This window comes from Callorhinus ursinus, unplaced genomic scaffold (assembly GCF_003265705.2).
Source record: "Callorhinus ursinus isolate GAN/ISIS: 27379988/994484 unplaced genomic scaffold, GSC_fseal_2.0 scaffold21, whole genome shotgun sequence".
Taxonomy (NCBI): Eukaryota; Metazoa; Chordata; class Mammalia; order Carnivora; family Otariidae; genus Callorhinus; species Callorhinus ursinus.
Genome location: NW_027397083.1, coordinates 3,838,192 through 3,982,003, shown reverse-complemented (window position 1 = coordinate 3,982,003; position 143,812 = coordinate 3,838,192). Strand labels below are relative to the sequence as shown.

General features: G+C 41.5%; 3 protein-coding genes and 2 non-coding genes across 13 annotated transcripts; 1 reads left to right on the top strand and 4 right to left on the bottom strand.

The window, feature by feature from the left end:
- The first annotated feature begins 2,208 nt into the window (after positions 1-2,208).
- Positions 2,209-2,313, top strand: LOC112829849 (U6 spliceosomal RNA). The gene has a single exon (XR_003209765.2). It is a non-coding gene; the product is annotated as a U6 spliceosomal RNA (small nuclear RNA).
- Positions 2,314-3,004: 691 nt separating this feature from the next.
- Positions 3,005-42,244, bottom strand: AGBL2 (AGBL carboxypeptidase 2). Of its 6 annotated transcripts, none has more exons than XM_025879311.2 (18): positions 41,720-42,243; positions 41,471-41,603; positions 41,140-41,203; positions 39,965-40,099; positions 36,144-36,245; positions 35,078-35,263; positions 29,645-29,752; positions 25,063-25,216; positions 22,592-23,374; positions 20,740-20,896; positions 16,286-16,412; positions 15,592-15,692; positions 14,423-14,553; positions 10,657-10,723; positions 8,463-8,588; positions 7,885-7,992; positions 5,445-5,528; positions 3,005-3,724 (listed from the first exon to the last, which is right to left on the bottom strand). In XM_025879311.2, exons 2-18 carry the CDS (start codon positions 41,504-41,506, stop codon positions 3,551-3,553), a joined length of 2,643 nt encoding a protein of 880 aa, XP_025735096.2. In that variant the 5' UTR covers positions 41,507-41,603; positions 41,720-42,243; the 3' UTR covers positions 3,005-3,550. The 6 variants fall into 6 exon arrangements, with proteins under 6 accessions (XP_025735096.2, XP_073760699.1, XP_025735097.2 ...); XM_073904598.1 differs by having other exon boundaries at positions 41,984-42,243; XM_025879312.2 differs by having other exon boundaries at positions 36,192-36,245; positions 41,720-42,242.
- A 1,482-nt stretch (positions 42,245-43,726) lies between these two features.
- Positions 43,727-84,807, bottom strand: FNBP4 (formin binding protein 4). Of its 4 annotated transcripts, none has more exons than XM_025878372.2 (17): positions 84,491-84,798; positions 83,435-83,524; positions 78,034-78,170; positions 77,309-77,495; positions 75,323-75,470; positions 75,059-75,179; positions 72,942-73,283; positions 71,793-72,003; positions 67,369-67,490; positions 66,420-66,524; positions 64,669-64,802; positions 63,499-63,686; positions 57,987-58,297; positions 57,714-57,858; positions 55,705-56,048; positions 48,657-48,814; positions 43,727-44,775 (listed from the first exon to the last, which is right to left on the bottom strand). In XM_025878372.2, the coding sequence occupies exons 1-17, from the start codon at positions 84,717-84,719 to the stop codon at positions 44,685-44,687; spliced, it is 3,063 nt and encodes a 1,020-aa protein (XP_025734157.1). In that variant the 5' UTR covers positions 84,720-84,798; the 3' UTR covers positions 43,727-44,684. The 4 variants fall into 4 exon arrangements, 3 of the variants coding, with proteins under 3 accessions (XP_025734157.1, XP_025734159.1, XP_025734158.1); XM_025878374.2 differs by having other exon boundaries at positions 84,497-84,796; XR_012381806.1 differs by lacking the exon at positions 43,727-44,775 and adding an exon at positions 53,952-54,082 and having other exon boundaries at positions 48,676-48,814; positions 84,491-84,807.
- An 8,931-nt stretch (positions 84,808-93,738) lies between these two features.
- LOC112829842 (U6 spliceosomal RNA) lies at positions 93,739-93,845 on the bottom strand. Its single transcript, XR_003209760.1, has one exon. It is a non-coding gene; the product is annotated as a U6 spliceosomal RNA (small nuclear RNA).
- Positions 93,846-94,656: 811 nt separating this feature from the next.
- Positions 94,657-140,104, bottom strand: NUP160 (nucleoporin 160). Its single transcript, XM_073904597.1, has 36 exons — positions 139,963-140,104; positions 139,581-139,692; positions 134,135-134,345; positions 133,174-133,396; positions 131,791-131,869; positions 130,979-131,093; positions 130,185-130,343; positions 125,113-125,190; positions 124,752-124,849; positions 123,456-123,540; positions 121,971-122,039; positions 119,933-120,016; positions 119,476-119,646; positions 118,603-118,702; positions 118,160-118,325; positions 117,571-117,698; positions 117,318-117,478; positions 114,664-114,797; positions 113,894-113,964; positions 113,009-113,168; positions 111,910-111,979; positions 111,288-111,386; positions 110,509-110,628; positions 106,845-106,940; positions 106,651-106,745; positions 106,458-106,554; positions 106,259-106,364; positions 103,062-103,222; positions 101,374-101,434; positions 100,545-100,655; positions 100,228-100,351; positions 99,549-99,650; positions 98,777-98,918; positions 97,248-97,373; positions 96,234-96,338; positions 94,657-95,628 (listed from the first exon to the last, which is right to left on the bottom strand). The coding sequence occupies exons 1-36, from the start codon at positions 140,060-140,062 to the stop codon at positions 95,539-95,541; spliced, it is 4,209 nt and encodes a 1,402-aa protein (XP_073760698.1). The 5' UTR covers positions 140,063-140,104; the 3' UTR covers positions 94,657-95,538.
- Positions 140,105-143,812: the final 3,708 nt, after the last annotated feature.

Below are 143,812 nucleotides of genomic sequence, written 5' to 3'. Positions count from 1 at the left end.
GAGCGTCTGCCTTCGGCTCGGGTCATGATCCCGGGGTCCTGGGATCGAGCCCCGCATCGGGCTCCCTGCTCGGCGGGAAGCCTGCTTCTCCCTCTCACGCTCGCCCTGCTTGTGTTCCCTCTCTCGCTGTGTCTCTCTCTGTCAAATAAATAAAATCTTAAAAAAAAAATTCATTATTTTTCCCTTTTCCCTTTAAAAATATGTATACATTTTAAGTAATCTCTATGCCCAATGTGGGGCTCAAACTCAGGACCCTGAGGTCAAGAGTCGCATGGTCTACCGACTGAGCCAGCCAGGCACTGCCCCCGACCCTAACCTTTGTCGACAACTGTTGAATGTCAAGTTGATCTTGGCCTCTGACCTGACTAAAATGCTTTTTTCCCCTTTTCCCTGATTCCATTCTCACGATTCACTCTTAGTGATCAAGATGCTTTGGGTTGTTTGTCCTGCAGCAGGAGATTTGTTATGTCTACACAGAATCAATTATCTTAGTTTGTCATTTTAAAAAAAAATTTTTAAACTATTTTTTTAAAGATTTTATTTATTTATTTGAGAGAGAGAAAGCACATAAGGGGAGGGAGGGTCAAAGGGAGAAGCAGACTCCGGGCTGAGCGGGGAGCCCGATGCGGGCCTCGATCCCGGGACTCCAGGATCATGACCTGAGCCGAAGGCAGTCGCTTAACCGACTGAGCCACCCAGGCGCCCTTAGTTTGTCATTTTAAAGTTTCCAGCTAGAGGCACCCCTCTCAGCCTCCTACCAATAGCACAATGAGGGGCACCTTAGTGGCTCAGTCGGTTAAGCATCTGCTTTCAGGTCCTGGGATCGAGCCCCGCATCAGGCTCTCTGCTCCACAGGGAGCCTGTTTCTCTCTCTCTCTCTCTCTCTCTCTCTCTCTCTCTCTCTCTCTCTCTCCCCCTCTGCCTGCCACTCCCCCTGCTTGTGCTCTCTGTCAAACAAATAAATAAAATATTTTTAAAAAAAAAGCACAATGAGAAATGACAGGCACTCTGACTGCTAGACGCTGTAGCATGTAAATGCGGGGTGGGGCACTTCTCCCTAATCCCCGGAGCAGGAAAGCTTGCCTCTCTTCTAAGGAAAACATACAGCTGCTCCTTTGCAGGTCTGTGAGCTGAGCAGGGCTCAACTTGAGCCACACCACGTTTGGGCGACTACCAGATGTGGAGGCTGTGCCTGGACTGCGTGGATTCTCTCCCTTTTGCCCCTTCAATATCTGAGCATCCAAACTACATCTCAGGAAGCTTCCCCCCTGCCCCCATCTCAGGAAGTTTTTTACTTTCAAAAAGTACTTAAAGGGGCACCTGGGTGACAGTGAGTTAAGCGTCTGACTCTTGATTTCAGCTCAGGTCATGATCTCAGGGTCCTGAGATCAAGTCCCGTGTTGGGCTCTGTGCTGAGCGTGGAGTCTGCTTGAGATTCTCTCCCTCCCCCTCTGCCCATGATCATAACCCCACAGATCTTGATTGCTTAAGCAGGCAAAATTTTATCAATCCATCACTCCAAATAGTTTAATGGGTGAAGTACAATAACTATTTTATGATTCTTTTCTATACATTGTCGCCAACTCTTACCAATCATCTCAGACCATAAATCCTCAGTGTTGAATATAAAAGGGCATGTTTTATGAAAAATCTCGTAAATTTGGGGGAAGAATCTGATCACATATTGATTTTTTTAAAGATTAACTTATTTATGTTTTAAGATTTAATTTTTAAATTTTAGAGATAGAGAGTGCACGTGAGATGGGGGGAGAAGCAGAGGGAGAGGGACACGCAGACTCCGAGCTGAGCGCAGAACCCGAAACAGGGCTCAATCCCACGACCCTGAGATCACGACTTGAGCTGAAATCAAGAGTTGGAGGCTTAACTGACTGAGCCACCCAGGTGCCCCTGCATATTCTGATTTTTTATTCCAAAAATATCATCATACTGGGGTACTTTTTATAAACTTTATCCAAAATTATTTGAAGCAAAAACAAGTATTTCCGAACAACTTTCAAAGGTTTGCCCTCAGCGGTAAACCTTTGAAACAGTAACTGTTTAGGGATTTGTCTTTGAAAGATATCCTCTTTGGGACAAAAAGTGGGGTTTTGGCTGTGTGCTTTCTAGATACTTAAAATGCTGAGTTTTCTGGTGTGAGTTTAGGTTTTAGGGTGTGAGTAAGGTATGGAATAGGAGAAGGGCAGAGGCTCGCTTTGGCAGCACATACACTAAAGTAGTTACAGATACTGAGAAGATTTAGCATGGCCCCTGCAGAAGGAAGACACGGAAGTTCATGAAGTATTCCCTATTAGAAACCAAACCAAACAAACAAAAAAGAGCTCCGGCAGGTATCATCACCTTTAAAAAGACTCATGCAGTGTGTGAGGCAGGATGTGGGGTGGGCAGTATTTGGGAATTCTCTGTACTGTGTCCTCAATTTCTCTATAAATCTGAAACTGTTCTCAAAATAAAGTCTATTAAAAAAAAAAAAGGGACACCTGGGTGGCTCAGCTGGTTAAGTGTCTGCCTTCTGCTCAGGTCATGATCCCAGGGTACTGGGATCAAGCCCTGCATCAGGCTCCCTGCTCGGCCAGGAGCCTGCTTCTCCCTCTCCCTCTGCCCTTCCCCCTCACCCCCGCTTGTGATCTCTCTCTCTGTGTCAAATAAATAAATAAAATATTAAAAAAAAAAGCACAGACGCTGGACTTGTACTAAAATTTGTGTTGCCATGTGGTTCTAATCATTAGTCATCCAGGTCATGGTGGTAGCTGACGGAGTTTACAAGTGATAGTGAAAAATACACCGGGAAACTTTCAATTCGATGTGATAGGAAGAGGGGAAAGTGAAAACAGGAGGCCTGGCATGCACTCAAGTGACCCTTCTTCAACATGACCCCAGCATGTGGACATGGCAGGCTGCAGTTGCTGCTCGAGAGAAAGCTAAAAATATAAAACACCTGTTCACGTAAGGTGATGCAGTTAACCGATCAAAGGAAACAACTGGCTAGAGAGAAAGAATTTTAATCAGTGGGTTAAAAAATGTACGTAACCGTGTTGAACATAATATATGTCATACTAAACTCCGGCTAATACATGAATTGTTTTCTCTATGTGGTAACACCTTAGCATGAGCAAACCTGAGAAATCATTGACCATTCATTGCTAGAAAGCTTTGACAGAAGACTTTTTTTGAACAAAGCACACTCCCAGAATATGTTTAAAATAGAATTTGAACTCTTAAAATTGATTTGCACATAATTTTAGAGAGAATGTCTACTGGTTAAAATGTATATCTGGGCTCTAGGTTCAGGAGCACACACTTCAATTTCTGACAAAGGAAGCTTTTCTATACATCATAATAAAATTTTACTTTGTGAAAAAAAGTAATCTAATTCATGAGGTATGTATCGTGAGGGCTTGCATGCAATGTGAGCACACAGTGTAAGGTCAGTGCATGATGAACACACAACACAGTACACCGCAAGTGAACGTAGCTCCCAATCATACAACTCCCCTCATTACAGAATGTGTCTGACCCAAAACACGGCAGCCTACGGGTATGTGTATATGTGCAAGGATGGGTACACCGTCATGGTGGCGCGGCCTCTCCTTGTGGCAGGATATCTGTTCCTGGACCAGTTTGGCTTCATATCTGGAACCGGCTCTTGGCTGGGATTTGTGCTTCTCTTTGGAGAGCATGACACTATGAATCCTGGCTTCTCTGTCTGTGCAAACAAGATATAAAAGTTGAATCATTTTAGGTTGCAATTTCTAAAGTTATAGTTAGGGTTGGGGTTGGTTTTACAAGGAGTTAGAAGTATTTGCATTTCCCCCCAAATACCAAAGTACAAAGTAGTTGATGTGGTTCCAGGGCAGAGGTGAATCAAGCATTTGCCCTAGGCCTTCAGAGAGCTGAAGAAAGGTCCTTAATGGCCCTGAGTTCAACCACTGCATTTCATAAACTCTCTAGAGACCTTACACAAAGAGAACTTAATCTACAAGATTGGAGACTGCCCCACTGTTTGTGACTCTGCTTATCCATGCCTGTGAGTTAAATGCCTATGTCTCTGCTAGAGAAATGTTCCGCCCGAAAATGGAGGTGGGGGTGCCTGGGTAGCTCAGTTGGTTAAGCGTCTGCCTTCGTCTGCCTTCAGCTCAGGTCATGGTTCCGGGATCCTGGGATCGAGCCCCATGTCAGGTTCCCTGCTCAGCGAGAGTCTGCTTCTCTCTCTGACCCTCCCCCTGCTCATGCTCTCTCTCTCTTAAACAAATAAATAAAATATTAAAAAAAAAAAAGAAGAAGAAGAAGAAGAGGAAGAAAATGGAGGCAAAGGTAAAAGCCTGGATGGCATTCACCTGCTACATTGGGTTTAACTGAATCCCTGGTTACATGTTGCAGCCTAAGAGGTTCCAACTGTGGCATGTGGCTTGAGCAAACTGGGGATGTCCTGCAGTGAATACCTCCGAGGAGAGGGGGCACCTCGTGGCTCACCTGCCTGTCAGGACAGAAATCCTCTTTGATTTGAATTTACCTACACCTGTCTTCCCACTGCTCTCCAAGCTCTGCAGTGTCATGGTGAGTGTATCTTGCCACCCCTCCTAGAGGACTGCTGCTTAAGGGAGGGGTCATGTCTTACAGTCCTCAAGGGGCCCCGCATCTTGTAGGGTCTCCCTAAGACACGGATGGGTAAATGGGAGCACCGATCTGAGAAGTCCCGAACAACAGCCTTGGGAGAACAGCAGGGACCTCCCCTTGGGAGAACCACCCATTCTCTCTAGTATACCCATGTTAGTCCGGTGGTTCTTAATCTTTGTTCGCCCTAGGCGCAGGTGAGCAGCACCCTTCCATAGACTCCCCAGGGCTGACACGACAGCTGACTAGCTGTTTCTCCACCTCTTTTTCCTCCTTCTCAGGAAAGAAAATGCAAATGCAAATGAGCAAGAGAGATGTTATTAGAGGGATAAATACTAACTCATTCTAACTTACTCCTTTAAAAAAGCAAACCATTCACAACATTCACAAACCTTGGTATTGAACAGTCTCTGGGACCTCTGGACGTGAGGTACCTCACGACTGATGGCGGCACCCCGGTTTGTTGTTAACATCTCCGAGGGCTGAGAACCGCTGCATTATTCACTATCACTGTTACCTCAGCTGCTGCCACAGACTTACAAAATAACAGCTGCCTAACAAATGCCTGCTAAAATGAAACTAAATTCTCCAGGGTAAGCTTTTAGCTCAAGGTGGGATTCCTCCCATCCTGCGGCACCTTGTGGGGCTGTGTCCCTTGGTAGTCAGGTGGCTTAGACATGCTCCTGAGCGGAGCAAATCCTAGAAGGTGAAACTGTGGACTGTGGATCACTACCCCTCCAGATCACGTCATACCCTTGAAAGCCAAATCAAATTAGTTGCTGGCATACATGTATACATCGTAGGTGAAATACCTGCATTCTCTCTTTATTCTTCGTCAGGATCAAGGAGGCCATTTTTGATGGGTCCAGGGAGGTGCCCTTGTCTCTCCCACGTAGCTGTGACGGAGATAAACGAACACATTCTCACTAAAGTTCCCACTTGCACAAGTGTGATTACACAGAATAGACGCTGAGGGTTTTTTATTCCTGCATGTTAAGTCATTACGGTACTGTAACACGGAAAGAGACAAGCCACAAATAAATAATAACTTGAAGAAAAGACGGAAACTAATATTCATGGAGTGCCTACCATATGCCAGGCACTTTACACAGTTTCACACCTAATTTTCTCAACAATGTTTATGACGCATGTATTATTACCCAGAAACTAAGTCCCAGAGTGGTTAAGTAACTCATGAAAAATGATAGTGAGGCTGGAATTTGAACTCAAGACGGACTTGAAAGCGGTGCTCTTGCAGTCATCACACTAGACCCCACATGACGCTCACTGTGGGCCGTGCTCTGTGGGGGTTCTTCAGTGTAACACAGTGGTACCGCCTTATATCACTGCTAACCACAGGGTAGCATTCTGCATGAGAAGGGCCTATTACGCACCCTATCCACTAAGAGTTATCTTATATTTGATATTTATTTTTAAGATACTTATTTTTAAGATACAAAACTTATTTTTAAATTTTTTTTAACTTTATTTTTATTTTTAGTAATCTCTACACCCAATGTGGGGCTTGAACTCATGACCCCAAGATCAAGAGTGGCATGCTCTTCTGACTGAGCCAGCCAGGTGCCCCACCAAAACTTATTTTTATACATAAAAAAACCAAAGGGGCACCTGGGTGGCTCAGTCGATTGAGCGTCCAACTCTTGATTTCAGCTCAGGTCACGACCTCAGGGTTGTGAGATCAAGCCCCACATCAAGCTCTGCGCTCAGCAGGGAGTTTGTTTGAGATTCTCTCTCTCCCTCTCCTTCTGTACCTCCCCTTGCCTCTCTCTCTCTCTCTCTTAATCTAAAATAAATAAATCTTAAAAAACCCAACCAAACAAAGATTTTATAGCCACACAATTCCAAAGTACTAAAAAATGACTGGGCACATTTCCTCTGTGTTCCTACTTCATCCTACTCTGTGATGTAATTTCCTGCTTCCTTGTTAAAATCCCCAGTAGACTCTAAGGTCCCTAAGGCAGAGATAGTGTTTTGTTCAATGTTGCATTCCCAGCACGCAGTAGAGGGTGTAGCCTGTAGTGGTTGCATAGTTCAATTTGTTGAATGGAGGGATGGACAGATGATGCAGCACCCTGTTCTCATGTTCTAGGTGTAAAATCACAAATCAATGGTTGTCAGACTTCAGTAGTGTCTAATCCAAAATAGTGTCAATGTCCCCAGTAATTTTAAGGTTCCCCTGCTCCTGGTGGCACCAAGAGGAGGGTGACACAGATAGAGGCCTATTGTATTCTTCAGCCTATGGAAGAGACATATTATTTGGAAAAATCAGAGAATCTGCAACAAAGAGTCAAAGATGGAACAGGATAGAGAGCTCAGAAATAAACTCATGCATATATGATCCATTAATTTTTTATAAAAGAGTCAACATATACAATGGGGAAAAGATCGTCTCTTCAATAAATGGTATTAGAAAAACTAGATATCCACATGCAAAGGAATGAAACCATACCCCATCTTGTACCACACACTAAAGTCAACTCAAAATGGATTAACAACTTAAACTTAAGACCTGAAACCATAAAACTCTGAAAATAAAACATAGGGGATAAGCTCCTTGACATTGGTCTTGGCAATGATTTTTTGGATTTGACACCAAAAGCAAAAATAAATAAGTGGGACTAGATCAAACTAAAAAGCTTCTGCACGGCAAAGGAAATCATTAACAAAGTCAGAAGGCAGGGGTACCTGGCTGGCTCAGTTGGTAGAGCATATGACTCTGTGAGCTCAAGCCCCATGGTGGGGGTAGAGATTACTTAAAAAAAATCAGAAGAAAACCTATGGAATGAGAGAAAATATCTGCAAATAATGTTATTCAGTCTTAAAAAAGAAGGAAATCTTGCCATTTGTGACAACATGGATGAACCCGGAGGGCATCATGTTGAGTGAAAGGAGGCAGAGAGAGAAAGACAAATACTGCATGGTATCACTTAAATGTGGAACCTAAAATAAAAGATCAAATTCGTAGATACAGAGAGCAGAATGGTGGTTGCTGGGGAGTGGGGAAATAAGGAGAAGATGGCAAAAGGGTATAAACTTTCAGTTATTAAAGAAAAAAAAGTAACCACCTGAGGTGGTAAATGTGTTAATTAACTCAGTGCTGGGAACCCTCTCACTGTGTGTAAATATATCAAATACCACGTTGTACACTTTAAATATATTACCCAAAAAAAGTTCTGATAAATTTTCTATGAATGAGTTAAAAAAAAAAAAAAAGGCAAGCAAAACTACTACCTCATTCAACCTTGGTTTGTCATTTCGCATCGTGGAAGAACTGGCATTCTCTGAATTTCTGAAAAAGGTAGGCTGTTTTCGCAGAGTAGAAGCAAACCCTGCCCTTTCCTGGAAGGATTGAGTGCAAAGAGAATATTTTTCAATTGATCCATTGCAATTACTCTACTCATAATTGACCCAATTCGCTCAACAGTAAAATCTCTACGTCTGAAAGCATTTTCGTCATTAGGAAGCAGGGGGCATGGAGTGGGGATGGCAGCTGGGAGGAGACTGGGAAGGAGCCCAGCACCCCCATACTGGACAAGGCCGGACACCTGGGCTACCCAGCAAACCTGGACTGGCTCCAGCCACCACTTCTCCAGTAACCGCCATGATCAAAACCCAGGCCAGAGTGTAGAATAGAATTGGTGGGCCAAGGCTGAGATCTGCTCAGAGATGTCCAGAGGACTCATGGAAGAGCTAAGAACTCAAAATAGCTTCCTTCTACCCCATTCCCCATTCCCTTTCTGGTTTAGAGTAAACTTTATCCCCTTGTCCTGCTCCGTCCATGGAATGCTCTTTGACCAGAGCCTTCTTACCGGGACATCTTCCGTTAACTTTAACTCCCTCATCAAATTATTTTTCTGATACTGTTCATTTCGCTGTTTCCTCGTCTGAAGTGGCTTCTTTTTTTTCTTCTTACACATCTTCTTCTTTTGATTCACCTATTCCAGAAAGCACAGAGAAAGGCATCATTGGGGATTCCAGAGGTACACCCACCCACATGGAGCCCTTTTCCATAGGACACTCAAGCCACAATGGCTAACCCAGTACATGGGCCCCATGGTGCTGACCTCCTGCTGGTTTGGGGAATAAACAGTTCAGGTACCTCCATAGCAGAATCTACTCCCCATTTAACATCCCCAAATCCCACTACTATAGGTATACTGCCAAAGGGGCAACTACACCAATAACCAAGTATCTGTGTTTCAAAATATAAAACCAGGTAAGTCGTGGCAATAATGTCAGGTACAGATAATACTGATCATCAGGTGTGTGGTTAAAAGATGCAGTTTGGCTGGGGCACCCACGCGGTTCAGTCAGTTAAGCGTCTGACTCCTTTGGCTCTAGTCATGATCTCAGGGTTGTGGGACTGAGCCCCTCATTAGGCTCTGTGCTGTGGTGTGGAGGAGCCTGCTTAAGATTCTCTCTCTCCCGCTCCCTCTGGCACTCCCCTAACCCCTGCAACCTGCTCACCCTCTCTCTTTCTAAAAAAAAAAAAAGACAATTTTTAAAAAAATTTAGAAGATTCAGTTTGGCTATTACCACAAGGTGGCTTTAATAATTAAGCAAATGAGGGCGCCTGGGTGGCTCAGTTGGTTGGGCAACTGCCTTCGGCTCAGGTCATGATCCTGGAGTCCCTGGATCGAGTCCCGCATCGGGCTCCCTGCTTGGCAGGGAGTCTACTTCTCCCTCTGACCCGCCCCCCTCTCATGTGCTCTCTCTCTCTCTCATTCTCTCTGTCTCAAATAAATAAATAAGATCTTTAAAAAAAATAATTAAGCAAATGAAGTTCAGGACTAATTATCCAGGGACCTATGGTGTGGTGAAGCTTATACCAATGTAAATCCAGCTGAAAAACTTATATGGTCCAATCTCATTTGGCTGGCTCCACCTGGCACAGCCTTAAGCTCAACTTATGATGGAGATATTTCTTAATGCAACTAGGAAATCATGTGCATAATGAATTATAACAAATATTTTGTTGTTCCTAAAGCTTTTATATTATCTACATATGAAAAAGTCTGTGAACAAGATGAGGCAAAAAAACACTTAATATATGGAAATACAAAAAACTATGACTACATGAATAAAGAAACACTTTTTAAAAACATATGGGTCAGGGTGCCTGGATGGCTCAGTCGGTGGAGCATGCAATTCTTTTTTTTTTTTAAAGATTTTATTTATTTATTTGAGAGAGAGAGAGAATGAGAGACAGAGAGCACGAGAGGGAAGAGGGTCAGAGGGAGAAGCAGACCCCCCGCTGAGCAGGGAGCCCGATGTGGGACTCGATCCCGGGACTCCAGGATCATGACCTGAGCCGCAGGCAGTCGCTTAACCAATTGAGCCACCCAGGCGCCCTGGAGCATGCAATTCTTGATCTTGGGGTCGTGATTTCGAGCCCCATGTTGGGTGTAGAGACATAAGTATAAAAATAAAGTCTTAAATAAATAAATAAGTATGGGTCATTTTTAACAACCTCTATCTCTTAAGATGGTTTTCACTTTTTTTTAAAGATTGTATTTATTGGGGCACCTGGGTGGCTCAGAGGTTAAGCGTCTGCCTTCAGCTCAGGTCACGATCCCAGGGTCCTGGGATCGAGCTCCGCGTCGGGCTCCCTGCTGAGGGGAGTCTGCTTCTCCCTCTCTCTCTCTCTGCCCCTCTCCCCTCTCATGCTTGCTCTCTCTCAAATAAATAAAATCTTTAAAAAAGTAAAAAAAATAAAGATTGTATTTATTCATTTGACAGAGAGAGAGAGAGAGCACAAGCAGGGGGAGTGGCAGACAGAGACAGAGGGAGAAGCAGGCTTCTCACTGAGCAGGGAGCCTGATGCGGGGCTCCATCCAGGACCCCAGGATCATGACCTGAGCCGAAGGCAGATGCTTAAACGACTGAGCCACCCAGGCGCCCCTTTTCTACAGATTTTAGCTGGAACATTCCACCAAATTATCCAGGAGGGTCATACTTTCCTTAAGGCTGCTACTTCCTGGGGGTGAGGCTATCCCATCTTACCTCATGTGCTATGTTCAGTAGGTGAAGAGGGAGACCGTCTGAGAGGGAACTGTCAGAACCACTGGTGCTGTTTCCAGAAGGAAAGAGGAAAGGGAAACAGCTGTTATTAATGTCTAGGAAGGGGAACATTTACCAGACCAGCAGCATGGGATTAGGATATTCAGGCTGCTACTTGCCCCCAATGCCTGCATTTCAATGACCAAGAATTCTTTTTTTTTTTAAGATTTTATTTATTTACTTATTTGAGAGAGAGAGCACGCATGAGAGAGGGGAGGGTCAGAGGGAGAAGCAGACTCCCTGCTGAGCAGGGAGCCCGATGTGGGACTCGATCCCAGGACTCCAGGATCATGACCTGAGCCGAAGGCAGTAGCTTAACCAACTGAGCCACCCAGGTGCCCCAATGACTAAGAATTCTTGACAAGCACATTCATTCATTCATCCTGAACATGTACTGCACGCTAGGCAGTGCATCAAGCGCAGAGATGAATGTGGCAGAGCCCCTGACCCCACGGAGTTTGCAATCCATGTGGCAAAATAAATACTGGCCAGGTGGGCCAAGCTGCCCTCGGCAGCGACCGTGACAGGCTGGAAGATTCTTAGTGTGCAGCCCTGGACAAGACCAGGGGACTGTGATTTGTTTGAAAGCAGGGTTTGTTTCATTCATTCCTGTCTGGCCAGTACCAGTTCAGACAGCAAGGATCCTACCAGGTACTCTTTAAAACTGCGTTGAATATACACATAAACATATTTGATAACAAGTATTCTGTAGGTCGGAGACCAGGAATACTACTTTCATTATCCCAATTCCTGCTTCAAAAGTTGTGGATGCGTGCCCAGACTGATCTAAAGTCTTCCCCCACAAACGGGCAGCCCTCCTGCAAGGGCTAGGATGAACTAGGGCTGAACAAGGGCTCAGATAATCCACCCTTGCTGCTTCCATCACATCCATGGTTCAAGTGTTACATTGTATTTTCCCCTTTCCTGGAGTGTGGGGGCTAGAACTGGGAGCTGTGCTCCACCACATGGCCACATGGCCTCCATATATAAACAAATGTCTCAGGCACAAAACTCAGATCTCCTGGGAAAAGATGGCATTTCAAACCATTCTTTTGCTTACGCCTTTCATCCTGTTCACACTCCACCTCCCTTCCTTTGGCGCACAATGAGGAACCCCACAGTAAGACAGCAGGAAGAAAGCCCTCTCTTCTCTGATCTAATTCCCAATTCCCTGTTCTCAAAAGGCTTTTCTAGTCTGAAGGGTAGCTTTTGAGGCCATTGGATAAGAGTCTCTGAAGTCCCTTTTGGAGATAACGGAAGACTTTAATAAACAGGATAAAAGCATTAGATGCAGTATGCCCCAGAAAATGTTGAAGACCATGTAGGTGCACACACAGGGCACACTCAAACTCAGCTTGGACACTCACAGTCTGCTTTTCTGCGTCACGGTAGGAGTGGACAGGTGGAGCCCCATGGAGGCTTGTGACAGCTGGCTTCCTAATGCAGATGCTGGCAAGCTGGTTTCGGTAATTCTTACCTCACGGTGTCAGGGTACCCCTAGATACTAGAATTCAGTCTCCCTGTTTCTGAGGTGACTTCCCCTGGGCGCTATCCTAATGGGTTGACATTCAGGGGCATTTTGTTGTTGAGGCTGAAAGTGAAGCATGGTTCGTGCAGTGGTCCTGGAGAGCTAGGCAGAGAATTCTGGGAGAGTGGAGGAGGCAAAATGGTGAATGGGCACACTGCCTGGCCTGATGCTCTGATTTAAGGTTCTTAAGGAGACATTTGGGAGACTCAGAACTGCAGAACGGCTTCAGGGCGCAGATAGCGATGTGCCGCTTAGGGTAGGAGGGAGACCAGCCCCTTCGCCCTGTCCACCGCGGTCTACAGCGCCACCTCTGGCCGAGGACTGCCATGTCCAGCCCAGAAACCTGACTGAGGGCGGCTGGGGCAGGCTTGAGGCACCTTGGCCAGTAAGCTGGAGTAGAAGGTGTTCTCGCACACCTGTAGAGACACCCACCCACCTGCGGGCTTCCTAAAATACTTGTGGAGATTACGAGTGTGGGGCTGAGATCCTACCCACTAAGTTAATTCAACAAATATGTACTGAGCTCTCCCTATAGGCTGGGAACTGTTCTAGGTGCATGAGATACAGAGGTGAACAAAATAAAGATCCCTGACCTTGTGGAACCCACATCTTTGTAGGGGGAAACAGACAATAGATAATAAACACAATAAAGATGTAAATGACATAGAAGGACAGAGGTGATGAAATGCTTTGGGAAAAAGGAGAGCACCTCAGAGGGACAGGGACTGAATGGCAGGGAGGCCAAGGCTGGGGAACAAATGGTAGTAGTAGAGTAACAAGGGTAGGCCATACTGAAAACGTTGACATTTAAACAAAGACTTGAAGGAGATGAGGGATGAGCCATGTAGATATCTAGGGGAAGAGCATTCTCGGCAGCTGGGACTGTTAGTGCAAAGGCCCTGAGGTAGAAGAGGGCCTGGCAAATCTGAAGAAGAGGAGACCAGTGTAGCCATAGCGGTGTGTGAGAGGGTGAGGGTGGAGGTTATAAGGTTATCAGATGGCTAGATCCTATAGCCTGAACTTTTTACCTCATTTCCTGGCTCCTCCTTACCTCTGTGCCTCTTAGAGCTGTGGTACCCAGCTTAGACTTGGACCTTCTCTTTACTCTAGCTGCACTTGCTCCCTTGGGATCTCATCTAGTCTTAAGGTTTATTTATCTTTTTATTTATTTTTTTAAAAGATTTTATTTATTTATTTGAGAGAGAGAGTGCATGCATGTGAGTGGAGAAAGGGGCAGAGGGAGAGGGAGAGAATCTCAAGCCAACTCCATGCTGAGCATGGAGCCCAATGTGGGGCTTGATCTCACAACCCTGAGATCATGACCTGAGCCAAAACCAAGAGTCAGATGCTTAAATGACTGAGACACCCAGGTATCCCTAGTCTCTAGGTTTAAACATCATCTATCCAATGATGACCCTATTTGACCTCTCCACTGAACTCCAGACTCATATATTCAACTGCCCATCCAATATCTCCATTTAGATGTCTAATAGACATCTCAGAATGAATGTGCCTAACACTAGCCTCTGGATCTTCATCATTCCCCTAACCTTCTCCATCCACTTGATCTTCCCCATCTCAGTAAAAGCCAACTCCATTCAACCAATTATGGACTCATTCTCTTTCTCTCATGCTCCATATCCAATCCACAAGAAAGTCCTAATGTTTGAGACTTCAGAATATATCTAGAATCCAACCAATTCATACACTCCCAACCACTACAACTACTCAGGTCTAGACCACCGTCTGTATTTACCTGTATTATTGCAAGAGCCTCCTAATGAATGTTCCTGTTTACACACCTTCCCTCTCTACAATCTATTTTCCACATAGCAGCCAGGCTATTCCTACTGAAACTAAAACCCAAGTCAGAACATGACACTTCTCTCCTTAAAACCTTCCAAAGGCTTTCCACCTCCCTTGGAGTAAAAGACAAAGGCTTTACAATTGCCTAAAGGCCCTACACATACTGCCTGCCCAACTCCCTAACTTAGAGATGAGGCTGTCAAAGAACAGGCACTCAATACATAGTTGTTGAAGAAATGAAATATATTTAAGTGTGCCATGATTTATTCAATATTTTGCACCTGAGGTTCAAAACCAATGAAACAACAAGAGCAAAAAAAATAATAATAATAAAATAGAACTTCTCTGGTTTTTCTTTGAAATGAAGTTTGTTACCTGGATTCAATGTCAGACAAAGAGATGTCACTCCAACTTCCTTCTAAATCCATATCTTGTCCAAGTTCATTGAATTTCTTATGGATCTCCTGTTGTAAGAGCTCTTTAAGCTCTGCTAAACACTGCATGAACTATGGAAGTGAAAAAAAAAGAACATTTTTTATTATTTATTTATTTATTTATTTATTCATTTATTTATTTATTTATCAAATATTTACTAAGTATATACCGAAAGGCAATTTATTTATTGCTGGGGACATAAAGATGAGTGGGCTGTCACCTCTGCTAGTAAGGACGTATGAACATATAAATTACATGAGCTGTAGTAAGAGTCTGTAGGGCAGAATATCACTGAACACTGCTTTAGGCACTTTTCTCTGGCTAAAGGCAATAATAAACTTCTTAAATAATGCAAAGGTCTGATTTATTTTATTTTTTTGAATAGCAAGGAAGGAAATGTTAGAATGGGGTTGTTCAGATTTTGGCCCACGGCAGATGTGATTTAACAGGCCACGTTGTGGTCGCATTCCCCTTTAAATATGTTTTGTTAAGCAGGTGCATCCAGAGCAGTGTGCATCAGTATCCCCAGGGCCATCTGAGAGGGGGCATGAGAGAGGAGTTAGACTGAGCCCATGAGCACAGACTCCCTTTTGAGAAGCTAAGCGATGAAGGGAAATAGAACCATCCTCCTGACTCTGCTGAAGAAACAAGGCCGAAGGAGACCCGTGTACGAGTCAGGACGGGGGCAGCTAAGGGCACGTGCAGTTGAGGAGAAGTAAGAGGACGGAAAAACTGAGGACACAGAAAAGGAGGAGGGAATGAATGAGGCCAGACCCTAGCGAGGCCATGGAGCGGGGGGCTGGCAGGTGCGCAAAGGGGTTCGTTCTGGAAAAGAGAGAGGACTCCTGCTTTTCTGAAAAGCAAAGTGAGGGAGAAGTGTGCTGACAGAGAGTCGGCATGAAGGCTTCTACCTTCTTGGCAAGTTATGAGGTCTTGCCATTTGCGGAGAGCGTGCAGCCTGGGGGCTTTCTTACTTTATTGATAATAAAAACTTCTGAACAATATTAAGAGGAAAATAAAGACCACCTATAATCTCATTGGGCTGACCCTGACCCCATGTGAAACTGACCCCAGTAGCATCACCACTGTTCTTGAAAGCCCATTCTTACCTTGGTTCGGTCAGGATCACAGAAATCCAGAAGGGTGTCGCAAACATGGTAACCTAGAGACTTTAGATCCTCAGTGGTAAAGTGAGTATCTCTTTTATGGCCTGGAAAACAAATCCATAAACATTTATTATTAAATCCTAATGAGCAAATGCAATCTAATTTATGAATAATTCCTTACCACCACCACCTCTGATTCTACAATATTGTGCTTCTGGACAGGGTCTTTCTCCCTCTAGTTCTTTAGAAGAATCTTTGACAATGAATAAGTCTGCAGTCATATGGCTATAGTTACTGAAGTTTTACTCTATGGTAGGTGCTATGCCAAGGGCTTTATGTGCATTATCTCATTAGGTGGGACCTACAAGGCGGGTACTACTGTTATTGCCGGTTTAAAAAAAAAATGAGGTTCGCAGAGTTAAGTAACTTAGCCAGGATCACACCACTTGGAAATGGAGCTGAAAGTCAAACCCAGATCAGCCTGATTCCAGGTCTTGAGCAACAGCCATGCTATACTGCCCTGTAAAGTATAACATTTCACCCTGAAATTGAGGTTGGTCAAATTCAGCAGAAGGCACAGTTAGGAATATCCTCTAGGTCAATCATCTCTCCAGCCTTCAAAGGGATTTCATGTCCTCCGTGCTTTGCTTGGCCTCCCCTTGCCATGCTGACCTATGATACACAAACAAGAGCTTACCCAGGGTGGACCCCCCAAAGGTAGACTCCATGGTGTAGCTGTTGAGGATCCCCATGCGCCACATCACAACTCGGCCCGTTCCTTCCTTGCACTTTTGCACCTTAAAGTTACAGCTATGAAAAGAGAACTAAAGAGAAACCCAAATCCTCTGTTAAACATAAACTGGCAAACATTAAGATGCCTAAGATTCATTACTACAATACAAGAATGGTTTGCTGGGGGGTCTATATATTATTTCCCAACATATGTTCCATAAAATAGTAATTTTACAGGATGTTAACAGGTATTACAGAGGAGAAAATGAGTTCTGTGGTCATGTTGGTCAGAAGAAGGAAGGACTAATAAAATTACACAGACTTCCTATGCAGGATCTCTCAGAGCATTTATGTTACTGTCGACTGTGAGTCTCCAAAGGGGAGAGAGTAGATTCTGTTTCTTACTGCCCGTGACCTTTTCTTCCCTTTCCCACCCTTCCTGGGGACATTTTGCAGGACGAGGGTGCCTTGAACTCCTGGTTGTGAATGCTGGCTTACTTTGCATTTAAGACACTTTTCTAAGGTTTATTTCTACCCCTCCCCAACTTGAGCCCTTGGATCCAGTTGGGTTTATCCTCTATCTGTGATTCAGGTATGCCTCACCCCTGTAATCTCTGCCTGGAATTCTCACTCCCTCTTACTTAATGTTCTTGGCTTGGAGCTCAATATCCTCCATTGTCTTTCATGACCACCCCAACCCTCTTTCCTTACTTGGGGTTTGTAACATACACTTGGCACCCATCCCAACCTACCATATCCTGCTGAAAATGCATTACAGTTGGAAGGTATCTCACCACTTAGCAGTTTTTAAGTTGTGCACCCTGGAATCCAGGGGTTCTATTGAGGAGCCTCAGGCATTCCTGCCACAAGGACTGAAGGAGGCAGAATGGGCAAGGTTCCAAGCCCAAGCCCTCTATCTGTCTTCAATTAGTGTAGCTCTGCTTTTAACTGTTTTAGATACTGAGTTCTGCATATCATTTTTTTTAAGATTTTTTATTTATTTATTTGACAGAGAGAGATACAGCGAGAGAGGGCACAAAAGCAGGGGGAGTGGGAGAGGGAGAAGCAGGCTTCCCGCCGAGCCGGGAGCCCAATGTGGGGCTCGATCCCAGGACCCTGGGATCATGACCTGAGCTGAAGGCAGACGCTTAACGACTGAGCCACTCAGGTGACCCTGGATATCATTTTTTTAAAAGATTTTATTTATAGGGCACCTGGGTGGCTGAGTCGTTAAGTGTCTGCCTTTGGCTCAGGTCATGATCCCAGGGTCCTGGGTTCAAGCCCCACATTGGGCTCCCTGCTCAGTAGGAAGCCTGCTTCTCCCTCTCCCACTCCCCTGCTTGTGTTCCCTCTCTCACTGTGTCTCTCTCTGTCAAATAAATAAATAAAATCTTAAAAAAAAAAGATTTTATTTATTTATTTATTTACTTATTTATTTATTTAAGAGGGAGAGAGAAAGAGAGAGAGAGAACACAAGCTGGGGGAGGGGCAGAGGGAGATGGAGAAGTAGACTCCCCGCTGAGCAGAGAGCCCAACTCAGGGCTTGATCTTGAGACTCCAGAACCATGACCTGAGCTGAAGGCAGGTGCTCAACTGACTGAGCCATCCAAGAACCCCCGGATGTCATTTAAAAATGTTTTTAGGGGCGCCTGGGTGGCTCAGTTGGTTAAGCGGCTGCCTCTGGCTCAGGACATGATCCTGGAGTCCCGGGATCGAGTCCCACATCGGGCTCCCTACTCAGCGGGGAGTCTGCTTCTCCCTCTGACCCTCTTCCCTCTCATGCTCTCTATCTCTCATTCTCGCTCTCAAATAAATAAATAAATAAATAAATCTTAAAAAAAAAAAAGATTATCTACTAAGAGTTTGAACCTGTGCCCAAGCAAAGCAGCCAGGCAATTTTTAAAAATCATCTTTATTGAAGGGCACCTGGGTGGCTCAGTCGGTTGAGCACCTGACTCTTGATTTCGGCTCAGGTCATGATCTCAGAGTCATGAGATCTAGCCCGTGATGGGCTCCACGCTGGGAATGGAGCCTGCTTAAGATTCTCTCTCTCCCTCTGCCCAGCCCCCTCTAAAAAAATCATCTTTATTGAGATATAATTCACATATCATAAAACTCATTTATTTAAAGTACACAATTCAATGATTTCAGTATATTTACAGAGTTGAGCAGCCATCACCATAATCTAAGTTTCGAACATTTTCATTACCTCCAAAAAGAAACCCAGCACCTAAAAGCAGTCATGCCACCCTCCTCCTCCCTGCCCCAGGCAATCACTAAACAACGTTCTGTCTCTACAGATTTGCCTCTCCTGAAGATTTCATAAAATGGAATCATATAGGGGCACCTGGGTGGCTCAGTAGGTTAAACGTCTGACTTTGCCTCAGGTCATGATCCCAGGGTCCTGGATTGAGCCCCACATTGGGCGCCCCGCTCAGCAGGGAGTCTGCTTATCCCTCTCCCTGTCCCTCTGCCCCTCCTCCCACTTGTGGGCATGTACTCTCTCTCTAAGACATAAATAAAATTTAAAAAAAGATGGAATCACACAAAATGTGGCCTTCTGGGTCTGGCTTCTTTTGCATAGCATGCTTTCATGGTTTACCCATGTCTTAGCATACTCATACTTCTTTTTTTTTTTTTTGCCCAATAACATTCCATTGTGTGTATATACCATGTTTTATTTATCTGTTTCTCTGTGGATATACAGAGTAATTATTTTTTTTTAAAGATTTTATTTATTTGACAGAGAGAGACACAGCGAGAGAAGGAACACATACAGGGGGAGTGGGAGAGGGAGAAGCAGGCTTCTCGCTGAGCAGGAAGCCCGATGCGGGGCTCGATCCCAGGACCCTGGGATCATGACCTGAGCTGAAGGCACACACTTAACTGACTGAGCCAACCAGGCGCCCCAGTAATTTTTTTTTTTTAAGATTTATTTATTTTACAGAGAGTGAGAGAGGGCACAAGTGGGGGTAGGAGCAGAGGGAGAGGGAGAGAATCTCAAGCAGACTCCCTTCTGAGCATGGAGCTCAATGCAAGGCCTGATCTCATGACCCTGAGATCATGACCTGAGCCAAAATCAAGAGTTGGACGCTTAACTGATTGAGCCACCCAGGCGCCCCTACACAGAGTAATTCTTAAAGCCACACCTTTCTAAATTCTTGAAGTCCCTTTCCAAAGAAGACATACAAATGGCCAAAAGACATATAAAAAGATCCTCTATATGTTAAGAAAAAAAAAAGAAGAAGATAGCAGGAAGGGAAGAATGAAGGGGGGGAATCGGAGGGGGAGATGAACCATGAGAGACGATGGACTCTGAAAAACAAACTGAGGGTTCTAGAGGGGGGGGGGGTGGGGGGATGGGTTAGCCTGGTGATGGGTATTAAAGAGGGCACGTTCTGCATGGAGCACTGGGTGTTATGCACAAACAATGAATCATGGAACACTACATCAAAAACTAATGATGTAATGTATAGTGATTAACATAACAATAAAAATTTAAAGAATTTAAAAAAAGGATGTAAATAAAGAACGAAGGCTTAATGTAAAGCAAAAAAAAGATCCTCAACATCACTCATCATCAGGGAAATACAAATCAAAACCACAATGAGATATCACCTTACACCCACCAGAATGGCTAGAATCAAACACAAGAAATAACAAGTGTTGAGGGAGGATGTGGAGAAAAAGGAACCCTCTTGCAGTGTTGGTGGGAATGTAAATTGGTCCAGCCACTGTGGAAAGCAGTATGGAGGTTCCTCAAAAAATTAAAAATAGAATTACCATATGATCCAGTAATTCCACTACTGGGTATTTACCCAATGAAAACAAAAACACTCATTCAAAAAGATATGTGCACCTATATGGTTATTGTAGCATTACTTATGATAGCCAAGACATGGAAGCAACCCAAGTGTCCATTAACAGATGAATGGATAAAGCTGTGGTACAGATCTACAATGGAATAAGACTCAGCCATAAAAATGAATGAGATCTTGCCATTTGCAACAACATGGATGGATCTAGAAGGTACAATGCTATGTGAAATAGACAGAGAAAGGCAAGTACCATATGATTTCACTCATATGTGGAATTTAAGAAACAAAACAAACAAAGAAAAAAGAGACAAACAAAAAAAGTAGAGTCTTAAGCACAGAGAAAAAACTGGTGGTCACGGGGGGGGGGGATGGGTGAGAGATAAAGGGGAGTAAGGGCACACTTATCACGATGAGCACTGAATAATGTATAGAACTGCTGAATCATTATACTGTAAAAACAAAAACAAAACCAGAGTAAATTCTGGAGGTCCAGGTTGCAGGGATTTACCTAAGAATGAAAAGAGATGCAAAGTGGCATATAGGATGCAGTGAGTTCTTTTCTTCCTTAGTCAATGGATGAGAAATTACCTTATGTGCTTACCTTGTCTGGTGCATTTTTGCTTAACATTAAAGGAAAGACGCGCTCGTGAAGCCAGTACTTGCGATCGTTGCTATTACAGCCATACAAGAAGATATTATTTTTGCGGCTGTGGCCATGGAAATCACAATACAAGAGAACCTCCCTTTCTTCCAGAAGCCTATTGAGGGGGGCAAACAAAGGACTCAGTGGACATCCAAATGATCGACAATAATCTTTTATTGTCTCTTCCTTAAGTATGTCTGTTGCTACCGTCCCTCTAAAGAAAAGGTCAACCCCTTCAAAGGACCCGATGCCCATCCTTAGCCACTGCTGTAAACACGCTACCAGCACTCCTCGCCCCTGCCAGTCACAGGGACTTGAGATGAAAATGTGCGGATGTGGAAGGGGATTGTGGGTACACCTTGTGTAAGCTGACAAGGAAGCGGAGGAAATCTGTGGAAAGAAAGCCCACCCGGAGGCAGCCCTGGGGAAAGAAAGACGGAAGTAGAGAGGCTGTAAGTGTTGGGTTGAAACTGAGAAAGAAAGCCTGGGTCCCTGACTTTCCAGGGCCAGTTCCTGTAAGGCTCAGCTCCTCTGTTTCCTCCTCACCCAGGCATCTACTCAGTCTTCCAAACATTGTCACCTTCTCCATGATGATGATGACAGGATGAAGAGGAGGGCAGTAATGCCACACACTCACATCGTGCAGGGCACTGTGCTAAACAGATGACGTGGATCCTCCCATTTAATCCTCACAGCTAACCACCTGAAGCAGGCGAGCTTAGCCCCACTCTACAGATGGGAAAACTGAAGCACAGAGAGGTACAATCACTTCAAGGTCACAGAACCGGCCCGTAGCAACACCAGGTCTCAAAGTCAGGCCTGTCTGACTCCCACGCACATGCTCTTAGCCATTTTGCCTGCCAGCCCCACATGACTCCCACCCCCTCACACAGATACGGTTACAAAGTGTGTGCATCCACATATTCTTCTGTGCTGTGGCCCCATTTCCGGTAAAGTGGTTGCCATTACACCATAGACTTCAACTGCTTTCACAGAAGCTTGGAAAATATTAACTGATTTATTTACTATTCTTTCCTTACGAGAGATAATATAAGAGGTAATAAAGAACTCAGACTCTGGAACCTGAGAGCCTGTTTTCAAATATCTACTCTGTCGCTTTTTAGCTCTATGACCTTGGGCAAGTTGCTTGACCTTTTGGGGCCTTAATTTCCTCACCATTTACAGACTGGAGATACTGATTGTGCCAACGCCAGAGGGTTAATGTGAAGACTACATGGGCCCCATGTGGAAAGCACTGAGAGTACTACCTGTCCCCTCTACACAAACACTACCTAATTGTTAGGTACTGTTATTATTACTACACAGGCCTCATGACGAAGGCCTAGGAACTTCTCTGACTTCTGAACTCTCTATTCCATTGTTTCACTAATAAGTGAAATGCCTCTAGCTGAAATGTTGCATGTTCAGGTTCAACCCAAAGATAAAACAGGACTTGGGACACCTGGGTGGCTCAGTTGGTTAAGCATCTGCCTTCGGCTCAGGTCATGATCCCAGGGTCTTGGGATCGAGCCCTGCGTCGGGCTCCCTGCTCAGCAGGGAGTCTGCTTCTCCCTCTGTAGTATTATTCCCCTGCTCGTGTTCTCTCTCTCTAATAAATAAATAAAATCTTTAAAAAAAAAAGATAAAACAGGACTTAAAAGTTTGGAACTGACCACACCCACGTGACTGCAAAAATAAGGGTAAAGATAGTCTCCAAAGCCACGCCCAAGTCCCACATAAGCAGAGCCCTTGCACCCATCAGACAGTGCTCACAGCATTCGGAGGAAGATCAGCAGATAAAGGGGCTCACCTTTTGATCATGTTCCTGGTGTACCAGATGCAAGGGAAAGACTCCTTCAGAATGGTTTTATAATGCCTGTTCAAGTCCCGTCCCGCCAGTGAACACCGGTAATTCCCCACGATCACTCCATCTGGATTTAACATAGGAACCACTTTGAAGATGAAGATATCTCTGAGGAGCTGGGCATCTGGAGAGTTGCTAAGGATGAAGTCCAAAAAGCCCTTCATGATCCACGAGCCATTACTTTCTCCGGGGTGGACGCGGGCGCTCAAGACCACGGCTTTCTTGGCAGCTGCCTCCTGCGGGGTCCGGGCTGGGTTGGTGATGGTGAGCAGGTATACAGTATTTCCTGCTAGGCTCCTGCATAAAGTTCGGAGTTTGCAGAACTGAGACTGGACGGGGTTGTTCGCCACTGACAGCAGGTAGCATTGCAAGTCAGTGTACGTATATGGGTAGAAGTGTGCAAAGAAGCAAGTGTCCTGGTCGTGTGGAAACTGAATGGTCCATGTGAGACAGTAAAAGAGCTGCCGTCCATCATCCCTGTTGTTCTTATAGTACCTGATTTCATTCCCTTCTCTCCTCCAGCCAATGTTGTGGGTGCTGGCATCCAACTGGGAGTACATGAGTGGCTTCATCCCTATAGTGTAAAGACTCTTGGGTTTGAGCAAGTTGACGATGGTGAAGCGGTAGGTGGCATCTTTTCTAGTGTTCTGAACACGAAAATAAAACCACTGAGTGTGTTTGTTTGTGTAGAGGTCAGTTCGCAAGGTGAGTTCATACTCATAGGTATCTCTGTAATGGAGAAAATAGAAGAGTATCTCTGTCACCTCACACCCCCCACCCCGCAAAAAAGAAATCTAAAAAAGTGTTGTTTCCCCCTGGCAAAAACAGATCTTATTACAACAGGAAAGTCTGCTACTTCAAGCCTTAATTTTCTAATTTACATAGTTCCCCAACTCACACTATTAGGCTGGCAGAAATTTGGGTATAGAAAGTTTATTTGGGGGGCGCCTGGGTGGCTCAGTTGGTTAAGCATCTGCCTTGGGTTCGGGTCGTAATCCCGGGGTCCTGGGATCGAGCCCTGTGTCAGGCTCCTTGCTCAGCCAAGAGCCTGATTCTCCCTCTCCCTCTGCTTGCCACTCCCCCTGCTTGTGCTCTCTCTCTCTCTCTGTCAAATAAAATGACTGAGCCACCAGGGCGCCTGGGTGGCTCAGTTGGTTAAGTGTCTGCCTTCGGCTCAGGTCATGATCCTAGGGTCCTGGGATCGAACCCCATGTCGGGCTCCTTGCTTGGTGGGGAGCCTGCTTCTCCCTCTCCCACTCCCCCTGCTTGTGTTGCCTCTCTCGCTGTCTCTCTCTGTCAAATAAATAAATAAAAATCTTAAAAAAAAATGACTGAGCCACCCAGTTGTCCCTAAATAAAATCTTTAAAAAGAAAGAAAGAAAAAGAATAATATGAATTATTAAAAATAAGGAGATAAATCTGTGGTACTTCCATAGGAAAACATCTAAAATTTATTAAGTGGCAAAAAGCAATTTGTAAAACAGTATGTATACTGTTATCCTATAAAAATAAATAATTTCTGGGGCACCTGGGTGGCTCAGTTGGTTAAGCGTCTGCCTTCGGCTCAGTTCATGATCCCAGGGTCCTGGGATCAAGCCCCGCGTCCAGCTCTCTGCCTGGCAGGGAGCCTGCTTCTCCCTCTCCCTCTGCTGCTCTACCTGCTTGTTCTCGCTCTGTCAAATAAATAAATAAAATCTTTTTAAAAAATAATAAATAAATAAATAAATTTTGTATATTATACATACACAGAAAAAAGAGGGGGAAAATTATCGCACATATACTGAACTGTTAACAGTTGCTGTATCTGGGGAGGTATGATTATAAGACTTCATTTTTTTAATGTTATGCATTTTTATTAATACAAAAAAATTTTTAAAGGGTTTTGATTTTTTAAAGATTTTTATTTATTTGTCAGAGAGAGAAAGAGAGCACAAGCAGGGGGAGCAGCAGGCAAAAGGAGAAGCAGGCTTCCCACTGAGCAGGGAGCCTGATGTGGGACTCAATCCCAGGACCCTGAGATCATGACCTGAGCCAAAGGCAGACACGGAACCGACTGAGCCACCCAGGCGTCCCTAAAGGGTTTTATTTATTTAAGTAATTGCTACCCGCAAGGTGGGGCTTGAACTCACGACCCCAAGATCAAGAGCCACATGCTCTACTGATTGAGCCAGCCAGGTGCCCCTATTAATACAAATTTTAAATGAGCACTAAAATCATTCACAAGCAAAAAAAAACCAGTGTAGATAAATTTTGCTCGGGGGGAAAATAAGTCCCAATTATTCCATTCTTCTTCATCCTCATGAGCATTTCTCACCACTTCTCTCTTTTTCAAAAGCACTCCTGACTCCTAACATGACTCCTGAAGACATGGGTCAGTCCCTCCAGTTATCGCCTCTTCGGGAATTCCCGTTACTCACACTCTGACAGCTTTTTGCAGATTCCCGCTCTCAAACCTTGACTCAAACAGGAGAGTATTATCCTCGGGTCCCTGCAGCGTGACAGCAAGCTCCCTGATAATCCCTCGCTTACCTCCCACTCTGGAACTGGTGAAATAGGAACCTTCAGTGGGCACTGTGGATGAGACAGACATATTTAGGGCAGGTTCCACTTAGAATCCATTCATCCAGCCAATATTTATTGAGCTCCTCTGTGTGTTCGATGCCATTCTAGGTTAACAATAATGAAAATTCAGATTTTCAACTGTCCTTGCTGAGATTTTTAAATTTTATTTATTATTTATTTATTTTTAAAGATTTTATTTATTTATTTGATAGAGACACAGCGAGAGAGGGAACACAAGCAGGGGGAGTGGGAGAGGGAGAAGCAGGCTTCCTGCCGAGCAGAGAGCCTGATGCGGGGCTCGATCCCACTGGGATCACGACCCGAGCCGAAGGCAGATGCTTAACGACTGAGCCACCCAGGTGCCCCAAGATTTTTTAATTTAAACATCGGATTTCTTTGAAGACCTTTAAGGTGGTGTAGAGCACTTCCTTTTGCTGCATGGCTGTGCCTTTGGCATCTCAGATACTGTTTGTACCCACTTAAGCCCTAATTTTAAAGCATGTGGACAAATGATTTACATATAGAGCATCTGAAAACATTTACAATCTTAATTCTAAAAAAAAAGCACGTATTTATTAATTTTAAAAAAGGGTAAAGGAGAAAATAAAAAAGAGGGAATAAAGTATACTCCATAGAATTTTTTGGTATATCCTTCCAGATTTAAATATAAAAAAATTAGAAGTTTGAGAAGAATTGGCATGGGTGAATATGGGTGAATGGAACAAAAATAGTAATTAGAGAAAAGGAAAGGTTATGATTGAAATTTTATCTTTAAAGTGATGCTAAAACAAAAAAATATAAAATTTATTTCATTTAATAAAAATTAGATTATAATCACCTCTATCTATCCTATTGGTGGGGTTGCAACTTAAAAAAATATATTTATTTGGGGAGGGGGAAGAGAGAGAGCCCTGCAGGAGGGGCAGAGAGAGAATCTTTAAGCAGACTCCCTGCTGAGTGCAGAGCCCCACATGCGGGGCTCAACCCCAGGACCCTGAGATCACAACCTGAGCGGAAACCAAGAGTCAGACGCTCTACCAACTGAGCCACCAGATGCCCCTGTAATTTGTTCTTAAAGATTTTATTTTAAGTAATCTCTACTCCCAACATGAGGCTTGAAATTATAACCCCAAGATCAAGAATCACATGCTCCACTGATGAGCCAGCCAGGCAAATTCAATGAGACTCCTATATGACATCTTTGATTTTTACAGTTACTTTTGCAAAACTATTTTAGGGCTTCATAGTTTTCCCAAGGACTTTGTACCACAATATTCTTATCATTGTGTCTAGAAGAACCTGTTTTGTCATCTTTTGTTGATTTCTCTTTGTTAACTGAAAATAAAATTTCTAGATTCTCATTTGTCAGTGGCTTTGCAAGTGATTCAAGCCAATTCTTCAACATTCATCAACTTCATAAAATCCTGCATGTCTTGTAAGGATAATTTCACTTTGCAACTGATTTTTACTGTACTTGCATTATATTGTCAGATATTAATAATATCCACCAATCAGCAAGTGACTGATATCAACAAAGATGCTGACCATGGGGCGGGGTAGATGCCAGCATGAAAGAGTAATATGCATGGGGGCTTATTTTATTAGTCAGTTCATTAGCAAATATCTTCATTTATGATGACTTTTGCTTTGATAGGCAAGTCTGTCACTGTCGAGACTCAGGTAACAAACATAATAAAGGAGAGCAAAAGAGAAAGCAAACATATAAGGAAGCACATAATAGAAGAAAGCAAGCACAGAGCAGAAGAGGTCCCAAGTATACACATAATCGGGGCGCCTGGGTGGCTCAGTCAGTTAAGTGTCTGACTTCGGCTCAGGTCATGATCCTGGGGTCCTGGGATGGAGCCCCAGGTCTGGCTCCCTGCTCTGCGGGGAGTCCACTTGTCCCTCTCCCTCCCCCTGCTCATGCTCTCTCTCTCAAATAAATAAATAAAATCTTTTTTACAAAAAGAAAGAGTACACATAATCCAATTAAAAGCTGGGGACCCACATGGGCGCCTGGGTGGCTCAGTTGGTTAAGTGACTGCCTTCAGTTCAGGTCATGATCCCAGAGTCCCGGGATCGAGTCCCGCATCGGGCTCCCAGCTCAGCAGGGAGCCTGCTTCTCCCTCTGACCCTCACCCCTCTCATGCTGTTTCTCTCTCTCAAATTAATTAATTAATTAATTAAAATCTTAAAAAAAAAAAAAGCTGGGGACCCACATGGTCCAGTCTCTTCACAGAACCACAAAGTATAGACCAGCAACCAGATACAATTAATATAGGAATTTTGACATTCCTTTGAGTCTCTCAGGCAACATTAAAGATGATCCGATTCATAGCCCACAGTAACATTTGCTAGTATTTGGGGTTTTTAAAAAGATTTTATTTATTCATTTGAGACAGAGAGATACAGAAAGAGAGAGAGCAAGCACAAGTAGGGGGAGAGGCAGAGGGAGAGGGAGAAGCTGACTCCCCACTGAGCAGGGAGCCTGACACGGGGCTCCATCCCAAGACCCACAGACCATGACCTGAGCAGAAGGCAGACACCTAACCATCTGAGCCACCCAGGCGCCCCTCTTTGCTAGTATTTGGTTGAGGACTTTTGTATTTATATTCGTAAGGAATACAGTTTTCCTGTGATGTCTTTGTCAGCTTTGAATACTGGCTTTGTAAACAGCTGGAAATGTTTCCTCCTGCTACTATTTTCAGAGTTTATGAAGGATTAGTACTATTTCATCTTTAAATGTTTGATACAATTCAAACAAACCCTATCCCCATCTGGGCAAGTAATTTCTTTGCAGGAAGATTTTTTTAAATTTATTTATTTATTTTAGAGAAAGAGAAAGAGAGAGAGAGAAAAATCCAAGCACAAGTGGGGGGAGGGGCAGAGGGAGAGAAGCTCAAGCAAATGCCCCACTGAGTGTGGAGCCTCAGGTGGGGCATAATCATATGATCCATGAGAACATGACCTGCACAGAAACCAGAGTTGGACACTAGCTGACTGAGCCACCCAGGCACCCTTTTGCAGGAAGATTTTTAATTACTAATTCAATGTCTTTGTTTTAGTCTATTCAGACTTTTAAACTTTCTCCCTGAGTCAGTTGTGGTAATTTGTGTTTTCCTAACAGCTTTTCCCGTCCATCTATGTTGCTTAATTTGTTGGCATTAAGTTGTACCTTGTAATTCTTTTGATTTTTGTAGATTTGCTGTTTCTGTCCCCTCTCAATCCTGATTTTGATAATTTGTATCTCCTCTTCTTTTTTCATGGTTGGGCTAGCTAAAGTTTTGTCAATTTTGTTGCTGTTTCCAAAGAACCAACTTTTGGTTTGATTTTCCAGATTATTTTCCTGTTTTCTATTTCACTGATTTCCATTCTTATCTTTTTTATGTCCTTCCCTCTGGTTACTTTGGACTTAGTTTGTGCTTATTTTTCTAATTTATTAATGTGAAAGCTCAGGTAATTGATTCGAGATCTTTCTTCCTTTCAAATATAGGCATTCAAAGACATACATTTATCTTGCAGTGCTTAGCTGCATCCTTTAAATTTTGATATGTTGTTTTATTTTCACTCAGTTTAAAACATTTTTTAACTCTTCTTATGATTTCTTTAACCCATGGGTTACTTAGAAATGTGCTGTTCAATTTCCAAATATTTGTATATTTCCCAGATTTCATTCTGCTGATTTTTTTTTTAATTTTTAATTTTAAGTAGGCTCCATCCCCAGCATGGAACCCAACGTGGGGCTCAAACCCATGATCCTGAGATCAAGACCTGAGCTGAGACCAAGAGTAGGATATTGAACTGACTGACCACCTAGGCGCCCCCTGTTGTTGATTTCTAATTCAATTTTGTCATGGTCAAAGAATATATTTTGTATGACTTCAATCTTTTTAAATGTATTAAGACTTGCTTTACAACCTAGCATATAGTGTATCCTGGGGAATGTACCATGTGCCTTTGAAAAGAATGTGTATTTTGCTATTGTTGTTGGGTACAGGGTTCTACAAATTTTTTAAAAAGGCATGTATTCTACCTGTAGGAAGCTTACAAATTAATGGAAATCAATTAAACCACATAGTAAATGATAGTCATTGCACATACTACAAAGTACTCACTAAAGTACATACAGAGATGGAGAAAAGAAGAGCAAGTTCCCCGAATATCCAATATCGGATTTTTAGGAAGGAGAATGACACAGAAGAAGCTCTAAAATGGGCTTAGAACTATTAAGACAAAGTACCATCATTTAAAAAAAAACAACTGAAATTTTAAAGCTGATTGGCCATGAATATCAGGGTTCCTATTCAGGTTGGTCTAGAAAGACAGTTTATTTATCACTAAACTACAGATTTTTTAAAAAACACTGTTATTATAGAAAATATGTTTATTATAATTTTATCATGATTAATCACCAACTATTCAGTATAATAACGATACCTGAATCTAATTGATAGACAACTGTGCCTTTTTCTTCTCCTACAATTTCTGGTAACTTTTCATTTCCTGTAGGTTGATAGAAATATTCTGGTTGAGGTGGAACCCACTCTGAAAGAAAACATTAAACAAGCATAAAATAAGAAATAATATAAAAGGTTCTTTATCCAAAAGTAATATACAATTATAATAATTATTATTCAAGTGACTAGTTTGGTTGAATCACATCAAATTCCCACTCTAAGTTTCCAATTTGTTTGTAAATTAATTATGTCTTCCTTCTTTCCATAAAGACTATCAGATTTTTAACAAAAAGCATATATAACAGAAGTATAAACTTTAAATAGAAGACTTAAAAATAATCCAGAAAGGTCAATATAGTTGCTATAACAACTCTTCAAAATTTAGCCCTGAGCTTCTTTTTATTTATTTTTATTTTTTATTTTTTATTTTTTTTAAGATTGTATTTTTAAGTAATTGCTATACCCATCATGGGCCTTGAACTCACAACCCCAAGATCAAGAGTCGCATACTCCACTGACTAAGCCAGCCAGGTGTGCCAAGCTTCTTTTTAAAGTCAGGAAAGTATGTTTAGCTATGTACTTTTTTTATTACCATAGAGGAAAAAGTATATCAATTATTTCGGGGGAAACAAAACTTTTGCATTAACACTCAATTCTAAAAGATTTTTTTTAATTTATTTTTTTTATTTGAAAGAGAGAGAATGAGAGAGAGAGAGAGCATGAGAGGGGGGAGGGTCAGAGGGAGAAGCAGACTCCCTGCTGAGCAGGGAGCCCGATGCAGGACTCGATCCCAGGACTCCAGGATCATGACCTGAGCTGAAGGCAGTCACTCAACCAACTGAGCCACCGGGCGCCCCTAAAAGATTTCTTATATGGGACTTGGGCAACTTCTCAGTATCATTTTAAGTATAGTAGCCATTGATGAACACCAGGGGCACAGAAAGACACAAGGGAAATTCAACAGTACATTAAAAGGATCATATACCTGATCAAGTGGGATTTATTCCAGGGATGCAAAGATGGTTCAACCTCTGCAAATTAGTTAATGTGATATACCACATTCACAAAATGAAGGGTAGAAATCATATAATCATTTTAATAGATGCAAAAAAAAGCATTTGGGAAAATTCAACATCCATTTATGATAAAAATTCAACACAGCGTGTACAGAAGGAACCTCAACATAATAAAGGCCATATATGATAAGACCACAGCTAAAATCATACTCAAATGTGAAAAGCTGTGGGATGCCTGGGTGGCTCAGTCAGTTAAGCATCTGCCTTCAGGTCAGGTCATGATCCCAGGGTCCTGGGATTGAGTCCTGCATCTTTCTCTTTCTCTGACAAATAAATAAATAAAATCTCAAAAATAAAATGTAAAAGCTGAAAGCCTTTCTTCTAAGATCAGGAACAAGGCAAAGATGCATCAACTCTTGCCACTTTTATTCAACATTGTATTGTAAGTCCTTGCTAGAGCAATTAGGCAAGAAAAAGAAATAAAAGGCATCCAAATTGGAAAGGAAAAAGTAACACTGTTGGGGGCGCCTGGGTGGCTCAGTCATTGAGTGTCTGCCTTTGGCTCAGGTCATGATCCCCGCGTCAGGCTCCCTTCTCCACAGGAAGCCTGCTTCTCCTTCTTCCACTCCCCTTGCTTGTGTTCCCTCTCTCGCTGTGTCTCTCTCTGTCAAATAAATAAATGAAATCTTAAAACAAAACAAAAAGAACCACTTAAAAAAAAAAAAAGTAACACTGTCAAACTGTTACTATTTGCAGATGACTATATGTAAAAAACACTAAAGACTTGATCAAAAAACTGTTAGAACTAATAAATAAACTCAGTAAAGTTGCAGGATACAAAATCAATACACAAATATTTGTTGCATGTTTATACACTAGTCATGAACTATCAGAAAGAAATTAAGAAAACAATCTCATTTACAATTGTATCAAAAGAATAAATACCTAGGAATAATTTAACCAAGGAGGTGAAAGACTTGTATATTGAAAACTATAAGACATTAATGAAAGAAATTAAAGAGGACACAAATAAGTGAAAAGATATTCCATGCTCATAGGATTGGAAGAATTAATATTTTTTAAATGTCCAATATCATTTTTCACAGAAACAGAATAATCCTAAAATTTCTATGGAGCCATAAAGACTCTGAATAGCCAAAGAAATCTTGAGAGAAGAACAAAGCTGGAGACTTCATGCTCCCTGATTTTTTTGGAATTTATTTTTTTTCTTTTTTTTTAAATATTTTATTTATTTATTTATTTGAGAGAGAGAATGAGAGAGAGTACATGAGAAGGGGGAGGGTCAGAGGGAGAAGCAGACTCCCCACTGAGCAGGGAGCCCAAGGTGAGACTCGATCCTGGGACTCCAGGATCATGACCTGAGCCGAAGGCAGTCGCTTAACCAACTGAGCCACCCAGGCACCCTTTTTTTTCATTTTTTTAAAAAAGATTTTCTTTATTTATTTGTCAGAGAGAGAGAGCACAAGCAGGGGGAGTGGCAGGTAGAGGCAGAGGGAGAAGAGGGCTCCTTGCTGAGAGGGGAGCCCAACGTGGGACTCGATCCCGGGACTCTGGGATCATGACCTGAGCTGAAGGCAGATGTTTAACCAACTGAGCCACCCAGGTGCCCCTGATTTTTTTTTTTTTTTATGTAGGCTCCATGCCCAGCATGGAGCCCAACACAGAGCTCCAACTCACAACCCTGAGATCAATAAAAGAAACTAAATGAAAAAAAATCTATAAAAAAAATTACCTCCCCCAAAAAAGACTAGAAATAACAAGTGTTAGCGAGGATGTGGAGAAAAGGGAACCCTTCTGTTGGTGGAAATGTAAATTAGTGCAGTCACTATGGAAAAATAGTATGGAGGTTCCTTAAAAAAATTAAAAATTGAACTACCATATGACCACCAATTCTACTTGTGGGTATTGATCCGAAGAAAATGAAAATACTAACTCAAAAAGATAAGTGTACTCCCATTGCAGCATTATTTACAATAGCAAAGATATAGAAATAACCTAAGTGTTCATCAATGAATGAATGGATAAGGAAATTGTGGTATAAATATACAATGAAATATTATTCATCCATAAAAAAGAATGAAATCTTGTCATTTGTAACAACATGGACAGGCCTTGAGGACATTATGATAAGTGAAATAAATCAGACAGAGAAAGACAAATACTGTATGATCTCTCTTACACGCTGGATTAAAAAACAAACAACAAGGCCAAAAAAACAAGCTCATTGGTAGTTGCCAGAGGTGGGTGGGAGAAATGGGTAAATTGTTTTTATCTTTTCAGTTTAAAGATTTATTTATTATTTTGGGGGGGAGGGGCAGAGGGAGAAAGAATCTCAAACACATTCCCTGCTGAGCACAGAGCCTCATGTGGGGATCAACCCCACAATCCAGACCATGATCTGAGCCAAAATCAAGAGTCGGACACTCAGCTGATTGAGCCACAGAAGCACCCCTGTTTTTTCAGTTTAAATGAACTTGAATTTAAAAAAAATAACTAGCTCAAGGTCATACAGCTAGTAGGTGGTGGATCTGGGCCTAGAACCTCATTGGAATTACTCCAACATCTGTCCTTAAAATTTTCTTTACTGCTTCTAATATTATCTTCTGATTGGTTGAACTTAAAAAAAAAAGAAAGAAAAAATAATAAAGGCACAGCTCAGTAATAAAACAATGCTAATTTCTTATCTTTAAGGTGATAGGAAGTGATGAGGCTGTCAATTTGGTCGAAACGATACGGTGCTTGTTATTAAATTTCCTTGAAATTAAAAAAAATACTTTTTAAAAGATCTAGCACTGGGGTGACTGGCTGGCTCCATCAGTAGAGAATGCAACTCTTCATCTTGGGGTGGTGAGTTCAAGCCCCACGTTGGGCATAGAGCTTACTTAAAAAAAAAAAATCTTGTGCTTTACCATTACTACTGGTTTTAAATTCCAGTTTCCCACTTTTTTTTCCTCTCTTGGAACTGAGTCCAAAATCCTCACAGGAATTTTCTTTGCCTATCAACTTGGACTTTTATCTAAAAATTGTACAGGGCAGGGACAAATGCTCTTAGGACTTCTCAGCTATTGTGCCAACTCAAAATGCCACCCCTCCCCCACATTCCCAATCACCTGAAGAGCAGTTCTGTGCCCAGTTAAGGCATTGAGCACATCCCTATATTTTCAGCTTTAGCTCTTGTCTTTCATGCTCCATGCTCCCTGGTTGCCCAGACATGCCATGCTCTTTTTCCACGTCCTCTAACTGGAATACTTTCTTTGACCCTCTCAGATGGATCACTTGTAACTTATCATCAGACCTCAGCTTACATGTCAACTCCTCTTGGAAACCCTCCCTAAACTTCCAGGCTCGGGTTAAGTGTTCGCAGAGGGACCAAACTCTATGCAATTGCCTTGTTATATCAGTATCCCTACCAGTATGTGAATTCTGGGTGTCTCCATCTTGTTCATCATTATATCTGAACCAAGTACTGTACTTACCATATGGCAGAGGCTTAGTAAATATATACTGAATGAATATTGTAAGAGCGAAGTGTGAAAGTAAGAAACATCCAGTTGTTTATCTAGCAGTCTAAAACAGAGACACAATGCCTGATAGACACAAGCATTCCAGCCATTAGAAAAGTCCCCATTTTTCAATGGAACCCACTTCTGAAATGCCTCATGTAATGAATGCTAAAGATTGTATCTGCACCACCAATAGCTCAAAAATAAAACCAGCAATCTCACAAAAATAGTCTCCACGATTCCAATAAAAAAACTCCAACAAACTCAAAATACAATTAAAAACATTAAACACTATGTTCTGGTACATATAGTGTTCATCAATTATACCAAGGCTGGTAAAAATACAACTCATAAAACTCAACCAAGCATATTAATACTGAGACAGGAATACTAGAAAACAGATTTAAGTATTGATATATTTTGGCCCCTAGAAAGATATCCTCGCATTCCAATAACCTCAGAAGCATTTGAGTTTACACAGTACTGTAACTTTTTACCTTGACCAGTATGTATCAGTTTCTCAGGGCTTAATCAGTTCAGGATGAGCTAATATATGTTGTCCTACTTTGTACTTCAGTATGCTGGACTTCAAAAGTTCTCATAACAATGTCTGTCAGGGGGCACCTGGGTGGCACCTCAGTGGCTCAGTCATTAAGTGTCAGACGCCTTCGGCTCAGGTCATGATCCCAGGGTCCTGGGATCGAGTCCCGCATCGGGCTCCCTGCTCAGCGGGAAGCCTGCTTCTCCCTCTCCCACTCCCCGCTGCTCCCCCTGCTTGTGCTCTCTCTCTCTCTCAACTAAATAAATAACATCTTTAAAAAAAAAGACAGTCTCTGTCAGAACAGCAGAACCACGACACATAAGTCACATTACCGATATGATGAAGGTTTTCCTTGATGACCTCACATTCTATTGGCCACCTGGGAGCCTGCAGGGGCCCACTGCTGGAGAAGGCAGCAAAGAGATCTCGGGGTTCTCGAAGACATGGGTTTACTTCACCAAATTCATCATGAAGAAGTTGTCTGCTCTTAAGAAGTGATGAACCAAGCATGAGGGAATCTGCAGAGGGAAAGGGAATGAGTGAACAGCTTTCTTTTCCTCCTTGGGGATTTTGCAGCTCGATGTGATGACTAACTTGAAGCACTGTATTAGAATATGAGCACAGGGGCACGATCCTAGACACATGTCTCCTTCAAAAAGAAGATTCAGTCCAGGACAATAGCATCAAAATTACGAAAAGTTGGGGCACCTGGGTGGCTCAGTCGTTAAGCATCTGCCTTCAGCTCAGGTCATGATCCCAGGGTCCTGGGATCGAGCCCCGCATCGGGCTCCCTGCTCAGCAGGAGGCCTGCTTCTCCCTCTCCCACTCCCCCTGCTTGTGTTCCCTCTCTCACTGTGCCTCTATCTCTGTCAAATAAATAAATAAAATCTTTAAAAAAAATTACGAAAAGTTACATTAAGATTCTGTGTAATCTATTAGTTAAATGTAAAGCTTGAAGGAAACTGTCTTTTACATCAAATTATGTCATAGTTTTGCTTAGAGAGAGGCAAAAGAGGAAACTTTCATTTCACCCATTAGCATTTTAGAGAAAAGTACCTAAGGCTTTATTAACTACAGTGAAACAATCTACAAATCAACTTTCAAGATCAAAAAACCGTGATTGGGAGGACAGAGACACTAAATGAGGGGACCAAGGGGAGGGCAGAGGAGTGAGTAGGGCAGGAGAAAGAGATGAGCTCTTGGGAAACAGAATGAGAAAAAAGGGAGGAAAAGAGGCTTCCAGGGCAGAGAACAAGAAGGGAAATGAGAGGAAGAAGGAAAAGAAAGGAAAGGCAAAAAAAAAAAAAAAAAAAAAAGAAAGAAAGAAAGGAAAGGCGGAAGGCCCCTGGGTGTGGTGAGTGCGCCATGTCTGGCAGGGAGAGCAGTGAGTGAAGACACCTCCTGGAAAGCAGTTTGAGTTTTCAGGTCTGGAAGGACGCCGAATACCTCTGCTCACAGCCTCTAACTGTCTGTGCACCGCTGAACATAGACAGGTGGGCCCTGGAAAGAGGAAGGAGAAGGCTTGGTTTGTCCTGGGGATCTGTGACTTTCTTTTCTCTGCTCTCTTTCCCTGTCCCTTTCACCGCCCCCCCAACCCCCAGTTAGGGCCCCATTTTTCCTTCTTTCCTTTTTTTTTTTTTTTTTAAGATTTTGTTTATTTGAGAGAAAGAGAAAGGTAGAGAGTGAGAGAGAGAGCGGGGGGTGGGGTGGGCAGAGGGAGAGGGAGAAGCAGACGCCCTACTAAGCAGGACCCTGGGATCATGATCTGAGCCAAAGGCAGATGCTTAACGGACTGAGCCACCCAGGCGCCCTCTTTCCTTCTTTTTTTTTCTTTTAAGATTTCATTTATTTATTTATTATAGAGAGAGAGAGAGAGTGTGTGTGCTGGGGGGAGGGGAGCAGAGGGAGAGGGACAAGCTGACTCCATACTGAGGGCAGAGCCCAAGGCGGGGCTTGATCTCATGACCCTGAGATCATGACTTGAGCCAAAATCAAGAGTCGGAGGCTCAACCAACTGAGCCACCCAGACACCTGTCTTTTCTTTAAAGAAACTTTTTTTTTTTTTTAATTTCAGGGCCCGGGGCGCCTGGGTGGCTCAGATGGTTAAGTGTCTGCCTTCGGCTCAGGTCATGATCCCAGGGTCCTGGGATCGAGTCCCGCATCGGGCTCCCTGCTCCTTGGGAGCCTGCTTCTCCCTCTGCCTCTCTCTCTCTCTCTCTCTGTCTCTCATGAATAAATAAATAAAATCTTTAAAAAAAAAAAAAGAATTAATTTCAGGGCCCTATTTTTTTTTAACTCTTAATCTTTTCCCTAGATTAATGGCAGGAGGGGACAATAAACATTTGAAAAGATGGTAAAGCTGCTCAATCTCACTCATAAAGAACTAGAAACCAGTATGACAAGGAGATACTAATTTTGTACCTGACAGGAAAAACATTTATGTGTTTTCACATTCATCCTGGCACAGGTGTAAGTAAACAGGTACTCTCAGAACCTTCTGGCAAGAAGGCAAACTGGTGGGGCACCTGGGTGTCTCAGTCAATTAGGCCACTGACTCTTGATTTTGGCTCAGGTCATGATCTCAGGGTTGTGGGATCAGGCTCCACGATCAGTGGGGAGTCTGTATGAGATTCTCTCTCTCCCACTGCCCCTTGTGCTCCTGCTCTCTCTCTCTCTAAAATAAATAAATAAATCTTTTTAAAAAAATGCTTTGCTGGGGCGCCTGGGTGGCTCAGTCAGTTGAGCGTTGGACTCCTGGTTTCAGCTCAGGTCATGATCTCAGGGTCCTGGGATCGAGCCCCACATCAGGCTCCATGCTGGGCATGCAGTCTGCTTGAGATTTTCTCTCTCCCTCTCCCTCTGCCCCTCCTCCTGCTCATGTTCTCTCTCTAAAATAAAAAAAAATCTTTAAAAAAAAATGCTTTGCTACAAAGATGATGAAAACATGTCTTCTTCACGCCAATGATCAAAACAGGAATAAAAGAAGTCCTATCATCAATTACATGCTAAAACTCATTCACATTGTGTTACCTCTACCAGCAGATTTTGAATTTCCTGGTGTTTATGATACTGAGGCTGGCAATTGCTTCTTACTATCTTGAGCATCAGTAAATGGGGCACGAGGAAATGGAAGGGGGCATTCATAAGCCATCCCACTCAGATGAGTTTCCTTTGCTCAACCCCTGCCTTTCTATTCCCTGCCAGGAGCTGTGGGACACAGAATGGAAGAGTCTTCAGGGCACTGGGGTGTGAGCAAACATCTATCTGAAAATGGAATTATTGCACCAAGGGTTATGCACTGTATTAAATTTCCCAAATATCACCAAATTGCCTTCCTAAAATAGTCTACCTATTCACAGCCCTAACAGCAGTTAGGAGAGTGTTTCCCCCATACCCTGACCTATATGTACTAGGTGTAATTAAAAAGTTTTTTTTGCCCAAATCCCATTAATTTAAAAAATGGTACCTTGACATTTTGATTTGTATCTTTAATTAAGGTGAAATTGAACATCTTTTCATAAGCTTATTGACTTGTCTTTTTTTAAATACTTACTTATTTTAGGGCGCCTGGGTGGCTCAGTTGGTTAAGCGACTGCCTTCGGCTCAGGTCATGATCCTGGAGTCCCTGGATCGAGTCCCGCATCGGGCTCCCTGCTCAGCAGGGAGTCTGCTTCTCCCTCTGACCTTCCCCCCTCTCATGTGCTTTCTCTCTCTCATTCTCTCTCTCTCTCTCAAATAAATAAATAAAAAACCTTTAAAAAAATAAATAAATACTTATTTATTTTAGAGAGCGAGCTCCCACTCATGCACATGCACATGCAGAAGGGGCAGAGGGAGAGAATCCCAAGCTGACTCCCCATCCAGCATGGAGCCTGTCTCAGGGCTAAATCCCATGACCCATGAGATCATGATGTGGGCCGAAACCAAGAGTCAGACACCGAACCAACTGAGCCACCCAGGCACCCTGACTGTGTTTGTTTTTATGAAAGGCTTGCTCATGTCTTTTGCCCATTTTTGTATTTGGCCATCTTTTACATATTGATTTTTAAGAGTTACTATGTTAAAGAAAGTAATCCTTTGAGACATTTGTCATAATCTTTTTTTTTTAAGTTTGTTATTTTGCTTTATTAACGGTATTTTATGGCTTTTGGGTTTTGTGTCATTCAAAGGTTTTAACTAGAAAAAGGACACAATCAGATTTGCATATAAAAAAGAATAATGCTGTGTGAAAAATGGATTGAGAGGGGTTAGCATGAAACAAGAGAAGAATTCAGAAGACCAATTATTAAGGCTCTTTCAATAGTGAAAAATGAGGGGCCCCTGGGTGGCTCAGTTGGTTAAGCGACTGCCTTCAGCTCAGGTCATGATCCTGGAGTCCCGGGATCGAGTCCCGCATCGGGCTCCCTGCTCAGCGGGGAGTCTGCTTCTCCCTCTGACCCTCCCCCCTCTCATGCTCTCTCTTTCTCATTCTCTCTCTCAAATAAATAAATAAAATCTTTAAAAAAATACTTCTTAAGCACCATTATTAAAAAAAAATAGAAATGATGGTAGCTTGAACTGGGATCAGGGAGGATATGGGGAAAAGTGAATTGATGTTTGGTTGGTTATGTAGTGAGGGAAAAATTCATCTGTACTCCTGATCTGAGATTCCAGAAGGAACCTGTGAAATCCTTGTGAAAAATTATTTTTTGGGGGGGTTGCCTGGATGGCTGAGTTGGTTGAGCGTCCAACTCTGTTTCAGCTCAAATCATGATCTCAGAATTGTGGAATCGAGCCCTGCTTCGAACTCCAATCCCAGCAGGGAGTCTGCCTGTCCCTCTCCCTCCGCTCCTCCTCTCTCTCTGTCTTTAAATAAATAAATAAATTTTACAAAATTATTTTTGCTTAAGCTAGCTAAAATTAATTTCCACCACTCTCACATAAAGTGCTTTAACAATATACCTGCCAAAACTGTGTAAAAATCAATGGGTTAGTCTTAACCACAGAGTCTTAACAAATTTTCCAAGAATTTGCAGTAAAGTAATCCAGAATGTATAGGATTTTAATTTAAACCTATAATCCAAAGTGGATCTAGATATAAGCTTTTTGAGTGATGTCAGAAACTGGCCAAGGCTGTTCCTCTGGCTTTTGCCGTGTTAGGCCATGTTCTCCTGAATACCCCAAGGAGTGGCTCAAGGCAGTGAGGTTTCTGGGGTTCACACACACTGATCTTTACTCACAGAGTAGCTTCTCCTTTTGCAGCGGATCTGGTATCACATCCTCTCTTTCCCCAAAAGAGCCACTCAGCAGGTAGCGAGGATTATTCTTCCAAACATGCTGGTGTGTCGCTGAGTTTGGTAAACTGCCTCTCTGAGCTACAAATATGCAATGTAATGAAAGGTGCTGGAAGGCCGGTTCATCTCCTGCAACATCTAGGTCAATACCAAAACCACTAGTACTACCCAAATTGCCAGTACTTCTGTTAACCACCCATCACCACCACAGGCCTTTACAATGAATATATCCCATTTTCCAAAGAGCTTTCATATTCCAATTTCCATGAGTTAAGCCTCATTTTCCCCATTTACAGTGAGGAGAGACTTGAGAAGCAGCATGGTAGGGTGGAAAGAGAAAGGCGCCCAAAGCTGCTTTGTCTTGAAGGCTCTGTTGAATCTGGCAAACTGGAAATTCAGTTTTCAACAAATTAGGAATGACTTTAAAAATGAAATAGTTAGTAAGAAAATTTAATAAGGTTGATAGAAAATCAATATTGAAACTTAATTTTATTTCTAAATACCAGGACAAAGTTAGAAAATCAAAATATAAAGAGATACCATTTATGGTAACATGACAATATGAAGTTCCATGAAAAAATTATAAATCTTTATTGGGAGACATTAAGCAAGATCTATGAGAATGAAGAAACAGAGTATATTCCTAGGTTGCAGAACACTCCCCCAAAATAAAAATAAAAATAAAAAAGAGATTGCAGAACCCAGTATTGGAAAACTCTCATTTCTTGTGACATTTGATCTATAGATACAATGCAATCCCAATTTTTTAAACATCACAAGCTAATTCTAAAATTACATGGAAAAAGCAAGAATAGCCAAGACACTTCTGAAGAACACAATGGAGGACATGTCTTCCCAGATTATCAAGACTATTTTAATGCCATATAGTGTAATTAAGAAATATTGGTACAAGGATAGACAGACCCTGTATACACAGGCACTCAAAAGAGGTGACATAGCAGGTCAATGGGGAAAGGAAGTACTTTTCACTTCCCTTCATCTTTCCCTCATGGTGCTAGAAAAATCTGTCATTAATTTATCCAAGTGTAACTCTCCAGTTAATCTAACCATTTACTCCATGAAGGCAGGAAAGGTGATGCTAGGTAAGAATGTGCTATTACCTTTAAAGTAGCCATAGTATTGAAGATGATGGTACATAAAGTCTTCATAGGGATCAGGAAGAGTCTGTGAAAGGAAAAGCCCTATCGATTAGGAAAGTCCTTTCAAATAATACTGACCTCTCAACAAAAGGCACACAAGAATTGTTGCAAAGGACAACAGTTCTTGAGTTCCTGAGCACTTCTGTAAACAAACCAAGTGAAAGACATTCATGCAAATTATTCTATCTTGGGGATCAAGATCTCCTGCCAGAAAAAGGTGCCACCGGAATATACCTTCTGATCTAGTAGTATTGGATTTCTGTGGAGTTCCTGGAGAGGGGAATGTACCGACCTCCTGCTTTAGTTCTGTTTCCAATGCTGGGAACATGTTACTTCCGCATGGTATGCTGAAGACAAGTCAGTGACACCGGCATCCAGCCACAACCCCTGCCCAGTTTCCAAAAGGGCAGCTGATTACACAGAAGCTAAAAAACCAGAACAGGACAACTGAAAAACACTGCCGATTTCACCCCACCCTCCTCCACTTGCACGGCTCTCACGCTCCCTCTTCCCCGCCAATCCAGCCTCTCAAGAGGCACACCTGAGGAATGTGGGAGGGCGGCTTGTCTTCCAGTCTGGGCCTCCCGAGGCACCTGGACCCTTGGGGCTCCCATGCTTCCCTCTCGGAGGGAGATGCTCACCACCAGGATGCAACAAAAAAGTGAAAGAAATGGCGATGGAGGGATCCAACGGAGTTGCCTCGGAGTAGATAAGAAAGGTCAGGGGCCCGGAGAGTGGACCCTGAAAATGGAATTCTGGGGTTCAGGGCTTCCTGGTGCCGGGGAAGGTGATGAGAGGTAGTTACCCTGAAGAGTCGGAGAGGGGGCGTAGAGATTTCCTAGCAGGGCAGAGGGAAGGGTGCGATTCCCATCCGCTCCCCGGCCCGTCTGGGGCAGCAGGGGTGTGCGCGGCGCGCCTGCGGCGGCAGAGACCCTAAGCGAGGCGGGAGGCCACCGCACTGCAGGGACAGCAGCCGAGCCTCACAGCCGGCAGAGAACACGCTCCCTGCGCTCGCCTGCCACCGCTTTCTGCGGGGGCTCCGGTAGCCTAGCAACCGCGAGGCGGAAACGGGAGGGCAGGGAGGCAGGACGCTTCCGGGGAACGAGCTCCCGCCTCCCGGGCACGGGTGGGACCCTGGGAAATGTTCCCGGGTGCGGCCCGCCTCCGGTTTTTCAGACGCATTGCTCCTTTCGTCCGATGTTGCAGCCCCGCTTCTGGGGCACCGAAACTGGATTGGTGAATACAATGCCAGTTAGTGGTCCTCAAAAATATTCCTAACTTCCTTAAGCATCCGATTCTTGGCTTGGGCTCAGGTCGTGATCTCAAGCCCTGCCTTGGCTCGGGCTCCCAGAGTGTGCTTAGAATTTTCTCTCCCTCCCTTTTGTGCTCTCACTAAAATAAATGTTGGGACGCCTGGGTGGCTCAGCCTTTGGCTCAGGTCATGATCCCAGAGTCCTGGGATTGAGTCCCAAGTAGGGTTCCTTCCACGCTGGGTGCCTGCTTCTCCCTCTGCCTGTCACTCCCCCTGCTTGTGCTCGCTGACAGATAAAATCTTTAAAAAAAAATAAATCTTAAAATTCCAAACTTCTTTGCCATTCCTTAGCTTTAGGTTAACTGTCAGGTGTTGCTCAAAGGGAGCTGTTTCCCCTCTCTGACCTTGTATCTCACCACCCCATAGCGATTGAAAAATTACAAGAAAACTGAAACCACACTTTTTGACCATCAAATTGTCAGACTCCAAAGCGCTCCATTCTGTTAAGATGGTAACAAAGGGTGGCTCAGTCATTATCCCAGGGTCCTGGGATGGAGCCCCACATCCTGCTCAGCCAGGAGTCTGCTTCTCCCTCTCCCACTGCATCTCCCTCCCTCAGTGTTCTCTCTCGTTCACTCTGCTAATAAAAAGAGAGAAGAAAGATAGTGACAAAGGTACTGGTGCTCTGCAATTCCTACAAGTCTAGAAAACGGCTAGACAGTTAAAGCAAAAGCTTTAATTGCTAGTTGGTATTTCTACAAATTTCCTCTATGCAAATTACAAGAAAAAGTTTGCATACAAAATGTCACCCCAACCTGTATAATGGGTAAATAAAATTGAACACATTGGTATACATGACAGCGAGAGTAGGTAAAACTTCTCAATTACATGCATATAAATAGATTAAATAAAATTCAAACTATTGTTATCTTTGGTTAGCTTTCTATGAATGGAACCAAGGTAGAGATTACCTTTATAATCAGAGAAAAAAGCTATCTTCAAAACCACATTACATCATTTCCAGGATTTTAGGTCAAACATTAGCTAATATTATAGAGTACAAGCTCCAAAATTTAAATCATAGAACCTTCTGGTGCCAGAAACCTGTTTTCTCACCCTGTCCCCACCCCCACACTCACCCCCACTGCTGCTCTTCTTTTTCCTGAGAGCTGTTCTTCAATGTTTACACATGCCTTATGCTGTATATGGTAAGAAAAAACAAGACTGGCCTTAAAACAAGTCTTGATGACACAATCATGAAATAACAGCCTTAGAAGAGTAAAAGGATAACCAATCAGAAGTATAAAAAAAGCTTTATTAGAGCATATATACAAATTTACAAGGCCAGAAACTGGAGAAATACAAACAGCTTTAAAACACAATTTGCCATTTCTTCAGTTTAAAGTGACTTTTACCTGATTGTGATACAATAGAAAGTACAGAACAGTAAACTGCTTTTTAAATACTGGAATTTTATGGAGAGTACATTCACATAAAAGGGAGCTGAATTTTGGAACAAGGTTAAGACAATGGAGACACATTAATACATACAGTGGCTCTTGTTGTATTTCCTGCCACACAGATGAGGGGAAATCCTCAAACTTAAAGATAGGATCACCTGCCGCTGCCTGTATGGAAATTTGAATCCGCCACTAGTGTGTGAAATGACTGAGCTACCGGTTCTAGAAGGTGTGAGAAAGAGCTCTCCAGAGTGTGTGGCTGTCTGTCAGCACAAGGGAAACGCCTCACTATACCTCAGCACTTGAGGGATGGCAGGCTGAAGAGGTCAGAGATTCCGATAGTCCCAGTTAAGCGAAACAATACAGAGCTGCCTTCTTAATTGCACTTGTTCTGGAGTAGAAGTTAATGAGAGCAGCACTAGGAACTAGGTGAGCCTCTATGAGACAGAAAATCCTTCACTTTTTGTCAGTGAGTCCTCTGCCGAGGTATCATACTCCTGAATCACACGTTCCAGATCAATGAGGTTAATGTACCTGATACGTTGAGTTTGCCAGTGTGAGAATAAAGGCAGCCATGTAAAAGCATTCGGTCAACCTCATCCTTCAGCAAAACAGAAAAATTACATTTCACAAATGTGAAAACTCTGTACGTGTATGCTTTTGCCCAGGAAATTCATATGCTCTCCCTCATAACATTTATAGTTTATTGACAACAGTAAAACTGGTGAAGACTCTGAACTGAATGCAAAGAAGAAAAAAATCAGTAATAAAAAACCCCCCATCCCCCCACAAAACTATGTGTTTGGAGCCATTTTCCTCCTCTTCAGTCTTGCTCGCCAATCCTCAGGAAGTGCTTCAAAATTAGCATTCCTCTCTGCCATGCCACTGTGAAAACAACATACAGATTACTTCACTGGGAAGAAAAAGGAGGAAACGGTTCACAAAAACCAGTACCTGACCCTGAAACTCTGATCTTTGTTCATGAATGTACTTCAAAGTTTCTCAACTACCAATATACTCATCAAATTTAATTCTGATGCATCAAAGACACACATGCTCTCTCTACAGTTGTATGAACACGTAAATGCATATTTTCTTTTATCTATCTCCTGTAACCATTAAAGCCACACTGAAGGAATACAATTCTTTTTTTTTTAATTTATTTATTTGAGAGAGACAAATAGCGACAGAGAGCACAGCAGGGAGAGCAGCAGACGGAGAGGGAGAAGAAGGCTCCCCGCTGATCAGAGAGCCCGACGTGACACAGGGCTCCATCCCAGGGCCCTGGGATCATGACCTGAGCCGAAGGCAGACGCTTAACCCACTGAACCACCCAGGTGTTCCAGGAATACAACAAGTCTTGTGAAAGTTTATCTTGGTCCCGAAGAGTTCTAATTCTTTAGGAAAGATATATTTTAACCCTCAACTTACTGTCAGGAAGCTTTGATTTTTGAAATTCTCTTTTGAACAGTTCTATTTGTAAGGACTGATACCTCATGGCTTATTCAATTATCATTTTTTTAAAGATTTTATTTATTTGAGAGAGAGAGAATGAGAGATAGAGAGCACGAGAGGGAAGAGGGTCAGAGGGAGAAGCAGACTCCCTGCTGAGCAGGGACCCCGATGTAGGACTCGATCCCAGGACTCCAGGATCATGACCTGAGCGGAAGGCAGTGGCTTAACCAGCTGAGCCACCCAGGTGCCCCTCAATTATTTTCAAGATAGATTAAGCTCAGATTCTATCTTATAATAACTAGAATGGTTGCATTGGACCCTTTTATAAATCTAAAATAATCTAATTACAGAATCTTTGTGATTCCCCACCTATCATCTTGAAATGGTTTGCTATTTCATTATAGGAATTAATCATTACTCAATTCCCAGCAATACTAAAAAAGACAAAAAATAATAAGAAAACCAAATAATGGAATCACCTACAAGGATGAGGCAAAAGTGCATTAAACTGTCACTAATAGTACCCCTCAGTTATTTATTTATTTGACAGAGAGAGACAGCAAGAGAGGGAACATAAGCAGGGGGAGTGGGAGAGGGAGAAGCAGGCTTCCCGTGGAGCAGGGAGCCCGATGCGGGGCTCGATCCCAGGACCCCGGGATCATGACCTGAGCTGAAGGCAGACGCTTAATGACTGAGCCACCCAGGCGCCCCACCCCTCCGTTTTCTTATTGTGCTGCCCCAAATAAAGAGTATACAACCTTTCAAGGTAGTTAAAAGTCTGGAGACAACATCTTCATAGTCCCCTCCCATTCCAATATTATTATTACTATTTTTTAAGTAAGCTCTATGGCTTGAACTCACAACTCCAACATCAAGAGTTGCATGCTATAGCAACTGAGCCAGCCAAGTGCCCCCACCCCGCAAATATTAGACAAGCCAAAAGATAAATGCAAACAGACAAACAGTGGCATTGTACATTCTAATTATGATGGTAAAACTTACTGGGTAAGTAAAATTTCAGACTATGGGTATTAAGAGGACCATATCCTAGAAGAATTTTCTCAAATTTGACATTGATGAGTGAAGAGAATATTTTTTTTTTAATTAAAGATTTTATTTATTTATTTGACAGAAATACAGGGAGAGAGGGAACACAAGCAGGGGGAGTGGGAGAGGGGGAAGCAGGCCTCCCGCTGAGCAGGGAGCCCGATGCGGGGCTCGATCCCAGGACCCTGGGATCATGACCTGAGCCGAAGGCAGACGCTTAACAACTGAGTCACCTAGGCACCCCTCACCTCTTTCTTCTGAATACCAAAGCTAATTAGCCCCCCTGACAAAGCACTGCAACACATTTCCCAAACTGTCAGGCTCAAGTCTGTGGTTCTCCAGTCCAGTGCTTCTCAGGCTTCACTGCACATGACAGCTTTAAAAATTCTAATGCCCAGGCCATAACCTAAAACCATTAAATCAGAATTGGGGGAGGACGGAGTCCAAGCATCTTTTAAAGATCCTTTAGTGGTTCCCATGTGCAGCGAGACTGATGCTGCTCTAGTCCGTCCCCCTATTTTACTTATTTGACAGAGATAGAGACAGTGAGAGAAGGAACACAAGCAGGGGTAGAGGGAAAGAGAGAAGCAGGCTTCCCGCTGAGCAGGGAGCCCGATGCGGGTCTCGATTCCAGGACCCTGGGATCATGACCCGAGCCGAAGGCAGACACTTAACGACGGAGCCACCCAGGCGCCCTGGAAGAGTGTATTTCTAAGAATTAAAAAGGAACAACATCAGGGCGCCTGGGTGACTCAGTTGGTTAAGTGGCTGCCTTCGGCCCAGGTCATGATCCCAGGTCCTGGGATCAAGCCTTGCATTGGGCTCCTTGCTCAGCGGGAAGCCTGCTTCTCCCTCTTCCTCCCGCTCCCCTGCTTGTGCTCTTCTCTAATAAATAAATCTTTAAAAAAAAAAAAAAAAGCCTTTAGGGGTGCCTGGGTGGCTCTGTCACTGGGCGTCTGCCTTCGGCTCAGGTCATGATCCTAGGGTCCTGGGATTAAGCCCCACATCGGGCTCCCTGCTCCATGGAAAGCCTGCTTCTCCCTCTCCCAGTCCCCCTGCTTGTGTTCCCTCTTTCTCTGTGTCTCTATCTAAACAAAATCTTAAAAAATAAAAAAAAGGAACATCATCACCCAATTATTTTGTAATGAGAACGAGGACTATCTCATTTCCCTAAAATGACACAGGATAGGAATCTTCCAGGTTTTACGATGCTGTATGCTACAATTTATTTCATAGGGTTCTGAGGTAGACAAACGCTAAAAGCAGGTATGTAATAATTGGAGAAATGGACATTTTAGAAACAAAAAAATTCCTTACAATGACCATTCCAACTGGTATTTATATATCTAAAAATAAAAATGTTTTGAATTTTGAAACAAAAGATGGTGATCCTCTCCCAAATGTTTTCATTGATGTTGCAAGTGTGAGAACCAGAAGTAATGATAAGCTAGAACCTATCTGAGACAGATGTGAAATACAGTAGCACTACTTGTGAGTATGTTGCTCAGAGTTTACTCTATATACCTTCAAAACCAGGAAAATAAAGAAAAATATTTGAGTTAGCTATGTTTAAATTCTCAGCAGAATCTCTAATGGAGTTTTCTCCCCGTCCCTTTTTAAGTAAGCTCCGCAACGCAACGTGAACTCACAACCCCAAGATCAAGAGTCCCATTCTCCACGGACTGAGCCAGCCGCCCTCCTTTTAACTTCTGTAAATTATTGTAAAATAATTTTTAAAAAAGTTATAAAAGGGTCTATTGGATCTACATGATAAAAGGGACATCTGTTTTTCCTGGTATGCTCAGAGTTAAAGACACTCCTTTGCTTAAGAGAAATAATTCGTAGGATAAAGTGTTAAAACTCTGGTATTTCTAATTTTGAAAAAGGATAAATCATAATTTTTACAGGAAAATAAACATTACTGTGAGTTATAAACCTTTAGATAGGTTTGTAAAAAAAATACCAAACATTTAAGGACTGTGATTCAAAGACTATGACGAGGGTGCCTGCCTGGGTGGCTCAGTTGGTTAAGCGACTGCCTTCGGCTCAGGTCATGATCCTGGAGTTCCAGGATCGAGTCCCACATCGGGCTCCCTGCTCAGCAGGGAGTCTGCTTCTCCCTCTGACCCTCCCCCCCTCATGTGCGCTCTCTCTCTCATTCTCTCTCAAATAAAATAAATAAAATCTTTAAAAAAACAAAAACAAAGACTATGACGAGTGGTCTGAAGCCACAAGCACAACCCACTCATCTGTGGTCTCTGTACCTGACCAGCTGCTGCTGCTTCCACTCTTCGATTCGCTTCTGTGCAGTTGATTCCCGGTCCTCTTCACTGGAACTAGAGTTCTCCTCTTCATCTAACTCACGCTGGATACTCTGCCACTTCTTTACCAGAGATGGCATTTTGGTTTTACTCTTCTTTGTCTAGAGCAAAGGTTAAAGGTCAGAAAGAAGATAATACATAAAATATGGAAATGAAAGCCACGTAAGATCGAGATCCCTTCTTAGATCTAAGGAATAAGGGGACTTTAAAATCAAAGGGACAGAAACACAGAAAATAAATATCATTATAAGTTCCTGCCAAAAATTTCTACCAACTATACACCTAATGCGTGGCTGAAAATCTAAACACTGTAAAAGAGAAAAAAAAATCTAAAACTTTAAACATATTTTTATTAAATAGGGTCAGAAAAATTTCCTTTTGCCTCATTATTCTATGGAATTCAAAACTGTTGCCCTTAGCTCAGCTCAGAATTACAGTGTTGCCTTTGGCAAATTTTAAATAGATGCCGTGTTCACATCAAGTGAAAAAGAGAGCTGAGAAATAAATGGCCAGCTTTTCTGTAAAGAGCAACATAGTCAATGGCAACAAAATATACAAAATCGCGAGGAGATAGACATCAAAATATTAGTAAAATTAGTTCTAAGAGGAGATTTTATTTTTGTTCTTTTGGCTCCTCTTCACTTTCTAAATTATCTATAATATGTACTTTCATAGTAAAAAAAAAAATGCTGGTGATACTTAGAAAAGTAGAATTATGTATGTCCAACATGGTTTGCTCTGTTATTACCCTCAGGCCTCTGTCCAAAGGCACTCTAGCCTCTTTGCTAGACCAACCTATCTGAAACAGCACCACCTCCCAAAGACCACTTTTTGTCCTCTAACACTGCTTGTTTTGTCTTTTTTTTTTTTTTAAAGCACCAAACATGCACATACTTGCCTATTTGTCTCCCCATTCCCCCTTCTTGTCCAGCCCTCCAGAAGGGAATCTCCACAAAAACAGGATTTGTCTGACTCACTATCCCAAGCTTCTAAGGAGAACGCCTGACAAATTGTATGCGTTAAAAATATTTCATCCCTGTATTTTGAAGAGCAGAACTGTGTTTGAAGACCTGACCACGCCACACACCATAAGCATGACAAGCAGGCACGCGAGTGGTCAGGTGTGATTAACTGCAGCTGTGCTCGCGGTGGACTGGGTACAGGGGCCCAACCTGTTCTTCCTGCCTGCACGTGAGACATTCTTAAGCCTTCAAAAATCTGAGAAAACAAGTTTCATATTTTTAGTCTTTCTTCTGTTACTTATCTCCCTAACTTGATACCCTACTTTGATTTAATTCAGAGTTCTTTCTGGGGAAACAAGGGCCCATCTGTTGTGCTTACACCTTTAGTTCCACACACCTTCCCACGATCTAGTCTGTCATTTCACCTGTGGTACAGCCTCACACACTGCATACACAGCCTTCCAGCAAGCTCTAAAACAGACCATTCTGGCTTAGCATGGAACCAACTGAATAAAAAGTAACATGAAGTAATAATGGTCACACGTGCACAGAGGGCTCACTGAGGTATAACCTTACACTGAACATTGGCAAATGTCATTAAAAAAAAAAAGGTCTGGGTAGTCACTGTGGTTTCATTTTGACTTCTATTGAGATTTGTGAAAAAAATCTTATCACATTTGATTCCTATCAGTCATGGGAAAATTAGTTATGCTTTAGAAGTTATTTATTGCCAATCACATTCAAAACCATGGATATAGAGTTACACTGGCTGTTATGCACGTTTTCATAGGGGAACACTGCAGTCAGATGAATAAAAACTGAATGGTTAGGACTTATTTTCTAGTTTATTTTCTAGTAAGCTGCACACAAAACTCTTCAGCAAAAAGACTGAAAACACGTATTTCAAGTATTCCTGAACATAAGGCATTAAGTATACTATTTTATATTTTTTTTAAAAAAAGATTTTATCAGGGCGCCTGGGTGGCTCAGTCAGTTAAGCACCTGCCTTCAGCTCAGGTCATGATCCCAGGGTCCTGGGATCAAGCCCTGCATCGGGCTCCCTACTCCGCGGGAAGCCTGCTTCTCCCTCTCCCACTCCCCCTGCTTGTGTTCCCTCTCTGTCTCTGTCAAATAAATAAAATCTTTTTATTTTTATTTTTATTTTTTTAAAAGATTTTATTTATTTATTTTAGAGAGAGAGTGTGTGGTGTGGGGGAAGGAGCAGAGGGAGAAGGACAAGCAGACTCCACGCTGAGGGCAGAGCCCAAGGCAGGGCTTGAACTCATGACCCTGAGATCATGACCTGGGCCGAAATCAAGAGTCGGAGGCTTAACCAACTAAGCCACCCAGGCCCCCCTTCTTTTTTAAGTAGGCTCCATGCCCAGCATGGAGCCCAATGTGGGGCTTGAACTCATAACCCTGAGCAAGACCTGAGCTGAGATTAAGAGTTGGACGCTTAACCAACTGAGCCACCCAGGTGCCCCTATTTTTTTTTAAAGATTTAATTTATTATTTTTTTAAACAATTTTTTAAAAGATTCTATTCGTTTATTTGACAGAGACACAGCGAGAGCAGGAACACAAGCAGAGGGAGTGGGAGAGGGAGAAGCAAGCTTCCTGAGGAGCAGGGAGCCCAATGCGGGGCTTGATCCCAGGACCCTGGGATCATGACCTGAGCCGAAGGCAGATGCTTAACTGACTGAGCCACCTAGGCACCCCTATATTTATTTTAGAGAGAGAGAAAGAGCACATGCATGGGGGGAGGGGGAAAGGAGGGAGAATCCCAAGCAGAGCAAGAAGCCCCATCCATGTAGGGCTCGATCTCATGACACTGAGATCATGACCTGAGCTGAAACAGTCAGACACAAGTGACTGAACCACTCAGGCACCCCTATTTTATATTCTTTTGAAATGGCCTGTATACAACACAGAGATAGGCCATCATTTGTTTTAACATCAAGTATGTAAAAATGATATATTACCAAGTTAGAATTCTGGATTTTCCAAACTATAAGACCATAAAAGCATGACTAGCTAAAAAATTACTTACTGCATGAAAAGAGGAGGAAGCAATTATCTCTGGCAGGTTGGAAGAAAAGGTCAAGGAAGGCTTTGAAAAGAAATGATTCCCACGAATTGGCTGTCCTAACATTTAACTGTGTAAAGAACAAGAGTATTGGGACTGGTGGACAAAGTAAAGAAATGGAGAAGGTAAACAGTATTTTAACTCAAGAGAACTGTGTATACTTTGGTATACAGCTTCACCATTAGTCTACTTTACACATTATCTTGGTTTTTTTCTTGTTATTATTGACTTCTATGATATTCGCTTCATTTCCAGATAATTTCTGAAATCATGGTATCAACTTGGACAAGTGGTTTAACCTGGAAACACTGTCTATTTGGTGTGAATGCATAATCCATTCAAGAAGATTCCTTGAAACACGGTAGGGCAAATGAATTTGCCCTGCTGACCCCCAGGCCAAAAGATTACAGTTGAGGCAAAAGATGAAGTGCTAACACGAGGAGAAAAGCTTTTGTGGGTGATCAAGACATTCAAAAGTGCCCATGAGTGTGACATGACATCAGAATGATGGCAGACTATGAAGCTCCAGGCCCTGTTTCCTCACAGAAACATTATTGTGAATACAGACTTGACTAAAATGACTTTATGGGAACTCTGGAAATGAGCTGAAGAGCTACAGCAACCAAGAGAACACTCAATCAAGAAGCCACACTTGGGGCGTGGCTCAGTAGATAGAGGATGAGACTTTTGATCTCGGAGTTCTAAGTTTGAGCCCCAAAGTCGGTGTAGATTATGTAAAAATAAAATCTTGGGAAAAAAAGTAGTAAGAAATAGCAGCCCCACTCAAAACAGCAAGAAATTCTGTGGCATGTCTGCTTGCCCTTGTACCACCCTCTCCCACGTGGTTGGGGTGAAACAGCCAATTCTCAGTTCCCTCCTTCAGGAGGGAAGGAAAAGGGTGACATGTTCTACCCTGTCTGTGGCTGCCTGAAGGACTGGTTTCTGTATACTGCCTAACTTGGAGCTCAAGCAGGAATGGCAGTATGTTTTGGATCTCAGGTTGGAAACCATGAGAGGCAATGGAAGGCACTGTGGCATGTGAAAACCATAGGGAAACTGCAGTCATGTGGATAACTGGGAGCAAGAGATTACAGGCAGAGAATACTATACAGCATGTAAGGCTCCTAGGAGAAAAACAGGCGTAAGACTCAGGAAAATTAAAATTAAATGTATACAGGGGAATGGGAAAAAAAGAAAAGCACAAATCCAAGGAATACAAATGCCCAGAAAAAGCCAAAGTAAAGATCCTAAGCCTTCATGCGGGGCTCATTAATGAAGCTCTTTCTACAAATACAGCCCGGCTGCAAAGACCAGGAGAGAAAGTTGTTTTCTCAAATGCCTAATTTTCAACAAAGAAAAAACAAAATACACAAAGAAACTGGGAAACACACCCATTCAAAGGGAAAAAAAAAATCTCTAGAAACCAACCATAAACACATGCTGAAGACATACTAAAGACTTCAAAACAGTTGTCTTTAAAAAAAAGAAAAAAAAAAGATTTTATTTATTTATTAGACAGAGATAGCAAGAGCAGGAACACAAGCAGGGGGAGTGGGAGAGGGAGAAGCAGGCTTTTCGCCGAGCAGGGAGCCCAGTGTGGGGCTCCATCCCAGGACCCTGGGATCATGACCTGAGCTGATGGCGGACGCTTAACTGACTGAGCCACCCAGGAGCCCCTAAAACAGTTGTCTTAAATGTGCTCAAGGAAAATATCAGCAAAGAACTAAAGAAAATCAGGAAAATTATACATGAACAAGATGAGATTAACAAAGAGATAGAAAAAAATCCAAACCAGACAGAAATTCTGAAGTTGAAAAATGTGAACTGAAAAATTCCTTAGTTCAAGAGCCGACTGATAGGCAGAAGAAAGGATCAGTAAAATTCATGGTAGGTCATTTGAAATTATTGAGTATACAGAGGAAAAAGAATGAAGCAAAGTGAACAGGGTGTAAGTGACTTATAATACACCATTAAGTGGCCCAATATATGCATTATGGGAGTCCCAGGAGGATGGAAAGAAAAGAGCAGAGCTTATTTTAAGAATGGCCATGGGGTGCCTAGGTGGCTCAGTCACTTAAGTGTCTAACTCTTGATATCATCTCAGGTCTTGATCTCAGGGTCACAAGTTCAAGTCCTGCTCTGGGCTCCAAGCTGGGTGTGGAGACTACTTCAAAAAGGGGGGGGGTCGCACCTGGGTAAGTCAGTCGTTAAGCGTCTGCCTTCAGCTCAGGTCATGATCCCAGGGTCCCGGGATCGAGCCCTGCATCAGGCTCCCTGCTCAGGGGAGACTGCTTCTCCCTCTCCACCTCCCTGCTGTGCTCTCTGTCAAATAAACAAACAAAATCTTTAAAAATATATGTATATTTTTAAAAAATTTTAAAAATAAAGAGAAAGAAATAATAGCCAAAAACTTCCCAAATTTAAGGAAGACATGGATATACATACCCAAGAGGCCTAACAAACTCCATGTAGGATCAAAAGACCACACTGTGACATAACCTGTCAAAAGCCAAAGAGGGGGCGCCCGGGTGTCTCAGTCGCTAAGCGTCTGCCTTCGGCTCAGGTCATGATCCCAGGGTCCTGGGATCGAGCCCTGCATCGGGCTCCCTGCTCCGCGGGAAGCCTGCTTCTCCTTCTCCCACTCCCCCTGCTTGTGTTCCCTTCCCTCTCTGTGTCTCTGTCTGTCAAATAAATAAAATCTTAAAAAAAAAAAAAAAAAAGCCAAAGAGAATCTACAAAGCAGGAAAAAAAAAGTGACTTGTCATGTAAGGGATCCTCAATAAGATTATCAGAGGATTTCTGGCAGAAATGGCGTAGGCCAAAAGACAATAGGATAATATATTTAAAGTTGTTAAAGTTAAAAGAAAAGAAAAAATAAGAGAGCCAATTGAGAATGCTATACCAGGCAACATTTTCCGTCAGAAATGAGGAAAAAATTAAAATGTTCCCAAATAAACAAAAGCTGACGGAGTTCATTACTGCCTGACTTGCCTTATAAGAAACACTTAAGGGAGTGGAGTCCTTCAAGTTGAAATGAAAAGATGCTAGAAAGTAACTTGTCATACAAAAATATAAAGTTCTGGGGCGCCTGGGTGGCTCAGTTGGTTGAGCGACTGCCTTTGGCTCAGGTCATGATCCTGGAGTCCCAGGATCAAGTCCCCCATCAGGCTCCCTGCTCGGCGGGGAGTCTGCTTCTCCCTCTGACCCTATTCCCTCTCGTGCTGTCCCTCATTCTCTCTCTCTCTCTCTCAAATAAATAAATAAATAAAATCTTAAAAAAATAAAATAAGTTCTCTGATAAAGGTAAATACATGGACAAATATAAAAACCAGTACGATTATGATTTTGGTTTGTAACTCTACTCTTCCTACAGAACTTAAAAGACAAAAGCATAAAAATAATTATAAATCTATAATAGGTACAAAATATATAAAGATGTAATTTATAACACCAATAATGGAGTGGGGTGCAGCTGTATAGCTTTTGTCTGCAATGGAGTGTGTAAAAGTTTAAAACAGATTATTATAACTTTAGCACATTATATACAATACCCACAGTAACCAGAAAGAAATAAGCATAGAAGATGACAAGGGAATCAAAATGTGTCACTGAAAAAATTCAACACAAAAGGCAGCAGTAAGGGAAAAAATGAGAACAAAAAAAGCCTTTTAAAATATACATAAAACAAGTAACAAAATGGTAACAGTAAGTCCATCCCTATTAGTAATTACTGATAATAAATTTAGTAATTTACTGATATAAATGAAACTATCCAATTAAAAGTCGTACACTGCCAGAATGGATTCAAAAAAATAAAATTGTGGGGCGCCTAGGTGGCTCAGTCGGTTAACGTCGTGACCTAAAGACAGATGTTTAACCGACTGAACCACCCAGGCGCTCTAAAAAATTTTTTTAAATAGAAACTTAAGACAGATTTACTATACCTTATCTTTCTTTCCTTTTTTGGTCTTCTCAGGTGGTGCCATTTTGGGAACTGGTGGTGGTGGTGGAGGAGGAGGAGGAGGAGGTGGTGGTGGTGGTTCAATAATGGCAGTGGTAGGCACAGCACCTCGGGCCTGGACTGGCTGCAATGTGGGAGCAGTCACTGCCATTGGGACGGAACATTCAGCATAGCTCATAATTGCAGGAGCTGAGGCCAGTCCTAGGTAATTTGACTGTAGGCTCATTCCTCTAGCTTGATGACCCATTCCTGTTGCTGGATGGCTAACCGATATTGCCTGGTGTCCAATCCCTGCAGACTGGTGTCCAATCCCTGCTGCTTGGTGACCTAACATGGAAAACATAAAATGAAACTATAAGAAGGACCTTGTAAGGGGCGCCTGGGTGGCTCAGTCGTTAAGCATCTGCCTTCGGCTCAGGTCACAGTCCCAGGGTCCTGGGATCAAGCCCGCATCGGGCTCCCTGCTCGGTGGAAAGCCTGCTTCTCCCTCTCCCACTCCCCCTGCTTGTGTTCCCTCTCTTGCTGTGTCTGTCAAATAAATAAAATCTTAAAAAAAGAAGGACCTTGTGACAAAGCAAAAACAAGGAAAAGACGGAAAAGAGACATGGGGGTTAGATCACCTACAAAATGTCAGTACACCTTTTCCTCAACAAGTACAGCCACGGGGCACCTGGGTGGCTCAGTCAGTTAAACGTCTGACTCAGGTCATGATCTCTGGATGGTGAGATGGAGCCCTCCACTGGGCTCCACGCTCAGCAAGGAGTCTGCCTGAGGATTTCTCTCACTCCCCACTCCACTCTAAATAAATAAATCTTTAAAAAAATATATAGGGGCGCCTGGGTGGCTCAGTCGTTAGGCATCTGCCTTCGGCTCAGGTCATGATCCCAGGGTCCTGGGATCGAGCCCCACATCAGGATCCCTGCTCCGCGGAAAGTCTGCTTCTTCCTCTCCCACTCCCCACTGCTTGTGTTCCCTCTCTCGCTGTCTCTTCTCTGTCAAAATAAATAAAGTCTTAAAATATATATATATATATATATATATAGAGAGAGAGAGAGAGAGAGAGGGGGAGGGAGAGAGAGAGAGAGAGAGAGACAGGGGTGCCTGGGTGGCTCAGTCAGTTAAGCATCCTTTGGCTGAGGTCATGATCCCAGGGTCCTGGGATGGAGTCCCACATTGGGTTCCCTGCTCATCGGGGTGTCTGCTTCTCCCTCTGCCCCTCCCATCACTTGTGCTCTCTCTCGTTTGTGCGGGATCTAAGAAATAAAACCCTTAAATGTAGATAGATAGAGACACATTTTCTGGGAGCAAAACGTTTCTGAATACTTTAGCAATAAGGTACCTTTTTTTTTTTCTCCCCTATTTCTTTAAAATAAGCTCTACACCCAACATGGGGTTTAAATTCATGATCCTGGAACACGTGGGTGGATCATTTGGTTAAGCATCTGCCTTCGGCTCAGGTCATGATCCCAGGGTCCTGGGATCGAGTCCCGCATCCTGCTCCTGCTCAGCGAGGAGCCTGCTTCTCTGTCTGCCTGCCGCTCCCCCTGCTTGTGCTCTCTCTCTCTGACAAATAAATAAAATCTTAAAAAATAAATAAATAAATAAACTCATGATCCTGAGTTCAGAGTTGTATGCTCTACTAATCTAGCCAGGCGCTCCAGCATTAAGGTACTTAAACATTAAAATTACTGAAATCATGTAAGTGCACAAAAAACAATTTGGAAGGATACATAGTAGTTTTTAGTAACTGGAAGAAACACGTATTTTAAAATGAAAAGCTTTTGGGGCGCCTGGGTAGCTCAGTGGTTAAGTGTTGGACTCTTGATCTCAAGGTTGTCGAGCTGAAGAACCACACTGGGCTCCACACTGGGTGTGGCACCTACTTAAAATAATGAAAAGCCTTTACATGACATCTAAAAGCCTTTTATGAAATCTAATTCTGAAAACAAAGATGTAACACACTGAGGAAAACATTTTAATTACAGTGTTTACCTGTAGCTAGGGCTGACTGGCTGTAGAGTACCGGAGAACTACCAATGGTAGCTGATCTCTGAACTACTGCAGTACTAAGTTCTGTAGCTTTTCTTTTTATCGCTTTAGTGGAAGGAGAACTAGAGACGGTAGAATCAACTGAACTCTGAAACACAGAGAATCTAGTTAGTGGCTGAAAGCCCTGATTAAACATCCTCTTCTAAAATAAAACACAGTGTCAAATCATGCCCCAGTCCCCAGAAAGTCTTCAAAATCCCCAACAGTATTTCTCACCTGGCTAGTTACAACTGTGGTTTGTGTCGAGGGTTTCAATGGAGTATCCTCCTCTGTTCCTGGGGCAGGAGGCTCCTCACTTCCCTCATCCTCCATCTCTACCTCCTGGATCTCACCATCTTCTACAGGAGGAGGGGGAGGGGGAGGGGGAGGAGGGGATTCTGGGGGTGGAGGTGGGGGTGGTGGCATTTCCAAAGGTAATGGAGGTTGAAGCACAGGCACATTTGACTGAAGGAGGGTCCAGAATGGAGTAAGTGGCATGAGCGATGAAGAAGAAACTTGGCCAGAAAAGGACTCTTTACAAAGAGAACCTATGAAAACAAATAGGAGTCAGAGAAAAGGCAAGACAAAAACACTGTGGCTTACATTCACAGCAATGTTCAAGTGACTAGTGAGACAAAATCTGACCCACAGGCATCATCTACTCTACATTGAGGTCATTGAAATAAGCAATTCAGTTCAAAAATGACTACCATGGAAAGATGAATTTATGAACCTCACAGTTAGCACTTGCCCCAGCTATGTTATATACTAGTCTTGTTCTTTGGGTCCAGATTTATGGATGAATAAATGAAGCACACCACATCAACTCAATGAGAAATTTGGTCATTTGAACCTGAAGTTTTTTATTTCAAATATTCACAGTTTTAACACACAACTAGAAGGCAACACTGTGGGTCTTTTTTATTTCAAAAGAGAAGAGGGGAATGAATAATGTGCATCTGCAATACTGATTCCATGTTATTTTATTTTTTAGTGAGCTAGATGACTGACTGGGGATGACCCAGAGAGTACTCATTCACACCTATTTCGAATTCTACCTATTTTAATTAATTTGAGTTACTACGTTTTAAAAATCCATTTGCAAGGTGCTCTTGTCAACTCTATCATTCCTTTGCACCTTTGTATAAATTACACTTGCTAAATCACAGCAACACAAATCAGGAAGGTAATTTTTTTATTTCTGTAATGAGAAAAGGGAAATTTAGAATAACAAATCTTCAAGGTAAATGATAATGAAGGCACACACAAAAGAGGTGTTTGAAGATGCAGAGGATGTGAACTGATGCTGGAGTCTGAGTTAAGAAATTATAGCTAAAAGGTTGCAGAATCAGTTTTCCTCAAATTCTGCAGAACCCAGTTAATTACTGTCCTTTCTCTCCTGGGAAAAGCTTTAAGGATTAGAGAAAATAGGAGCATATACTTACTTGTAGCCTTCCCCATCCCTCTTTATCGTCAATAGGGAAGTTTCACAATATATGGGACTATTAGATATATATCCCAGGAATGTTGAAGGGAATTTTCTCCCTAAAAATCATAGAATTTAGGAGTAGAAGAGACATGAGAAATCATCTAGTTCAACTCTCTCATTTCAAAGGTAATGAAACCCAGGAGGGAAATGATTTGCCCAAGATCATACAGCTCTCAGTGGCCAGGTTTGAATCCTAGTCTAGTGCTATTTTACCAAGAAGTCCTGGTGAAATGCCAGGGGTCTAAGAGCTTTAGAAATTACAGTTGAATAAATCTCACTTCTCATGGAGCAGAGATCCAAATGCAATCACCTATTAAATTTCATGGTCAAAAGTGGTGGATTAAATAAGGGTGCTATTACAAAAGGCTCTCAACAATGATACAACCGTTTACCTTGGTTGCTTCAAAAGACACCACACTGGTTCTCGACAAGGTAAAACCAAAGCTACCATAAACCATTTGGCTTTTAGGATAGCTTTAGTTTTTATGGAGCAGATATATACTACTGTAAAAGACTTTAAGAAGAGGATTCATTCACATGGTTACTATAATTATTTTGAAAAATTGCTTATTAAAGGCAAAGAGCACTGAAAAAATATTCACCAGAAAACAAGAATGCCGTTTTCCAGCTAGAAGACTTCAACTGCCTCATTTAACTTTTGTATTTGGTCGTATCTAATATGAATTTACACACTAACTTTTAGACGAATAAAGTCTGGGTATGACCAAGCAGTCTACTTCATTACATAATAGAACATCAAGATTACATCAGAACTAAGGTAATAAATACCAAGAATTAATAACTTCTCAAACTTTCTTCTACTGAACTTTCAACAACATTTGGTAGGTAAATTAGTAAGTTGAATTTTACATAATCTCATCTAGAAGCATAATGCAATACAGATGTTTATGATGCTGATGTGCTGCTATGCAAAGCAACTCAAGGAAATATACGTTCAAGGTTAATAATGTGGTTTACAACTTCCAACAAAGATAATCAGAATTCTAGCTAAACTAGACTTGATAAATTTAGCAGCAAACAAGAAGCATTTCTGGGGCGCCAGGGTGGCTCAGATGGTTAAGTGTTTGCCTTTGGCTCAGGTCATGATCCCAGAGTCCTGGGATCGAGTCCCAGGCTCCCTGCTCCTTGGGAGCCTGCTTCTCCCTCTGCCTCTCTCTCTCTCTCATGAATAAATAAAATCTTTTAAAAAAGGAAGAAAGAAAGAAAGAAAACTAAAAAAAAAAAACAGTTCTGGTTAATATCTCAATTCCATACTAAGTTTGCTCAAAACACAAAAGCTGTGTCTTAATACTGATAATTATCTCCTTTAGCTTAAACACAAAGAACTTAAGAAATCTCTGAGTATCCATGGATGTCCTATTATGCTTCTCTGTTTCTAAACATAACCCCGTTGGTGGTATTATTTTGCCACTTAAGACAACATTTAATTCTGAAGTTGAGAGATTAAAGGTAAACACAGCTTTTATTATACGCTAATAAATTTGAAAACTACAGGCTTAGGGCGCCTGGGTGGCTCAGTCGGTTAAGCCACTGCCTTCGGCTCAGGTCATGATCCTGGAGTCCCGGGATCGAGTCCCGCATCGGGCTCCCTGCTCAGCAGGGAGTCTGCCTCTCCCTCTGACCCTCCCCTCTCTCATATGCTCTCTCTCTCTTTCATTCTCTCTCAAATAAATAAAAATCTTTAAAAAAAAAAAAAAACTACAGGCTTAGAATAGTGTGGGGACACAAATTTTGAGCTCTTCACGAACCTATTTTTTCTATGCATTTTTGTTTTTATTTGAAGGCAGGCTTCCTTTACTGTTTTCCTATATTCCTCCAAAGAGAAAACTTTTTTGAACCAAGAGGCCAGTTTAGCAATTTAAAGAACTTACTATACAAAAAATAGCTTCACAGACTTTTGAAAAGCAGCTAAATTTAACCTAAGTGACAAAGTCTAATAAGACAGACATATTAGGTTCTTCAAATATCACTTGTCTTTAGAGACATGATGTTAAATTCGAACAATGAACAAGGATTAAAAATGAACAGAACTTGGAAACTTCCCAGCTCCGCACAATGTAGTAACTTTTCGTCTTTAAAAGATGGTATTAACCATTGCTGAGATAACAAATGGAATATGTTAAATAAACTTTCTTTATAAGCTTAAAATAGTGATCAGAAATACTCTTAAATCCCAAAGACCTTAGTACAAGATTTGGGTTTTATTTAAATCAAGTTTTAGTGGCTCTCATTAAAGAGGCTTAAGAATATATAAGCAGGTTTATCAGTGGCTTTTTCCTACAGCATAATTAGTTTTGTTTTAATCAGACAGTAATGTCTCCAAGTCTTCCCTTTGAGGAATCATCTAGTTCAACTCTCTCATTTCAAAGGTAATGAAACCCAGGAGGGAAATGACTTGCCCAAGACCATACAGCTCTCAGTGGCCAGGTACCCTTTACCACACAGTACCCAACTGTGTTTGTCATCAACAAACGGAAAAAATAACTTTAACTCTAAGGTGTTCACAGAACACTTAAAGAGTTGGTATTTCTAGAATATTCAGCTCTGTAACATACAAGGGACATTAGACAGTGGTCAGGTCCAGGGTGGAGCCTCCTTCCCAGAACCACCATCAAGCCTCTTCAGTTCACTAACTACTGAAAAGCAAACAGATGATAAAACCAACTTATGAGATATATTTATCATTACTACCAAAAATGAGGGGGGGAAAAAAAAATCAAAAGAAAATCTCTTCGTGAAAATGTCAAGTAAAATACCCTATAACTTGAGAAAATATATTTCTGAAATATAAAATAGAATAAAAACATCCTTTTGCTATGTGCAAAATTATCACTGCAGCCAAATATGGTTTTTTATTCAGTGATCTGATCATTATCCCTAGGCTATTTAAGAAATGAACAAATCATTTGGTAACATGACCACCTTCATTTGGTACATTATCAAAACTTTTTGATTGGTTCAGGGAGCCAAATGAATACAAAGTATCATTTTTGATAAGCAGAGGACAAAAAAAAATTCAGCTCCTCACTTCCTAGTTACCAACAAATTCCATGTCTTTATCTTCAAAGGTTTTTTCTTTTAAAAGCCTATGGCGCCTGGGTGGCTCAGTTCGTTAAGCAACTGCCTTCTGCTCAGGTCATGATCCTGGAGTCCCGGGATCGAGTCCCTCATCGGGCTCCCTGCTCGGCAGGGAGTCTGCTTCTCCCTCTGACCCTCTTCCCTCTCGTGCTATCTCTCCTTCTCTCTCTCTCAAATAAATAAAATCTTTAAAAAAAAACAAACCATAGGCTCTTGCTTTATCTATCACTTTAACAAATAGCTACCAGTTTTTTTTAGATCAAAACAGGTGCTGATCATAGTCTTTAGACTATGCTTCACTATTCACTTATTTTTGTTATTTCAAGAATGGTGGATTTAGAGGGGGAAAAATGCATCTTCCATAATGTGGAAATCAAACCACTTCTTAGAGAAGCTCTCAGATTCTCAAGAGTAACTGAGGAGCTATGAAAGCCTTTTTGTAAATGTATACAACTAAAGACCTCTATGAAAACTTTAAATACGCTGAGAGCCATCCTGATTGTTTTATACTAGAGTATTGTTGGCAATTTCCACCCCATCAATTATTCTCTTCTCTGAAATAATGGTCATAGTTTCATGCCATTTCTTCCAAACATTTTAATTTGTAGCAACCATACGTCTTTAAGACGAGTGGGGTGAAAAATGAGGCTGCAGTATCAACAAGGTTTTCTGTAGAAAGGCAGAACAAAATCTCCTATTATCTATCACCCCACACAGACATTGACAATTCAGCTACTAGTTCCTTAACTTTAATTTGCATTCTTGTTAGTGGATACACAGCTTTGTCTGTAGCATAAGAGTGGTTACAGGACAATCCTTATGTTGTTGTTGTTAAGATCTAATTGACTTTATTAAATGATGCATGAATCGGGAAGCATCCCATCTAACAAGTAGATGGGAGCACCTATGGGACACTCTTTTAAAATCAAAATATATTGGCTCATCATTTCACGTTTTAGCAAAGTCTGATATTAATAGTATGCTGATTTCCAAGCAGTCACTGCCTTAGTCTTCTTCAGTATTAACTTGCAATTTTATGTCAAGCCACTATTTTTTAACTAGAAATTTATATTATGATTTGAATTATTTTCTTTTAGGATATGAAGTCTTTTTTTCTCCAAAATTATTTCTCTCCAATTAGTACAGGGTAAATTGTCCCACCTGTGGAATTCTCAGAGGACTCTGTAGAATTTGAATCAGTGCCAGTTTTGTCTTTCAAGGTCTGTTTAGGAAGAGTCTCGTCTCTACTTTCTTGTGCTTGGCTTTCTTCCTCCTCCTCCTCACCATCTGGAAACTCCCACTGAGACTCGCCCGACTGTTCGTTTACATAGAAATATCGTCTATGATCCCTAAATTACAAGAAAGAAAACACAGGTTTTAAGACCCATTCTCCTACAAAGACACTTCCATTTGGTCCTGTCCCAGGACAGCAGTCTGCTCTCACAGGGACGAACCTCTTCTTAATGGACTGCTATTCACAAAGGCAACAAAGAGCTTTGACAATTGAGGATGAAGAACCAAGGATAATTCAAAGCTATTTGCACTGCCAGCAGCTCTGTGAATACAGCCCTTAGCCCTCTCATTCCAACAGATGACTTAGGAAACACCTCTCACACTTTTTTTTTTTTTGCCAATGCTTAACAGGGTTTCAAGTTTCATTAACGGAGGGACTCAATCTCCTAGAACACTAATTTCCCTTCCAAAGAAGAGAACAACGAAGTTTGCGAAAGGTGACTCTTCCCCTCTTGGACCGTGGAATTCACATTTCATACTCTTGATATCAAACACAGTGAAAGCTAAAGAGAGGGAGAGGTTCTGGGAGCTGAAAAATAAAAGAGCAAAGATTTCAAATAACGAAAAAAAAAATCAAGAAAAGCCAAATATAAAAAGAAATGTTTTCATCTGACCTGCTGGCAGAAGATAGTAATCTTGTTCTTCATTCACATCTTCAGGCACGAAGCTTTCCTTAACTTCACCGAGGTTAATCAGGAGTAGTTGCTTCCAGAGGTCCTGTAAAGCGCACAGAGCTCTCGCATGCGCTTAACCCCCAAGCCCGCCCTACTCCGTGCAACAACACTCTGGAGAGTAAAAACCAGCTTTGTCCATCTTGGAAAAAAATCCGTTACATGGAACACTTTAAACATTGCTTTTTGTTTCTCCGTGTGGCTGGCCCAAACTCTGTAAGTGCTTGCGGTGCTTTGCCTGCCCAGCACCGCTAACCGCAGCTGCTCTCAGTCTCCAGACAGGCTGTCATGTCGTCAGGTGGTGGTGATCACAAATCATGTCTGAGATGTCAAAGGTGAAAGGTGAAAAGGGGAGAAGAGTGCGTACCTGTCCCAGTGGCAGGACCAGCCTTTAGGAGTGGCGTTTATTTCATACTGTTTTAGTTGTTCTGCTGCATCCTGAAGCTTTCGTTTAAGGTAGTTTCCATTAAGAGCCCCTTCCCTCCAGTCTGCAATCCGAGTCTAGAATCAAGAAATGGAGAAATAAGTTAAAGACTTCTTGTTATGTCAGGAAAGAGAAGTAAAAGGAACATATCTTCTGGTCCATACTGTATTACTGTATCCATTACGGTATTCTCACAAAAAGAGAGTAGACCCCCCCCCCCAAAAAAGAAAGAAAAGAGAAAAAAGAAATCCCATTTTAATTTCATAAAAAATCTTGTTTGCTCTGCAGAATTCTGAAAAACTAGACTGGACTCCAGTACTTTATACGCTGCCAACTCTCCAGTACCTGTGAAAATGAGCAGCAGTTTTGTTTTCCCTTTTGGACTATATTAATTCCCTAGCAATTTTACCTTCGCTTGGTAGATAGTTCAGTAATGTTCTTCATCAAAAACAAAGGTACAGTCCTTAGGGAAGTCAGTTTCCTACAGCAGATTCCTACTCAATTGTAACCTGCCATGCTGTAAACTATGCAGGTTACAAAATAGGACTCAGAACTTTTTTTTTTTTAAACATTCTATTCATTTACTTGGGGGTGAGGGGAGAGCGAGCGAGCACAAGCAGGGAGAGGTGCAGAGGAAGAAGCAGACTTCCTGCCGAACAGGGAGCCCAATGAAGGACTCGATCCCAGGACCCTGAGATCACAGAGCCAAAGGCAGATGCCCAACCAACTAAGCCACCCAGGTGCCCTCAGAACTTTTCTTCTTAAATAGATTTATAATCCTGTAGCACTTACAAAGTCTTTCAACATTACATGGCCTCATCTGATCACTATCAATAGAATTTTGTTAGAAAACAGGTCTACATTAAAATATATGCCCATTCATAGCCCGTGGGGCATGCGACTCTTGATCACAGGGCCTTGCGTTTGAGCTCCACGTTGGGCATAGAGCTTACATTTAAAAGAAAGATTTTTTCTTTCTTTCTTCCTGTCTTTCTTTCGCTCTTCCTCTCTCTTTCTTTCTTTCAGGGAGAGGAGGAGAGAGACAACAAGTGGAAGAAGGGAGAGGGACAAGCAGACTTGATGCTGAACGCTGAGCCTGATGTGGGTCTCAATCTCACCACCCTGAGTTCATGACCTGAGCCAAAATCAAGAGTCAGATGCTTAACTGACTGAGCCACCCAGGTGCCCCCTCCAAATTTTTTTTTTAATAAAATATATACCCACTGAAGGTGGTATCAACACACACAGAATCTCAGTATTTATCTTCATAATTTATATTTTGTTTTAGCTAATACAGTTTTATTTCGTGGGCTGGTGGTTCAAATATGCACCAATGTTAAAAATTTAAATTTAGGATCAAAACAAATAAGACAGGGCGCCTGGGTGGCTCAGTCGGTTAAGTGTCTGCCTTTGGCTCAGGTCGTGATCCCGGGGTCCGGGGTCCTGGAATCGAGTCCCGCATCGGGCTCCATGCTCAGCAGGGAGTCTGCTTCTCCCTCTGCCCCTCCCCCCTGCTCGTGATCTCTCTCACTAATAAATAAAATCTTTAAAAAATAAAACTAATACATTATACGTTAACAAAAAATAAACAAAATGAAGCCTCAAAAAAAAAAAAAAAAACCCAAGTAAAACAAATGCCTCACACATACAGCATTTTACTCAAAAACCAACTATACCAAAAATGGCTAAATTACCTCAGTCTGTAGGAGCAGCACATGAAAGTTGGAGATGGACTGTCTATTAATGCCTAGGAATTCAAATTTACTTGTCAGGGTATTTGCCAGTTCTCCAATCTGAAACTGTAATGCAAGGAAGAAATAAAATTGAATCAGCAATATTTTCTGTATTATGTAAAATCTTTCATTTATTCTTAAATATGCTAAAAAAAAAAAAAAAGGGTCTGCCTAGAAACAGCCCTTCTTGAACAGCTGCATCTAAACAGTTATGTAGAGAAGACAAGATTCTAAGTAAACTAATTCATATAACAGGTGATAAATAATGACAAGTCTAGAGAAATTAAATGCATATGTACTCTGAGACAACACAGGATTCAACAGGTGTAAACAGATGTTAAATGATACAACTCCCAATAGTGTCCAAACTATCATTTATGCATTACTAATTCCTTTTACTACCTACACACTGAGCAAAATTAATTCTTCCAGTCCCTTTCACATGGTTGTAAACTAGTCAGTGACTGAGTAAACTCTTTCAGGTCAAAAAAAATGTGCTAAATAGTTTTTCCAACAGACCACCCTTAAAGAGCCTCATACTTACATGGTCCAATTCTTACAATATTAGGCTTGAAATAAAACTGGAACCAAATTTACTTTTGTGTTAGGAAAGTAGTTCACAGAGGAATTAAATTTGTGACTTTTAGGCTCTTCAGTACTTCCAAACTAGAACTACATTTGATAAGCTGTTATTGCTTTCCAATGAAGGCTTAACTTTTAAGAAAGCAATTAAAGCATTTAGAATTCTAGGTAATTTCTCTGAAACGAGTCTCATAATTCAATGTTTCAGCCTGAAATATGACCTTTTCACCTAACTATACATAAATAGTTTATAGATGGAGATAAGTAAAGATCACTGTACTTGAAGAACAGTTGCCCCCTTTAAAGCCGTATTAAAGAATATACATACTTTCAAATCCTGCTCTTCTTCTTTAGGTGCTGTTTGTACTTTTAGCTTCTCTGGAGATTCTTCTACTTCCATCTCTTTGTCTGAATTCTCATCTATTTTTTCTGAAGTGTCAGCACCAATTACTACAAAAGAAACCATGTGAAACTAAAGGACCAATAATAACCTAGCATCCCCATATATATTTTCTTACCCCTGTAGCAGAGATATGTGAAAAGTTATTAGTTCTTTTCCCTTTGCCTGCTTTCCTTATTAAAGAAACCATAAAGACTTATCTATCTACTGTCTTTATAAAGCCAAAGAACTTTATCCTTTATCATTACCTTTCTTAAAATGTCTATAAATAACAGTTTGTTTTACATTACCCTGTAGTCTCTGCTTTCCCTTTCTCCTTCATCTGTTTATTTTTTCTAATCTTCTATTCCAGAACACCATCGCTTTAATTACTTTTATTTTTTTTTAAGAGTTTATTAATTTGAGAGAGGGAGAGAGAGAAACAGCATGAGAGGGAAGAAGGTCAGAGGAGGGAGAAGCAGGCTCCCCGCTGAGCCGGGAGCCCGATGCGGAACTCGATCCCAGGACTCCGGGATCATGACCTGAGCCAAAAGCAGTTGCTTAACCAACTGCATTACTTTTAAAGGCTACATATCGGGGGGCACCTGGGTGGCTCAGATGGTTAAGCGTCTGCCTTCTGCTCAGGTCCTGATCCCAGGGTCCTGGGATCGAGCCCCACATCTGGCTCCTGGCTCAGCGGGGAGCCTGCTTCTTCCTCTCCCTGTCTCTCTCCCTGCAGCTCTGTGTCTCAAATGAATAAATAAAATCTTTAAAAAAAAATAATAAAGGCTATATATTGGGCGCCTGGGTGGCTGAGTTGGTTGAGCGACTACCTTTGGCTCAGGTCATGATCCTGGAGTCCCAGGATTGAGTCCCACATCGGGCTGCCTGTTCAGCGGGGAGTCTGCTTCTCCCTCTCATTCTCTCTCTCTCTCACTCTCTTTCTCAAATAATAAAATCTTTAAAAAAAAAAAAAAGGCTACATATCAAACCTAGAATATATAAGGGTTCTTTATGAATTGGGTTTTGAAAAAAAAGACTTTCAAAATCAGAGGAACATTAATTTTAAACTAACTGATAACCTTATTTCTAAACTGGTTAAGACCTGCGGACAATCTTTAGTGGACCCACCTACTCTTCTGGTTGGTGATGTCTGCTAGTGGGAATCTTCACAAGAGAAGAGGCTTACCATCAACTTAAATGGAGTACAGATATGAACTGTTATGTCTGCTTACCACCTGCTTACCAAACTAATCCACATATACAATGTAAATCACTCTGTCATGAGGTTATCAGTCATTTTTTAACAAAAATAACCAAATTTAAGTTTTTTCTTGACTCTGGTTAAGCCTTGATCTAAAGAAGTAATGTGACTTTTTAATATCACTTTCAATAGCTTTTATTAGCCTAAAAGTTTATCTTATACTTAACCTCATCATATAATGGCCTTGCTCTTAATCATTAATATTCCTTCTGCATTTTCAAATTGAAACCAACTTCTCTCTCACTTATTAGTTTGTAATTAATTGGTATATTAGACATCTGACAGTTGGTGCTAGGTACAAGAATTTAACAATTTATAGCACCACTAGAGCTCTAAGACTAGAATATATATATATTTTTAAAATTTTTATTTATTTGAGAAAGAAAGAGCATGAGCAGGTGGAGGGGCAGAGGTAGAAGGAGAAGCAGACTCCCCGTTGAGCAGGGAGCCCGATGCGGGGCTTGATCCCAGGGCCCTGAAATCATGACCTGATCCGAAGTCAAGATGACCAACCAACCACCACCCAGACACCCCTAAGACTAAAATATTTTATTTTATTTTTTTAAGGATTTTTTATTTATTTGAGAGAGAGACACAGCGAGAGAGGGAACACAACCAGGGGGAGAGGGAGAGGGAGAAGCAGGCCTCCCATTTAGTAGGGAGCCCAATGCGGAGCTCGATCCCAGGACTCTGGGATCATGACCTGAGCCACCCAAGCGCCCCAAGACTAGAATATTTTAGAGGGCAATTAGGATCTACCAAATTAAATTGTACATACCCCCCCAAAATAAATAAATAATAAAATAAAATGTACATACCCCTTGACATAGCAATGTATCTCTAGGCATCTATACTATAATGACATTAAAATCTACAAAAAGATATATATATACACCAGGATGTTTGTGTTTACTATTAAGTATCATAACAAATATAAAGAATGAAGTAAGCACTCAGGTAACTACAACCCAGCATTATGGAGGACTATCGCTGGCACTTCTGAAATTCACAGTGCCTCTGCTTTCACATCTACACCAGACATAATCTCTACCCTAATGGTTTAAGTACCTTCCTTTAGTTTCATCATGGATAGATCTTCTAAGCACAGTATTTCTGTAGCTTTTTAAATTCAACACTACTGTTTGTTAAAATCATGTTGATGCATATTAACTGTAGATCATATCATGTTTAGTGTTCAATTGCAAGAATACATTAGAATTGGGGCACCTGGGTGGCTCAATTGGTTGGGCATCTGCCTTTGGCTAGGGTCATGACTCCAGGGTCCTGGGATTAAGCCCTGCATCTGGTTCCCTGCTCAGTGGGGAGCCTGCTTCTCCCCCTCCCTCTGCCCACCCACTCTCTGCCTGTGCTCTCTCTGAAATAAATAAAATCTTAAAAAAAAAAAAAAAAGAATACACATTTGAATGGCTTATAGGTATTACTGGATAACAGAAAGGCAGTATTATTTTATTTTATTTTTTTAAAGATTTTATTTATTTATTTGACAGAGAGAGACACAGGGAGAGAGGGAACACAAGCAGGGGGAGCAGGAGAGGGAGAAGTAGGCTTCCCGCGGAGCAGGGAGCCCGATGTGGGGCTCGATCTCAGGACTCTGGGATCATGACCTGAGCCGAAGGCAGACGCTCAATGACTGAGCCACCCAGGTGCCCCAAGGCAGTATTATTTTAAAGAGTTAAACATGAACACAACTTAAATCCCACTGATGAGAAGAATTAAATGAAAATATATATACCATTTAGTAGTTAAAACAATAATTTTAAACGCTTTAAGTGAATAAAGCATGTCACCTAACAACCATATGGTTAATCTCGTCTATGGCAAAAATTACATATGCACATGTATACATTACACATACATACACAACTAGAAAATGAATATAGAGGAAAAGGTCTAGAAAAACATAGTTAAATAAAGGACAGAAAAAACAGACTTCAGGGGTAGGGAATGAGAATAGGAAAAAAAAGACAAAGGGGGACTTCTAGATTTCTACTTCATATTCTTCTATATTGTTGATTGAAAAGAAAAAATTCGGGCGCCTGGGTGGCTCAGATGGTTAAGCATCTGCCTTCGGCTCAGGTCATGATCCCAGAGTCCTGGGATTGAGTCCCATGTCGGGCTCCCCCCTGCTCCTTGGGAGCCTGCTTCTCCCTCTGCCTCTCTCTCTCTCATGAATAAATAAATAAAATCTTTAAAAATAAATAAATAAAAGCTATAAATAAAAAAATTAAAAAATTCAAACAAGGATGTTACATTTACTTATTTCTCTGTTTTTTATTTGTTGTTTTTTAACCATAGCTATAAAGATATCTTCTGTTAGGTATAACTAAGGTTTGGTGCTCAAATCTTATTGCTAATTTTCCACTACAGAATTAGGGACAAATAGAGATTAAGGTCTTAGTTCCTTTTTTTTTTTTCTTTTTAAAGATTTCATTTATTTGAGAGAGAAAGTACAACCTGGGAAGAGGCAGAAGCAGACTCCCCGCTGAGCAGGGAACCCCATCTGGAGCTTGATCCCAGCACCCTGGGATCATGATCTCAGCAGAAAGCAGATGCTACCCAACTGAGCCACCCAGGTATCCCAAGATATTAGTTCTAATAGACTGGAAAGATGCATCAGGGTCTCTTCTACATTACCACGAACAGAGATAAGTTGGGTCCTTATGAAAGGACCTATCCATCTAAACAATTAACCAGAGGCTGGGCAACTTGTACACAAAGAGAGAGCAGAGATGAGGCTGGGCTTGACAGAGGTGGTCCTTGCCTGCCTTGCTTACCAAGTGTAAACAATAAGCTAAGGAGAGCCCATGGGCTTAATACAGATCAAGACTACTGTAGCAGGATTTTTTAAAAAAGAGGAGTCAATCTTGCTTTTCTGCTTTTGAGGGAGAGGTAGTCCCCAATCAGTAGTGAATCTACAACCCAACTGATGGCAAATCTTAACTCTTACTCCTCCATTAGAGGTGAAGTAGGAAAAGGAGAGAAATGAAAGGAAGCTTCCTTTCCAGCATTTTTGCTGAAGAGGGAACCAAAAAAGGGAAAGGTTCCACTCTCTTTCATCCCTGAAAGTTTAAAGTAAAACACGAATTACCAGTTTCTCCATTTTCTGGAGTCTCCCGTCCAGTTTTGCTAGAACTCCGACTGGTAGATTCTGGACTTGTAGCTCGAACGAACATCTTCCATTTCCCCCTTTTAGACATAAGTCTACGCATTCCATCCTGAGATGCTGGCTGGCTGATGTCAGAACATGGACTAGACCCTGACACACTACCATCTCCTTCCTCCAAGGCTCGTAACTCTGCCTAGGATGAACACGACAAAAAAGTTAGAGTGTCATTAGCTGTTTATCAACACTTAAGCATTTGTGAATACCAAGAGTGATAACCACATATTAAGAGAATTAAAAACCTTTGAGGACAGGAAGTTTTTCTTAATACATTTCCCCATCACAGCCAAGCATTTTGCTTGTATTTTTTATCAGTATCCAGTAAATGCTTATTCATGATTGTAGTTAACAAATACTGATTTGAAGGGCATAAGTCTTAGAGATCCACCAAGAGAAAAATTTTCCAATATATGAACACAGCAGATAAAGTCTAAATTAGCTTGTCCCTCTCCATAGCTTCAAATTTTTCAAAATGGGGAAACCTTCAAGAAGATACTGCTGTTATTTGTAACACCCATTAAGATTTTGTTTCATATTCAAAGTAGCAGTAGATGAAACTGTTCCAAGAAAAATCAGGGCAGAAAATAGGTAAACATCAATTTCTCAATCAGGAAAGTTTCCTGTGGACCATCTTTTTTGAAACGAAAGCACATGACATTATTAGTTCCTCTTAATCTTACAAGACCCATTTAACTATGTGATCAATCCCACAGGTGCTCAGTGGAAGTCAACCCGTACTTTAACTGTTGGGTTAAAAACCAAGTTATCACCAAGAATTTGCAATGCTCATTTGTTAAGAAGCTATATAAAAGAAAAGTTATTCACTGTATTCAGCTATCTTTAAATCAGAGCAGTATCAGTCCTTATTAGTTGTCAACTATCAAAAGCACCATCAGAAACCAAAAGAACTGTAACTCCACAGTTCAAGTTTTTATTGCATAAGCTTAAACAGATCTAGACAAAAGATTAAGAAAAACAAAATCCCAATAATGGCAGTTAACTGAGCACAATGATCCCAGAGTCTAATAGTATGCAAGGGAGAAAAGGCATATAACAAAAGCTTCAAGACCTTACTTTTTTTCTTTCCAAAACAAGTTCCAGCTCAAGGGTATCTTGTTCCTCTTCTTCTTCACTTTCTCCAGATTGAACAACACTGCAAAGATCCTCCTGAGAAGGGTCTTCCATGTTGTCCAATGTAATTTCCTGTGGTTTTACTATAGTTGCTGCTTCTTCTGCTGTTGTACTTGTTTCTTTCACTTCTGAAACTGGCTCTGCTTCTTTACAAATTACTTTTCTTCTCCATCTCTCTTCTTCCTCTTTTATTCCTTCAGGCAACAAAGGAGCAAGCAGTGATGCTGCCACCCCTTTCTTCTCCTCCTCACTATTTGAGAGAGCCTGAATTCCTTCATTTACTTCCTATAAAGAATAAAATAATCTTTTAACTAAAAAAAAAAAAAAACCCCTCACCTGAATATATATTCAATTTGTTCATGCCAAAAAGGACTATATTTTTCAATCACTGGATATTCTTTTTTTAAAAGATTTTACTTATTTATTTGAGAGAGCAAGACAGAGCATGAGCAGGGGGGAGGGGTAGATGGAGAGGGAGAAGCGGACTCCCTGCTCAGCAGGGAGCCTGATGCAGGACTCAATCCCAGAACCCTGGGATCGTGACCTGAGCCAAAGGCAGACGCTTAACCAAATGAGCCACCCAGGCACCCCCAATCACTGACTACCAACAGATTAGTACATAATGGTTGTATCATTTTTCTTACGTGAACATAATGCAAACATTGTTACTTTAGAAAAGCAGCGTTTGAACTAGAACCTAGTTCTGGGTGGAATTCACACATATCCTCCCCCCTATTCTCAAAGTCTAAAGGCACGTTAGCAGAAGCAGAATTTAAAAATTAAATAAGATCGGGGCACCCGGGTGGCTCAGTCGTTAAGCGTCTGCCTTCGGCTCAGGTCATGATCCCGCGGTCCTGGAATCAAGCCCCGCATCGGGCTCCCTGCTCAGTGGGAAGCCTGCTTCTCCCTCTCCCACTCCCCCTGCTTGTGTTCCCTCTCTGGCTGTCTCTCTCTCTCTGTCAAATAAATAAAATCTTAAAAAAAAAAAAATTAAAATTAAAATTAAATAAGATCTGAATTTTGTCAACTCAACATACGACTGAATAAATCTCCACTCTTCTGTAGTATGCTAGAAAGGTGATTTAGAGAAAAGTGAAATAATTCTAAAATGAAATGTGTGATTAAACTTAAAGTGCTTCTTTACAAAATACTTTTGTAAAGTAATTGGGGTAACAGTTGCTCTACTTCCCTCCTAGAGTTATAAAGACCAAATAATTCTATATGTGTGTATGTGTGTGTGTATTTTTAAGTAGGCTCCACACCCAACGTGGAGCTTGAACTCACAACCCTGGGATCAGGAGGTGAATGCTCTACCTACTGACTTGAGTCAGTCAAGCGCCTCCTGAAAGTACGTTTTACTATACTCCCCATTTAAACCCATCACTTAGGGGCGCCTGGGTGGCTCAGTTGGTTAAGCAACTGCCTTTGGCTCAGGTCATGATCCTGGAGTCCCGGGATCGAGTCCCACATCGGGCTCCCTGCTCGGTGGGGAGTCTGCTTCTCCCTCTGACCCTCTTCCCTCTCATGTTCTCTATCTCTCATTCTCTCTCTCTCAAATAAGTAAATAAATAAATCTTAAAAAAAAATAAACCCATCACTTAAAATTCAAGATAAATTAAAATTCAACACACACACACTATAGAATACAACTTTGTCTTACTAATGAGACTACAGAAATGCTCATTTTACTAATAATAGTTTTTAATTTTTAAGGTAGCTTATCTTTTTCCAAAAAAAAAAAAATCTTACGTGGGGGTCCCAAAGTAGAGCTATTCTGAAGTGGAGAAGAAGATCTGAAGCCCTGCCTGCTGCTCCCCCATCCTTCACAATGACCCAAATGAGCCTCTGTGGCATCCAAAAGAACCAACGAACTGGATAACTATTATAAATGCTACATATTAAACATAAACATTAAATTAAATTAAAGCTTTCACAATCAGCGTTTATCCTATTTCACATCTGGTTAAAGACAGTAACAGAAAGCATCTATACCTGTGCCAGAGTAACAGTCAAGTTCTTTAGATCTAAAATAAGCAAATGAGAGAAGTTGTAAAACTGACCTTTTTAACTTCTCGCTTGGCTATGACTGGTCCACTTTTACTACTGGAAACAGAAATGTTTTTCTCCTTAGTATACACGTCTGTATTCACCACAAAATTACCTTCAGCACCTGTTACAGAACTAAAAACAAAACAAAATCTATATATATATACACACACACTCACATATATACTTAGCAAAAAAAACAGAAGGCAAATATTAAAAACAAAAAATAAGATTCTAACTTCCTTCTTAGGTAATTTCTTTTTCAAGTCTATTCTTACCTGGGCTGATAATGTTGCAATCCCTGTACCTGGGTGGCAAGATACTGGGGTAACTCCCAAGTCACTTCATTTGTTTGTGTGTTCCAATAATAATAGCATCCTGTGTTCTCATCCCAGACTTCTTGCCAATCTCCCATCTCAATTCCAACTAGAAGAAAATAAAATTTTAAAATACAAAATTCTCATCAACAGAAAAACAACCTACTGAATGGGGGGAGATGTTTGCAAATGACATATTTGATAAAGGGTTAGTACCCAAAATATATTAAAAAAAAAACTTCTACAACTCAACACCCAAAACCCCAATAATCCAATTAAAAATGGGCAGAAAGGGCGCCTGGGTGGCTCAGTTGGTTAAGTGACTGCCTTTGGCTCAGGTCATGATCCTGGAGTCCCGGGATCGAGTCCCACATCGGGCTCCCTGCTCGGCGGGGAGTCTGCTTCTCCCTCTGACCCTCTTCCCTCTCGTGCTCTCTATCTCTCATTCTCTCTCTAATAAATAAAATCTTAAAAAAAAAAAAAAAAAGATGGGCAGAAGACATATGAGCAGACATTTCTCCAAAGATGACATACAGATGGCCAACACATAAAAAGATGCTCAACATCACTCATCATCAGGGAAATGCAAATCAAAACTACAATAAGGTATTACCCCACACATGTAAGAATGGCTAAAATAAAAAACACAAGAAACAGGTGCTGGTGAGGATGTGGAGAAAAAAGAACCCTCTTACACTGTTGGTAGGAATGCAACTGGTGTAGCCACTGTGGAAAACAGTATGGAGGTTCCTCAAAAAATTAAAAAATAGAACTACCCTATGATTTAGTAATCACACTACTGGGTATTTATCCAAAGCATACAAAAACACTAATTTGAAAGGATAATATGCACCCCTATGTTTATAGCAGCATTATTTATAATAGCCAAATTACAGAAACAGCCCAAGTATCCATCAAAAGATAAAGAAGATGGTACACATACACTATGGAATATTATTCAGCCATAAAAAAGAATGAAATCTTGCCATTTCCAACAACATAGACAGAGCTAGAGAGTATAATGCTAAGCAAATAAGTCAGAGAAAGACAAATACCGTATGATTTTACTCATGTGGAATTTAAGAAACAAATGAGCAAAGGGAAAAAGGAGAGAAACAAACCAAGAAACAGACTCTTTTAACTCCAGAGCACAAACTGCTGGTGACCAGAGGGGAGGAGGGTAGGGGACGGGTGAACTAGGTGATGGGGATGAAGGAGGGCACTTATCCTGATGGGCACAGAGTAATGGAGAGAACTGCTAAATCACTAGACTGTACACCTGAAACTAACAGAACACTGTATGTTAGCTATACTGGAATTAAAAACTTAAAAAAAAGAAAAAAAGAAGCACTAATTTCAACACAATTCTGACCTCGTATCCCAAGTCAGCTCTAAAGCCGTAACAATCTAACAAGGTTCCTCAACCTTAGCACTGTTAACATTTGGTCTAGATAATTCTTTGATATATTGGGGGCAGCCCTATGTAGTGTTTAGCATCCCAGATTTTACCCACTAGATGCACTAACAATTTCCTACCCCCTGCTGTGACAACCAAAAAACATCTTCAGACACTGTCAAGTGTCTCCTGGGGGTCCAACTCCTCTTTGCACCATGGCTTAAAAAAGCAGTTTGATAGTCCAAAAATGTATCTTGAAGCCCAAAAGAATTTCTAAAATAATGGCTTTTATTATTCACTTGGCATAAACTGCAACCAGTTAAAAGGGCAATTTTTTTTTGCAATTATTTTTCAAAAGATACAACTATTATCCTACCAATTCTCAGAGAAAACAGTCCTCCTTGTCATCTTCTAAACATGTACTTAAAAGGCCAGAATCCTCAAGTCTGGGGCTAAAGGATAGGGGTTTTCATCTTTGGGAATGTCAATGCCTAGAACACCTTTAAAGACTGCACTTTAGATTTCTTTAAAAATCAAAGGATCAAACTTACCTCCTGCTAGTGAACACTGAGTATCATATTGCCACCCTGTGGTCTGAGTAGAGTCTGTTCCATTTGAAGTAGCAGAAGAAAGGGCAGATGTTGCTGATTCCTTTGGCTCTGGTCGAGGTGGAGTTGGAGGTGGAGCAGAAGCTCCTACAGGAGCTGCAGGCTGAGGAGCTGTTATAGCATCAATCTCCTTTAGAATGAAAACATTAACAAATGCTTTAATAATCTCAAAACCAGAAAACTGAAGAAATGACAATAGCCATAAAAAAATTCTAGGGGCACTGGGGTGGCTAAGTTAAGTGTCTGCATTTGGCTCAGGTCATGATCCCACGGTCCTGGGATTGAGCCCCACATCGAGCCCCACATCAGGCTCCCTGCTGGTCCCTCTGCCTGCCCTTCCCCCTGCTTGTGCACACATGCTCTGTCAAATAAAATCTTAAAAAAAAAAAAAAATTCTACACAATCAGTTCTCAGCTTCTCCAATCAAAACTCTCACCTTCCAATTACATTAAAGTTCCCCAAACTCTTTAATTCTCCATTTTTCTCCTCCTTACAACCTTTACAAAAAGAGAAGAGAGCGATGGGGAGGGACTAAGGAAGAGAGATGGAAGGGACAAAGAAGGTAGAGGGGGAAACACTGAGACTGACAAAAAAGTAGGCTAACCACTTGAGATCCAGGTCCCAAAGTGGCTCCAATAATTAAAAACCCAAACAAAAGCACCACTAACCGCTAAGAAGTTGGCCAATGTACTATCAATATCAGCTGACTGGTTTCCATTTGCCTCTTTAGACTGTGCTGGTTTTTCTGAAACATCACTCTCATCATCATCACTGTCAGCATATGCACCAAGCAAGCACAGACCTCCTAGAAACAAAATGGTAAACAATGTTAATAACAACAATGCCAGTATGCCCCAGGAAGTACTCAAGAAAAAATGTGACACGGTTCTTCAGAGTTTACATTTACTTTACTTACAGATTAGAACACAACCTCAAAATAAATCATCACTGAACTACCACAGAGATGTATAAATTACATTATGCACTTAGAGCTAATAAAATCATTCACATAGTTGCTTGATAGCCTTCTCAAAATACACATTCAATCTCATACTCTGTCAAAAGAGTACATGGTAAATCTTGATTTTATAATTTGTTGCTTTGTGTCCATCTCAAATAAGCAAGCCAATTAGGGTTTAGAAGATGAAACAAAGAGATTTTTAAAACTAAAAATCTTTTTGGGGCACCTGGGTGGCTCAGTTGTTAAGCATCTGCCTTCGGCTCAGGTCATGATCCCAGGGTCCTGGGATCGAGCCCCACATCAGGCTCCCTGCTCCAGAGGAAGCCTGCTTCTCCCTCTCCAGCTCCCCCTGCTTGTGTTCCCTCTCTCGCTGTGTCTCTCTCTGTCAGATAAAGTCTTAAAAAGAAAAAACAAAACTAAAAATCTTCTTGAATTTTTCCCTCAAATAAGCAACAAATCATAATGGAATTCAAAGTGCTAGAATCAAAAAAACAACAAAAACCCAGCAACTAATCATCAATGTCTTCCTCAAACTTAAGCCGTCAGGTATGGCCTCTCTGATGTTCCCGTGTATGCTACTTCCTTTTGTACTACCTCTGACCATTCTAACGTTACGATTAAGCAAGCATATATATTTTTATAGATCATTTCATTATAGTAAATACAATAAATGTTAAATTCCAGCTAAACTTTTCAGCTATCACTAAGACTAAATTTCCCAGTACCTGGCAACATTCTATGTTCTCAATAAATATTTGGTAAATGAACAGATTTATCAGCAAGTAATATGATAGTTTATCCTAATTCCATAAATGAATTCATGAGATCACCTAAAAATGAACATAAGTTGCTTCATTTATTATAGTTCACACTCACTGCTTTACTCATATAAATCTTGCCTTCGATATCTTCATTATATAGGTTAAGTTCTTGTACTAAATACCAATTTCTAAAATATTTAAAACTGATTAGGAAGATTTTAACTTCTAATGTTTTTAATTCTTTTCTGATTAGGAAGATTTTTAAGTGGACATATGACAGTGTTCCATTTTCCAGTTACCAAGTATTTTATTTCTCATCGTTTTGGGGCATGCAGTTAACTTTTCTGATTTTTTGAATAAGAGTGAATAGCCTAGTAAGAGTAGTAATACAAAAAGAGGCCTTTCTGCATGAAAAATACCTGCACTTTAGTATTCAGCACTGATGTGTTTGGGTGGTGGTGGGGAGGATGGGAAATTTATATTTTTAAATAAAAACACTTCTTACAGACAAGTATATATATAATCATCCAGATCACTAGCCTTAATTCTACATCCTTTGGTAAAAGGTTCCAACCAGATGAGCTGCACGGAATTTTGATTACAAAATTCCCCAAGCAGGGGTAGGTAGCTCCCTAGACTCAAAGTTAGTCTCACAGGCAACAGGTTTAGCCAAGGCCCACCTATTCCTTTTTTTTTTTTTTTTTTTTTTTTTTTTACTTCAGAGCTTTTCACAGTACACACATCAAACCTCTTACAAGCTAATAACATAATGACTACTAAATAACAACATAAATGAAAACGATTAAACCCAGTATTTTGGGGAAACAGGAATACTTAAAATTGTAGAGACAACATAAATTATTTAAGAATAATCGGGTTGGGGCGCCTGGCTGGCTCAGTCGTTAAGCGTCTGCCTTCAGCTCAGGTCATGGTCCCAGGGTCCTGGGATTGGGCCCCACAACAGGTTCCCTGCTTCTCCATCTCCCACTCTCCCTGCTTGTATTCCCTCTCTCACTGTGTCTCTGTCAAATAAATTTTAAAAATCTTAAAAAAAAAAAAAAAGAATAATCTGATTACATATACCAAGACCCACAGAACTCTTCCAAGTTTCTTTCAGCTAGATAATCCCATCTTTGAGAATATACCCCTCAAAAGAATTCAAAAAATTTTTTTTCACACAGTGCGCCTGGGTGGCTCAGTCATTAAGCACCTGCCTTCAGCTCAGGTCATGATCCCAGAGTCCTGAGATTGAGTCCCGCATCGGGCTCCCTGCTCAGCAGGGAGTCAGCTTCTCCATCTCCCTTTGCCCCTCCCCTTGCTTATGCTCGCTCTTTTCAATAAATAAAATCTTTAAAAAAAAATTTTTTTTCGGAACGCCTGGGTGGCTCAGTCGGTTAAGCGTCTGCCTTCAGCTCAGGTCATGATCCCAGGGTCCTGGGATCGAGTTCCGCATCGCGCTCCCTGCTCAGCGGGAAGCCTGCTTCTCCCTCTGCCTCTGTCGCTCTCCCTGATTGTGCGCTCTGTCTCTTTCTGACAAATAAATAAGATCTTTAAAAAAAAAATTTTTTTTTTCACACAAAGCTTCTGGCAGCTTTATTTAAATGAAAGCTGTAGGGGCGCCTGGGTGGCTCAGATGGTTAAGCGTCTGCCTTCGGCTCAGGTCATGATCCCAGGGTCCTGGGATCGAGTCCCGCATCGGGCTCCCGCTCAGGGGGAAGCCTGCTTCTCCCTCTGCCTCTCTCTCTCTCTCTCTCTGTCTCTCATGAATAAATAAATAATCTTTAAAAAAAAAATAAATGAAAGCTGTAAACAACTCAAATACTCTCAAGTAAGGGACTGATAAAGCAAGTTACAGCACAGTACCTGATGCTATATTAATTTATGATTAATCACATCGTTATAGGGGCGCCTGGGTGGCTCAGTCGTTAAGTGTCTGCCTTCGGCTCAGGTCATGATCCCAGGGACCTGGGATCGAGCCCCACATCGGGCTCCCTGCTCCATGGGAAGCCTGCTTCTCCCTCTCCCTCTCCCACTCCCTCTGCTTGTGTTTCCTCTCTCCTTGTGTGTCTCTCTGTCAAATAAATAAAATCTTAAAAAAAAAAATCAGATTACAGAATTGCATGGAATAATGCTAAGGCGACAGAAAGTAACGCTAAAGGAATAAAAGCAAGATAAAAGCAAGTCATGAAATGCATATAAGTTCTATTCACATGAAAATTTAGATCATCAGTGATAAGAACAGGAATGAATTTAGAGTAAAACTGAAAATACATCAGGCTCCCTGCTCGGCAGGGAGTCTGCTTCTCCCTCTGACCCTCTTCCCTCTCGTGCTCTCTATCTCTCATTCTCTCCCTCTCAAATAAATAAATAAAATCTTAAAAAAAAATAAAAATAAAAAAAGTTTAAAAACTGAAAATAAAGTCGTAAGTATTATGTAAAATTATTTAATTAAAAAAAATAAACAAAAACCTCATAGGACCTACCCTAAACACTCCTGATATGTTTTTGCTACTTAAAACCAGAGGAAGCAAGGACATTCTTCAGAGGCGTAGTCCTTAGCAGTCTTTTTTTGAGAGATGCTGACTGTTCAAACCTCAATAAGCACCATTTGCAAATCAACTAGCTACATTAGGTAGAAAATCATTTTGTGGGTGTATACTTTACTTTTAAGTTTCAAATAGTACCTGTGTCCTATTGCTAGTAACTGAAACGTTTGAACAGTTTTAATCCTTTTGGTCATAGAAACTATTGACAATCAATAGGGTAAAGTATCATAGTAGTCGGGGCACCTGGGTGACTCAGTCCTTAAGCATTAAGCATCTGCCTTCAGCTCAGGTCATGATCCCAGGGTCCTGGGATCGAGCCCCGCATCAGGCTCCCTGCTCCACAGGAAGCCTGCTTCTCCCTCTCCCACTCGCCCCTGCTTGTGTTCCCTCTCTCACTCTGTCAAATAAATAAATAAAATCTTAAAAAAAAAAAGTATCATAGTAGTCTGTTGATCTAATTTCAGAGGCTACTCTTGAATTTTTCCTTAGAGAATTTCACATGCATATTACCATAATATTCTTCTGCATAAAAGTATTAGATATGCGGGGCGCCTGGGTGGCTCAGTCGTTAAGCATCTGCCTTCAGCTCAGGTCATGATCCCAGGATTCTGGGATCAAGCCCCGCATCGGGCTCCCTGCTCAGCGGAGAGCGTGCTTCTCCCTCTCCCACTCCCCCTGCTCGTGTTCCCTCTCCTGCTGTGTCTTTCTCTGTCAAAATAAATAAACTCTTAAAAAAAAATAGATACATTTGCTCTACTATATTATAAAAACATATTTTAACAACTTTTTTTTTTTTTAAAGATTTTATTCATTTGACAGAGAGATAGCGAGAGCAGGAACACAAGCGGAGGAGTGGGAGAGGGAGAAGCAGGCTTCCCGCGGAGCAGAGAGCCCGAAACGGGGCTGGATCCCAGAACCCTGGGATCATGACTGGAGCCGAAGGCAGACCTTAACGACTGAGCCACCCAGGCGCCCCATTAACAACTTTTGTTTGAAGTGGCAAATGGGAGGAGAGAACAAGCATCTATTATTTCAGGGGTATTGTTCAGTATGGAGAGAACTCCAAACTGAAAAGAATAAAATTAATATTAGTTATATTTAGTACAAAACATATTTTGATATTTCAAGATTATATAAAGAATAAAGAAACCTAACATTTTTTTTAAAGATTTTTTTTTTTATTTATTCATGAGAGACAGAGAGAGAGAGAGAGGCAGAGGGAGAAGCAGGCTCCCAAGGAGCAGGGAGCCCGATGCGGGACTCGATCCCAGGAACCCGGGGACCATGAGCTGAGCCGAAGGCAGACGCCCAACCATCTGAGCCACCCAGGCACCCAAAAACTAACATTCTTGGCACTTACTGCATATCCAAATATTCCTTAATGCTTAAAAAATATTTAATAAGAGCAATTTTCAGCTCCACAAATATTCACTAGATACCATTCAAAGCACTGTGCTGGAAAAGAAATGCACAGAATCGAAGACATCCTTGATGTCTCTACAAAACACCAAGCTAGTGAGGGAGCCAGAAAACTACAAAATAGTTTTAAAAGAAAAGTAGTACAAAGTATCTTGGGTACAGAGAAAAAGCAACAACAAATTTTACTTTGGTTAAAGTGTATATACCAGCAAGCCCTCAGACACAAAAATTTTATTTTTATTTTGAAAAATTTTAAATTTCCCTTTTATGGGAGAAATATGTTAGCAACATTGAAGCATTCAACAAAATATTTTATATACAAACCCAATTTGATCCTAATGAAAGAAAAGCCTTGTAGAAAACATGAAAAAAAAAATTGTACCTGTTGCTTTAACGGCTGTAGGTCTGGCGGTCATGACTGGTTTGGGAGGATTCTGAACTCTGGGAACCTCCACCACCACTTCCTGTTCATCTGGATTTAAAAAAGGAACAAAAGAAAACTAATGTGCCGGTGGACCAAAGAAAACACTACAGGTGACAAACAATCTTCGATTTCACCTTCCAAGTCTAAATTTCACCAATTTGAAAACAGGGTGTGTAAATCCATCACTGACCCAAATTGGGAGATGATAAACAAACACGTGACTAGTGGCTTTAACATTAAGAATATGATTATGGTACGTAAAAGTACATCTGAAATAATTACACAATTTAAACACACACACACACACACACACACACTCTAAATCTCCGGGCTCCTGTAGGGCCTTTACAACACAGCTACAGCATTTTTTTTTCCCCGCATGAACTACCCAACGTGATTTTTTAGCGCCTGAAACGGTCACGGCTTCTCGGGCATCTGGCCCCCGTACCAACGCTGAACAGTTACTCTTAATCCAAGTACCATTCTGGGGACAAACAAGTACTTGGGAACCCACCAGTTCCACCTCTGCAGGAATTTTGGGGATATCTGCCAGTTTGGGGTTACGTTCGCTTTGGCTGGCATAATAAAATGGGGTTGCTCACTTCTAAAGGGTCCCTCTCGGTTTCAACAAAAACGAAGGGAAAAGCACATGACGTGTATTAAAGGCCAGGTTCCCGGTCACGAGGCCTCGGACGAGAAGCTCCTACTTTCACAAATATCCGGTAAGTTATGCAAAGCTGAAGGTGCACGTCGAGGAAACTCGGGATGCCAGGCCAAGCCCTGCACCAGAGATGGCGCCTCGGTCAGTGGGGCGGGCGCGCAGGGCGCCGCCGGCCCCTTCCGCCGCCCTGGGGCCCACAGCGGTACTCCCTTCGGGCCCCACGCAGCAGGCCTCGGATGCGGAGGAAGCCCGCCCGCCCCGGTTTCTCTTCCTCCCACGGCCCTGCTGTAGGCCGCAAGCCCCGAGCTCAAGTTTCGGACGCCCCCACCTAAGTGTCGGGGCCCCTCGCGCACCTTTACCTTCTGAAGGCGAGTCGTCCGGGCCCGCGGCGGCAGTAGTCACCGTGGTCGTCGTCGTCGATGGCGCCGCCGGAGCTGGCTGGTTGGGCGCCGCCACCGTCGAGTCCGGTTCCGTGTCGGGTTCCGGCTCCGGATCCCTGCCCGGCGTGTTGCTTCGGGGCCCCGGCGGAGAGAGCTGCAGGATGGGCCTGCGGCCGGGTACCGCCCGGGACTTCTTCCCCATCGCGAGCCCGAGCGCGAGCCGCGAGCGTCGGCCAGCCGAGGGGGGCGGGCGCTCCGCGCGGCGCTGCGTAATCAATATTCATGCACCGCGACACCGCCTCCTGAGAGAATCTGCTTTTAACCGGCGGAGCGCGCGCCCGCGCAAGCGCCTTGTGTCCTCTACGCTATTCTGGTACTCCCCCACAGGGAGGAAGGGCGGGCTTTACCCATGGTGGTAGGCGATTGGCTCTTTTGATCCACTGAAGGAGCCAGTAGCCAATGGAAAAGGAAAAAGAGTGAGAGTCAGGCCAATAGCGCGGAAGGGCCTGAGTTAGTATGACTTCACATTACGTCGGACTCCACCCATGCGTCTTTTGCGGAGTCTTTTCTTTATCCCCTTGTCCTCCATCTTGCACCTATTCTCGTGTGGCCGTTCGTTGTTTTTCTTTCTTTCATTTTCTTTGTTTTTGTTTTGGCCTTTGGGAAGCTGTGCTGCTTTTCAGGCCTTTACCAGAGTTTTGTCCTCATTATTGTGGCTTGCTTTGGGTATGACGTTGAACACTAAATAAAATAGTAGGTCTTTTATGTTTTTGTAAATTTGTTTTAGAGCACAAATCTTATGTCCCCTTTTGGGTTGCTTATCAGCTGCAAAAAATCACTAGACGTTGTACTGCATACGAGGAAAAGCCCTAAATTGTTGCGATGGGATACAGGAGCTTACCCAATCTAGTCCATTGATATCCTCAACCTGCTTTATAAAGATTTATCTTCCTTTAGCTCTCTCCCCTCCCCTCCCCTTTTTCCCTCCTCTGGAGCCAACCAGTTGAACACTAGCTGGAATACGGTTATCACATGGCAAAATTCTCCATTCTTCAAGACCCGGCGCGGGCATTCTCTCTCAACCTTGTATCTCAGTGCTGAGCCCCTTCCCCGTGCTTGACATCTTACCGTTCTATCCATTATATGTTTCCCTCTTCTCAACTGATGTTAAGAAATTGAGTGGTATTTATTTTTATATCCCCAGCAGCTCAGTTCTTACTAGAACATACTAATAAAACCTAACATTTATTGAACCCTTACTATGTGTGAGGCACTAAGTGCTTTACAGTTGTAGGGGTGCCTGGGTGGCTCAGTCCTGATTAAGGGTCTGCCTTGGATTGACGTTATGATCCCAGAGTCCGGGGATCCAGCCCCACATCAGGTTCCCTGCTCAGCAGGGAGTCAGCTTCTCCCTCTCCGTCTGCCCCTCCCCCTGTTCCTGATGTAGGAAAGAGGTTATTAGGGTTCGAAGCCACAGCCAAGAGAGAATTCTTGAGATGTCTTTGGTGCAAAAAGGTGATTTTATTAAAGGACGGGGACAGGACCCGTGGGCAGAAAGAGCTGCAATAGGGTCATGAGGAGTGGCCCATCATATTCTTTCAAGTTGGGAGGGGGTTAGGGATAGTGTAAGTCTCTAAGGAATTTTGGAAGCAAGGTTTCCAGGACCTTGAGAGGGCTAGCTATTATTGGGAAAAGGTCATTTATTACCGTCTAATAAAACCGTAGTCATGAGACCCCTCGGATATATATTGGTGGGCCATATGCTTGGGGGATGATTGCCAACACGTATCTTGGAGGGTTTAGAGATAAAGGAGTTTCCAAAGGAATTCTTACACGTTAAAGTAGACTTACAGGATCCTGGGGGGATGGGGGGGATGGGGGGGCGGTCAAGCTAGGATTGCCTTTTGCCCTTAGCAAAGTATTAACTTTGAGGCTGTTGAGTCCCTAGAGGAATGTCACTCTGCCTGTTTCAAGGACTTGTCAATGGGCTGTAGGTAGTAAGAAAATTTAACAATTTTTCTTCTGCCTTAGTTTCCCACATCATTCCTGCTCACTTTCTTCTCTCAAGATAAATAAAATCTTAAAAAAACAATCAAGCATAAGTGTATTTTATTCTCCCCACAACCTTGTATATCATTATCCATAGTGTATCGATGATCCCTCAGATTGTTTTTTAAGATTTTATTGTTTTTTAAAGATTTTATTTATTTGTTTGAGAGAGACAAAGATAGTGAGAAGACAGCACGGTGGGAAGGAGAGGGAGAAAGACTCCCTGATGAGCAGGGAGCCAGAGGCAGGGATTTGAGGACCCCGGGATCATGACAGGAGCCACCCAGGCACCCCATTAGGATTTTATTTTTAAGTAATCTCTACACCCAAGTGGGGCTTTAATTTACAACCCTGAGATCAAGAGAACTTACAACCCAGAGATCACAAGTTGTATCCTCTATGGACTGAGCCACCAGGTGCCCCCAAATTGTTGTTGTTGTTGTTTTAAGATTTATTTATTTGAGGCGCCTGGGTGGCTCAGTTGGTTAAGTGTCTGCCTTAGGCTCTGGTCATGATTCCAGAGTCCTGGAATCTAGTCCTGCAGCGGGCTCCCTGTTCAGCGGGGAGCCTGCTTCTCCTCCCTCTGCCATTCCCCTCCTCACTTGTGCTCTCTGGCTCTATCTCTCTGTCAAATAAATGAATGAATCTTAAAAAAAAAAAAAAAAGATTTATTTATTTATTTTATATAGAGAGAGGACACGGAAGGGAAGAGAGGGAAGGAGGATCTCAAGGAGACTCAGTGTTGAGTGCAGGTCCTGACTTGGGGCTCAATATCTCCACCCTGAGATCAGGACCTAAGCAGAAACCAAGAGTCAGACGCTTAACTGACTATGCCACCTCGGGGTCCCTTAAGTTTATGTTTTTTTTAATAATCTCTACACTCAATGTGGGGCTTAAACTCACGACCCCGAGATCAAAAGTTGCATGTTCTTATGAATGAACCAGCCAGTTTTGGGATGCAAAAGCCATGAAAACAGTGACTTGCCCATTTTGTTCCCTGTTTATGAAATGCACTTTCTGGAACATAAGCACTCAATTTTTGAATGAATATGGTGCATGAATATATACAGACTTGAAATAAGTAGTAAGAGTTCTTTTCTTGTCTATGGGAGAAATAGCTGGATTAGTGTCCTGAGTTTAGACTCCCAAGATTTCTTTTTTTTTTTTTAAAGATTTTATTTATTTATTCATGAGAGACAGAGAGAGGCAGAGGGAGAAGCAGGCTCCCAAGCAGCAGGGAGCCCGATGTGGGACTCGATCCCAGGACTCTGGGATCATGACCTGAGCCGAAGGCAGACGCTTAACCATCTGAGCCACCCAGGCGCCCATAGACTCCCAAGATTTCTAAAAAATTAGCAGCTAGACATGGGAGAATTTACTGTTTTGAAGTTTTCTGACTTATTTCTTACGGGAAGAGGCATTGAAATATAGTAGTTGTACATAGGAGTTCTGAAGCCAAATATCTGGGTTCAAAACTCAGCTTCAGCACCTTCCAGATGTGATGGTTTGTACAAGTTTCTTAACAACTGTAAACTTGTTTCAGCACTGTAAAATGTGCCAGGAACAGTATTCATAGGATTGTTGTGAAGTTTAAATTAGATCATAGTTTTAAGATCTTTGCCTTGTACCAGGAACAAAATAAGCAATCATTATATGGTAGCTATTATTACTATTTTTTCCCATGGGTATTTATTTATTTATTTTTATTTTCTTAAAGATTTTATTTATTCAGCTGACAGAGAGAGAGACAGCGAGAGAAGGAACACAAGCAGGGGGAGCTGGAGAGGGAGAAGCAGGCTTCCCGCTGAGCAGGGAGCCCAATGCGGGACAAGATCCCAGGACCCTGGGATCATGACCTGAGCCGAAGGCAGAGGCTCAATGACTGAGCCACCCAGGTGCCCAGCTATTATTACTCTTAATGAGTCTTTTGTTTATACAGAAATCTAGATGCTATTATATAACTGGCTGGAACTAAATTGAGATTATGAGCTAAACCAGAGTGCACAGAAATGGGAAAGGTTTTTTTCCTTGGGGGAAACTTACATTTCTGGAGGTGACAGAAATAACTGTAATATTTATAACCAAGGTTCTCAACCCTGACTGTTCATAGAACCATCTGGAGAGCAAGTGCTAAAGCAGTATAAAAATCTAAATCAGGATTAGGGGTGGGAGTACAGAGCCCATATCAATTTTTTTATTTTAAAGTAAGCTCTATGCCCACTGTGGACCCCAAAATCAAGAGCTGCAAGCCAACCAAGCATCCCAATATCAATTTTATTTATTTATTATTGTTTAAAAATTTATTTTAAAAAGTGTACTTATTTAAGGGCACCTGGGTGGCTTAGTCGATTAAGCATCTGCCTTCAGCTTAGGTCCAAACCTCAGGGTCCTGGGATCCAGCTTCTCCCTCTCCCTCTGCTTCCCCTCCCCACCCCTGCTCGTGTTCTCTCTCTCTTCTCTCAAATAAATAGGTAAACCTAAAAAAATCTTTAAAAAAAAGATTTTATTTATTTATTTGAGAGGGAGAGTAAGCAAGAGAGAGCATGAGCAGGGGGAAGAGCAGAGGGAGAGGGAGAAGCGGACTCCCCGCCGAGCAGGGAGCCCGAGGTGGGGCTCGATCCCAGGACCCTGGGGTTATGACTTGAGCCAGAGGCAGACGCCTAACCGACTGAGCCACCCAGGCGCCCTAAAACCTTTTTTTTTTAACTTCTATATTATTTTTTATTATTTTTGAGTATTTTATTTAAGTAATCTCTACACCCAAAGTGGGGCCAAAACTCACCACTCTGAGATCAAGAGTTGCAAGCTCTTCTGACTGAACCAGCCAGGTGCCCCTATTTTATTATCATTTTTTTTAATAATCTCTACACCCATCCTGGGGCTGGAACTCAGGATCCTGAGATCAAGAGTCATTCTCCTCTGACTAAGCCAGCCAGGCACCCCTATCAATTATTTTTCTAAAAGTTCTTTAGGGGCACCTGGGTGGCTCAGTCGGTTGAGCATCTGCCTTGCCTTGGGCTCAGGTGGTGACCCCAGGGTCCTGGGATCAAGGCCCAAATTGAGCCCACATCGGGCTCCCTGATTAGTGGGGAGCCTATTCTCTACCTCTGCCTCTCCCCCAGCTTGGGCTCTCTCTGTTACTCTCTCTTTGTCTTAAATAAAATCTTTAAAACAAATAAAAGCTCTTTAGGTTATTCTGGGGCGCCTGGGTGGCGCAGTCAGTTAAGCGACTGCCCTCGGCTCAGGTCATGATCCTGGAGTCCCAGGATCGAGTCCCGCATCGGGCTCCCTGCTCAGCCGGGAGTCGGCTTCTCCCTCTGACCCTCCTGCCTCTCCAGCTCTCTCTCTCTCATTCTCTCTCTCAAATAAATAAATAAAATCTTTTTTAAAAATTAAAAAGTAAAAGCTCTTTAGGTTATTCTAATGTTTAGCCAGGGTTGAGAACCACTGGCTTTTGAAGGAGACATATTTTTGTATGATTGGCCTCAGAGAAGGCGTTAAGGATCTGGACGAGGGGTAGGTAAATTATAGCTAAATCAGGCATTTTAAAGGATTCTACAAATTTCAAAGAATATGTAAGAGAGACCATATGTAGACTACAAAGAGCCTGAACTATTACCTGGCTCTTTATAGGAAAGTTTGCATATATCTAGACTCAAAGTGGTCAGTCACTTCTTCTGAAGAAAAATCAGGCCTGATCCTTGTTTGCCAGGGACTTTAGCACCTCTGGATTTACTGAGATTTTTTGGTTGTGGTGATAATGTTGTTTTAGTAAAACCAAATGATCAGGGCTGACATTTGACAAGTGAAAGCTGGGAAGAACAATCATTTAAATAAACACGTATTTTCAAATATATTTAGTTATACCTGGTGTGCAGTGGGCAATGTCTTTACTTGGTATTTTGATGTTAACTTCAGAAGTTGACCTTCCTGAATGCATTTTACTATTTTGTAAGGATTTTATTTGTTTATTTAGAGAGAGAACATGTGCATGAGTAGGGGGAGGGGCAGAGGGACAGGGAGAGAGAATCTCAGACTTGCACTGAGCAGGGAGCCCGACACGGGGCACAATCCCATGACCCTGAGATCATGACCCAAGCTGAAATCAAGAGTCGGATGCTCAACCGACTGGGTGAGCCACCCCAGGGGCCCCATTCCTGAATTCATTTTAAAGCTCTAGGTTTTGGAACTTAAAGAGGCCACCTACAGAAGTGAACTGTCTCCAGAATTCCCAGCTTTAGTAGGGTAGATTGAAGCTTTGTGTGCATTATCTAAATTTTATATTCAGTCTCACCCCCAAGTAGGTGCATTTTGATCAATTCTGATGACCCCCCCCAAGTTAGCATCAGATTCTATGGGTATTTTTTTTAATTTTATTTATTTTTTTAAAACTTTTATTAACATACAATGTCCTTTGTATTTTGTAACAATTTTTTAAAAGATTTTATGTACTCACTTATTTGAGAGAGAGAATGAGATAGAGAGAGAGAGCATGAGAGGGGGGAGGGTCAGAAGGAGAAGCAGACTCCCCGCTGAGCAGGGAGCCCGATGCGGGACTCCATCCTGGGACTCCAGGATCATGACCCGAGCCGAAGGCAGTCGCCTAACCAACTGAGCCACCCAGGCGCCCTGGGTATTTTTTTTTTAAAGATTTTATTTATTTGACAGAGAGAGACACAGCGAGAGAGGGAACACAAGTAGGGGGAGTGGGAGAGGGAGAAGCAGGCCTCCTGAGGAGCAGGGAGCCCGATGCAGGGCTCCATCCCAGGACCCTGGGATCATGACCTGAGCCGAAGGCAGACGCTTAACAACTGAGCCACAGGTTCTATGGGTTTAAGGCCTCATTTCCCCCACAGGACTGCCCTTACTTCAGAAGCCAGCTCTAAGTGAGTGAGGTTCCCCAGGACACTCATGCTTTTGACTGGCTATAAAATTGGGGGTTCCCACAACCTCAAGTTTGATAATTCTCTTAGAACCACTCAGAGGACTCAGGAAAGCACCACACTTAGGATTACACTTTTATTATAAACATAGGTTGAAGTCTGGGAGGGAGCACGGAGCTCGCATGCATGCTGCCTGCCTGCCTGCCCCTCGGTGGAGTTAGGGCATGTCACCCTTCCAGCACAACAAAGTGTTCTCCAACTGGGAACCTCTGTTCAGCCTTGGTGTAGTTTTTACGGGGACTTCATTATATAGGTATGATTGATTAAATCATTGCCCAGTGTGACTGTAATTGAACTTAATCTCCAGTCTCTGTCCTCCCAGAAGGTTGGGCTGGACCAAAGTTCCAACCCTGTAATCACCGTCACAGGATTAGTCCTCTTGGAAACTGGCCCTATTCTGAATGGTCCTCCACTAGTCACCTGATTAGCCTAACAGAGACAGAATTCTATCACCCAGGAAATTCCAAGGGTTTTTGAAGCTCTCTGCTAGGAATCAGGGACAAAGATCATATGTGTGTGTGTGTGTGTGTGTGTGTGTGTGTGTGTGTGTGTGTGTGTATACATATACATATACATATGTCTCTTCATCCAACATGGGGCTCAAACTTATGACCCCAACCAAGGTCAAGTTGCATGCTCTACTGAACCAGCAGCCAGGGGCCCCGATATATTATTATACTACATTATTTGATCTTGCATGTTTTATAGAAGTGACTTCATTTAACCACAAAACCTCATTTACTGGAATACCTACTTTTGGTTTATACAGACTGGCATGGGTCATTTGAACAACAAATTGGTCTTTTGATGGTGGAATTCCGTGCAAATGTGGAAAGGTATGTTCTTGTGGCTTGGGGTTAATGAGTTACTTATTACACTAAGGTCTCAATTTGTGAAAAAACAGTAATACAGGACTATCAGTTTCTAGATACAGACAAAATTGGAAAGAACTGTGAAGATTAAAGGACACTTTAGAACTTTGTTATACTGTGTTCTAGTAGAAAACAATGTACCAGGTTGAGGTAAATTGGGTAAATTCTGTTACCTAGCATGTGATAGACTTTTCATTTGTTGACTAACTAAATAGAAATCCCATTTATTTATTTCTATTTTAAAAAGATTTTATTTATGTGACAGAGAGAGACACAGCGAGAGAAGGAACACAGCAGGGGGAGTAGGAGAGGGAGAAGCAGGCTCCCCGCTGAGCAGGGAGCCCGATGTGGGGCTCGATCCCAGGACCCTGGGATCATGACCTGAGCCGAAGGCAGATGCTTAATGACTGAGCCACCCAGGCGCCCCTAGAAATCCCATTTATATTTACATTCCCCTCTGTGAGAGAAATGTTGGTATCAGGCACACCAGAACAGGCTGGCAACTAAAAGGTGGCTGAAGAGTAGAATCTATGGGGATGGGCAGTCTATGGTTTCTATAAGCTTCCAGATCTTGTATCCGGTTTTTAAGCTTGTGTTTTTTGTTTTTTTTTTAAGATTTTATTTGACAGAGAGAGACAGGGAGAGAGGGAACATAAGCAGGGGGAGCTGGAGAGGGAGAAGCAGGCTTCCTGCCGAGCAGGGAGCCTGATGCGGGGCTCGATCCCAGGACCCTGGGATCATGACCTGAGCTGAAGGCAGATGCTTAACGACTGAGCCACCCAGGCGCCCCTAAGCTTGTGTTTTTCTTTACCCCTAAGTGCTCAGTGGAGATGTAGGAGACAACACAGCATGGACTTTGGGAGGGGATCGGAATGCGGAGAGAAAAACCAGTAGCGAGCTGGTGAGAGCCAACCCTTAGGACTCTCAAGCGTGGCAGCAAGGACAACTGGCCGCAGTGGCAACGCACTGTGGACACTGCACGAGATGGCTTGTAGAACACATTAGCTTTCTTGGCAGGTCACAAAAATCAGTGATAAACCTGGCAAGAACGGTCAAGATGAAACTCGTGTGTCATAAATTCTATTATTCACAGAAACGGTGCCATTTTAGTCACAGGCTGGTAAGGTAGGGACCTTATCAGTTATATCTTGTTAAATTAAAAACTATTAAGTTTTCCTCTAAGAGTCACCCTTTATTTATTTAATTTTAGGTAGGCTCCACACCCAGCGTGGAGCCCAACACAGGGCTTGAACTAGAAACCCTGAAATCAAGATCAAGAGTTGGACTCTTCACTGACTGCGCCACTGAGGCACCTCTAATGGTAGCTAAGTACTAAAAAAGGAGGGAGCTCTTTTTTTTTTTAGTGGACTGCTTCATGAATTTGCGTGTCATCCTTGAGCAGGCGCCATGCTAATCTACTCTGTATTGTTCCAATTTTTAGTTATGTGCTGCCGAAGTGACCACAGGAGGGAGTTCTTTTAATAACACTTTGCAATCAGAAAATTTTGGGGTGGAAAAAACAAGGAATAACAATGCTATTATGGACTATTAAAATACCACATGGTCCGGAACAACAAAAATGCAGACCCGAAGTGGAGACAGAAGTTTAGTGAAAGAATTTCCACTTTCTGCTCTGGTTGGGACCAGAGTGAAGAAAGCAGAAGAAAATGGACGGCAGAGCTGGGTTGGCTCCAGCACGGGTTAGGTCTTGAACCAAAATACTGACAACAGGAAAAACTGGTCAGGGTCCTGTGAACTGGCACCATGGAAACCCCTGCTCTGATGAGCAACACAAGTGGGTAAGTTGCTGGAACAGGGCCAGTCTCAAGTTACGTTATGTTCTCCAAAATGGCTCAAAGAGGATTTGATATTTTTCAGACTATAGGTTATGATCCATTAGTCGCTCATGAAAACATCAGGGTACATGGTGAGTGAGGATACATATTCTGTGAGATCTTTCTCTTGGTTTTATATGTGTATATTTGGTTATATACGTGTATTTCTTGCTACAGCTGGAAGCTACAGGTTTATAGAGCTCTTGCAGGACAAGGGCTTTCCCAGTCCCTCATTACATCAAACACTTCGTATTAATCATGGCAGAGCTAAAATGAAAGAAGAACCATACATCTCAATATCTACCAGTAAATGGTACCACCGTGAAGCTCACATTGTTATTAAAATATATAATGTAAATGTGGTATTGGCAGTATAAAAAGTAAAGGCTACGGAAAACTCTCAAGAGAGGTCAAAGGGCATACAAACAATATACAGATCGTTTCCTTAAAAGATAAATTTTAATATACAGAATAAAATCCAAGATTTCGTTTTTCACCTTCCCCCAAATTTGTGGGCACGAATACTTCTGAATCTGACCAGGAAAGTTTATATTTTGGTCCAATACATTATTACACAAGTAGTATGATCAAGTCCGGCTTGATTATCATAAATCATAACAGTTAACAGAATTTACTTTCAAAATTGGTTATTCTTATAGATAAAATTTCCAATTTTTTTCTTAGCTAAGAGTTTACTCAACTTTAGCCTCAGAACCAGATTCAAAATAAGGTATCTTCTTTGACAGCTGGTCATCATTTTAGGTTTAATCTAGGCAAATTATTTAATACTTTATTGAAGATCATACAAAAACTCCACAATAAATAATGAAAAGAGTATGCAAAATCATTAGCCTCTGTTTGCAATACAGAAAATACATGTCAGTTCTGGACCAAAATAATTCCATTGAAATACAAAAAGTGATAGGGAAGAATGGAAGGATTTGCAGTGACTGCTTCTGGTGGTTAGCTACAACCAACCAACCACCATTGGCTATTTTGGAAAGTGAGGGTGGGCTTTAATTTGCAGATAAAGAATGTCTTCGGTAGTTTAAAAAAATAGAAACTCTAAAAAGGCTTGTGAATCATATACAAAAGCAGCTGTTGGAGACCAAGGTTGAAAACCAGAAGTTGTGTGTTAGCACCGCCAGCAAGCACAGGTTCTGTGACTCATCTGCCCTCCTCTTTTGCGCAGAATGCAGACTTGATGTTGTATACATCATTTACAGGTATAAAAACTGTCCAGGAATACAGGGTTCCTGTAGGGTAAAGTCTTAAGCCCTAAGAGGCACCAAGCGGCTACAAAGGCTAGGCAACCGTTCGGATCACAAGTTCCGACGATATAATAAATCCCGTGTTGCCTTATCAACTTTTTGCTGGTAGTCCTCCAATTTATCAAGTATTTTCTGGGATAGCTGTAGGAGAAAAGAAGGGAATCATTACAGAATAGGTCAAGGACTAAAAAACAAAACAAAACAAAACAAACCCTGAAGTTTTTATTAAGCACTGTGACTTCACTAACCAGCCTCCCCCTGATAAAGATGTTCGCCACTCTGCCTCGTTTACTCAGTTCAGTACAGGAGTCTGCTGTGACTACTGATTAAATCAGACTTCTCTGTTGCATGCAGTATCCCAATCCTGTCACCTACATGCAAATCACACCAGTATTTTTTTTTATTTAAATTCAATTAGCCACCATATAGAACATCATTAGTTTCAGAGGTAGAGGTCAGTGATTCATCAGTGGCCTATCAAACTCAGTGCTCGTCACATCACATGCCCTCCTGCGTGCCCATCCCCCAGCGACCTCATCCCCCCACCCCAGTAATGCTTCTCAGAACCAGAGAGGCTACATCTGGCTTAACTAATCATTTTGTAAAGGGACTGGGCCAGCATGGTAAGGGCAACAAATGGCTTCTGCTCTCCCTTTAATCCTTGAGAACCGAAGAGGAAGCTTTAGGAGTAAGTGCTGGTGCAAGGGTTTATAAAAGATGGGTGCCTCGTGAGAGGACTGACTTACAGCAATGTTGTGACTATTGGCACTGTTCTCTCCCAGAGCCTGGAGAAGCTGGTCAATAGAAGAGTACGGGAGCCACACCATCGGAGCTGTTGCTGACAGTGGAAACTGAAACGGAAAATACCTATTTGAAGAAAATCTCAAAAGTAGACCATTTCTTCTGGGCAATTAGCTTCACAGGCTTGAATCACATAAAATTCTTATTTCTTTTTTACAATAAGAAATTGCACATACACACAGACACACATTTGTGCCACTCCCACCCCCTTGCTTCTCTTTTCAACTGGGAAACTGGTCCTTTTCTCAGTTAAATCAAATGTATTATCTATCCATCCATCCATCCATCCATATGTATTTTTAAATTCATGTCAGCTCTTATCTTGAAGGAGCCCTAAGGCCTATTAAGGAAAAATGCACTCAAACTCTAAATGTCAATGAATGAGACTATTTGCAGTCTGAAATTTAATTCAGATTATCTGGAAAAAAAGTTTAGAAAGGGAAAGCTCACCTTTCAAAGTTCTCAATACTTTCCTGAGAGCTTAAGAGCTTTGCTTGAACTTAACTAGCCCTAGATTTTAGACCTGGCTCTTCTCTTTACCATCTGTGTGAACTTTGGCAACTTACTTAACCTCTGAGCCTCTGTTTCTTCATGGGTTAAAAAAAAAGGTTAAAACAATCTCTCAGAGTTGGCTGTAAGGATTAAATGAGAAAACAGTTGCAGAGACCCAGCACAGTCTTTGGCACACAGAAAAGAACATTTTGTTTGTAATTACCTCACTCCTCCAAATACTAACTAAAGCTACATTCTTTGATGGAGAAAAATGAAATGTATTCCCATTTTATAAACAAGAAGCTGGAGACTCCTATAGTGCCAGTTCCTGATTGTGGAGAAAACCAGTCGTATAACTACAAAGAGTAAAGGTTAAATCCACTGTCCTATAGTTCAATCTACTTTCACATCCTGACTTTATTAGGGTAATAATACAGAATTAAAAAGGAACATGCATACATGCCTACCTCAATTCCAAAGTATTGATGTCCTTTCCCCAGTACAGCATCTACATATTCTGAAACCAAATCCACAGCTTCTTCTAAAAGGTCATAGTTTAAGTACAAACGGAGCAACTCAGCAGCATCAACCTTCTGTAAAGAGTCAGAGATTACGAACATCTACCTAGGCAATGACCAAAGGATGCCGAGTGTCTAATTCCCTGGCATGAATACTTCTCAGTGTAAGTAAATGAGCATCTGGGTTCCCTTATCTTGGGTTAAGAGCTGGATTCCTCAGAGCCCGGTCATGTCTGGGTACCTTGTGAGACTTTATCTTGTTAAGTGGCCTATCTATCTATCTATCTATCTAGTTATTTATCTATTTACTTATTTATATGTTTTAAATTATTTTAAAATAGATTTTATTTGTCAGAGAGAGAGAGAGAGAGAGAAAAAGCACAAGCAGGGTGAGTGGCAGGCAGAGGGAGAAGCAAGCTCCCTGCTGAGCAAGGAGCCTGACTCGGGACTCGATCCCAGGACCCTGGGATCATGACCTGAGCCGAAGGCAGACGATTAACCGACTGAGCCACCCAGGCATCCCAGACACATTTTATTTAATACTTTTCTACAGTTTCAACATACCTTCTCAGAAATGCTGAACACTAGAGAGCAATATATTCACATTAATTTTCAGAAATATAGGAATGACAAATGCAAAAGAAGTTAAAAGAATTATCAACTTTAAATACCTGAGTTAAATTTGTTTAACTCAGAGTGAAACAAAAGTGATTACAACCTCAGTTTGGAAGGTCTCTACTAATTAGGAAATTATGCTTTCTATATTCTGATTTGACCACAGTCCTAACTTTCACCATCTTAACTGCTTTTTCTACTTTCTAACCTAAACAAAAAATAACGCCCCCCCAAAACAGACCAACTTTCCTGATTTTAAGCTTTACATTCTCTCTTTCCCTATTCCACCCAATGTATTTCAGATATACATTTTCAAACCTAAGCATTCATCGTATCAAATTAGAAGCTTGGTAAAATATAGATCCCAGATTCTAGCTCCAGGTTAATTTGATTGTGTAAGTGTGGAAGGGTGGGGTGGGGTTCAGGGATCTGTATTTGAAGAAGCCCGCTACCCAAATAAATTCTGATGCAGGCAGTCCAAAAACCCAATTTTGACAAAAACTTAAACCGTTTTGTAGTTTTGAAAACTACTCACTTCTGTGAATTTTTTGAGTAATAAACAGTAAATACTGTGTCACACGTAGAGTCACTGTTCTAAATATATACTCATTGTTCAGTGAGAAAACAAGCAGGCATTAACTGAATCACTAACCCGCAGAACTTTAATTCTAAACACCCAGTACTTCATATGGAATTAAAGTTAAGCTGTTCTTAGTGTTTTTAACTAAGATTGAGACACTGCCCAAAGCATATGTCAGTATATTTCCATAAATTATCACCTTTTCTTTTTAATCATCTCATGAAGTTTATCCATAATGGTAAAGATCAGCTTCTTACTCTATATAAGTTAAGATACCACTTACCTTGTAACTGTTTATAAGCCAATTAGGCAGAGGCACTCCGTGAGACAAGAGCTTGTTGATTACACAGTGGTGATATAAGTTATTCTGGACTTTGTACCTTTCTAGGTAAGTTGATAATAGTCGCCATGCTTCATCTGTAGCACTTGAAAAAAGCAGAAAGGACTAATGAGTTCTAGATTCTTAACAGATATTTACAGCACCATTCAAAGCATGTATTTACAAGGAAAAAGAATCTTTAGAAGCTCACAACTGAATTGATAATATAACTAAATGGCGACTAATATTATTAGGGTCAGTGTGGTTTAGGGGTAGTACTAGAAACCAAATGACATGGATTCTATTTCTCTCCCACTAAGTACATCTTTACTTGACTACACAATTCGATTAACTTCTTTGTTTCAGATCTCTAAAACAAGGAAACTGGCTCAGATCACTGTTTCCAAACCCAATCAAGCATTAGAATCATGTAGAAGTTCTGATTTAGAAGACAAGGGTGATATATCTGTATTTTAGTAGTGATACTGGTGTGCTAACTTAGGGATTGAAAACTAATGTCAGAGCATTTCCAAACTGTAAAATGTTCCAGTTCTAAAGTGCTGAGCTGTGCAACAGAAACTGTAAATTCGATTCAAGGAAGGGAAGTTTCCTGAAGGTCAGGGTTAGAGAAGGATTTTAAAGAGGCTGAAGTGCATTCAGTAGACACTAACTGAGTGCACGAGGGAAGAATTTGGAGGGTAAGCCCTTTTGGGGCGGATGAGCACTAGGGCTGTACCTAGACTCCTTAGTGGTGATGACCGATGAGAGCTGATTGGCTGCTAGCCAGGACCAGGCTTCTGCTTGCGCCGCCTCGCCTCCTAACTGCAACTTGATGCATCTGCAATGAAACGGTTCCACACACGGTAAACTAATTTGTGAAAAAGAACCACATTGTTTTCTTACTAAAATCAGAGATGAGATAACTTTAGCGCTAGTCTGCCACTGAATTCACTACTGGGGTGTTGGCTTTTCCTCACAGCCACACAACTGCATGATCTACAAGGCCATCGGTAAGTGTTAAGAGATCATTTACTTTCAAGGGGAAAATTCTGAAAGTTGAATATTTAGGTACAAAGAATTATTAAAAATGCTTACAGGGGCTGATGGCTGTCCTAAAGGACTGAAAAGAACACATGCCTTTTCTAAAACGGACACAATTTAGGCCACATATCCTACTGTCCCGTGGGAATGTGGGCCTAGAGATGCCAAATTTTTTGATTTCTCAAGAGAAGCCATAAATCAAGATTAAAAAAATTATAATTAACTAAAAGAAATTTTAAAAAGTCACTGTGGTGGACTAGAAAAAAACATTTCTTTAAAGCGCAACTGGCTATGACCACTGGTTCACACCAGGCAGCAGTGCAATACTTCTGCATTAGAGAATGAAGACCACAGAAAGACAATTTCGTACATACTTGAAAGCAAGTCCCTCGAAGACTGGCGTTAAGGGGAGCTTAAAAGTCTGACAGAGTGATATGGCAGTGTCAAAAAGGCCAGCCTGAACCAAGAGAGAGACCATCTCCTCTGCTGACGAACTTCCTGTGGAAATGGAAAAGAACTGTTTAGAGGCAAAGATGGTGTCTGTCAATGACCCAAAGCCGCCTCTGGCGACGAGCCTCTCCGAGTAGCAGCGAGAGGCGCCCAGCCCGTCTGGCATGCTGCTCTAGCATACTGCGCCGGCCGGCCGGCCCCGAAGCCTGCTGACAGTGTCCCCAGACTGCCACATTACTACCTGCAACCGCAACTGCCGAGGGGTCATGCTGAGCGAGAGTGAGGCGAATGCGGGCCAAGGAACACTCTTTCTCCAGGTCGCCCAGCTCCAGAATTTCAATCTGCCGATTGGCTAGAAGCCAAAGAAAAATATTTTTGATTCCCAAAGTACAAAGGAAGTGCCTATCATCAGTGCCTATTAACTCAGCCTGTCAGTTTCCACAAAACATTAAGTAATTCAACGTGAAGTCCAAGGGCACTGGAGGAAAAACGGGGGGCTCCATGAAAGCAAACTTAAAAATAAAGAAACAGCCCAGCTTCCAGCATGCAGCTCAGTCAGTCAAATCAAACTACAGTAACAACAGCCGCAGTTGAGGAGATGCTTACAAATGTGTTTTACACAGAACTTCATTTAACTCTTACAACTATGAGATGCTGTTACTATATCAGAAAGAAAGGAACATGCCCACAGCGAGAGGCAGAATTAAAACCAGGTGTGTCCAAGTCTAGAGCCCAGCCTCTTTAGGGAGGAATATCATGTCTCCCTGGTAATATCCAAGGGCCCTGATAAAACAAGTTTAATACTAAGCTGACTTAAATACAGCAAGCAACACTTTTTAAAGCATTTTCATTTCTCATACAGCCATACAAAGTTTTCAGAGAGCAACCAGACGACTTTTAGCAGATTAAAATACTGAACATAAGCTAAAAGAAACTTTACAATATTTTTACATTGCTATACATATTACAACTACTACATAAAAACACACATTTAATACAGATAATACTATAACACAACTACATAATTACTGTCTAACCCAAGAATCCAAGGGAGACCCCCCCCCACTCACTTGGAGCAGCTGTGCATTCTCCGTCATGATTCCTCTTAGGGGATGCTCCAGGACGATCATACTGAGAAGACAAAACAAGTGATTAAAAGTTAGTGAAAAGTTGAAAAGTTAGTACAGTTGACCCTTGAACAACATGAGGGTTAGGGGTGCCAATGCCCTGCACAGTTGAAAATCTGCATATAACTTCTGACTCCTCCAAAACCTTAATAGCCTGCTGTTGTCTAAAAACCTTACCAAGAACATAAACTGTCATTAACATATATTTTTGTCATTTGTATTATATGCTGTATTCTCACAATAAAGGGAGGTAGAGAAAAGAACATGTTATTCAAAAAATCATAAGGAAGAGAAATACATTTACATGTTTAAAAAGATTCCTTAAAAATTATTTATTTTTAAAAATTTATTTATTTAGAGAGAGAACGTATGAGTGGGGGCAGGGGCAGAGGGAGAAGGAGAGAGAATCTCAAGAAGACTCCACTCTGAGCCCGACTCGGGGCTTGATCCCATAACCCTGAGATCATGACCTGAGCTGAAATCAAGAGGCCGGCGCCTGACCGAGCCACCCAGGTGCCCCTACATTATTATTATTATTATTATTTTTAAAGATTTTATTTATTTATTTGACAGAGAGAGACAGAGCGAGAGAGGGAACACAAGCAGGGGGAGCGGGAGAGGGAGAAGCAGGCTTCCTGCTGAGCAGGGAGCCCAATGCGGGGCTCGATCCCAGGACCCCAGGATCATGACCTGAGCCGAAGGCAGACGCTTAACGACTGAGCCACCCAGGCGCCCCGTGCCCCTACATTATTGCATTTATTGAAAACAACCGTGTATAAGTGGACCTGCGCAGTTCAAACTCGTGTTGCTCAAGAGTCAGCTGTATCTTATTTTGATATCACTAAGTGTGATCCAGAGCTTTCATGCTTCAGTTCTCTACACATAAATTATGCTTATTTCAACTAGCATGGCTCTTCTTACAAAGGTACTGTAACTATCAAAGGAATGGAGTTGTTTGCCAAGTTGGCCCACTTTGCTCTAACATGTTATTGGGTCTAAGGACGTGGACTTAACCTCCAATTAAACCACATGACTTTCCTTGGTTCCAGAGTTATATTCTCTACCCCAGACCCTTGGAAACAGCTAGTACATGCAGGAATGATATACAACACGAGAAGTTGCACATATATGACCCCATCACCATTTTTTTTTAAGTACACAGCCTTTAAAACGGTAATTGTAGATTGAATTAACAAAAATAAATGAAATAAAAGCAGCTGCCATTTACTGAGCACTTTTTGCAGGCCAGGCACTGTCACTGTTCTAAGCAATCTGTATGAATTACCTCATTTAGTATCCAAACAATCCTGTAGGGTGGACATTATCATCATCACCATCATCCCTATTTTATACAAGAGGATAACTCAGCAGCAAAAAATTAAGTAATTTGCTTGAAGTTAGGTCTAACTCAAAACCATATGCAATACTTCTTCCTAGAATAATTCTAAACTTGAGAACTAAAGGGGTGGTAATATATAACAATGGAATTGCTGCAAAAATAGATGAAGTTCACAAATATCCCAGTAGAAATTTTAAACAAAACGAAGCAATATAAGGCGATAGTTTCAAAAGGACCAAACCAAGTAAGTTAAATGATTCTTCCCAAACTGCAAGGTGGAAAGCTTTCATACCATTGCACCAGATGCTGGGTGTACAATCCATGCATATTCTGGACGAATAAGTCGTAAACAGTTAACAGCAGCCAAATAACAGTTGCCTTGCTTCTCAAGTCCCCGCAGAGTTCGAACCTCTCTGCCGAGACGCATTCCGTATTCAAACATCACCGTACCAGCTAGGAGGCAATAATAAATTAAACATCAGAACTTCAGAAATGTGTTTTAGAGGGGTGCCTTGGCTGGCTCAGTCAGAACAGCATACGGCTCTTAAATTTGAGCCCCATGTTGGGTGTAGATATTACTTAAAAATCTTTTTAAAAAAATGTGTTTTAGAGAATTTGTTATACTTATCAAATATTAAAACTTAAAACAAAATTGAGTTTAACTTAAAACCACAAAAAATCATGTGTTGGTGAGGATGTGGAAAAACTAGAACCTCTGTACACTCCTGGTGGGACTGTAAACTGGTGTAGCTGCTATGGAAAACAGTATGGCAGTTCCTTAAAAAATTGAAAATGGGATTACCTTGTGATCCAGCAATTTCACTTGTGGGCATATAGCCTGAAAATTGAAAGCAGGGTCTTGAGGAAATATTTGTGTGCCCTTGTTCACACAGCCATTACTCAGGATAGCCAAGAGGAAGGCAATCCAAGTGTCCACTGATGGCTGGATGAACAAAATGTGACATACACATAATAGAGGAAGGAAGTTCTGACACATAATATAACATGGATGAACCTTGAAGATATTAGACTAAGTGAAATAAGCCAGTCACAAAAAGACAAATACATTAGGATTCCGATAGCCAAATTCATAGAGACAGAAAGTAAAATGATGATTGCCCGGGCTGCAGGAGGCGGAAATGGAAGTTGTTTAATGAGTATAGTGTTTCCATTTTGCAAGATGAAAAGTTCTGGACACTGGTTACACAGTAATGTGAATATACATAACACTACTGAATACTAAAAATTGGTTAAGTTAGTAGAGTTTATGTTATGTCTATTTTACTACAATTAAGAAAAAAAAGAAAAAAATCTGTAAATGTTACTTCCGACATTCATTCATTCATTTTAAAAGTGATTCTCTATGCCCAACGTGGGGCGTGAACTCATGATCCTGAGATTAAGAGTCGTAAGCTCTACCAACTGAGCCAGCCAGGTGTCCCTACTTCTACCTTTTAGATACTACATTTCCAGATAGTACACAAGACTAGTTTAGAATGCTAGTTTCAGCCATTTTTACTTAATTCCACCCAGCAAGACCAAGAAATATTTGGATGCTCTGCTCAAGAATGGATTATCTTTATAATACTTTAGTCACACAAGCTGAATGAAATATTGAAAAACACCTTGTTCTGAGGCAGCATGAGACTCCAGAAACCAGAGTCTTTAACATTTTTTTTTGTTTGTCTGTTTGTTTGCCAGAGAGAGAGAGACAGCGAGAGGGGGAACACAAGCAGAGGGAGTGGGAGAGGGAGAAGCAGGCTTCCTGCTGAGCAGGGACCCCGATGTGGGGCTCAATCCCAGGACCCTGGGATCATGACCTGAGCCGAAGGCAGAGACTAACGACTGAGCCACCCAGGCGCCCCGCATTTAACATTTCTTTTAGTTTTCACATGAAACTATTTTTCATTCCAACAGTTTTAAAATTCATATAATTTTATTTAAAATGAAAATGACTGACTTTAGCCCGCCAACAAATGTTTCTGAGTGCCTGCCATATTAAGACATTTTTTAGGATAGCAAGTCTTGCTCCAGAAAGATCTGAACATGAATTCAGGTAGAGTGGTCTTTTTTTTTTTTTTAAGGTTTTATTTATTTATTTGAGAGAGAGAAAGTGAGAGAGCACAAGCAGGGGCACAGGGAGAGGGAGAGAGGGAGAAGCAGACTCTCCACTGAGTGGGGAGCCCAATGTAGGGCTCGATCCCAGGACCCAGAGATCGTGACCTGAGCCATAGGCAGACGCTTTAACCGACTGAGCCACCCAGGGGCCCCCAGCTAAAGTGATCTTAACCAGGTTGATGTAATGGATATTGTCACTGTAAAAGCAAACAGTGAGAGATCTTTAATCATCTACATGTCCCTGTCTGTATGAGTCAAGAATATAAGGAATCCGCAAACGTTTCACCACTAGGAAAATTAACAGCATGTTTATGAATTACTTCCATCTATTCCTTCCAACGAAAATTAGCAAGAAACCTTATGAAAAGTTCTCTGAGGGGGAAAATGGTAAAAAATATTACCAGTTCCAAAGGAGAACCACAATGGTTATCTTGAAAAATGTGATCTTAAAACAGACATACAATTCCTTCTTAGCTGTTCTTTTTTTTTCTGTCTCAAAGATTTTGCTTTTTTTTTCTTTTAAATCTTTTTGAGTATAGCTGACAATGCCACATTAGTTTCAGATGTACGACACAGCGATTCAACTTCCCTATGTGTTATGCTATGCTTACCACCATTTTAGCTGTTCTGATAAAGACTTCATTAGTCATCATACAAATCCAAACTAAGATACATTCTACAAAAACGACTGGCCTGTACTCTTCAAAAATATCAACGACATCAAGGTAAAGTAAGGCAAAAAGAAGTGCTCCAGATTAAAGGAGACTAAAGAGACAAGACAAATAAATGCCATGTGTGATTCTAATCGGGGGTAAGGACGGTATGGGAGGAATGTGCTATTAAAAAAATCACGATAGCATTATATTTACATTTAATTAATGACATTAGTTATATTTCCTTAATCTGATAATCGTATTGAGGTTATCTAAGAAAATGTCCTCAGCAGACGCATCTTAAGCATTTATACATTGAAACATGACATCTACAACTTACTCTCAAAAGAATTAGCAAAAATAAGGGCAATAGCAAGCTGGCACAAGAACTCAAAACCAGCCACAAGAATTCAAGATGCCTCTAGTAAAAAAGTTAAAGTTTCTTTTAAAATCAGACAGAAGATATGGATAGAATGACATCTCACTGGAAATGCCTCAAGAATGTTCTAGAAATTGCATGTCTTTAAGGCTAACAGTTGATCTTCAAAAGGGTGAAGCTAATCTTGTAATTAAACATAATTTCCCCAAATGCTTATAGAGAACACTCATTCATGGTGAAAATAAGGTAAAAATTACATAAGTCAAACAGTATTTTTATAAAACACGATTAAACTGCTAAGGTTGCCCCTAACAAAGACTGTTGGCTTCAACTGCTCACCCTTTCGGTAATTGTGGCGAAAGACGTGAAAGGCATAGAGGAGCTCATAGTAATTGTGAGTCATAAGGTCCACAGCTCGCGCACGTGATTCAATTATTGCCACAACCTAACGAGGGGGAAGCAATTAGATACCAAAGTTAGTAGCGAGCATGACAACCACCACGGCTGTGTCCAGTCATCAGTGGACAAATAAAATTACCTCGTTATGCAGATTCACATAGGGAAACTCTACAAGATCCTGTAGCTGTGAGCGTTCGCAAAGAACTACCACCAGCTGCCGCAGACAATCTAACTGCCTAGGAGAAAAAAAAAGGGACGTGAGGGCAAATTGTCTCAGTGGATTAAACAGGGCTGGTAAACTGCCTTCTCTAAAAAAGACTGGGATTGACTACCTGCTGGAATCAGGAATTTGGGTTAAGGCTTCATATGCTTGGCTATTGTGACCCAAATCCAAATGATGTTTGAAAATGCATGTCCTTAAGGTAGCCTAAATGTCAAATACAGGGGGGAAAAAAACAATAGCAATTAAAATCCCACATCCAGGACAAATCTAAAGGGAAATAACTACATTATAGTTCATTCTTACCTGACTTTTCCAGTCACCACCTACTTCAGTTAATATTGACGAAGCCAACTGAATAACCAGCTCAGGCAAACCAACAACATCTAGTAGACGCAAAACCTGAGGAGAAATAGAGGGAGTTTCCATTAAAATTAATACGGTAGTGCACTTCAAATTGAAATAGGAATTATATCAATCAGAAAGATAACTAGTTAAGATGAAGACTGAATCAAAGATGTTGACTACAAGACAGGATTATTTGGTTAATATTTGACTTTCCTTTAGGGGCGCCTGGCTGGCTCAGCCGGAAGAGCACGTGACTCTTGATCTCCGGGTCGTGAGTCTGAGCCCCACGCTGGGTGTAGAGATTACTTAAAATAAATAAATAAAATAAGACTTTCCTTTAGATTCTACTGTCAAATAACAGGCTTACTGTAAAATTCCCTATTGGTTTTTTTGTTCACGGCTCTATGTTCAGTGTTTAGTACACAGTGGGCTCTTAGTGAGTATTTGTTGAAGGAACACATGCAATTTCACTACTGACTTTTCCTAGTAACTGTTTAGGTCATAGATGAATTTAAAGCCCGGAAAATAAATTGCCAACATAGCCTTATAAAACCCGAAAGAGAATAATGTTTGACATAATCCATTTCTTTTTTTTTTAAAGATTTTATTTATTTATTTGAGACAGAGAGAATGAGAGATAGAGAGCACGAGAGGGAAGAGGATCAGAGGGAGAAGCAGACTCCCTGCTGACATAATCCATTTCTAATACAAGACAGAACAGTGCTCTTCAAACTTTTTTGACTGTCCACCCTATTAACGTCTGTGCGCACATGCACATGTATTTACTTATGTACACACAGCTCTCTAATTAATGTTTAACACACTCAACATATAAATTTATAGAGGATGAAATAAAGATAAAAAAGTTTTGAATAATTTTTATTAGTACTTATTCTTTTCTTTATTAACAGTATAAAACATCTTTTTGTTTTGGATGCTTAGTTTTTATTTTATACTTTTTCTTGAACTATAACATATGTTTAGAAATGTACATAAATCCCAGGTAAACAGCTGACTGAATGTTCACAAAGTAAACATATCCACGTAACAAGCTCCTAAAATAAGAATTGTAACATAGCAGCATTCCAAAGCTCCCACGTGACTCCTTCCAGCCTCTTTTGACTTTTACTGGTTGTTTTTAATTTCATGGAAATAGAATCTTATGGTATGTATTTTTGTGTGTGTCTGTCTTACTTTGCTTAACATGTTTATAAGACTGATCCGTTATTATATGCAGCATTTCCTTTCATTGCTATGGTATTCCATTCAAAGAATATACCATAATTTATGGATCCATTCTGTCAATGGACACTTGGGTTTCTAGTGTATGAGTTTTATGAATATGTTGCTTGGATCATGATTGTACATCTCTTTTGGTAAGTATGTATATGTTTATGGAAATATTTAGAATTGGAATAACCGGGTCATAGGGTATATCAATGATTGCAGCTAGTAAATACCAACAGTTTTTCAAAGTGGTTGTAACTAATTTATACTCCACTACAGGTGATTAGGATGCTTAATGCCTTGATAAATTTTTTTTTAAAGATTTTATTTATTTATTTGAGAGAAAGTAGGAGCAGAGGGGAGGAGGAGCAAAGGGACAGGGAGAAGCAGAATCGCCGCTGAGCAGGGAGCCCGATGCGGGACTCCATCCCAGAACCCTGGGAATCATGGGATCATGACCTGAGCCGAAGGCGACGCTTAACCGACTGAGCCACCTAGGCGTCCAATAATTATCATGGTTTCTTATTATCCTGAGTTGACATTTTAATTCAAGATACACTTACTTAGATTTTAAAATAGCATTCCTGAGAAGTTCAACTGTTATCAGCTGATTCTTGTCAGATCTGATTATAGACTGTTACTGTTTTTACCTTGCAATATGGCTGACGAAGAGCCTGTATCAAAGGGAAAAGTATCAGCCCTATTTTGTCCTCATTTGCTTGTACTTTCTTAATCTGGCTTCTTTGCAGGATTTTTTTTAAAATTGTGGAGGTGATTTGTATTAAAATGAAGCAATATCATGTATACATCAATTTAAGCAGGCAAACATAATCTACTGAAATCAAATGGAGTAGTGTAGGTGCCCCTCTGAACCCCTGCCCTAGCTATGACAACTTCCCTCTTCCTTCAGATGCCTACCTTGAGACTAAATGACAAGTGACCACCTGGTAAAGGACCACATAAAAGCACCAGGGTTGATCCTTATATTAAACCTTAGCACATCTTAATTTATTTCTTCTGTGAGAGTTCTAGTATTTTCTTCAATGGCCCACCTTGGGGTCCATCGGGAGCAGTGATTTATCATGTTTTTTGAATCAGTAACTTTCTTCTGATGAAAGCTATGGAGCTTCTCCACAGAAAAAAAACAAGCAACATTTTGCACACAATTTCAGGGGATTTACCAATTCCTCAAATCTAGCCAGCCTCAGATTAAAAAATCCTTAGAATTCGGGGTGCCTGGTTAGCTCAGGTGGCAGAGTGTGCAACTCTTGCTTGGGGTGGTAAGTCTGAGCCCCACAGTGCGTGTGGAGATTACTTAAAAACAAACAAACAAGCAAAAAACTGGGGCACCTGGGTGGCTCAGTAGGTTAAGTGACCGAGTCTTCATTTCAGTTCAGGTCATGATCTCAGGGTCGTGACATCAAGACCCTCAGTGAGCTCCATGCTGAGCTTGGAGCCTGCTTAAAATTCTCTCCCTCTCCCTACCCCACTCACGTGCTCTCTCTCTCCCTCAAATAAATAAATAATAAAATAAATCTTAAAAAAAAAATCCTTAGAATTCAAAATAATTTTCTCATCAGAAGGATGGTGGAGGGTTATTAAGAGCTACAAATCTCTTTCAGTAGAAATTCATTTATCTTGGGGCACCCGGCTGGCTCAGTCAGTAGAGCATGCAACTCTTGATCGCGGGGTCATGAGCTCAAGCCCACACTGGGCATAGAGCTCAGTTAAAAAAAAAAATCATTTGTCCCTTTTACAAGCAATGAACAAAATGGTTAAGCCTGCCTTTGTCATTTACTTTTTGGTGGGAAATTCAGATGACAACAAATAGTTATCTAAAATCTAAACATCAAGCATGGTTAAATGTTATGGTGACAGAGGCACAGAGACTTCAATGAAATGAGGACTTGAGGCTTGACTATCTGGAAAAAGGGGAACAGCAGGTACAAAGGTCTTGAAGGGAATAGAGTGTATGCCTGGCTTGCATGAGACAGTAAGCAGGCCACTCTCTCTAGAACTGAATGATCAGAGAAAAGAGTGACAGGAAAAAAGGCCAGGAGAGACACCGAGGTCCAAATATTAAACTAAGGCTAAATACAGCATTCCAAGTTAATTCCTTGAGATTTAGGCAAGACTACTATCAGTAAAATTCTGATGACCAGGCTAACAAACTGGTATCATGATAGGAATTTCACTTAAGTTAAAAACATTACCAATTTCATTAAAATACACATTTTCTTTAATTTCTCCAGGGAATTAATTTCTCTTCTCTTGGAAGTTCAGGGAACAATTAAATTTTTACATTACTTTTCTCCCCAAACACAAAAGCAATGATTTCAGATACATTTTTACACAGGGTGGTGTATAAGAAGGACCAAACCACACCATAATATACCTTATCATAATACTGCATCTTGGGGGTGGACACAATCTCCCCATCTTCTGAGCGAATCAAGCGATCCAAGAACTCCTCTTTGCCCACTTCAGATGCTGCATGGCGGAAGCAATCCAGAGCCTGGAGAAATAAAAGAACACAAAATGACTTATAATGGACTGTTCTAATTCTAGGTGCTTAAAAGTTGGGGAGGGGGAGGGCAGGTGCTAAAGGAAAGCCAAAAAAGAAAAATTAAGACTGTTGACTACATTTACAATTTCTGCCATTCTAAATTCTGACACATATTTAATATTTTTCTTCATTTATCTCATTTTTAACTTAAATGATATTTTTAATAAGAAATCTGATGGATAAATATACAGTTGCATAGTAACCTGTTAACATTTGTAGAATTCGAGTGGTGAGTATATGATTGTTTAAGTCTTTAAACTTTCTGCATATTTGAAAATTCACATAAATAGGATGTCAGGGAACAACTTAGAAAGGTAAACTTCCATAATGGGGCGAGAAAGTAGCATAAAATTTAAAAAAAATTTGTCCTTAAAAACACCTACACAGGGGCAAAAGGGTTTTAACGTTTTCTTCTTCATGTTTTCCCATGTTCTAACTAATTTGCAAAGCACATGAAAGCTGAACAACCCCCACACGGCTCCTGCTGGCACTAATCGTCTTTACCCACATCTGGAGGATTCTGTGCCTTCCACCCCCCAACCTAGTTTAGATGGAGACCAAGTGCCCTCTTTGCACTGAAGTTGGTTCATCATTCAAATGCAATTTACCTTCTGTCCCTCTCCTGTAACCAGGTAACACCGTCCCAGCATAAATCGACAGGAACCAACATTGACTTGACACCAGGGACGTAGCAGTTGAATATAATCCTTAAAGGCATAAAAGTTGCTCTCTGATTAGAAAATAAATATAAGGAGATAACCATTCCCAAGTTTTTCAAAGAGGGAAAGAAGATAGTGGTCAATCAACACAAAAGGTGTATTTCCTGAAATCATCTGGAAATTAAAATCTAATCCTGTTAATCTACTCTAATACCACCAACACATGTAAAAACACATACACTTATCCAACTTAGCAATTTTCAACTTTTGGTCTTTACTGGTTTAATGACGAGATTCCTGTAAAGGATTTATATGAAGACAATGTTATGTTTGTTTTAGTATAAAGAGAACCAACAGGATTAAAAAAGCAAAACAAGATACCCTAGGAAAAAAAATTAGGAATGACATGTTAAGAGAGAAGTAAAGAAAATGTCTCTGGGGTATATTTTGGTGCAATCAAGTTTAAATTACTGTGGTTCTTATTATCAGCCAATTAAAATACAGGTAACATTTATAAAGGAAAAAATTCCAGAAATCCCATTCTTTACAAGAATGATTAAACTGTACTCACCTGCAATTGTACATACTGACAATTCCCCATCAAACATTCCAGAAAGAGACATCCGGGATTGCTAGGCCATCTAGTCACTGGATAAGGAGATTTTTCTACTTTTCTGGCAAACTTAAAATATATATACATATTGGGCATCAAACTCCATGCAGTGACTTGATTTTTAAAAAAGAAGGTAAGAGAGGGTGGCAGAGCACGTGTTCTTGTATTAGACAAACACGGTTTAAAGGTTATTCTTTTTTTAAAGATTTTATTTATTTATTTGACAGAGACACAGCGAGAGAGGGAACACAAGCAGGGGGAGCGGGAGAGGGAGAAGCAGGCTTCCCGCCGAGCAGGGAGCCCGATGCGGGGCTCGATCCCAGGACCCCGGAGATCACGACTTGAGCCAAAGGCAGACGCTTAACGACTGAGCCACCCAGGCGCCCCATCGTTTAAACGTTATATATTAGAAGCCTAGTCACCTAGCTCAGAATTCAATCTATGGGCTAACCCATGTATTTCATCCCTGGGCGATCACTGCCAGTTCTGGTATACTATACAGACCTTTGGTGCCAGTGGACACCCAGCATCTACCATAGTGTCTGACATACAGAGCCATTCAATAAATACCTGATGAACATACAGTGTTTTAAGAGATCTGGGTATTAAGTATTTGTGTACCAAGAAAATCTGGCTAAGTCCGGAGGAAAATAAAACAAAATAAAATACAAATTGGGATATCTGAGAGTAAATATTATCATTTCCTGTTGGGGGAATAAGCACCCAATCTCACTGAGAATCTTCATTATCCAGGGAGAATAAGAGCCTTAGGCTATTTAGACAGAAAACACCTTTTAACTGGCTTTCATTTTTTTAAAGATTTATTCATTTATTTGAGAGAGTGAGAGAGAGTGCATGCGCCATGAGTCGGGGGAGGAAGAGAGGGAGAGGGATGAGAGAATCCTCAAGCAGATTCCCTGCTGACTGCGGAGCCCAATGCAAGGCTTGATGCCAGGACCCAGAGATCATGACCTTAGGTGAAGTCAAGAGTCGTCCACTTAGCCAACTGACTGAGCCACCCAGGAGCCCCCTAACTGGCTTTTAAATAAAAGGATACAAAAGCTGCAACAAATAATTGGTAGTTGCAGTAATCATCTCAGGCCAATTCAACCCAGTTTGGCTCAGAGGTGCCTTTGGTTGAGAGAAGAGATGAGATATGATATGTTTTCTTGCAACTTCTTGGAAGAATAATTCCACAATTGTCTGAGGGCTAGATACTTAAAAAGAAAAAGTTATGACAATCATCAACTTGTGATAGTGCCAATTTTCAATTAAGATAGTCTAATTCATTTTATGCCTATAATAAAGAACATTATTTCAAAATATAAAATGCACCATGGGTGTAATCATTGGCAACATAAATAAAAGCAGCTTATTATAAAGTGTGAAGTACCATACAAATGCAATAAAAAAAACACTTAAATCAACAGTGTACTCATGTCCTTTTCTCTTCACTGATCTCACTACACCTAAGCGTCTTCCTTAGGGAGTGTTTACAGTAAATACGGTCTCCAGATTCCAAGTTTTATACCAAAATAATACAAAACAAATTTCCAGAATGGTTCTCAAGTATGAGAGACGATGCCTTTTAAATATGTATTAAGACAAGATTACAAAAGCTACCATGAACTTAAATTTTAAAACTAATTTTGTTGAATTAATCACCAGAGTATCAATATACAATAGAAAAGCAGGAATACACACATACATATATGTTTATATATGCAACACCCTTAGTCTTTGCCTGATTTGGGTTTCTCGGGGTTTCATGGGCTCCCTGTCACAGGTCTCAGGCCACAGCTCACTTATGAACCTCCCAAAGTGAAAGCACAGCCTACCCAATCTTTCCACAGTAGAGGTGGCATTTGCCATTACAATCAGATTTAATGAATATGCAATAAAAGCCAAATTTAAAATCAAATGCATACAGTCTAGTCCTTACCAAACTTATTTGCCATTACAGCACCAGAGTCTGTCAGTTCCAGTACTGACAAGTGTTGTAAATTGGACTCCCTGGGAGAACAGAGAAAAAGACAGCAGTTCTTCTACACAAACATTACTACAAGTTCTTCTCCAAACAACACTGTCAACTTAATAAGTTACATATAAAAGCTCTACTGAAAGGACATTGCCAAACAGGACAGTTTATCTTATTGAAAATGTAATTCTTTTAAGTAAAGGATTCTTTTTCTTTTGGTTATAAAGCAGCTCAGCCTACCTTTCATAACTAGTATGTTTTTGTGCGTGGTCTAACTTGCCCTGTGACCTCATCTGACTATTTGGCCTTCAACAGGATTTATCTTTACATTAAACACACACACATATGTAATAATGGTACACCTGAAACTCAGGTAACATTGTGTGTCAACTCTATTTCAATTTTAGAAAAAGCATAAAAAAACGCATGGTTAGTGAAAAACTACCTCTCTCAACAGTTTCTAAGAAAAGACAAATTTTAGAAATTATATATATTTTTCATTTCCACTCCAGAATAAACATTTTTTCTCTTCAAAAAACCACATATATAATAATGTATATCTAGTATTTTGATTCTTTTTATAAACTGCCTTCAACCTTTAGAAATTGAAGCAGCTAAATGCTCTCTGAATTTTATGGGCAAATCATGGAACCGCATAACATTTACAATTTTTAAGACAATGAAAAAAATAATCAAACTCGCATTTTAAAAATAACCAGAATACTGAAACTCACAGTGTGTCAACTGGAACATCAGTTGCCAAGCACTGACTTCCCCACTTAATGAGATAATAAGATAAGAGTAGAGGAGTTGTTCGATGTAGTAGGTCTTGCTGGTCTTGAACGAGCTGACCAGCTCCCAAGATCACCTATACATGATGAGTGGGTGGGTGAGACCATACACAGCGATTAGTGATAACTCTTAAGGTTCAGGTAGAGGTAAAATAAATAACAAACACAGTTACAAAAGGCATACAAAAAAAGCGACATATGTACATAAAGGCAACACACCCATTAAATTTTAGGGTAGCAAAAATATCTACCCAAAGATGTAACAGTACAAAAATGCTGATGGTGAAAGAGAAAGCAAAAGTGTAATTTTCACTGAATCTGTGGGCTCAGAATTCAAGAACAGGAACAGGGAAATCTAAGCCCTTCCTTATGTTACTAGTCTTGGATAAAAATAGTTATCAACATTAGAGGAAATTTGGGCAATACCACCAAAAGCCTTTAAAATGTGCATAGCCTGGGACCAATCAATTCTGAGTTCTGAGAATTTATCTCAAAGATACAGTAGAGGTGTACGGGTATTTATAGGTATGAGGAAAAAACTGGCAACAACCTGGATGGCCACAAATGGGACTGGTTGAATAAAACTGTGCTAGGTTAACTATAAAAATAGTTTTGTAGAATACTTAATGACCTGTGAAAATACTGATGAGCTGTGTAAGGTAGAATAAAAACAATCAGATTACAAAAATACCACGTAGCATATCCTAATTCTAGAAATAAAACGTGTGCAGAGAAAGAAGGGTGTACACCAAAATGCTATCCCAGTTGTCACTGGGTCAATTACAGATGAATTTTAATTTTTTTTTGTTTATAGACAGAGGCTTACATACAAAGGTTCTATGATGAACATCTATTACTTCTGTACTTAGAAAAAAAACAATGGTTATAATTAACAAACAAACAAATGCCCCACAAAAACTACTGAGGAAATAAATGGAAGACTGCAGAGATTGAAAAGAACTCAGTAAGGGCTGCCTTGAGTACCAGGCTCTCAGGAAAGGCTCCTGTGTCTCCCGGGTGGTCTTAAATCATCTTCCTAAATGTCCTCCTTATTTTTACCCGAAATTCTACCATTATCAACGTATTTGAGTTAATAAATTCTGATTTAAAATATATGAACAGCTTTGGGAGTCCCAAAGGCCTTGCAGTTCTTTATACATTAACATGAGTTAGTGAACCAGACTGCTCCCTTGTCAGGCCAGGATGAGATGACCAACTGACAGACGAGTGGGGCTTCTGCCTGAGGGCAGAAAGGCAATCTCTAAACATGGAACATTTAGTAGCGTGGGAAACAAGGACTACGAGACAACAAGACAAGAGTCTGGTGGTCTAAGAAGACTAGGATGGAAAAGGAAGCACAGAATGGAGTTGGGAGGACCCCCAGGTGGTGCAGTTGGTTGAGTGTCTGACTCTTGGGTTTTGGCTCAGGTCATGACCCCAGGGTCATGAGATGGAGCCCCGAGTTGGGCTCCATGCTGGCCATGGAGCCTGCTTGAGATTCTCTCTCTCCCTCCTGGCCTCCCGCAGTGCACACGCTATCTCTCTCAAATAAACATATACATCTTAAAAGAAAAAAATGTGCCTAGGCTAAATTTTGTACTGCAGAAATAAGAGTTCTTTTTCTTCTTTTTCCTTTCTCTTCTACACTAAATGGTATCTTGTTATCACATGCAAAGTAGTTACTAACAATACTAAATTTTGGGAAAGCCACCCTGGGAAATTTCCCCATCACTATACATACAAAGATTAATTGTAAAATAATCTGCTTCATGGATTTTTTTAAGCTTATTTATTTACTTGTTTTTTTTAAAAGATTTTATGTATTTATTTGACAGAGAGACACAGTGAGAGAGGGAACACAAGCAGGGGGAGTGGGAGAGGGAGAAGCAGGCTTCCCGTGCAGCAAGGGAGCCCGATGCGGGGCTTGATCCCAGGACCCTGGGATCATGACCTGAGCCGAAGGCAGAAGCTTAACGAGCCACCCAGGCGCCCTAAGCTTATTTATTTTTTAAAAAGTAGGCTCCTCACCCAGCATGAACCCCAACACAGACCTTGAACTCAAACCCTGAGATCAAGACCTGAGCTGAGATCAAGAGTCTGACACTTAATCAACTGAGCCACCCAGGTGCCCTTATTTATTTTTAAGTAATCTCTACACCCAACATGGGACTCAAACTCAAGAGTCGCATGCTCTTCAGACTGAGTCAGCAGGTGCCCCATGTCATCTATGTTCTTTTTTTTCTAAGATTTTAATTAATTAATTAAAAAGATTTTATTTATTTGACAGAGAATGCCCACACAAGTAGGGGGAGAGGCAGGCAGAGGGAGAGGGAAAAACAGGCTCCCTGCCAAATAGAGAGCCTGACATGGGGCCAGATCGCAGGATCTTGGCATCATGACCTGAGCCAAAGGCAGATGCTTAACCAACTGAGCCACCCAGGCGTCCCCATCATGTATGTTCTTGATCTGTGATTTTAGACACTCGCTACAGGTCATACGTAGGTGACAGAGCAGTGAACAAAGACAAGTCTGCACTCAGAGAGCCGACACTCTGCTCTGTGAGGAGACTGTACAGGTCTCCCCCCAGCAGTACTTACGGCATCCCCCAGCCTCATTAGCAGATGCTGCAATATCACAAGGTCTCGGCAGATGAGGAAGCGAGTGCTGGCGATCTTACACACACCTCTGCACACAATGCATGCTGCTGTGTTACCACCATACAGCTGGGAAAGATTCATTCGAATATTCAAAGGCTGAGCTATAATTAAGAGAAAAAAAAAAAAGGAAAAGAAGTTAAAAGGAGTTAAACTGTTTTCTCTAAATCAAAGAGACACGTTTGTTGTCATTCACCTGGACTGAACCCCTTTTCCATTTCCACTTCTGTCTCATAATCCATTTCCCGCACAAGCAGCCCAATGGCCTGGATTGGGTTCTTGATCTCCTGCAGCTTACTGCAAATATCTTCCATCACATTTTCTCTAGAAGGACAATCAGGAAACTATTACTACTGAGAATACGTAACACAGACTCTATAAGTCCTATAAGCTAAACGCTCTATGAAACAGGAAGACCAGCTACACAATAAAGGAGTGGAGATAATCACTCTGGCATACAAGATACTTTTACTTCATATAGCAAATTTTTCCTCATTCTTTTAGAAATGACAGACAAAATGCATGTGAGCAAATACTTTTATGTTTTAGAATTTATAGCTCAGTTAGTAGTTAACTGAGAATAATTTATGAGTCTGCTTCCAGATCTGAATTCATGTGTTAGATTTTGTTTAAAAGCAGAGACACCTATTGAGAATTATAGCAACTCATTTTAACTTCAAACCACTACTTTGCATGGACTTGAATGTACATTAAAAACTTGATGCTGGCACTAAAATTTGCTAAATTTCTATTAGGAAATGCACTTTACCCTAAATTCTCCTTACACATCAATAGTGATCAAATCTTCCAGAATCTGTTCTGCAGCCTTTTCTGGAGACTGTAGGTTGTAACAGCTCATTTCCATCACTGCTGACATATCCATAGTTACTGACTCCCCAATCAGGCGAAGACATTTTATAAGACACATGACATCCCGAGCAACATCCACATCTGTGAGTAAGAGAAAATTAACATTCATGACTCAAGCCAATGAAGAGACACTGATTAATATTATACTAAAATAAAATATTAATAATTAAATGCCAAGGATCTATCTGAGGTCTTGGAGATGCTTAGGCCTCTTCAGGTTTCCTTACAGTATCTATATTGTGGTAAACTGACCAGGAAAGGTCATAGTGGCAATTAAAGTTTTTTTGCATCCCATTGAAACAAAGCACAGAGTTCATGTAGGAAGGGGCTTAAATATGGACACAGTAATTATTATTACCATCAGATATAGCTGCCTCATCCTCTGCCAAAAGGTTCTCATCAGGTAGGAGATACAAATGATCCACTAAGGAGGAAGGCACAAGGAAAGACAGGTACCCCTGGAAATACAAATCTTCCAATTACACTTTTTTCAATGAATGTTTACAGGTATAAAAAAATTGAGACCTGAATCTTATCACAAGGAAACACCAGACATATCCAAGCTGAGAGACACTCTATAAAACAGGTATAGTTTTCAAAAAATGTCAATGTCATGGAAGACAAAGAAAGGCTGACAAAAGCTCAAGATTAAGCTAAATAAACATGACAACCAAATATATCCAAGATCTTAGACTGGATCCTATATCAGGGGAAAAATTATGGGCACAACTGGTAAAATCAGAATGTAACAGTACAATATCATATCAATAACGAATTACCTGATCTTTAAATTGTGCTGTGGTTATGTAAGAATACACTGCTCTTAAGATACATAGTAAAATATTTAAGGATACAGGGGCATAATGTCTATGACTGTCAAGCGGCTTAAGAAGAAAAATAAATATGTATAAAAAGAGGGAAAGCAAATGGAAGCTAACAAACAACGAATCTGGGTGAAGGGTATACAAAAGTTCTTTGTGCAAAAAAAAAAAAAGTCCTTGTGCTATCTTGTAACTCTTTAAAGTTTGAAATCACTTCAAGACATAATAAGGTAAATAACGTAAAATGCAAGAAAATTATAAATAATGCAGAAGACTATCTAAATACAAATGAACTATAATTCTAAAAGAAAAAAAAGTCCTAAAAGCTAACTATAACATCTGACCTGGCTGATAGTCTGAAAGATCCGCAGACCCACCTAAAGGAGTTCTACACGCTTTAGCTCCCTTACTTTTTTCAGGAGGCACACCATGTTTGTGTGTGGATTCAAATGCAGGGCAAGAGGATGAGAGAGGGCTTCTTGGTACTGAAGACAACAGGCATAGAACTTGCACCAGAATTCCTGTTGTAAATTTCGAAACTCCTCCTGGGAAAATTCATATTCTGTTACACTTCCTTGGAGCTGGCAAAGAAGAAGGCGGGGGGGGGGGGAGAGAAACTCTTAATACCATTTGGGATCTTTTTTCCCCAAAACATAACTGTCTAATATCATTTTACTAAGTTATAGCCAAATGAATATCCCTTATGCATTACATGCCATAGACTATATATATCTCTAATTTTCAAATTAAAAGGTTTAAACATTTATACTTCCTACTAACAAGATCCAGTGAACAACTTGAACAATTCCTCAGTACCAACCTACCCTGTACCAAGAAATTATCATTCTTTCTCTACCCAAACCTCACCTCACTTTCAACAGCTAAAGTGACTTCTTTCTTCAGTTCACTCCATGAAAGATCTAAATTCCTCTCAGTTCCTCTACAGAAAATCTAAAATTAAGAGAGACATTTTAGAGTATTATATACTACCCAAAACTGAATGAGAAATACTTCAATTTAGAAGGCTGAGCCAATACACAGCTTACAATAGAAACTGAAAATGCCTGAACAACCCATCTATGTCTAACACTGTGAATAATTCCTGTATGTAAAATCATAGCCAGTTTGAAATCATTTTTTTTTTGGAAATCATTTATATAGACCAGAACTACAGAAATCCATGAATCTGACAGAATTAGAACAGGGTACAACTGGATTACAAAAAGCAAAAAAAAACCCTGAGAGGCTATTGCTCAGCCAGAAGGTATAAAATGATGCTAAATACACACACCCGACTGGCACAAAACAAGCTAGAGTAGTCTTGTGGCTGGTCACTCTACTAGGAATGACTCTCCTAAAGGAGAGCATTTATTTTATTTATTTTTAAAACATTTTATTTATTTTTTGACAGAGACAGTGAGAGAGCACAAGCAGGGGGAATGGCAGAGGGAGAGGAGAACCAGGCTCCCCGCCGAGCAAGGAGCCCCACACGGGGCTCGATCCCAGCACCCTGGGATCATGACGTGAGCCAAAGGCAGACACTCAACCAACTGAGCCACCCAGGTGTCCCTAAGGAGAGCATTCATGCCTTAGTGATTATTTAATATTTCAGTGTGCAAGAGATATCATAAGACAAATACACTTAATTGTTAACAAGGAAGAAGGCTGATGGGATGAAAAGAAAAAACACCTTAGAAGGGAGTGACCGTTTCACCCACACGTTTTCGCAGAGAGAAAACAGAAAACATGCAATAGCCAGATATTTAAGAATGTATGTAAAAGAAAAGGGTCTAGAAATGGTATCACCTGAGACAAAGTTAAGGAACTGGGTGTATTTAATCTGGAGAAAGATGGGAAAGATTCCTAAAATATTTGACTAGTTGCTTTGCAGAAGACAGGCATGTTCCATGAAGTCCCAAAAGAGAGAACCCACCAAAAGGATAGGGGCTAAATGTGATCTAATACTGGGAAGAGCTTTTAAATAACACAGCTTGGGAACAATAACTCACACAAGAGCCAGTGGGAAACTGATCACTGAAGGCAGAGACAACCAGGAGCTGAATGGTGGTTGGAAAAGCCTCAGAAGGTGTTTGTGTGGAAGGTCAGGTAAGGAGATTCTGAGGGACCTTTCAATTCTATGAGTGATTATTCTTTTTTTTTTTTTTTTTTAAGATTTTATTTATTTATTTGACAGAGAGAGAGACAGCGAGAGAGGGAACACAAGCAGGGGAGTGGGAGAGGGAGAAGCGGGCTTCTTGCTGAGCAGCGAGCCCGATGCAGGGCTTGATCCCAGGACCCTGGGATCATGACCCGAGCTGAAGGCAGATGCTTAGCAGATGGGTCCACCCAGGCAACCCTGATTATTCCATTTTTAATTCACGAAGTTAATGGCAATTTAAGGATGCTGAAGTGACTTTAAAGTAAAGAATCCTTTTGTAAAGCATTAAGTATCTCTTAAGCCATGTGACTTTGAAGATTAGATTTTCAGAGGTTTTTTTTGAATCTGAACTAAGTCAGACCTTCGTTGTATTAACAAAAGGGTGAAAGAGAGTACCATCAAAACTAACCAAGAAAACATTTTAAATTTCTTTCAAGTACTGAGATTACATGCAGTACAGTATGGTATCTTTTTACAATAGTGTAGGCACAAATTTCTCTTTTTACTACTGGCACACTTCAGTAGTCATTGGGAAAGTACCCACAGCTCTACCTCCCTGTTGGGAGTCTTACTTAATGGAAAAAACATTTAAAAAATTACACTAACAAGCACAAGTATCTACAACTGCAAAAATACGTTTGGTGTTTAGTGTATATAAAACAACAAAAATAGCAATTATTAATTATACAATGATAGTGACAAAGTAAGAGATAGTCTTAAATAAACATTAAATCTTTTCTTGCTGACCTGTAAAGCTTTACATAAAGCTGCATTTATGAATCGTCCTGGTGTAAATAGATTCTGCAAATACATCTCCTGTTAGAACAGTAAAACAAAAATTAGTGTCACTCTAAATAGATAAAATCTGGAAAAATTTGAAGGAAGAATTAATCACATTAGCGCTAACATTTGAGTTTCCATTATATAAATATAGCCTTTCTATATTTGAGCAATACCAAGTACTAGGGCAGTTCTATCTTTTGACATTGAGAAGACTGCAGTATCTCTGAGTCAACTAGGTACACTATAATGAAATCAGTGTGTTCCTCATGGAGTACCTCATAGCGTTCCACTGGAAAACACAGCTTGTCAAATGCCAACCTTAAATGGAAAAGGCGAACCCAGTTTATTGGTGATACACACTGGGAAGAGAACAGTTAAACTAAACTGGTTTCTACACAATCCACAAAGTGGCTCACATATAAAAGAAAAGGAACCATGAATAGGCATTACATGTAAAAAACAAAAACTTGCAATAAGCTGTCACTAGCAGGGGAATGAAGTAGAGAGAAAAAAAATGGGAAGTCCTATGTTGCCTAATTATTCTGCCCAAATTTTTAAATCAGATTTGCAGGAAGTAGCAAACCTGACTGACCTTCATTCAAATTTCCTTCCTCCTACTGAGGTTTTAGGGAATGACCTCAGGCCCATAATCTTCAACCTCATTTTAGCATGAAGGCATCATCTGAAAGCTTTTGCTTCTACTTATCCTGAAGGTATCTCTGAAAAACAGGGAGACTGGCCTGTTTTGCTCGCTATTGTATTACCTTTTAAAGTTATTTTCTTCATAGTATATATACTACCAGAATTTATTTGATTTCTAGGTTATACATGTATGTACCAACACGGTTGGTATAGTGGACACATAGTGTTTATGCCTGCCCAGGATCAATTTCCCTTCTTTTACTAACAAGTCCCTATCTTTCTCCGGGGAACCATTCCTCCTCTACCCATATTCCCCATACTCAACTGACTTCACCATCTCCACAAGAGCAAGGTGCAGGTTGGACAGGTTTCTCCTGCCAAGCCATATTACCTATTCCTTCTGCTCAGAGTGACTATATCAGAAATCAGCACATGGTTCAAGCCAGGTAAATGAGAGTCTACTTCAGGACCAGGGACAGAGGTTCTTTCTTTCCTCTGGGGTTCCTAGGTTCATAGAATGCACAGGCTCAAGGAGCCTGCCTGAGAATAAACCCAACAAGGAGGAAAGCAGAATAGAGAAAAAGGAGAGATCAAGCCCTGAAAGCACTGTTCCAGCCATGGTTGAAGCCAGGTAACTCTCAGCTTCTCAGCTGCACAAATCAAAACATTTTCCTTTTAAGCTTAAGTCAGTTTGAGGTGGGTTTCTTTCACCTGCAGCTGAAAGAATTCAGACTAACACAACTGATTCTTCTCAAACTAATGATCAGAGTAAATCATCCCCTTACATAAGACTTCAATGTTGCTTACTCTGGGGTCTTGATCATCTCTGAGAATGATCTCTTCCTCTGGCAGAGAGTGCATAAAAACCGAATTCCATTGACCTGCAGCATTACTACAGGGAAACAAAAAAGACCATCAGTCTACATAAAAATGATAACTAAAAGCTTAGCTGTTGATCTAGTAAAAGTTTAAAAATAAATAAATGAAACTTATTTTCAGCAGTCTGGCTTTAGAGAAGTGCTCTTAACAGATTAACAGGCATCTTCCTGAAATTAAAACTCTAACCACAAATCTATAAATAATAGCTATTAATGTGCATTTACTATATGTTAGACACTATGCTAAGTGCAGTTAAGGGTATTACTCATGTAAGCCTTATGGTAACTCTAAAGGATGTAATACCCTCATTATGCAGATGGGGAAAGTGAGGCTTAGGGTATCTCAAATCTACTCAGTTTCACAACCGGACTCAAACTCTCATCTGATACCAGAGTTCTGCTTTTTACTATTTTGCTGGAATGCTATCTATAGGGGTATTTTCATATTTTGTGAGGTGTGGCTCAACCATCTGGGGCAACTATTCCTTTAATTCTGTTCTAGAATACAGGGTTATGAGGGATCGCTAAGGTTCAATTAGTTTAGTTCCAAGGACATTAAGCTGTATGCCAGGGAATCCTACCCAGGTCATTTCAGGGGTTACACAGTGTTTGATTCAAAATTATTTTTTTAATGTACTTTGTAACTACTAAAAAACATCTTTTATCATGTACATTAAAAATATTAGAGACCAAATATACCTAATATTAGAGATTATCAACACGTTAAATTGTGTTACAATTTTATACTCATACTAGTTTTATATACTGGAGTTCATGATCTTTCAAAAAAAGGGGTTTCCTGTTTTAAAAAAGTTTGAAAAGCACTATACTTGTGCAATCAATGTCTCTTCTTATGATGAGGAAATTGAGAATCCAAGGGCTGTAGTATATCTTTTGGAAGTTGTGGCTGTCAGAAATAGTCTGCTCAGAAGCAAAGAAAACTCCCAAATTAGAATTATTTTGGGTATGTGCCATTTCTCCCAAGATATACGGTATTTTCTTTATCTCATTCCTAAGTAATTCTTCAGTTTGTTCTAAAACCAAAAGGTAAGAAATAACACAAAATGCAAAAGGAGGAATTTCGGAAAATAGTTAACAACAGGCAAATCCAGGGCTGAATCCTTTCAATGCGAACACCTGACTTTGGTTCTACATAAAAAGCTCTGTTTTCTAAATATGAAACTCCTTGGGGTGAGGCAGGATGACAGAGGTAAGTGATCCATACTGTTCATAGTTGATGTATTTCACAACGGTTTGGTTTTCAGCATCATGCCACATGGCCCAGATATCTGTAGAGGTTATGGCAAAGTCAATCAGTGTCTCCTAGGGGGAAATATGAGGGAAAAAGAGGTTAAAATAAGAAAGGGTAATAGCTTATAGTGACTTAAATTTGTATCAATAGGAGGTAAAAGCATAAAAACAAAAGATGGTACCACAAGAACTTGGTAAAACCCAAATGAAATTTTGTTTGCACGTATCATTAAATATTCCATTTTAAGATTTCCATCCCTTTACAACATAGTTGAGTCAGTCAATACTTCTTTCCTGTACTTGTGTTTAGATAAGCCAAGGATGATCCAACCTACCTGAGAAGTGAATAGGGAGGAAATGTGATCTAGACTATAGCGGTTATTCTCAGTGCTCACCAGCTGGAAAATGCAGAACTGTTGAAACATAAGTTGATATTTTATTACTTGAAATAATCAACATGCTACTTTCTAAGAGTTATGAGCATCCAGAAACCAATTTTTTAAAAAATGTGGTAAAATACACATAACATTTATCATCTTAACCATTTTTAAGATACAGTCGAGTAGTGTTAAATACATTCATATTATCATGCAACCTATTTCCAGATATTTTCTCATCTTGTAAAACTGAAACTATACTCATTAAACAACTCCACACTCCCTTCTCCCTCCAGTCCCTGGCACCCACCATTCTACTTTCGGTCTCTATGAACTTGACTACTCTAGGCACTTTTTATATAAGTGGAATCTTTTTAAAATATAACTGGAATTTTTTAAAGATTTTATTTATTTATTTGACAGAGAAAGAGACAGCGAGAGCAGGAACACAAGCAGGGAGAGTGGGAGAGGGAGAGGCAGGCTTCCTGCTGAGCAGGGAGCCTGATGCGGGGCTCGATCCCAGGACTTTGGGATCATGACCTGAGCTGAAGGCAGATGCTTAATGACTGAGCCACCCAGGCGCCCCATATAATTGGAATCTTAATAGTATTTTCTTTTTTTGTAACTGGATTACTTCACTTAGCTTAACATCCTCAAGGTCTCTCCATGATGTAGCATGTGTCAGAATTTCCTTCCTTTTTAAAAAGGTTGAATAATATTCCATTTTATGTATATACCATTTTTGTTTATTCATTCATCTGTCAAGGAACACTTGGGCTGTTTCTACCTTTTGCCTATTGTAAACAATGCTATGAATATGGGTGTATAAATATGTCTTTGAGACCTTGCTTTGAATTCTTTGGGGTATATACCCAGAAGTGGAATTTGCTGAAACACACGGTAATGCTATGATCAATTTTGTTTTGAGGAACTGCCACAATGTTTTCTACAGTGGCTGCAACATTTTACATTTCCACCAGCAATGCACTAGGGTTTCAATTGCTCCATATCCTTGTCAACCCTGCTATTTTCTGAGTTTTTTTTGGATAGTAGCCATCCCATGGGTGTGAGGTAGTATCTCATTATGGTCAGAAGCCTGTTTTTAAGTTTATATTTTTATGAAAGTACCAGAGATAATTAATTTGAGAGAGAGCGCGCGAGAGAGCAAGAGTACGCTCCAGAGTGCAGGGAGGGGCCCAGGGAGAGAATCTTCAAGCACACTTCCCACTGAGTATGGAGCCTGATGTGGGGCTTGATCTCACGACCCATGAGATCATGACCTGAGCTGAAACTAAGAGTCGTCTGCTCAACCGGCTGAGCCACCCAGGAGCCCCGTACCAGAGATAATTTAAAACATATATGCAATACATATCAACACTAGTTAACTTTACTAAAAACTAAACTCTGTAATTCAAGTGTAGTATTTAACTCTACTACCAAAACAAATATTTTCAAACCCAAAAATTTTATTTAATGGATATTTTATTTATTTTTTATTTATTTGACAAAGAGAGACACAGCGAGAGAGGGAACACAAACAGGAGGAGTGGAAGAGGGAGAAGCAGACTTCCCGCAGAGCAGGGAGCCTGATGCGGGGCTTGATCCCAGGACCCTGGGATCATGACCTGAGCCGAAGGCAGGCGCCTAATGATTGAATCACTCAGGAGCCCCTAATGGATATTTTTAAGTAATTTTTTTGGATAAAGAAAATTCACTATAAATTGATGAGTGACAATGATTCTGTCTTTATAACATAAGCAACTGTCCACAAGGAAGTACTAAAAGAAAAATATACAGTGAGAGTCCCTCTTGGGAAAAAAATAGCAGTGTATGAAATATGGAAAATATATGTAGTATTCATATTCATCCTAGCCTAGAGCTATATTTTATAAGTTGCAGATCTCAACCCCTTAGTGGGATATTTATCAATTTAGTAGGTCTTTTTTTATTATTTTATTTTTTTTAAAGATTTTATTTATTTATTTGAGAGAGAGAGAATGAGAGATAGAGAGCACGAGAGGGAAGAGGGTCAGAGGGAGAAGCAGACTCCCCGATGAGCGGGAAACCCGATGTGGGACTCCAGGATCATTACCTGAGCCGAAGGGAGTCGCCCAACCGAGCCACCCAGGCGTCCTGGTTGCACGTGCCTGCTCTACCAACTGAACCAGCCACCCCCCCGCCCCTGTGAGGCTGAAAGTCTTTTAATAATACATTATTTGTCTTTTTCACTGTGTTATTTTTGCATTGATGATGAAAAAGCCTAAATAGAGGGTAAAATTACCGGTGTTTTAACATGAAATCAAGGCAATGGAACCAAACTGAATGCCCTTTCATGATAAAAACAATAAACTAGGAGCAGAAACAAATTTCCTCAACACGATAAAGGGCATTTATGAAAAATTCACAGCTAACATCATACTTGATGGTCAAACACTGAAAGCTTTCTCCCTTAGATCAGCAACAAGACAAAGATGTAAGCTCTCCCCACTTCTATTCAATATTGTACTGGAGGATCTATCCAGGGCAATTAAGAAAAAAAAAAAAAAGGCATTCAATTGATTCAATTGGAAAGGAAGTAATAAAACTATTTGCAGATGAGGTTATCTTGTATATAAGACAGTCTAAGGACTCCAATGTAACACTATTAGAATAGAAAAAAGAAGAATAGAAAAATTCGGCAAGGTTGCAAGATACAAGATCAATATATAAAAATCAACCGTATTTCTATAAACTTGCATTGTGAAATCTGAAAATTAAATTGAGAAAATAATAATTTCATTTCAATAATTTCATTTATACTAGCATTAAAAGGAATAAAATACCTAGGAATAAACTGATCAAAAGAACTGCAAAACTTATACCCTGACAATTATAAAACATTGTAAAAAAAAAAATTAAAGAAGATCTCAATAAATGGAAAAACATCCCATGTTTATGGACCAAAAGACTTAATATTGCTAAGATGGAAATACTGTCCAATATCATCTACAGAACCAACATAATCTCTATCAGAATCTGTCAAATAAGAAATACATATATTGGTCTCTGCCCCAGCTCCTGATACTGAGCTAAAATGTTTGTATTTTCCTGAGTGATGGAAATGATAGGAGCATCTTATATAGAGCTCCTAAATACTTTGGAATTTCCTGGGTGATAAATGCCTTTTTTTTTTTTTTAAAGTAGGCTCCACACCCAACATGGGGCTTGAACTCACCCAGAGATCAAGAGTCACATGCTCTACCAACTGAGCCAGCCAGGTGCTCTGGAAACACCTTTTGTTCTAATGCAGTAACTCCTGGATAGCTTCCGGATGGGGGCTGGTCACCAGGAAGACCAAGCCATGATTGGAAGTTTGGAACTTTCAGCCCCAACCCCATTTTCTGGGGAGGTTGGGGGAGGCTAGAGATCAAGTTAATAATGGATCACGTCTACGTCATGAAGCCTCCATAAAAATTCCTATAGTATGGTATAGGGAGAGCTTCCAGATTGGTGAACACATCCATGTACCAGGAGGGTGGCACACCCCAACACGACAGGGACAGAGGCCTCTGAACTCAGGACCCTTCTGGACTCATCCTTTATACTCCTTCATCTAGTTGTTCATCTGTATCCTTTAACATATGGTAAACTGGCAACTGTAAGTTAATGTTTCCCTGAGTTCTGTGGGCTACTCCAAGAAATCGAGACCAAGGACAGGGTCATGGGATGAATCAAGAGCCCAAGGCAGTAAAAGGGCGCCTGGGTGGCTCAGCTGGTTGAGTGTCCGACTCCCGGTTTTGGCTCAAGTCATGATCTCAGGGTTGTGAGCCTGAGCCCTGTGCTGGGCTCTGCACTCAGCAGGGAGTCTACTTAGGATTTTTTCTCTCCCTCTCCCTCTACTCCCCCCTTTCTCTCTCTCAAATAAATCTTTTTTAATTTTTTTTTAAAGATTTTATTTATTTATTTGACAGCGAGAAAGACAGTGAGAGAGGGAACACAAGCAGGGGGAGTGGGAGAGGGAGAAGCTGGCTTCCTGCTGAGCAGAGAGCCCAATGTGGGGCTGGATCCCGGGATTCTGGGATCATGACCCGAGCTGAAGGCAGATGCCTAATGACTGAGCCACCCAGGCGCCCCTCAAATAAATAAATCTTAAAAAAAAAAAAAAAAAGAGCCCAAGGTGGTAAAAAGAGTATCCAGTTTTGGCTTCGGGTGTGGGTCATGAGCAGGGTATGACGGCTTTCACACATAGGTAGAAGGGTGGGGACTCAAGCAGGATGATGAGGGTATCCACACAGACTAGCAGTCTGTATTGGTGATAGGAGCCCAAGTAGGGGTGGGGGTGTCCTCTGAAAGAGTTGCAGAGTATCAGCCCAAATAGAGTAAAGAATGCATCCAGATGGAGGGGCAACCTGTAGTTGGGCATCAGAGCCCAACAAAAGTGAGGGAGGCACCCAGATGGGCACCTCCAGCATAGTGAGGAAAAACCCTACCCTCACTGGAATGTTATCAGGATTAAACGGATAATATGTGTAAAGTATGTGAACCCAAAGTAAGCACAGTCCAAGCATTTGCTCTTAATGTACATAATGGGCCTGGCATCATGCCAAACACAGAGTATCCAACAAATGGTTGTTTACTCTATTATTACACCATTGTATTACACCCTAAATACCTCATCTACATACAACAACTAGTGTTTGGAAGATGAGCAAAATTATTGCTAAAAATTAACTTCCCTCCAACCACTTAGTAACACCTACGTCCCTTTCATGATTCCATTTTTCCACCCAGACGTCCAAATTGGCTCTTTCTTGTTTACCTTTGGTTAACTTTTCCTTTCAGATTCCTTTAAACTCTCAAGTCCCTTTCATCCTGACTTCTTCAAGATCTTTAAATTCACATATTAACACAAAACCCATCATCTCCACAGAAACAACACTTGAAACACCTACGCTGGTGTGAAGAGCTTAAACAGACTCAATGAATCTATAGCCCCCTCCCCACACTGGTACATAGTGCATAGCTTGGCAGAGGTCTTATGTGTTTCATACCTGTCCTTGTTTGGGGACGTGCATGTACACCCCTATGTAGAGTCCCATGGAAGGTGAATAAGCAAGTCGTAATTTATGTCCAGTCCCAGCGGCGAGCCGAAGGTCTTTAAATGTGGGAACATACTCCAGCATGTCGGCGGCCATCAGGCACATCTGGTCCTGCCCAAGATGAGGCGACAAGTAGTGTCAAAGAATATCCAAGCTAGAAAAACAAACTCCTTCCCTTTCGAAAGGAGGCACATCCATTACATCTACCACTCTTTCTCTTATCTGCTGAGGGACACTACAGGGTTTTTTAAAGGCTGAGATGAAAATATGTCTTCAGTCTGACAAATAAAACCATCAACTGTTTTATGAATCTTAAAAACTACTTTATAGGGCAACCCTTTTAGGACCCCTCTCACTCTAGACAGCTTTCTTTCCTTTCTGCTCTCGCCTTCACTTAATAAACTTTCACATCACCCTTTAAAAAAAACAAAAAACAAAACTATTTTATCAACTTGCATTTCAAAAACACATTTGTTCCTTTTTAAAAAAACATTTGTTCCTCTTAAGTGAAGCGTATTCTCTGCACTATTTTAATTCTGTAGGATTCATAATTTAAAAAATATATATATAAAAGGAAGAGAAATGTGTGAAAAATAAAGCTAAATGGAACTGAGTCTAGAAATGGCTTATACTTTCCAAACTAAGTGATCTTAATAATCTTTGAGAGAAACAGCAAGACTGATTTCAATTTTCTTACAATTCACAATCCTATTTTAGCTTATAGTAACTATAAATGTAGCATTTACCTTATAAGACCACATTCGTAGTTTATGATCCTGGCACAGAGCAAAGATGAAGGCATCGTGCTCGACACAATGAACAGCAAGAGCGAAGGGACGATCAGAAAGTCCCTGATCACCTCTAAAAACATAAGACCCAATTTTAGGGTTTTAGTGTTATAAATATCTGATTAGAATTTGTAATTAAAAAGGTAAAACAAAGTTATAAATGTACACTCTTAATCAGTAGAAGGAGCTAAGAGTTTACATACTGGTATAAGATAACTATTTTCTATCTGATTTACAATCAACCACTATGATACATTTTAGAAGACTCTACATAACACAGGAATAGAGGTTTGTTTTTTTTTTTAAGATTTTATTTATTTGACAGAGAGAGACACAGTGAGAGAGGGAACACAAGCAGGGGGCGTGGGAGAGGGAGAAGCAGGCTTCCCGCAGAGCAGGGAGTCCGCTGTGGGGCTCCACCCGAGGACCCTGGGATCATGACCTGAGCCAAAGGTAGACACTTAATGACTGAGCCACCCAGGTGCCCACGAATAGACTTCTAATCATCAAAAACTTTCTACTTCTAATATTACATAAAATTGAATTTGTTAAGTCAGGGCAGAGCACTGAATGGAATGTTGTGAGAATATGGAAAATCATTCTGTTATCAAGGTGTCCAAGGTGTGGCTCTCCTCAGATAGAATGTGAGGTTTTACAGACTCTTCTCTTCAGTTTAATGCTTATCTGCCTTGGAGTAAGACTAATAGGTGCTGACCAGTGCAAAAATTAAAATCTTGGGCCCTCTGATTTTCCCACCAGACACCACTTACCTGATGGCTGTTGGCATCCAGCCTATAAGCAGTCGTTGCATTACTGAACTCTGTTTCAGTTCCACAACTGACACCATTCCTGTGAGATTCAAAACAAACCAATGATATCCAAGGCACCTCTTGGTTAGACTCAGAGAAACTCAACAAGAAGGATGCAACCATGAATAAGGTGCTTAGAACAGGTGACAGGCTTCTACATTTCTATATGAAGAAATGTTAGGATGCAGCCCATCCACATACATCCCACTTAAAATACTTTGAATCATTATTGGATCAATAAAAATAGCACTAACATATTCCTAGGGAAAACTTTTGCCATTTACAAACAGTAACCCTATTGCTGCTCAGAACAATCATTCTTTCCCAAAGAATCATTGGTTTCCTTTCAGGGGCCAGACATAGTTCTAGGTACTGAAGATTTAGCAGTAAATAAAACAAAACAATACCTGTGCTCTTGGAACTTATATTCCCACAGGGAGGAGGAGAGAAGCTAAATCAAGCGGAATAGTAATAGGTGAAAGCAGGAAGGGTACAGTGAATGCTGTGGCGGGGGGTGCGTGTGTATGTGCAATTTTGAAAAGGGTGGTCAGAGAAGGCCTCACACTGAGGGATCACGGAGTAAAGACCCAGAGGACTTGAGGGAATAAGCCAAGTTAGTAGCTGGAGAAAGACTATCTCAGGCAGAATCCCTGACGTAGGAGTGTGCCCGGTATGTTCAAAGAACTGCAAGAAGGCATGAAACTGGTGCACAGAAGGCGAGGGGGAAAAAAAGCTGAGGTTAGAGAGGGGGGGGGGGGGGGGGGGTCACTGTAAGATAATGTAAGGACTTTGGGTTTATTCAGCATGAGATGAAGAACAAACCCTCACTAAAGGGCTTTGAGCAATGGAGTGACATGATTCTACTAAGGTTTTAAATCTATCAGTCTGTCCCAGAAGTCTCTGTAGAGAGGTAAGGAGAGGTCTGAGGGATATTTAGGAAGCTAATGCAATAATCCAGGCAAGAGACAGTAGTGACTTGGAGGAGGTTATCAGCAGCTGAACTTCCTCATGTCAGTTAATTTAACTACAGAACCTCAACCTGAAGGTAGATAAGTAAGTCCTCTCTACTACAGGACTTAGGATAGGCTATCTTATAGTCATCTGTCTTCCCACGCTCCAAAAAGGTTTACAATTCCTCATCCACTGTATAAAATCTTACTTTCTCAGAAAAAAAAAAAAAAAAAGTAAAAGCATTACAGACTCCTTAGGCAAGCAACACTAAATGATCATTTGAGGGGGAGTAGAGAAGCAGTTCCTGCCATGGATGATGGGTATGGACTTCTAAGGTTTTAATGCCAACATTCCTTGTTTAAAATTAAATTCAAGTTCAGTTCCCCTTCTTACCAGGTATGTCATAAGGAGGTAGTTTAAGAACAAAGATTCCCCCAGAAGCAGATGGTAGAGCAAACAGAGCCTCCCCATCATTGCTAAGCCAGGCTGCTGAGGTGGTAGAATTAGGGGAGAGTCCAGGTACAGCTGGAATTAACTGAGAGTTGCAAGGATCCCTGAAATCAACTTTTCCAATGTCAGTAAATATGGACTGCATCTGACTTTCAATTACCAACTCCTGTGGAGTAATGAAAAAGAAAAACCTGTTAAATCAAAACAAGCTGAATTTTGCTCAGTTCCTTTCAATTGCTACAAAAGCTTTTTTTTCTTTTAAGATTTTATTTATCTGAGAGAGAGAGAGCTTGTGAGCTCGAGCATGAGCAGGGTGAGGGGCAGAGGGAGAGGGAGAAGCAGACTCCCCGCTGAGCAAGGAGCCTGAGGCAGGGCTCGATCCCAGGACCCCGAGATCATGACCTGAGCCAAAGTCAGATGTTTAACCGACTGAGAAAACACCCAGGTGCCCCTAAAAAAGTCTTTAAAGTAAGAGAGCCTAAAAATAAAAAGAAAGCTAATTTCAATAAAAATTATTTCTTTTTTTTTTTTTAAAGATTTTATTTATTTATTTGAGAGAGAGAGAATGAGAGCCAGAGAGCACAAGAGGGAAGAGGGTCAGAGGGAGAAGCAGACTCCCCGCCGAGCAGGGAGCCCGATGTGGGACTCGATCCTGGGACTCCAGGATCATGACCTGAGCCGAAGGCAGTTGCTTAACCAACTGAGCCACCCAGGCGCCCAATAAAAATTATTTCTTAAACTTAAAATGTGCCTGATCATTTTAAATAGTAACTATCAAAGTATGCTTGGTGAGAGGTTACAAATCCAATTTTCCTTCAATTTCCAAAGGACACTGCTCCAGCATTAAATTTCTGACAGCCAGAGTAATCTGAGAAATAAAGGATATTACCCTTAGCCAACTTACACTCCTATACATCCGGGAAGGGTGTGGTAAGAGTAATCTGTGCACTGTTTGATTGGTTAATATCAAGATTATCACATGATTCTGAGTTTCAGAGATATGAACCCCTCCAGGTAAGAGGCTGCAATTCTGGAATTTGAGGCGGACTGTATTATTCAACAGATTTACGTCCAGTGACTCTTCCACCAGCTCCAATGTATCTCCAGAGGTCTTCCTATTAAAAAAGAGACATTTGTTTACAAAGTTTAGGCTTTTCTTTCTAATTGTTGCTTTGAAATATATGGGAATAGTTTCCAAGTGAACTTTCCCAAGTTGAAGGTTTTGGGCAAACAAATTCAGATCAATTTTACAATCCAAACCATCACAGTATGTTCATTTACAAAACACAGCACAATATAAAATTCAAATCTTATTATATTCTCTGTTAACAATGGAGGCATTTCCAAACTTGATGACCCATTTATTTAGAACAATGATACTCAATGCAATTAAGCCCCACTATAAAGACAATTCACACCACACCCCCCATTACTTGCAGTGGAATGTGGCCTCCACTCTTAGTACCATAGCATCATACTATAGTGACCTTAATAAATGTGCCTCTCCCCCCTTCTGTGACTTGTTCCTGCTAGGTAGGATGCAGGGCAGACTTCTTCAGGCGCACCTCTGCCATATGGTAGCCTTGGATCACAGAAAACACCATGCTGGGAAAGCCTCAACTTCTCATCACCTTGTTTACCATACTGCCTGCATCTGCCCCCAAAGAGCACGTCTCCTTCCAGCAATTCAAGGGCAATCTCTTTCTCAAGTATGTCCCTCCTGCATCCCTCTCTCCTTCCTCCAAAGCCGCCTCTCTCCATTCACATATGCTCTTCCCCGGCCTCTCCCCTTCCATCCCCCTGCTCCTGTCCCGACCCGGCTACCCTAATCTCTCCTTTCCCCTCCGCCACATCTTGTCTATTTCCTCACGTCCATCATACTCTTCAGCTTGCCCTCTTCTCACCAAGGTCGTCACACCAATCCCAATGGATTCCTCAGTCCTGTTCTTACTTGACCGCTTTGCAGCATTCTACACACTTGACCATGTTGTCCGGAAAAGTCTCTTTCTTGACTTCTCTGAGACCACCCTCTGCTGGTTTCATTCCCCCAGCTCTAGGTGCTCCCTCCCCTCTTTGACCTGATGCCTACTTTTTATTTCTCAAACCCTGTTCCTGGGTCATCTTATCTGCTCACTGTACACATTCTCTCAAAGCCCATCTTATCCACTCCCAAAACTATATGCACCATGTGAATTCTGATGATTTCCTGGGGCTCCTTTCTGCTAACTCATGGTATGTCATCAGCACAAGTTTCTGGATCCTCAACCTGATCTCTGAACAACTGCTTCACCTTCCTGCCTTGTGGTTAAAGCTGGTCCTGGATCTCACCTGAGGACACCCCTGGAGCCCTAATGGTGGTAAGCTTTCCTACCACACTCCCTTTGGGGGGGGGGCTCAAGGTAGGGCACAGATGTCTTGCTTGCTCCCCACTGCCACTCTGGGTCATTGTTCCTCCCTCCCTGCCCAAACCACTCAGCTCTCAAGTGTGTGCAACCAGATATCACCTGTGACCCTTGCCCACTGCAGTTCCCTACAGCCCTGTTTCATTCCTTGAAGCCTAGCTCCTGCTCACTCTCTCCCACACTTCCTCTGCCATATCTATACTTTTCCAAATATCTCTTTCTTCAATTCCCCTCCTCTAGTGATTGCCCTTGACCGCATATACATACACTGGTATATTTCTTCCACACCTTTGCATTGTCCTCCCGCTGCCATTTGATTCCTCTGCTTCCCACAGTAATGCTCCTTAAGAGAGCCGTTCTGTTCTCACAACCCCTGTCCTCTTCTCTCCAGAGCTCAGTTTCTGACAAGGTCACCAATGATCTCCACCCTTCAAAGGTCTATTTTCACTTCTCTGACTGCAGTATTTAACAGTTTTTCATTCTTCTTCTCCTGGAAATATTTCCGTTAGCTTCTGGGATACCACGCTCTTTTCTTTCAACTCTTTACTTCCCTAGATATTCCTTCCCAGTCTCCGTATCTTCCTAAGTATTGGAGTGCCCCAGTGTTTAGTCCTCAGACCTCTTTTCTCTCATCTATACAAGTTTTCAACAGGGGGCCGTTCGACCCCACTCCCTAAGGTCATTTAACAGTTATGCGGAGATATTTTTGCTTGTCACAACTGGGAGGGGGCTGCTATTGGTCTGAAGTGTGTCGAGACCAGGGATGCTGCTCAATACCCTACAATGTACAGGGCAGTCCCCTACAACAAAGACTTTTCTGGCCCCAAATGCCAATAATGCAGGTGATCTCTAGGTGATCTCATTCAGTGTAACAGCTTTAAATGCCATCTAATGCCAGCAATTCCCAAATCTGTGTCTTCAGCCCAAACTTACCACTGAACTGGTTATTGTTTCAACACTTCCACTTGGATATCTACCAGGGATTTCAAATGAAACCTGTCCAAAACAGAATGCTTAGACTAGCAAACCTGAAAAACACCTGCTTTACCTGCACTCTTTCCCAACTCAATTAACGGCGTCTTTGTAACTTCCAGTTGCTCAAGCCAAAAATCTGGAGGTCACCCTTGACTTTTTCTGTACACTCTATATCTGATCTCATTTTTTTTTTAAAGATTTTATTTATTTGAGAGAGAGAGTGAGAGAGAGAGAGTACACGAGCCAGGTGAGGGGCAGAGGGAGAAGCAGGCTCTCTGCTGATCAGGGAGTCCAACTTGGGGCTTGATCCCGGGACCCTGGGATCTTGACCTGAGCCGAAGGCAGACACTGAGCCACCCAGGCGCCCCATAACAAACTCATCTGTAAAGCATAGCCACAATCAGAATATTTCTCACTGCCTCTACCAATGCCACCCTGGTCTAAGCTGCCATTATCTCTTGTCTAGACTGTGGCACTGACCTCCTAATTGGTCTCCCCGCTTCTACCCTTTCCCTGCTACACTCTGTTCTCAACACAGCAGCCATAGCGATCCTCTACAATCACAATTTAGACATGTCATTCCTCCACTTAAAACCCTTCACTGGCTTCTCGCCATCTAATTCAGAGTAACAGTCAAAGCCTTAAAATTACCAACAAAACCCTGATTTGACCCTCAGCTACTTTATTAATCTATCCTTTGATCACTCAGCTGCAGACTCCTGGCTCCTTGCCATTCTCTGAACATAACAAACAAGCTCCTGTCTCAAGGTTCTTTGCATTTTGGTTCCTTTTTCTTGGAAGGTTCTACCTGAAAATCTTATTCCCCAGATATCTACTTCCTCTGCTCAAATGTCAACTTATCACTGGGTCTTTCCCAAATAAAAGATCAACTCCTGCAGGCATTCCCCCTTCCCTCTAACCTTCCTTCCCTGTTCCCTATTCCACTTATCACTGGACAAACTGTACTTACTTATTTTGGGGGATTACTGTTGTTTATTGCCTGTCTGCCTCCACGAGGGCAGGGACTTTGTTTTGTTCCCTGCTGTATTCTCAGTCTCTAAACACTGACTAGAACATATTAGGCGCTAAAAAGTATTTCTTAAATGAGATTTGTATGTCTAACATAGGTCTCTTTTCAGAGCCTCGGACCTATAAATTTCAATGCCTACATGACATTTCTGAAGGGCTGCTACATGGGTACTTCAAATTTAATATATCTCAAAGAATTATTCACATCTCTCCAAAATCCATCTTCTGTATATAAAAGGCAACCCCGCCACCCAATATCTTGTTAGTCATACCAGAAACCAGGAAACTGTCTTTGCTCCCTTTCCCTTCCCATCTTTTACTCCACATTCAATCTATCACCAAGTCCTAGTAAAGCTACCTTCCCCACCCCCCACTGAGGCATTTTATTTGCACACATTACATCCCTAGAAAAAGAACCCCAGGATTTTCCCTCCTGTGTGTTTTGTCTTGCTTTTTCATGGTCCATGATGCCAGCTGAGTTGTCAGTAAAATGAAACCAAACTGGCAGGACAGGAGCAGGTTATTCTGCCATTTTTCTAGATCTTTGAGCTGTACATCAAATCTGGGGCTGATCACTCCACATTTGTTTAACCTGCCCGTGAGGTTCACAATAATTTCCCCCACTCTGTGATCATCAATGATTTCAAATTCGCCAATGTAACCATGCTTCATCATCACAGTGAGAAACTGGATGATGGCTTTGGAGCATAGCCTAACAACCTGGTGTTTGCCTCTTTTCAGCATCGTTAATGTTCCTGAGAGCATCTGCCAGGACATTCATGTGCACCATTATGGAGGCATGGAAAGATGGAGGAAAAACGTAAAGCTACCTTCTAAATGCATCTTAAATCCATCCATTTTTCCTTTCCAAGCTACTCCCACAATTGAGCCACCAGCATCTCTTACTTGGTCCATCACAAGAGCAAGATTTTTTTTTTTATTATTATACCTATCTAATCCAAATTCATTTTCCATGAAGTAAACTGATTTTTTCTTTATGCAATTTTGATTATGTTAGTAAAGAGTTAGTAACTCCTTAAGACCCTTCAATGATTACTCAGTGTACTTGGGAAAAAAAATCCAAAGTTGTCAGGAAGGATCTGAGTCCTGTTTACCACCCCCTCTACCTCCCAGTCTCAGCATCTCTCACATCACTTTCCATTTCACCCACTGCACTTAAGCCACACAGACTTCCAGTCAGTTCCTCAAATCTGCCCAGGTCTTTCTACCTCATGGATTTTGCATATGGTGATCCCACGTGCTGACTGCTCTCTCCCCAACCACCCGCCTGAGCAACTTTTCATCCTACAGATCTCAGGTTAAATGTGATATCCGTGAAAGCCTTCCCTGTCCCACCAATAACATTTGGTCCTCTCATTAGCCTCTCACAGCCCCTATATTTTTCTTCTGAGGCACGTACGAAAAATTTATGTTTATACACCTATGTTGTGGTCCCTTACTTTAGTGTCTTTTTCCTTCATAAAATTGCCCCATGAAAGGTGTGTCCACATCTATTCTCAAACAGCTACAACATCTTCCATGATGGAAATGATGGTTGCCTTTTGTTCACCACGTCATCTCTAGTAAACTTAGCACAGTGCCTGACATGAAGAAGCTCAAATGTATTTGTAGAATGAAGGAAGCTGTAAAACACTATAAAAACACAATGAGTTCAAGTTTAAAACTGGTCTTTGGGGCTTTATCCCATAAACTTTATTTCCTCTGCTTTTGGTGCTGCCTGGAAGGGCACCTCTACTAGAACTCTGTGTCCCCTTAGTTTTCTCCTGATTAAGAAATCAAGAGAAAACAGTCTTTCTCTTTTCCTGACTGTCCATTACCGCAGAGTAAGAGACTGTCGGAGAATGACACTCTGGCAATAGCCGAAAAAATTCAAAGGCCCAACAATCCGATCTTCCAGGGGGGTTCGGCGAACACAGCTCTTACCAATGAATGAACCTGTTTCTGGTGACGGAGAACAACTTGCCACTTTCCATATAGTAGAAGCCTCCCGCGCTCTCACTGTATTTCACCGCTCCAGCCAAGGCATTTGCAGTCCCTGCAAAAGGAAAGTGGTCAGCCTGCACACCTGGTTATCTCGGGATGACAGAGACTGAGGGCGCTGAGAAAGCAGGGGGTGACGACTGACAATCTATACAAAGAGAAAGGGAAGAAGAGAGGACGAAGTAGGACACTACGGAAGCTCTGATCCCGGGGATATAGGCATGTGGACTTAGAGGAGTATGAACCCGGGGTCAGAGATTTAAGGACCCATGGGAGGAGCCCGAGGGGAAGGATCGGATCGCGTCCTCCTTGGCTGCTTTCGTACCAATGCCGCAAACTGTGAATTCCCGAAAGTGTCTCGGCCTCTCGCGCTCAGCACCGCTAAGCTCCACGAAGCTCCGTTCCAGGGCTCCCGCCGCCGCCATCTTCCCGCCGCCGCCGCAAGGCCCGACGGGACGCGAGCTAGGCCGGGCGGCCATCGTCACTTCCGGGGGCGGGGCGGGCGGAGTTGCAGACGGGTGAGGAAGTCTGCGGAGAAGGGAGGGTACAACAGGCCGTTCGTCGCGAGGCTTCCAGTCAGTTGGCTGGAGAACGAGAGTGGACAGGGAGGAAGCCAGAAGAGAAAGGGGCAGGGGTAGCCGACTCTGCTTGCGCGAACTTTCGCCTTGCCGGCTGGGACACCACCCCCCAGGGGGCGCGGCACCATTTTCCCGGCGTCCTCGGGGCAGGGGGCGGGGCCGGGTTTGTTTCCATTTTGAAAACCCGGGCGCGGGCGGCTGGCGGCTGGGCTGAGCTGAGCTTCCCGGGAGGGGCGAGGTCCGGGGAGTCCGGGCAGCTTAGCGCCCTCTGCCGGGTTCCGAGTTCGCGGTCAGCCTTCCCTGCGTTGGGGTGGCAGGCTCTAAATCGCCTGGTCTCCTTTTCGGCCTTCAGCGACACGTGGGATGGGGAGAGGGCGAGTACTGAAGAGAGGAGATTTCTTGTGTGGGAATCTTTTCAAGAGACTATTCGTGTATTCTTGTGTCTGAAACGTAATGCGTTCAATAAAACGTTGATGCAACTTGCTGCGGTTATATAAATGCTCCTCACTTGCATTCAGGGAAAGGAATTTGCCTTTCGTTCCATTCCTGATCTGGATGTTTGGAAGATATTGTGGCTTTACCCGTATGTAGGACACAGAGGATGCTCAGTATTGGGGGAGAATGCTGATTTTCAGGGGAAAAGGGTTTTTCCTTGATAGTCACCGTTTGTTAAGCAAATGTTCTTCTTGCCGTCAGCAGTGAATGCAACCCTTCTCAATCATTGTTCATTGATCCTATTCCGACCACTCTCCCCCCACCCCCCCATCTTTCCAGCTTGCTCCTAGGACTCCAACTCTGGCAATGCAATCCCTCCGTCCCACCTAGGATCCATTGTTCTACCACCTTTTCACTGTCCCCCATTTCCTTGAGATTTCCTTTCTTGCTCTGCTTAAATTCCATTTAAATTACTCCTTTGCCTAGCTCTCTCTTCATTATCCTCTGGTAAAAACTAGAACCTTGATTCAAGCCAAGTCTGCAGCTGAACAGGGCTGGAGAAAAATATACAATCATCAGACATGCCTTCCTCTACTTCCATCATGATTCTAAACCTCCAGTGGGTCCATACTGCTACCCAGCAAACACATTGTGTTTCCCTTGTCCACTTACTGTCCTGGATGAGTATTTCACAGCTTCTCTAACCTGCAACATCTTCCTCCTCCTCCTCCTCACTCTCAGCTTGCTTTTTCACTTAGAAAATTCACTTAGAAAATTGATGAAACCACCTCTCCCTACCTGCCTTCCTCTCCTGTTACTATAAATTGAACTGTCCCTGAACTTGTGGAAGAACAACCTTTTTACATTTCCCCCTGCTCAAGGACACCATTCCAGCAGTTAGTTCTCTCTCCTACATCTTCAGTTCTGCCCACTGCCCTCCGCCACTAACCACCCCCCCATTTACGGAATTGTTTCCCCAAGCGCACAAACATGCTGTTATTTCTCCTTCCTGCCACACACAAAAAACTCGTTTGATCTCCACTCTCTGGCTACTATCTGCTACTTTTCAGAACTCCTCTTCATTGCTACAGCAGAATTCAAGAGCTTTCTGTTTAATTTATTTTCTTTGAGTCTCTCTTAAATCCGCTTTTATCGGGCTTTGGCACCTGTTGCTGTACTGAAATGGCTTTTTTTCAAGATCTCCAATGACATCCAGTTTTATCTAACACTGAACTCTCCTTTTTTTTTTTTTTTTTAAGTAGTCTTTACACTCAACATGGGGCTCCAACTCATGAGCCTGAGATCAAGAGTTGCATGCTTTATGGACTGAGCCAGCTAGGTGCCCCTGAACTCTGATTCCTAAACTTAACTTGTCCACCTGCAGCATTTGACCAATTAATTGCTTTCTTGCCCACTTTCTTCACAATGGCTTCCAGGGTACCACACTCTTCTTGATTTCCTCTCATTTCACAAACTGTTACTTTTCAGACTCCTTTGCTAGTTGCTTCTCTTTTCCCCATACCTCTTAATGTTGGAATGCCTCAGAGCCCAATTCTTGGTCATGTCTACGCATGTTCCCCTGGGGATTTCATGTAGTCTCCTGGCTTTAAATACTAGATCACTGTATTCCGATAATTCCCAGATGTATATCTTCAGACTAAACCTTTCTCCCTTGAACTCCTACCTTAGGTATCCAACTGCCTGTTCCTTTCTTTCTTTCTTTCTTTTTTTTTTTTAGAGTTTTTATTTTTTAAGTAAGCTCTAGGCCCAAGATGGGGCTTGAGTTCACAACCCAAAGATCAAGAGTCACCCGGTCTACCAACTGAGCCAGCCAGGTGCCCCTTGAGCACTCCATCTTTACATTCATCTGCCTACTAACATCACTGGGATTTCCCCACGGACACATTAACTCAACACATCCAAGACAAAACTCATTTTACCTCACTCTACACTATCATGTGATTCTCTTTTATCTATGTGCCTATCACTACCCCGTGACCTGATTTAGAAATCGAGGAATCATACTGGGCACAGAGCCCCTAAAACCCTTGGAATTCCCTAAGTGATGAGAGGTAAAAGGTGTCTTTTAAAAATGTTAATGAGGGCGCCTGGGTGGCTCAGTTGGTTGGGCCACTGCCTTCGGCTCAGGTCATGATCCTGGAGTCCTGGGATCGAGTCCCACATCGGGCTCCCTGCTGAGCAGGGAGTCTGCTTCTCCCTCTGACCCTCCCCCCTCTCATGTGCTCTCTCTCTCTCTTTCATTCTCTCTCTCAAATGGATAAATAAAAAAAAAAATTTAAAAAAAAATAAAAAAAATAAAAATGTTAATGAAGTGACTTTTGGAAAGTCCCTAGGTAGCTTAATGGTGGGGGCTGGTTGCCAGGAGAAGCAACCACATGATGTGAAGTTTGGAGCTTTCAGTTGCACCTCCATCCCCCAATCTCGGGGGAGGCTTGAGGGGTTGGAAATTGAGTTCAGTGACCAATGGCCAACAATTTAATCAACTATGCCTATGTAATGAAGCCTCCATAAAAACCCAGAAGGATGAACCAGAATGAATCCAGTACTGTGCCCCAAACTCCATGGGGACAAAAGCTCTTACATTCAGGACCTCGCACTATGTATCTCTTTATTTGGCTGTTCATTCACATCCTTTCACATCCTTCGTAATATACCAGTAATCTAGTAAGTAAACCGGTTTCCTGAGTTCTGTGAGCCGCTCTAGCAGAGAATCGAACCCAAAGAAGGGGTTGCGGGAACCTCCAATTTATAGCCAGTGGTCAGACACATGTGACAACCTGGACTTGTAATTGGCATCTGAAATGGGAACAGTGTTGTGGGACTGAACCCTTGCCTTATGGGATCTGACGTTATTTCCAGGTAGGTAGTGACAGAATTGAGTTAAGTTTGCGGGTTACCTGGTCAGTGTCCACAGGAGTTGAATTGCTTGGTGGTGTGGAAAAATCCCACACACTGGACCTCCGAAAGGCCTACCTTTAGATACCACCACAGTAGGGATTAGGTTTCAATATATGACTTTTGGGGGGTGGGGAGGACACAAACAGTCTCCAGCACTTCTCAAAATATCAGGGGCTCAAAACCAAAACAAAACAAAAAACCAACCTTTCAGGAGCTCCCTGTTGCCCTGACTTCCAAGGTCTT

What these genes read in the sequence shown, in the direction of transcription:
- AGBL2 (XM_025879311.2), bottom strand. Translation starts at nt 41,506, where the DNA reads ATGTTCCCAGCATTGGAAACAGAACTAAAGCAGGAG. An exon ending in AAACAGAACTAAAGCAGGAG is followed by an intron (nt 41,204 to 41,470) that starts GTCGGTACATTC and finishes TTCCTTTCACAG; the next exon opens with ACTCTTCCTGATCCCTATGA. An exon ending in TTGTCTGACATTGAATCCAG is followed by an intron (nt 10,724 to 14,422) that starts GTAACAAACTTC and finishes TTCTGGAAACAG; the next exon opens with CACCAGTGGTTCTGACAGTT.
- FNBP4 (XM_025878372.2), bottom strand. Translation starts at nt 84,719, where the DNA reads ATGGGGAAGAAGTCCCGGGCGGTACCCGGCCGCAGGCCCATCCTGCAG. An exon ending in CATTGGCCAACTTCTTAGCG is followed by an intron (nt 77,496 to 78,033) that starts GTTAGTGGTGCT and finishes TTCATTCTAAAG; the next exon opens with GAGATTGATGCTATAACAGC. An exon ending in AAAAAGGAAAGAAAGATAAG is followed by an intron (nt 48,815 to 55,704) that starts GTATAGTAAATC and finishes CCTTTGCTCTAG; the next exon opens with ACAAAGAAGAGTAAAACCAA.
- NUP160 (XM_073904597.1), bottom strand. Translation starts at nt 140,062, where the DNA reads ATGGCGGCGGCGGGAGCCCTGGAACGGAGCTTCGTGGAGCTTAGCGGT. An exon ending in ATGTGAATCTGCATAACGAG is followed by an intron (nt 106,365 to 106,457) that starts GTAATTTTATTT and finishes CCCCCTCGTTAG; the next exon opens with GTTGTGGCAATAATTGAATC. An exon ending in ATCACCACTAAGGAGTCTAG is followed by an intron (nt 98,919 to 99,548) that starts GTACAGCCCTAG and finishes GCTTTTTTCAAG; the next exon opens with TGCTACAGATGAAGCATGGC.